The sequence below is a fragment of the Odontesthes bonariensis genome, chromosome 15 (assembly GCF_027942865.1).
Source record: "Odontesthes bonariensis isolate fOdoBon6 chromosome 15, fOdoBon6.hap1, whole genome shotgun sequence".
NCBI classification, from domain to species: domain Eukaryota; kingdom Metazoa; phylum Chordata; class Actinopteri; order Atheriniformes; family Atherinopsidae; genus Odontesthes; species Odontesthes bonariensis.
In genome coordinates this window covers 11,696,836-11,798,057 of record NC_134520.1, presented here as the reverse complement: position 1 = coordinate 11,798,057, position 101,222 = coordinate 11,696,836, and the positions used below count along the sequence as shown (strand labels likewise).

The window sequence follows — 101,222 nt, the reverse complement described above, 5'->3', positions numbered from 1 at the left end:
GGCCTCTGTGGCCCCCACACAGAACCCAGTGGCCCCCACTCAGCACTCTGTGACCCCCACACAGAACCCAGTGGCCCCCACACAGAATCTAGTGGCCCCCGCACAGCCCTGTTTGGCCCCCACACAGAACCCAGTGACCCCCATTCAGCACTCTGTGGCCCGATGAAAGCCTAACTTCTGGCCCCTGGAGGAAGCTTGGCATGACGTACTTCATTGTATTTCCTAATATTTACTATTTTCTTTCCATTATTAAAATACCTTGCTCACACCCCAGGGCCTAACAAAGCAAGGGTGCTCCAACCACTGTTGCATGTTTGTTTTGATGGTAAGATCTATTCAGTATGGTATATTGTTGTTGTTATCTATAAAATGTTTGCTTGCTACATTCAAAACACACTATTTGTATTAAAAAGTGTATCCTGGGGAATATGCATGATATTATATTCACCAGTACCTCTTGACTTACAGTACGCTCTGTACATTGTAATGGGGGCCAATTGTGATTTCAGATGTGAAAATTGTGACACGTTACTCAAAGGTATTACTTTTCGAAACATATTTGAATCTTCTTTAATTTCCTTCTTCAAAGGAAAACATGCTGACAATTAGAAGATGGTGGTGTCTTGTTCTCCTGCAGAACTTCCCCATGCCGGAAGTGCCCTCAATATCACATTGGATCAGATCATCATCAAGATCAACATCAGATCCTTTTAAATCGCCTGTTTTACTGTATTCACTGTCAACTGACTAACATGAATGTTTTCATCGTGAATGTATGTTTTCATCAAGTCATCAACGTCAGAAGAAGACAGATTGCGGGAAAGAAAAAGGCGACGTGATCAAAAAGGACTACAGGTCAGAGGTCATGTGATGAATTATCATGTAGTCAAACTGTTGCTTGAAGACGAAAGCCTAACCCCTCCACTTCTTTAAGGATGTGGAAGATGTCCCTCTTAAAAAGTTCAGGCATTCAGAAGCTGTCTCTGAAGCATCAGGTAGTGTTCAAAGCAGCATTGTTGTGCACACATCCATCAAGCTTGTAGGGTGGGATGTCAGTTTGTTTTGCAGTCATTTCTCCGTTTTCATTAAGCCAGTATACTTAAAATCAGTCACTGATTTTTTTTAACTTTTTTTTTTTTTTACATCTTGTGCCTAATCTGTTTCCTTTCTAGAAGGAGCTGACAATTTGCCAGGACCGATAACAGGGAACGGGGTATGTTGCCTGCAGTGGGCTTTTCTTATTTCACTGTTTTCTGCCTTCTCCAACCCTTACTTTAATAATTGTTTTCTTTATTTTTGATTTGGAGGACGCTCTGCTGCAAGACACCATGGCGGCAGCAAGGTGGTGTGGAACCACAACGTTCAAGGGGAAACTTTCCCTTCCACGAGTCCTCTCCATGGACAGGAAAGGTCACTTAAGGGCAGTGGAACTCCTCCGTCTGTCCGGTCGCCTGGATCCAGAGGAGGATGATGAGCTGATGGAACTGTTCATGTTCCTTTTTGCTTTGCTAAGAGATTATTGACAAAAAGCAAATGCAGGCGTTTTCTGCCTACCCTAACCCTAACCCCTACAAATGTCCTGTCGTGGTCTGTGTCTTTTGTTCCCTGTTGTGCTCCTGTTTTATTTTGAAGTTCAGTGTCCTGTCTTCCTGTGTGTTCCGTGCCTGTGTTGTAGCCTGTTCCCCGTGCCTGGTGTTCCTGTGTTTCTCCTCTCTGGTACAATCATATACAGTAGGTTTCTATACAGAGGTGTATGTTTTTGTTTCTGTTCTGGGTATAAGCTATTAAAACTTTGTTTTAAATATAGGCAGGATGGATAAAATTATGGACAGGAAGAAAAAAGAAGATATATCGAATATATATCATTTTAATTGTATGGATAAAATTAACGGGTTTGCATGGTGGTGTGGTGGTCCCAGGTTCAACTCCCGGCTGGGGCCTTTCTGCGTGGAGTTTGCATGTTCTCCCCGTGTATGCGTGGGTTCTCTCCGGGTACTCTGGCTTCCTCCCACTGTCCAAAAACATGCATGTTAGGTTAATTGGTGTCCCCCCTCCCCTTCCTGAGGCTCCTGTGAGAACTGTTGAACTGGCTGACATATTCCAACTTTGTCAAGGACAAATCGCCTGATAATACACTCTGCGCAGATTTATTGAACACAAACACATGCACACACACACATGCTCATTGATAACATACGCAACTCCTCACCTCTTCACTGGTCCCATTGCTTAATGATGTGTGTGTATGTGTTGCTTTTTTGTGCTGAGGTTTTTTTTGCAATCTCAAACTGTATCCTGATAAAGGGTAAGGTGTGAAGTATGAATTTGTTTTTCTTCTCCTCTCACCTAATGTTGTTCCTTCCTTCTTATCTGGCGGTGCTCATTACGTGGGCTGCGTTGCCTTGGTCACTCATCTCCCTGTTGTGTTTGTTTTGTGTTGCCTGTCCTGATGGGTTGTACTGAAACTTGTAATTTCCCCTCGGGGATTAATTAAGTATATTGATTGATTGATTGATTGATTGATTGATTGATTGATTGATTGATTGATTGATTGATAAAATTGTCCATAGGAGTGAGTGTGAGCGTGTGAGTGGTTGTTTGTCTCGTTTGTCTCTGTGGGGCCCTGTGATGGACTGGCGGCCTGTCCAGGGTGTACCCCGCCTCTCGCCCAATGACCGCTGGGATAGGCTCCAGCCCCCCAACGACCCGACCGATGGATTCAGCGGGTATAGAAAATGGATGGATGGGTAAAATTAAGGACAGGAAGAAAAGAAATAGAGAAGTTCTAATATATATGATTATAATTGTTTCATATATATAACTATCTATCAAATATATATAATTACAATTGTTTCATATATATAATTAGAATTGTTTCCTTATTTTAGGCAACTCTGCCCATAGGCGCTGCATTGCTGTTTGTGAATGTGCTGCTGATCTCCGGCGCCAAAGTGCCCCCGCAAAATCAAGTGGGGCTCAACGTGGGTGGGGCCAGAGCTATAGAGTAATACAGAGTTACGACACACTTTGATGTCTCAGTGGACAGGTATACCTTGTTCTCCTTTATACTTAAACATGCCACAGTGGTCCAGCTTACCTTCAGATCTACATCCTCCACCAAAGCATGATATTACTGTCTGTTCCCAGGACTTACTCCTGTTGTCCCCAACAGCCCATCTGTAGAAGATGTCATTCAGTCTGTTTGTTCTCTCTGGTGTCAGATGGAAAATTAGCTGAATGGCAAAGTTGAGCTGAATAAATTATTTTAAAGAAGATTTAAATGACTTTGAGGGAAATATGTGGCTGTAGATGCTTTGACTGATTCTTTTACTGCTATTTATACTGTTGGGCAGATTAATCTGCAACAGTGAACTGTATTTGATCAAATTTAAGGGTTTGGACATTGTAGAAATGTGCTGAAGTCTTGAACTATCCATCCATCCATCCATCCATCCATCCATCCATCCATCCATCCATCCATTATCTTCCGCTTGTCCGGGGATCGGGTCGCGGGGGCAGCAGCTTGAGCAGAGAAACCCAGACGTCCCTGTTCCCGGCCACTTCCTCCAGCTCTTCTGGGGGGACCCCGAGGCGTTCCCAGGCCAGCCGAGAAACATGGTCTCTCCAACGTGTCCTGGGTCTTCCCCGGGGTCTCCTCCCAGTGGGACGGGCACGGAACACCTCATCAGGGAGGCGTCCAGGAGGCATCCTAACCAGATGCCCGAGCCACCTCATCTGACTCCTCCCGGATGACCGAGCTTCTCACCCTATCTCTAAGGGAGAGCCCAGACACCCTGCGGAAGAAACTCATTTCGGCTGCTTGTATTCGCAATCTCATTCTTTCGGTCACTACCCACAGCTCGTGACCATAGGTGAGGATAGGAACATAGATTGACCGGCAAATCGAGAGCTTTGCCTTCTGGCTCAGCTCCTTCTTCACCACGACGGGCCAGTGCAGAGCCCACATCACTGCAGATGCCGCACCAATCCGTCTGTCAATCTCCTGCTCCATTCGTCCCTCACTCGTGAACAAGACCCCGAGATACTTGAACTCCTCCACTTGGGGAAGGATCTCAATCCCGACCCGGAGAAGCATTCCACCCTTTTCCGGCCGAGGACCATGGTCTCAGATTTGGAAGTGCTGATTCTCATCCCAGCCGCTTCACACTCGGCTGCGAACCGCTCCAGTGAGAGCTGAAGGTCACGGCCCGACGACGCCAACATAACCGCATCGACCGCAAAGAGCAGAGACCCGATTCTGAGGTCGACAAAACGGACCCCCTCAACGCCCTGGCTGCGCCTAGAAATTCTGTCCATAAAAATTATGAACAGAATCGGTGACAAAGGGCAACCCTGACGGAGTCCAACCCTCACAGGAAACATGTCCGACTTACTGCCGGCAATGCGGACCAAACTCTGACACCAGTCATACAGAGACCGAACAGCCCATATCAAGGAGTCTTGAACTAATGAGGGTTGATCCATGGCAGCATGACAGCAGCGACCACCGGATCTGCTGACCTCCCGGACAACAAGAGAGAAACAATTCATTATCACAGCTGCAAAGTCATGCTGAAAAAGACTTACTTAATTAGATAAAGACCAGGCAGCTAATGCCTCACAAGACCCAAAAATGTTGTAATTTCATCAATTTACCAGAGAAAATACTTCAGAAATACCAAAAATGCATTAAATGTATTATACCTATAGGCCTATATAGTATTTTGGTAATGTTTTAAAACTTAACAATCAAAACAACTTTACACAATGTCACCTGACAATAAAAAGTTAACAGACCATAGTGAAATGATCACGTTAATTACCTCACGTTAGCCTCCATTACCAAGCTTCAGTTAGGTCCCTAAATCCATTACATTCTTAAAGCTGCCGTCGGCAGGTTTTCAAATTCCGAGACTAAAGTCAGAAAATTCGAACTGATACAACTTTCAGGTCCCTCCCCCTCTGTGGACGAGGTTGTGCACGTGAGTTCACACCAGTGTGCGCGCACACAAGCCGGGGGCAGACTCACGCTCAGCATGGAAGATGTGGTTGGTGACTGTTCTGCTCAGATAATAGATTAATAATAAACCTAACGTGATTGGTTAAAAACAGCCGGGAGCGCGCGATTTTTGCAAGCACGATTACAGGCTTCAGAGGGAGCTACAGAATTCGGGATTTTTCCTAAATAGCCTATTTAATATTCTCCTTTCAGAATCCCATGACAGTTCAAGCTAATATGACTAAAAAAAAGTTGCCGACGGCAGCTTTAACATCAACATCGACAATTCATGCTAACCAAATGTAAAAAATAACGATGCCCAAGATTATACTTCGATAGCTTAAGCTTAAAAATGAAAAAAAAAAAGTTTAAAATGCTGTTATTTCATTAACTTAGCAGTAATTTTTCTTGACGAGAAATTGAAAACAACGGAGCTACGTCCCTTGTTTGGAACTATTGGCGTCTCCGTCACCCAAGTGACTTCCGCATTCATTTCTTTCTATAGATGTCTATGGGAGTGTCGCCACTCTCTTTTTACACCACTCTGGGTGGGGCTCAACGTTGAGCTCCGCCCATATTGAGCCCCACCCTGATCTGCAGTCAGGGGTACTTGCATTTATCAGCTCCCACTGCCTTAGGATTAGGCTGCATATCTCAGCGAACTTGTGTTGACATAGCTGATGCACCAACAGATGCAGAACTCCACCGTTATCATCATTTATTAATGCTTGCTGAACAAACTGCAGTGTCAATCTGTCCATCTTTATTTCTAATGCAGTGACAATTGTAGCATAGCTTGATGGCAAACTACCCAGGGGAGTTACAATCTGGTCTTCCTCTTCAATTACAGCACCTATTGCTCCAAGCTGGTCAGTCAATTCCTTTACTCGTTTTAAATGTTTAGTTAAACTTTCCCCTTCTTTCATTTCACATTTGAAGTATTTCTTTCTTAAGGAACAGTTTATTTGCAAGAGTGTCTCTCAAAATGTCCTCTCAGTGTATTCCACGCTTGTTATCAGGTACAACTGGTGGCCGTGGCTCAGTGGTTAGAGGCGGTCATCCAATAACCGGAAGGTTGGTAGGTTTGATTCCCACTCTCGCCACTCAAAAAAGATTGGTGACAGCTGGAGGGGTGTCAGTCCACCTCCTTGTCACGGCCGAGGTGCCCTTGAGCAAGGCACTGTACCCCCATTCTCCCTGGGTGCTGTGAATGGCTGCCCACTGCTCTGGGTTGGTGTCTCTGAGTGTGTGAACCTGTGCATGTTCATGTGTGTGTCAACAGGTGCCAACCTGAATGGGTTAAAAGCAGAGGACAAATTTTGTGTGTATGCATGACCAATATATCGGATCTGATCTTAATCTGACTTACATTCAGCACCAAGACGGAGAATGCCTTTTCTTTCCGTTGTTGAAATTCTGCTCGTGCATTAGCATTAGCATCCGCTGCTAGCATATCCATTTCCATTACCATGCCCCACAAACCTAAAGTGCTCCATCTGAAATTTCGATGTTGCCCAGTTCTGTGGTCCGCTCAGATTGTAAAAAAACTGTTTATCTTCCATTGTGAATCCCGCAATACTATGTATCTTACACACAAAACTGCCTGTCAGCTACGCTCCTGGGTCTATAACCTGTTATTTCACATGTTTGTTCAGAAGGAAGAAAAGAAGAACAGTAGGGGTCAGTCTAACAGCTTCTCAACACTGTGTCAAATTACTGTTTCCACAACAAGATGGGGGATTCAAAAACCTCCAGGGAGTAGGCTGTGATGCTGTAGCAGGGGTAGAAGAGGAAGGAAGCCGAAGGTGAGCAGGCACAAAGGCAAGTGGGAGAGGGAATTAATCCAAACCGCGATCAGGTTACCGGGCATGAATGAGAAAAGGTTATGACAGGGGAGATACAGAGGAAGACAGGGCTCCAAATCCTATTTCCTTTGGAAAGAATTAGGGCAGAAAGTCAGGTGAGGTAAATCCATAGATGCAAACGATAGCCGTCAGAGAACTAATTATACTCCGGGAGTGAAACAGAACAGAATCAGGTCCAGGATCTAAACAAGGTTGATCCACTGAACATTAGTGATGGGTCCGGCAACACTGATGCATCGGCGCATGTGTCGAGCTCAAAGAGCAAAACCCTGTGTCGGTGTATTGTATTGCCTGAAGCTGGATTTACAGTTGACACATCGCTCACGGCGCAGCCAACCCGTGACGTCAAAATGACGTTTCAGGCATGGCGCTTGCCTTGAAAAGACGGCGCAGCACGTTGTCGTACACCAGTCGATTTTTGTAACTTGGCTGTGCCGAGAACGACAAACCGGATGGACCAATGTGAGACCAGGCTTAGTGAGGAGGTGCGTTTGTACAGGCAGCTGTACGAAACTGCAGTGAAACAGCACAGGGAGCACGTAAACTCCCAAAACTGGTGGACAGATATTGGCAGAACTTTGGGGAAAGAGGGAGAGTTCTGTAAGAATGTGTGGAAGAAGCTACGGGACAGATATGTGAAGGCAAAGAAGAGGGCAGAGACTCCAAGTAGTGATGCCGGGGGCTTCAGACCTTCACCTCTATTGAATTGTCTTGGCTCACCAACTTCGTGAAACACAGAAACACATGAAGCATTTCATCTTCCAGATACTGCAGCAGCATCATTGATGACAGTGTTCCTGCTCTTGACAGCGGCATTGTTATCTTCTCGACTTTCGTTATAGAATAGTGGTAACCTTCACGTAGCAGCGACACCTCTGTGACAGAGAAAATTGCAACTACTGGCGCATCGACTTGCGCCACCATATATAGCCAGCACGAAATCATGATGTCATCAACACCGCTCGCCGACGCGGCAACCATGCTAGAGGCCCACCACACGGCACGCCGAGCGCGTCAAACTGTGTCTAAAAGGAAGCGAATGTGTCAATGGGATGCATTTCTGCCAAAACAATCATTCATCATTTCAAACGGACATCTTATCTACATGCCATAATGGAGCCAGAAAGAAAAATTTAAGGCGATGTAGGACCATTTTGACCTTAAATTGGCAAATAAGGTATTTGTTTTTATTTCATTGTTGTTTCATCCTGTTCCTTCCAGTTCCCACTTAATCTATCATAATTCAAATCCATTTCAAAGTGACACAGTTTAAATTATTTTATTTTAGCCAGGTTTAATGTCCCATTTGTTCGACAGAACTGTCCTACATTAATAAAAGCCCTCTTCAATGCCGAGGCATTACAGAGCCAGGTACAAAAATGAGGCCACAAATAGGACTACACCAGGAACATACACAGGTAGGCCTATAGAAACATTTTAAAACGTCCTCATGGTCGCATTATTGATAGTTCATTCATAATATTTTTACTCTGAAATAAATAAATAAGAAGAATTTAATAATAAATACTGAATAAAAATGTATTTAAAAGAAATCCCCTCCCTGCCTCAAGGACAAGTACATAAGCATCCTCACATTCACAACACTTTCATTTTGATTTTTACGTTATGACCTTAAAGATATAAGGATGTTTAAACTTTAATTAAGATATGAAATAGTACGATATAAAATACAATACCTTAGATTATATTATTTTCATAGCCTATAGGCTACAATGTCATTAAACCAGTATGTCAGTTGAGTCTCTCACTGGGTTTTTAAGTTCCTGGAGATGTCAGTATTGAGCAACACAGTACCGACACAGTATCGTTACAGTTTGGCAATGTGTCGAAAGGCCAGGTATGTAAAATGATATATAAATATCTGTGTGCATGAATGCTTATTGCTACAGGTTTGTACATTGGACGATATAAATATATATAAGTCAAGTCAAGTCAAAGTTTATTTATAATGCACTTTTAAAACAACAATAGCAGCTGACCAAAGTGCTAACAGGAAGGCCTAACAGGAAAGCCTTGAGGAACATGAACAACACAGACAATAAGACTTGAAGACACCCATAAAACACAAAAAAAACACAAGCATGGATATGCTTTAGTTACAATAAAGTAAAGGTAAACTAATGGAATAACAGAAGGCAACAAGAATGTCAAAACATAAGAAGGATAAAAGAGAAGGGGTTAAAAATAAATAGATAAGACTCAGATGAGATTAAAAGACTAGGATCATAAAGAAATAAAAGCCTGGGCATAAAGATGGGTTTTAAGATCTGTTTTAAAAACAGCTAAGGTGGGAGCCAGGCGGATATGAAGAGGGAGCTCATTCCACAGTTTTGGGCCAACAACTGCAAAGGCCTGGTCCCCTCTTCTTTTTAATCTGGAGCGGGGCACCACTAAACGCAGTTTGTCTGCTGACCTGAGGGCCCTGGAGTGGCTCTGGATTTTTAAAAGATCAGCTAGGTAAGGGGGTGCCAAACCATGTAGGGCTTTAAAAACAAATAAAAGAATCTTAAAATGTATCCTGTATCGTATGGGGAGCCAGTGGAGGGCAGCAAGAACAGGTGTGATATGTAAGTTGTAGCCGCGTGAGAGAGGTGGAACTTATGCCGGCATATAGGGTGTTGCAGTAGTCTTAAGCGGGAGGTGACAAAGGTATGGATGACATTTAAAGTTTTTAAAAGATAAAAAAAGGTTTAACCTTGGATAAAAGCCTTAGTTGATAAAAACTGGATTTTACGACCATACTGATTTGTTTCTCCATTTTAAAAATTGGATCTAAGGTCACACCAAGGTTTTTTGCCGTGTCTTTGATATAGGGCCCAAGAAGGCCTAGGTCAATAGGTGGGGCAGGGGAAGTATTGGGACGAAACACTAAAACTTCAGGTTTTTTTTCCATTAAAATTTAGAAAATTAAGGGCCATCCAAGCTTTGATATCCTTCAAGCAGTTGAGAAGGCGTTTGAGGGACTAGGGGTCATTTTCTTTAAAAGGCACATAAATTTGAGTATCATCGGCATAGCAGTGGAAAGATACATGGTACTTTCTAAGAATAGACCCAAGGGGGAGCATATACAGGGAAAAGAGTAGAGGGGCAAGAATGGATCCTTGCGGCACGCCACAAGAGAGAGGTGCAGAGGAGGACAGTGAATCCCTCAGACAGACAGAAAAGCTTCTGTCTGCCAGGAAGGATGTGAACCATTGAAGGGCAGTGCCTCTGATGCCAACACAGTGCTCTAGGCGTGAAATTAAAATGTTGTGGTCAACCGTATCAAAAGCAGCAGTGAGGTCAAGTAAAATTAAAATTGCAGAGTCACCAGAGTAAGTGGCTAATAAAAGATCATTAAAAACCTTGAGGAGTGCTGATTCTGTGCTGTGGAGTGCTTTAAAGCCAGACTGGAGGGGTTCCAGGATGCCGTGTTAGTCAAGAAAAGATTGCAATTGCTGTAGTACTAATTTCTCTAGGACCTTGGATAAAAAGGGGAGCTTTGAGATGGGTCGGTAGTTAGAGAGAATTGTGTTGTCCAAATTAGGTTTTTTGATGAGTGGCTGTACTACTGCATTCTTAAAAGACTGTGGTACACAACCTGAGGCAAGGTTACAGTTCATAATGTTTAATATGCTGGAGCCTGTGGACTCAAGTGTTTGCTTGATAATAGATGGGGGCACTACATCTGATTGACCAGAGGGAGATTTTAATTGGCCAATTGTTTTGGTTAAGTTTGCCAGAGATACAGATTCAAACTGATCAAAAGTTACTGTGGATGTGATGGGGATAGAGGGGTCAGAGGAGGGGGGGGTTATCATAGCTCTGATGTTGGTGACTTTGGAGACAAAAAAATTCAACAAGGCTGTTTCTTGGCTTTAGGGCGCAGGGTTTTAAAAGGTGCAACGCAGTCCAGGATGTTATTACAAGTCGAATAGAAAGATGCAGTCAGCTGCTCAACGTCACAGCAAGCAGCGGGGTCATGAGGCCCAGCAGCATTATCGAAAGCAATAGAGAAACAGGAAACTGAGGTGGAGTTAATAATGCGTCGCCGACGCACAGAGGCGCGCGCACTTGAAACATTTACAAGGCAGGGGACTTCAAATATTATCGGCATGTGATCGGAGAATACAGCGTCAAGAGTGTTCAGGTTTTGCACGATAAGCCCATAAGATAAAACCAGATCCAATGTGTGCCCCAGTATTTGGGTAAGGCCCGACACTGACTGGGCAAGATTAAAAGAGTCAATAAGGTTTAAAAAGTCAGTTGACAGTGGCTTGGACAGACAGCAAACGTGAATGTTGAAGTCACCCATTAAAAGCACACGATCATATTTGGTCATGACCCCCGACAAAAACTGGGAGAAATCTTGTATAATACCTTATTGTATTTTGGGGGACGGTAGACCACAGCGCATAGCAGTGGTTGGGGGAAGATCAGTTCGAACGCATTCATTTCAAAACTTGCGTACTGCGCCATCGAGACTTGTCTGCATTTCAAAGAGTTTTTGAAAACAGACGCCAAACCGCCACCATGACCTGTAGTCCTCGGTGCGTTTAAAAAAGAACAGTTTGCAGGTAAAAGCTCCGTCAGGGGGCTCAGCTCACCTGGGCTCAGCCAGGTTTTTGTAACGCACAGCAAATCCAACTGGTGCGATTTGAAGAAGTCATTTAGGATGAAAGTCTTGTTACACAGCGATCGTGCATTCAAAAGTGCAAACCTGATGGGAGTTGGTTCGCAGTCCTTTCGGGGTGCCCGACCCACTGGTCGGAGATGACAGCGGTTCACCCCTCCTCTGCGGAGCCGAGGTGAACGGAGGCGTTGGGTGTGGCAGGCCTCGGGGGGAGTGACGACGGTTCTCAGCCAGGTGTACGTGGGTTCCAAGGAGCGCCGTGACACAGTCAGGCTGCGATCGGGAGGAAAATCCAGTGCTCTGGTCCGACGACTTGATCCAGCAGTCAGCGACAGATGGATTTTCAGCTTCACCAGTCGACCACTGCGCTTGCCCCGACGTTTACGCCTTCGGCACCGCTTCAGGTCAGGTCCGCGGAGTATGCACCCAGGTAAATCCAAAGAAAGTAGAGGGGGAGGGGGGCTCCGTCCACCATAACTCCAACGCAACACATCTTCAAAGTTTGTGCGGATGCCGAGGAGAGACTGCCGGTCATAGACGAGCAGACCGTCCACTTTGATTGTCACACAAAACAACGTCAAGACAAACACAGAGAGACACACGAGAGCTGACAGCAGCGGACGGCAGGCCACACACACCGGCGCCATCACGCCGGTGTGTATATATATATATATATGTATATAAATATATATATATATATATATATATGATAAATATAATTATTAAGTATGTACAGCGATGCAGATTGTGATTATCACTAGGAAAATATATAGTATAAACAATATTTGTCTTATTTTACCAGATATACTGAAAAAAAAAGAGTAATTCAAACTTTTTGAACACAGTCTTGTTCAAGCTCCTTTAACAGTCAAAAGCTGTACTGATCTGTTAAGAAATAGGACATCAGCTTTCTGCTTCTAAGGCTGATCGAGGGCAACACTTCACTTTGGCAGCATTGAAGCATGGTGGCTAAGCCAAGAGGGAAAAAAAAACATGCTTAACGAACAGCATGTTTCAGATTAAGTAAGTACACAGAAACCACTGCATTTAATAACTATGTAATTTAATAAATGTGTCATTTAATAACAGTGTCATTTAATAACAGTGTCATTTAATAACGTTACAGTGTCCTTGGGAACAAAACACAGTTATTAAAATTGAATTTCATAAGTAAAGACACTATTGTAAGGGAACTGTATAGGAAATGAACTCAATGCCACTTACATTATAATGAAATGACTTCTATGGTTACAAAGTTTTTAGCTGGGTTCCAATGTGGTTAACATGTAATGTACGTATTTCTATTTAAACACATTTATTATGTCTTCTCACTTTTCTGGTGTTTAAAGCCAGTTTGAGTTTAAACAAGGAGGTCTGCAGGTGCAGCATGCTTTTTCAGCAGGGATGGGGAACATTTCCCTAAATGGAGAAAATGCTACTTTTGTTTGGGACTCATTTCAGCGAGAGAATATTCAGCCTTTTTGAAAATACCAACTCTCTTTAGTCAAAATGTGTTAAGGACTGTCAGTGGATTTCTTTAAATTAAATAAATTAAATTCTTCTTTGTGGGGCAAGAGTGATTTCAGCATTTCATTTCTTAATGCAGTATATTCAATTCAATTCAATTAGTTTTTATTTATATAGCGCCAAATACAACAAATGTCATCTCAAGGCACTTAAATAATAATGTCCAAATCAAGCCAATTGGAATTCAATTCATTGTAATCATAATTATTTATAAAATAATCCAATTCATTTATATAGAGCCAATTCAAAAAAATGTTCTTAGCTAAGGAAACCAACAGATTGCACTGAAACTTGTCTTCAGTCCAATCTCCCGTCCTGAGCGTGCCTGAGGCAACTGTGGAGAGAAACAACTCCCTTTGGACAGGAAGAAACCTCTGGCAGAACCAGAACCAGGAAGGGTGGTCATCCGCCTCGACCAGCTGGGGTTTGAGAAGACAGAAAAGAGGGGACAACAAACACTGTAACACCATTCAAAGGATACCTGTTGGAACAGGGAAACATGAGTTAATGACCACAATAATGTCACATGTACATAATATCATTTGAGAAATGAAACGGGGGGAAAAAGAGAGTAAAGTGAGGAAAGGTGTGACAGATGAGGCCCCCCAGCAGTCTGGGCCTATAGCAGCTTAACTATGGGATGTTTCAGAATTACCTGAGCCATCCCTAACTTTATCAAAAAGGAAAGTTTTAAGCCTGGTCTTAAAAGTGGAAAGGGTGTCTGCTTACCGGACATTTACTGGGAGCTTATTCCACAAGAGAGGGGCCTGATAACTGAAGGCTCTGCCTCCCAAACTGGCAGCTGGTTCCACAGAGAGAGGCCTGATAACTGAAGGTTCTACCTCCCATTCTACTTTTAGAAACTCTGGGAACCTCAAGTAAACCTGTAGTTTGGGAGCAAAGTGCTCTGTAAGGAAAATATCTTATAATGAGATCTTTAAGATATGATGGAGCTCGGTCATTAAGAGCTTTATATGTGAGGAGAAGAATCTGAAATTCTATTCTGAAATTAACAGGGAGCCAATGAAGAGAAGCTAAAACTGGAGATATATGATCTCTCCTGTTAGTTCTCATCAAAACTCTGGCTGCAGCAAAACCTCCGGCCAAAGTGGAGATTTCTGATAACGCCGGTTATGTGTTGCCGTGTCAACTGGGAGAAACGGCGTTTTAGGTTCTTAAACGTCACATTATGCGCCAGAAAATGCTTAACGTCATGCGAGCGCCTTATGTTTACAGTTTGTTTGGCTACTGATCAGGATTATCATGGATGATGTTAAAGTTCTACTAATTTTTACGTTTGTGCAAACGATTTTGGCCTTATTGCATTTGCCACCCCAAACAAAATAGAGGAGCACCACTCTTCCGTGGCCGCTCCTGCGTCCAGTAGCCTATCCACTGACTGTCTATATTTCCCTCTTATTGCCTTCAGTTTTGTTGTGATATTTGCTCGCGTTATCTCCTCCTTCACATGAGGAAAGTCCTCGATTCTGAGGATTTTTATTGGCTTGCATGGCTTTATTCCTTTCCCTACACTGCCGCCAATAGGTTTGGCATTGTTATTATGGCGCTTGAGGGCGTATTTATGCGGGTTGATGTAAATGACAACAAGTATTTTGAAAACGATGTTGTGTGCACGATGTTATTATTGAAAACGAAGGGGGGAAAATATTTGTTTCTCTAAATACCCGGCTATGTGTAAATGTGGCCTAAATACTGTGGAGGGTGATTGGTGATTGAGTGCAGCTGATGGGGAAAACACAGGTAAAGGAAGGGAAGCTGATGGCAGGGCAGGAGAAACACTGAGGAGGCATGGCAAAAACTAAAAACAAGACCTGAACCTAAAACATGGCAAAACTAAGAACTTGGAAAAAAAAAACCCACAGGTCCTCAGGTCCAAAGATAACAACTTCCGTTTGTCTGAATTTAGAAGCAGACAGTTCTGAGTCATCCAGGTCTTTATGTCTTTAAGACATGCTTGTAGTCTGACCAACCTATTGGGTTCATCTGGTTTCATAGATAAGTACAACTGAGTATCATCAGCATAGCAATTGAAATTTATGCCATGCTGTCTAATAATGTTACCTAATGGAAGCATGTATAAAGTGAAAAGAATCGGTCCAAGCACAGATCCCTGATGAACTCCATGACTTACTCTGGTGTGTGAGGAAGATTCTTCATTTACAAGAACAAACTGAAATCTATCAGATAAATATGACTTAAACCAGCCTAATGCAGTTCCTTTAATCCCAATAACATGTTCAAGTCTGTGTAATAAGATACTGTGATCGACCGTATCAAATGCAGCACTGAGATCCAACAGGACAAGCACAGACACAAGTCCGCTATCAGAGGCTAAGAGGAGATCATTGGTAACTTTCACCAGTGCTGTTTCTGTGCTATGATGCACTCTGAATCCTGACTGAAACTCTTCAAACAGATTATTTCTGTGGAAATGATCACAAAGCTGAGCTGCAACTATTTTTTCAAGAACTTTAGACATAAAGGGGAGATTGGATATAGGTCTATAATTAGCCAACACTTCTGAATCAAGAGTAGGTTTTTTAAGTAAAGGTTTAATTACAGCAACCTTAAAAGTCTGAGGTACATATCCTGTCAACAAAGACAGATTGATCAAATCCAATATGGAAGTGTCAATTAATGGGAAAACCTCCTTAAACAGTCTGGTTGGGATTGGGTCTAAAATACAAGTTGATGGTTCAGCACATATGAGCAGATATGATCAGGAAAGTTGGAACAATATCTTTCAAAGGGATGTTGTGGATGCCTTATACCTCACACTTTACAGACCCACACTCTAAAAAGTAACTCAGAGGGCCTGTTAACACCACTTAATTTAATACATTGATGCAAGTTAAAAATTGTAATTAGTTAATTTAGATAAACCTTCTAAGTTGCAAACTTTATTTTTTTAAGTTGTGATCAAATAATAATGTTGGTAATTACATCAAATTAATTTTGTATATAATTTAGACTCAAATTTCATTGTTGGTAGGTATAAAAAAAAAATTCAAGTTGTTGTAACTTAAAAAACTTAGCTTGATAACTTAATTTTTCTCAACATTGACTTTACAAGTTTAAGTTCCCTCTCAGACCCACACAACATGCCTGGACTAGTTAGTAGAGACGGTGTGTTGGGAGGCGGGAAAATCTTGATAAGCAACATTTCATGGTGAGTAAAATTTAATTCTGATAGTTCTAATGAAGTATTGGGTTTATATTTGTTTCAGTGACTTTCATTCAGTTAATAGTGTGTGTGCCCAGCAAGAGAGAGCTGTTAGGAAAAGGATTATTCACATTTTGCTCATTGCATGCGGCCGCCAGCTACATGTTGTTAGCCACTGTCACAGCCACAATTTTTAAATAAATAAAAGAAATTCTTCATTCACATGTATAGCTGTGTTGTTCCAAATTATGGTGTGATGTTTCTGTGAGAAGAATCAAAGAATTAAGCAAACTATTTCTTTTAACTATTTGATTTTAGTAATGTGATGCGGTTTAACTGTGTAACCACCAGCTACAATCTAATGTTACCCCACTGTCACAACCACAATTCATTTTTTGTTTTGTTTTTGTTGTATAGCTGTGTTGTTCCACTGAGGGCAAAGTGTGGTTTGATGTTTCTGTGAGAGGAATCAAAGAGGTAAGCAAACTATTTAAAATCTGGAGAAAGAGATTTTAGTTATGAGTTTGTAATAGCGATGTTGCTGTAATGATGTAATCTTAAAAGACTTTAGACAATCTAATCAGATTTACATTTTGTAAAATTTCCCATTATTTTCACAGATGGGTTTTGAGTGCAAACTGTGTAAATTTGAAACCTCTACACAAACTGTGTTGCTACGGCACTACAGGTTACGTCATGGCCACGGTGGGGAACGTCTGCCATGTATTCACCGAGACTGTTTTTGTTCATTTAAAACATGGGGTAGCCTTAGATCACATCTGTCAAGACAGCACTCTCATGAAGCTCAGCAAAGTGTCAGATCAGAAACTCTCTCCTTTACTTGTCAGTGTTGTAGAACTAGTGCAATATCAACAGAGAGAGAGCTCTTTGAGCACCTTGGTCGACATTTGAAAAAATTGGAGTCTGTAGTATGCGTGTTTAAAAACTGCCATTTTAGCACCAATATTTATGGAACATTTGCCTCCCACAAAAGCAGAAAGCACATACCTCACACACTGCAAGACTTTAAAGATGACGTGCTAAAGAAGTATGCATCTTCTTCAAATGCAGATGGCTACAGTGATATGGAGGTTCAAGATGTTGAAATTTCTATGACTGATGATGGTGATGATGATATCAAAGAGCTACCAAACCTCCTAGAAAAAAGATTAGCATTGTTGTTTCTAAAACTGGAGAGCATATTTCATGTATCAAACAGGTGTATTGATGAAGTTATTGAAGAGTTACACTTCATCTCCCATTCAGCATCAGGTCCCATCATCAAAGACATTTTACAGTCCTGTTTGGGGAAGCACAATTGTGATATTGATGAGGCTGTTGTGTCAGACATGGTGACAGAGCTTTGTGAAGCAAACCCCTTGAACTCTACTCTCAGTCGTAGTGGTCCACTTTCTTCTGCATACAAGAGAAGGTCATTTTTTGCGGAGCAGTTTGGTGTGGTTGAACCAATAGAGTATGTACTCAGTAAGGAGGAAAACAGAACCTTCCAGTACATTCCTCTTCTCAAGTCATTGCTTCAGATTATGAACCAGAAAGAGATCCTTGATTTTATCGTCCATGATAGTGAAGCTCAAAGTAACAGTGACTCTCAGTACAGGGCAATGTCTGATGGCAATTATTATAAAACAAATTAGTTGTTTTCTGCAGGACATCCTAGCATTGCTATCATTCTCTATGTAGATGACTTTGAGATCTGCAATCCCCTGGGTACGTCGAGAAAAAAACACAAAGTCACTGCTGTGTACTGGATGTTGGCTGGTGTTCCTGCAATGCTCAGATCTTCACTGACTTCCATCTTCCTAGCAATTCTCTGCAAGGCTGACGATGTGAAAAGATTTGGGTATAGTACTGTACTGGAGCCATTACTAAAGGATCTTGTGAGCTTGGAAGAGGAGGGTTTGTATGTCCCAACATTAGGCAGAAAAGTCAAAGGAACAGTCTTCAGTGTTGTGGCAGATAACCTTGGGGCTCATGCGATGGGGGGGTTTGTTGAAAACTTCTCTGGTACTTATGTGTGCAGATTCTGTCTGGGTGAACATTCACAGTTCCAGGTGAAAGAAGTGAGAACAGGGGCATTTCAAGTCAGAACCAAAGAACAACATGAAATGCATGTTCAAACTGTACATGAAAATCCTGCTCTGACACATGTCTGTGGAGTAAAAAGGCAGTGTGTACTTACAGAGAATCTGAAGTACTTCAGTGTTTTGTCAGGTTATCCACCTGATGTGTTACATGATGTATTTGAGGGCATAGTCCCTCGGGAAATGGCTTTGTGTCTTCAAGTGTTCATCAAGAGTAAATACATCACTCTTGATGAACTCAACAAAAGCATAAAAACGTTCCCTTACAAATGGTCAGATAAGACAGAAGCTCCACAGCAGGTCCCTCTAAATTTTGCAGCTAAGAAAAGTGTCGGAGGGAACGCCCATGAGAACTGGTCATTGTTGCGATTCCTACCCCTCATAATTGGATCAAAAATCCCTGAGAGTGAACCAGCGTGGGAAGTACTTCTGGTGCTGAAAGACATCGTCGAACTTGTTGTAAGTCATGTTCACACAGAAGAGAGCATATGTTACCTTGACAGTAAGATCTCTGAACATAAACATAGGCTTCTCCAGGTTTTCCCCCAGGAAAAACTTACCCCCAAACACCACTACCTGGAGCATTACCCCCAGCTGATCAGGGCCTATGGTCCACTTGTGTTCCTCTGGACAATGCGTTTTGAGGCTAAACATAGCCTTTTTAAGCGTATCGTCCGGCACAATCATAGCTTTCGAAACATTGTGCTATCAATGGCTAAGAAGCATCAGCTGATGATTGCATACAACCAACATGATCCCAGTGTTGTGAGACCTGTGTTGCAGGCCACACAACTGTCAACTGTAGATGTTGCTGTGCTTAGAGAAGACATCCAGAAAGCACTGCGAGATACATTCCCAACTGAGATGCACATCCAAATAGCCAACAATGTGGTATACAGGGGCACAAAGTATGCAGTTGGAATGGTTCTGGCTAATGGATCAACAGGTGGTCTCACAGATTTTGGAGAGTTAATCCAAATAGCTGTTGTGAAGGGCACACTTCTATTCATTGTGAAAAGCTTGATAGCTTGGTCGGTTGAACATCTCAGGAGCTTTATCCTTGAGAAAACAAGCACTGTGAAAGTGCTACAGCCTACAGAGCTGTCTGACATGTTCCCATTAACACCTTATGTGCTTGGTGGAAAAAGCATTGTAACCCTGAAACGATACATATGTGTTCCATAACTAGTATAGCCATAACTAGTATATCAAAGAACAACAGAAGTGTTATAATTGGCTTTGTTCTTAGACATTAGGAATGAAATAAGTCTCAGTACTTTTCCATATGACCTTAAGTGATGCAGGAGTAGACAGACAAAACAATCAGGAAAGTCTGGGAAACCAAGGGCAGATTGATACACACACATTATTTGAATTCCTCAGAGACATTATTTGAGTTAGACAATTCATATCCAATCACATTTGATCAACAAGGGATCCACCTCGGGAAACTAGGAGACATATATACGAGGTGTAACCGGGGATACGGGGCTCGGGCTGACGGATTCCTGCGAGAGTTCTGTCAGACTGAGACCAGCGCTGAAATGCTCCACTTGTTGCCAGACCAATAAAGACTTCATTTTCACTTGAATTTACTCCGGTCCGTTCTTGAGCCTCCTACTAAAAGAACCCAATCTAACAAATGGTGCCGTGACCCGAGGTTCGAAGGCTAAAGGACCACCGTGCCGTGCGACCGACCCCGTCCGAGGGAGGACGCCTCGAGGTGATTGGAGGGACAGCTTTTTTCAGACAATCAGGCGCCAGAGAAAAGGTGAGCAGAACACCACTTAATGACTAAATGTGAAATATCTGCATATTGGGTAAACTAAATGAAGTTGTCTGAATTAAGTTGTCCTCTGGTCATAGTGAATCCAAGTGTTAATGTACTGTCTGATGTTTGCATTGAATGGTAACACGTGAAGTATAATACACATAGTCTCACATAGGGAAAGCAAATAAGTGTCCTGACAAGTGAATTCGAACAAAGTGACAAGATAAATTCATTTTATAAATGAATGTCCCATGCGGGGAGCTTGTCTTCAAATTTGTTTCCGTGCACTAATAGCTAAGTGTGGCCGAAGTAGTTTATAAAATCCCCAAATTGAGGGGGTAAACTAAATAAATAAATAAAATTAGTGGAATTCCGACACGGAAGGTTTCTCCTCTGACGAAAGTTAGAACGAGGGATTGAGACCTCCGGGGTGCGAAGCGGTCTATAATCCCGAGACAGTCGGTCTGACAAGAATAAATTTATACTGTAGGACACAGGGTCAGATTTTTTTTATTTTCATGCAACTGTGGGGTGGGGTTCGCCACTCGAAGATATTTGACTGCGCCAGCAGATCTCGAGTGGTTTCTGTTCAATATTGGGGTTGGTATAGATAAAAAGAGGGGAGAACAAGTGGCTGCGCGTGCTATACGGGTCGCTTTGTTCGGGGAAATCAGTATTTTTAGGGTGTGACCCAAAGTTTTGGAATAAACAAATGCTTTGATAAGTGGGGTAACCCCGAGAGGTGGAGCGCACAGAACACAGCGTTCTGCGTAGAAGTTTCTTCACCACTTTCAGCATTTGGGCAATTACGTCTTCCATATACTTTGACTAACACGTGTATAACTTTTGAATATGTCACAAAAATTGAATGAAAGATGGAAGAAATGGTCCCGAGGTGAGAAGTAAAACGAGGGACAGATAAATTGGACTGGAGAAATGCAGAAAAAAGAGTGTGTGAGTTTGCTCCACTGAGGCTGAGTGTGTGTGTTCAAAATGTTTTCAAAACAAACCAGAGACTAAGAATCAAGCACATGCATGATACAGAAGGAAAAAGTTGATATATGATATATTGGATCCCAAAGTTTATTGACAAAAGTTAATAATTTTTTTTCAGCATCAAAGCACTAATAAGAGACCTTAAAAAAAAAATTTAACAGATTTGGAGGCTTGACCTGAGGCCTGAGGTTTCTAACTAAAGATCAGCTGTGCAGCAGCATTACAGGAATAATGAATAATAAATAATGAAAAGCCTCAAACGCTTTTTGAGCCATAATATTCCCAATTTAATTTTATAGTTGTTCTCTTTGTCATAAATGCGCACACCCTAAGATTGTCTTTTCTCAACCATGTTTTTTTCTCTCATTCAGCCCTGAGAGTGAGAACAATCCAAACAGACTCTGAGTGATCATTGGCCTGTGTTTATAATGATATACTGCTTATAATAGAGGTTTAATTTTGTATTAGAGCAAATAATATTGATTCATCCTTCTATTTTAAAATGCATATGATTAGGAAAGACACCAAAGTATGTAGATAAACTGAAAACAGCTTTACAATGGAAAAAAATCGCAGAGATGAGATAAGAAACAATAAATCCAGGAAGAACAGTGTTTGAGACATTCATAAAAACTGTTGCTGAAATAGGATTTAACATCTCTCTTAAAGAGCTAAAGTCAAATACACAAGCAGAGTATTTAGGAGATTTGCTCCTTTAATTAAAAAAAAATATCTGAGAAAATTTTCTACAAAGTGAAACTTTATGATTCCACCTGCAACAGGACTGAGATCATGCAGTCAGACCATACGACATAAGTTAAAAAACCAGGATTTAGGATTTAATATCACGGCCAGACAGTCAGATGTCAAACAATTTGATATCATCTTAAAGTTATTAAAGCCTTTATTGTTATTAGGAGATATTAACTTGACTTTAAAATTTTAGCTGCTCTAAATTTTCTCAGCCTCAGATCACCAATTCTGAGTCAATAGTTATCACCTATATTTAGATTCAAACTAAACCATTTGACTATTTAACTAAATCATTAAACTACTTAACTGCAGCAGATCTAAGAAACAATTAATATGCTAACTTAATAAAGCAGCAAAGTGCTTCATAGAAGTTTAAATAAATTAGGGCATTGGAAAAATACAGAAAGGACAGCTGCAGCAAAGACTGAGCCATAACAAGACAAGTCAAGGTTTGTTTTTATAGCGCATTTAAAAACAGTGAGCACAGGGCAGCTTAGAAAGCCAAAATAAAGATCTATGCAGACACAGACTTAACTTTGGCTGAAGCTATCCCTATTATGCATTATATTATGCATTATTTAACCTACTATTTTATATGATATATAATATATGACCTATATATGAATGTTTTCAGGTGGTCCCACATGAGGCCTGGACGGGGAGAAAATACCCTGTCCATAGCTTTTTTGGGACACTATGAGGACTTGTGTGAATGTGAGAAAAAGGTTCGGTTGCCAAGCGACAGCCATGGTGAGTGGGGGCTGAGGAGTTCCCAAAGGGGGAGTTCCCAAAGGGGGCACTAACGGCTTGGGGGACAAGGTCTACCTGAGGGGGGAGGAGGAGGACACCAATAGGTGGCGTGATGGAAATTCAAACTGTGCTCAGTCAGTGCCTGTGGTTGAAAGAAAAAGGATATGAATGGGATGAATGAAATGTTTTATAATTAGGTGTTGTGGTTCATCGGAAGACGTTCCATTAGAGATGACCAGAAAGTTTTTATCTAGTGCACTAAATCGATCAATCAATCAGATGTTATTTATATGGCACTTCTCATCCAAGACAATATGGAACAAAGAGCTTTCAGATCAAACAAAGCAGTGAAACCCAAGGCCACATACAGACACATGCACACTCACATATAAAGCCACGCACACACACACACACACACACATGCCACACATACTGGAAGGAAAATCAAGAGCAGAGGGCCACAACATGATCCTCAAAGAAAAATAAAGGATGAATTAGGATAAATAAAGAAATAAAATTAACCTAGGCTTTTAATATCTGTATGGAAACATGTTAAGGTTAGAAACAGCTCTGATGTCACACCGTTGATACCACATGAGGTGTTTCTGATTAAATTAGAACCGGAAAAAACTTAATGCTGATCCTAAACTGTCTGTGTACGGCTCAGCATCACGAAACACAGCCACTTGTAAAAATTAAACAACATTATTACTAACTAACAAGTAAGAATAAAGCAGATTATGCTGAAATTTTATTTTTAACGCTCTGACCTGAATTAAGAGAGGACAGACAATATTTATCCTAAACAAATTAATCAATTAGGCATTGAAAAGAAATGTCTGCTTTCTTGATGCTGTGCCGCTCCCAAAATGAGAACTAACTACAAATATTTCTGTCCTACAGCAAACAACAACACAGGAGGAGAAACTGCAGTGGAGCAGTTCGGCCATTAATTAACAATTAATCATGGTTTACTAAAATTTCTCAAATTTTCCCAAAAATTCTGTGTGTGTTTCTGTCTTCTTTTGCATTAAGACGTCCCGGACCTGGAAGAGGAAGACATGGAATCAAACTCAGAATATGAAGACCACTGTTTGTATACTTAGACCCCAGTGCAAACAGGAGGTTTGCTTGAGCAAACCCAGAAATGCAATATATGTTTGTCGTTTGTTGTCCTAACCTGTGTTGTCTGGTGTTGAGTGTTGTTTGTGTGTTGTCATAATCCCAAAACTGCCTTAATGATTTTCCACAGCAGAATAAATGGATAATACAGAAGATCTCATGAATGCTGGACAGCAACTTGGTGAGAATTCTGGTATTGTCCTAAAAACAAGGATTATACCAACTATGTTGATGTTGATCGTGATGATGTGTGTTCCCTAAATAATTAGAATTTTTTCACAGCAAAAATAAGGTGATGGTACTGGATTTCTCATTAAAGCTGCACAGCAGTTTGATGACTATTCTGGTTCCTAAAAGCAAGGGTTATACCAACTGGCCAGTTGTTTTGTTTTGTTTTGTGTTTATTTTATGATTTCTTTGATTTGATTTGATTTGATTTGATTTTCTTTTAGTTTTGTTTTGTTTGGGGTCCATATGAAAAACAAATAAAGAATGAATTGGGCATTGAAATTTAACCTTTCAAAGAGAGATGCCCTAAGTAGAAAAATACAGTGCAAATGACATTTTGCACTACTGCGCTGCGAGATTTGCTAATATTATTCCACAGATTCAGAACCACTACAGGACGTACGGCCGGAGGACTCATAAGCTTGAGATCTGGGAGGCCTTTCCCATCATGCCAAGATGATGGTGGAGAACTACACAACAAAATTATCCCAAAAGAAAATTAGTTAGGGAGGGGATGCTGAATATCCCTCAGGGAAGTGATGTACTGGTGACCTCTCCTTCCAAGATTAGTTCCGGATCAGAATGCTGAACAGACGTTCAGCCAAGAAGAGAACCGAGCATCGACAGGATTGGACCACAAGAGACCACACGACTCGTCATGTGGTCATCTAAGCAAGATATAATCATTTAGAAAGTTAATCATAATTACTCAGAGGCTAATATAATCATATAGTCGAGCCTTGATTAAATTCATATGTTTATGTTTCATGTTTAAAGTGTTTAGATTGTTCCTCTTAAAGGCTGATAATGAATCATTTTTAGAATGTCAATTGCCAGTGGGGTGACTCAGCCGTTTGGAGCGGGACCTAGGTTGGTCGGTCGCCAAGTGGAAATGGGGCCATAGGTGAATTTTTCCCGGATACATCGGGTTTTCGCTCCTATTCGCTGCAAACGGTGGACGAACCTGCTGGTGATGCTAATTGCCTTATGCAATGTTTGAGTGTCAGTAGAATAGAAATGATGTGAAAATTTTTGATTAATCAGTGTTGTGTTGTTATGGTACTTATGGGGGAGCAAGGCCTTGCTAGCCACATAAGGTTTTAGGCAATAATGAACAAAGAGTCCACACAGAGGATGGGTTCGGGGCCACATACACACAATACATATAGCAATTAATATTTTCTACATATAATCTATTAAGAAATGTGCTCATTGCGGAGTTATTATCAGTTGAGTGAGGAAGGTTTTAAACTTACTAGAAAAGAGTCTCTATTTCTAGAATTTTGATTAATACTCCTGATATAGAAGGTTTTGCTAACGCATCACAATTATTTTCTAAACGTGCTTATGTGCAGAGTTATAATCAGTGACTTATGAAGGTCTTAACCCTCTCGGAAAGAGTTTCTGTTCCGAGTAAAATGATGGAATAGTCCTGATTTGAAAGTGTAGCGTAAGCATTACAATTATGTTTACTATTTCCATGCCTGTGCAATGAAGATTTGCTTGCTGCTTTTAATTGCAAAGAAGACCAGCTTACACATTAGCTTACATAATGATACATGAAGTCACTTCAAAAGGGGGATGACAGATATCTCCTAACTGGTTGTGCTACATCTCAAAAGGTAAGTGGCTCTTGCAGTTTGGGGGGTGACTGCTAAAGTCTTGCTACTGCTAATACAGATGTGACACAATACAGAATATTACATTCCTACCTCAGTTATTTGACTGAATTAGTTGAAATGATAAAATCACTTCAAAAGGGGGATTGTTATAATTGGCTTTGTTCTTAGACATTAGGAATGAAATAAGTCTCAGTACTTTTCCATATGACCTTAAGTGATGCAGGAGTAGACAGACAAAACAATCAGGAAAGTCTGGGAAACCAAGGGCAGATTGATACACACACATTATTTGAATTCCTCAGAGACATTATTTGAGTTAGACAATTCATATCCAATCACATTTGATCAACAAGGGATCCACCTCGGGAAACTAGGAGACATATATACGAGGTGTAACCGGGGATACGGGGCTCGGGCTGACGGATTCCTGCGAGAGTTCTGTCAGACTGAGACCAGCGCTGAAATGCTCCACTTGTTGCCAGACCAATAAAGACTTCATTTTCACTTGAATTTACTCCGGTCCGTTCTTGAGCCTCCTACTAAAAGAACCCAATCTAACAGAAGGCATAGCTGAAACAAAAGAAGCCAAATATATTTACAGGGTTCTCTAATCTATTTTGATGATGAGGTCTTAATTGACATTAAGATGTATCAAATTAAAAAATAGTAGTATGTTACTATGTTATCAGAGTAGATCTCCCAGTTAATGTTTGTGGTACATTTGTGTTGCTAACAGGTTAACGATATTTCCAACAAAAAAGTAGTTTTGGCCAAGTAGTGTTTAAAGCCAGCTCTGAGAGAAACTCAGAATTTTTCACTGAATGTTGTTGTTATTATACTAACTTAAACATTTTGAGCACCCTTGTGTGTTACAGATTTGGCAATGTCACAACCAGCCAATCTCAGAGTGATACTTTCAGACCATAATGTTCAGAAACTGACATTACCATCTGGAATCCCAGAAGCAGTTGAAGAGCTTCATTCAATTGTTCAAGTTACATTTGGGATACCTGGGGATTTCTGTCTACATTTCAAGGATGCTGACTTTGGAAACGAGTTTTTCTCCTTGCTTTCAACAACTAGCATCGTGGACAAGGACACTATCAAGGTGGTGTATATTGATGAACCTCCAACCGTAACACTGACCTTAACAGATGTAGACGGCTCCTTTGCAAGTATTTCTGATTGTTCGCCCCTGCCTTCTGATGATGTCTGCTCATCTGCATCCTCCCACGACACGTTACCTGTTTCGCCAAGACCAATGACTGAAATCCCTGCACAGCGGTCAAAGGGGTGGCCTGCAGAATTTCTAATCCCTCGTTTCTCTGCCAACACAGAGATTCTGCTTCATTCAGGCAATGAAAAGTTCAGTTGTTCTGGGACTCTTTTTGGTACCAATGATCTCATCTCACTACTTCCAGACATTCTGGGACATTTAGCTGAGGCCATATTTGAGTACACAGCTTATCCATCAAGTGCCAAACTAAGTCAAGTAGCAGAGGCCTTGGTCAAAAAACATCCCTGCCTCAAGGAACCTGGGTCCTTCAATGGATGTTATGGATGGATCCAACGGCTGAAATATAAAATGAACAACTTCAGGTCCAAACTTCGTGGGACTGGCTGCCCAGAAATTGTGGTTAACTCACTGAAGAGGAAAGCGTTACATGAGCAGACTCCTGCGAAAAATGTTAAAAAGGCAAAAAAGGCTGAGGTAAATTACTTACCTCCTCACCCACAAGGTGAAACCAGTGAAAGTTTGGAGAAAGAGAGAGAGGAGCTATTGTCTGAAGTGATAAAAAAGGATAATGGTCAGGTGGTTGCTGGAAAAATGGCCAAGACATTCTCTCTTCGGAGGCAAGAAATCATATATCAGGCACCTGCAATCAGGGACTTCATGCAGCGCTGGCCTGCATTGTTTGATGCAACACAGGTAAACAAAAAAAAGTTTGTTAAAAGTTCTGTTACATTTATTCATTCACTCACTTACTCACTCAAGTCCACAAAAAAAATGATTCGGTCCTCATTAATACTATTGGTTATGCTGTAGCTAATTATGTGCTTCATGTTATGCTCCACAGATAAATGATGAGTTCAAAAGAATAACCATGGTAAACCTGGAAGCAACTTTCATGGCCAAACTGGACCAGTGCACCCAGAAACTAATGGATGTGGTTTCATCAAGAGGAGGAGCTTCAGGAGCAAGGATCAGGCAGATTAAGGACATGATTCTTGAGGTATGGTAATTATTTAGAGTTTGCCTCTTTTTGAAATGCACTCTTGTAGATTATAAACATTTGAATACTATATCCTGACACCATCCTTTTTTCATATAGCAAAACACAATTGAAATAAGGAGAGAAGTAGCCATCCGGTGCCTGGTTGTATACCTTGGAGAGAAAGAAGAGGATTTGTTCAAAGAGTTTGGGGTAAGTAATGAAATAGAGATAAATCCTTATTGAGCATAGTGTAAACGCAGAGGTAGATGGTTGCTCCTGCGCTACACATTGCCAGTTCAATTTTTTTTAAAGGGAAATTCTGACATAATCTTAACCCAGGGTCAAATACACTGGGCTGGGACACTATTTGTACTATAGAACTAGTAATACTGAAGGATGGTGCTGTTGTTAGCATTTGGCTATCAGTGGCTTATTTGATCTCTGACTCACAGTCTGTGAGACCCTAAAATTCAGCTGGAATTTCCCTTTAAGTAAAATTTATTTCATACCACATCAGCATTGTAAATGACTGTTAGTAGCGATGAAAAAGATTAACACATGACTGTTTACTGGTTCAGTTATTTTATGCTACCTGAAAAGCATCAAGAAAAATATCAAGATGTACAAACAAACTGAAGGTCAATTGTAAAACATGGAAGACAATAATTCCTTTTTTTTTTTTTGCTTTACAAGGACAATGAAGAGTTCGAGACCAGCTTTGAGAGTCACATGATGAAAATTGCCATCGTTGGAGACAGGTCTACCCCTGGATCAGATCACTGGATGACAACAATTGTCGTGGAAGGAACCAAATGTTTGGTTGCAAAGGATATTCCAAGGTCCTGTGCCTTGTTGATGGGCATAATTTATGCCCTCAACATCAGCTACTGCAAGAAACTTAAATACACTTTTGAAGTTTTTCAAAAGTTGTTCCTTGGCCTGGATGGGCTGACATGCAGTGCTAAAGTCATAGGTCTGAAAAACACTATTATCTAAAAATCTCAGATCCATCACTGTCACATGAAGCAACCAAAAAGTGAGAATGTTCCTGTCAGGTTAGTTAAAATTATGCTGTTCAATCCTGTTGTGACAATGGACAAAGCAAAGGTCTTGTTTAAAGAAATATGTTCATATTGTAGACCAAAGAGGACATTTTTTTGTGTGTGTTTTTTAAATGAATGATGTGGGCTTACTTGTGACGATTATACTTGTGTTACTATGCAGCTTTTAGTCACTTGCTGTCAGTCTCTTGCCGTAACACTTGCAAAGTTCAGTTGGTTTCTACGTGGCTTTTGCTGTTACAGTATTTATCCATGGAGACAGTGACTTTGAGTTGGTCACACTTATTTAAATATACAAAATGCTTTTATCACTGAGGAGCAGTGGAAATTTTAGTTTGTTTTCTTATTTTGTTTTTTGCCATCTCAAGTTTTGTTCAAAATAATAAAATAAGTGAATTGCAAAAGCAGTAGTTGAACTGTCTTTCTTGAAAGCTACTACATTCGCAAAAGAAACTACAAAAAAGAAAAAAAAATTGAAGAAAATCTAATTTGAGCAAAAGATTTTTTTATATTGTTGCTACTTAAAAAGTTGTGTGCATTATTATTGTAATTAACTAGATAACAAATAAAAGTACTTTATAATAATATGGTAAAGCCAGTTGGAGTAACTTAATTTTTACGAGTTATCAACTTAAAAACTTGCCTTTAGGCTAACTGTTATTAAGTAAGCAGTACTTAATAGAATCTTTGACTGAAAAGGAAAAGCTAATTCGCCCAAAGTAATATAGTTTGTTGGTTCAATGTAATTTTAAATTAAGTTGTCACAACTAAGAAAGACTAATGGAAACTGTTGCGTTGATTTTTTTTGTTGAGTCTAAACATTTCTTTTTAGAGTGCATCTTGTAATAGCTCGTAAAATGAACAGGTTGAAATGCAACAAGTATGTGTTTACCACATACTTTCACTACATTCATGGTGACAATGTGTGAGTGGCTGGGGTCTGTTCGTTAGAAAATTCTCGTTTCAAATTGAAAAATAACTGTCTCTCATTATCTTTTACTTTCACGAAATGCTGTAAGACAGAGAGGAGGGAGGCTCAGTGAGTCAGAATTCAAAGAACTTTAGTTTTGATTTTTCAGTGTAGTGTGGGTGTGTTAATCAGCAACATGTGCTTATTTTTGTAAGATATTCTTATAAATCCACTGTAAATTTACGGCAATTCCTTTCTGTTTGTTAATGAATCTACATTCGAAACCGCTACTATCATAAATATAAAGAATCGGCAGCTACCAGACAGTTTAGACATATATATAAATATATATATATATATATATATATACACTGAATATGTAACAAAATCTTCCAAACTGTGTGAAGAGATTCTTGTGTAGACACTTGACAGTAACCTCTGCAGCCCAGCAAGGTCCAAAGATACAGACCCCTATGCTCTGGATCAGATTTGTTTTGATCTGCAACAAACGCCCTTTAATGGATTCTTCCAACCTGAAGGCTAAACTAATTATCTCAATAAATCAAGTCAATAATTAATCAAATAATTGTCACATGATTAGTACAAATTTATGCAGTGAAATAACATGTCGATAGACTCTTGAGTAAGGGAGGGAGGCGTGGCGACTGAGCAGCTGCGGTCAAGTTGCAGCAGCAGCTGGATCTGATAAGACATCGAAACACATCTGGATGTCCATGTGCGGCACAATTCGTCTGACATGAGTTCGGACTGCGAGAGTTACTACAGCAAAGAAAACGTGTTGGTGGATAGCTTCACGTGTCCGAAGACGGCCAGTGACACATCGGCACTTTTCTGCTGCGGGTTCAGCGACTTGAAGTATTGCTGCGATGACCCCGACAGCTTTTTTCCCTACGAATATGGATTCATGTGGTGGTTAAGGTAAGGCATCGCTGTTCATCTGTGCTCTCATTTGTTATAGCGTGGAGTCTATAGATGCCATTTTGCACAACAACAACAACAAAAAGAGTTTACGAACAATAAAAAAGATGGAAGAAAATCATAATACTCAGTTATTATTTAGAAGCCAACCTGTTGACATTTTGCAGTTTGACTCTTTGAGTCGAATTAGAACAACTACTAGTAGTCATGACTCTACTCTACATGAGAAACGTTTTGGATACAGAAAACACAAATAACATTTAAAAAGATTCCATAGCAGAGAGAAATTTTACATAATGCAATGCTGCTGATAATGTGACACAATGGGGATGCCAACACAGAATAATGATGCGACTCTCACCCAATGAATGAGACAAAATAACGGACTTTTGCAATGACGGTGAAAATGTTAAACCTATTATTTTTGTAGCCTATTTAGTTTTTTTAATCAATCAGTGTTGACAAGGAAATAGGGCTTACTGAATATTTCAGAAGAAAATGCTCTCATTTTCTCTTTGAGTAAAGAAATAGCAATAGATCAGACTAGAGGTCAGTAATGATGCTTGTTCAACTTTACACCATAATACAAAGTACACTGAAAAGCCCTGAATTCAAGGTAAACACACGAAACTTTTGCTAAAGAAAAAAATGGACTAGACTCAGTGAATAACTCCCTATAATCCCTATAATATAGATCAGTGAGCAGTGCTGACCAACATGTCATTGGGGTCATCAGGTGGGAACCTCCTTTCATCAGTAAGACCTAATTCAGAAGAATTCACATAATTTGTGTGCAAAATGTCATTTAAAATGTGCACTAAGTGGGGAGAGTTTTCATTACAGTTACAATTCATTTTATTTAAGCTTTGAGTGCATTTGAATGTAGTATCACAATATTTACAGACAAATTTCTAGTTTTGTGATAATTGGAGTAACTGTAGCTCAGGAGTAAGGTCATTTTTCAATCAGAAAGTTGCCCGTTTGATTCCCAGTTTCCCAGTCTACATATCCGTAGACAAGATACTGAAGCCCATATACCCCAATGTGTTCCTCACTTCAGTGTTGTTTTGGGTAAAAGCATCTGCAAAATCACTAATGTGTCACAATGGCTCAATCATGTTGCTAAGTCATCTCCTCTGGAGTTAAAACCAGTGTAATTAGCCAGCTCTGGGGTCTATATAGCTTGGCACTTTGCACCTTTGTATGTTATTACATATAATGACTGTACTAATTCAATTCAATTCATTTTTATTTATATAGTGCCAAATACAACAAATGTCATCTCAAGGCACTTAGATAGTAAGTCCAATTCAAGCCAATTGGAATTCAATTAATTAATAATAATCATAATTCATAAAATAATCCAATTCGTTCATATAGAGCCAATTCAAAAACAATTTCCTAGCTAAGAAAACCAACAGATTGCACTGAAAACGTTTTGTTTTTCGGTCCAATCTCCCGGCCTGAGCGTGCCTGAGGCGACTGTGGAGAGAAACGACTCCCTTTTAACAGGAAGAAACCTCTGGCAGAACCAGACTCAGGAAGGGTGGCCATCCGCCTCGACCAGCTGGGGTTTGAGAAGACAGAAAGGGGGGGGGGGGGCACTGTAACACCATTCAAAGGATATCTGCTGGAACAGGGAAACACGAGTTAATGACCACAATAATATCACATATACTAATCACTGCAGTGACTCACTACACTGATGATGCATTATTCAAAATCTGAGGCACACTGGCAGCAGCATGTGATACTGTAAATATCATGATTATATGTCTGTTTTATAGTTCTTCATTCAGGAGGAATTGCATAGATAGTAATTGCAGTTAGTAATAAATAAAGTTTTTTTTGTCATTTGATTTTAACTGAATTCAGTTTAATTCCAATTCATATTCAGGCTACCCATGCTGTGGTTCCACCATATCTGTGGTTAAAACTAATTTGGAAAACTTTGTGATTATCTTCTTTTTCTTCTTCTTTATGTATTATTTACTTCTTAGTTTCCTTTGCTATCTCTATGACTGTAGTAATGATAAAGTTTTGTGTTATCTATATGCATGTACATATGTGTGCATGTATATATATTTGTATCCACATGTGTTCCATCCTTACCATTATACTTTTAATGATTTTCTCTTTCATAAAATAATAATACATGATGAAACGCCCTCCAGGAGGCTGCACCTTCGCCTCACAGCGAGAGGGTTCCAGGTTCCACTCCCGGCTGGGGCCTTTCTGTGTGGAGTTTGCATGTTCTCCCCTTGTATGCGTGGGTTCCTGGTACTCCGGCTTCCTCCCACCGTCCCAAAACATGCATATGAACAACCTACCCAGACTCTATGCAAAGGAAACCTCGGAAACCACAGATCTTTTTTACTATCTGTGTACATATGTGCCATTATTGTTGTCTGGACCTTAAACTCCTCTGACTGAGGCAAGGACTCATCCCCAACCTGGAGAGAGCATTCCACCTTTTTCCGGTTGAGAACCATGGCCTCGGATTTGGAAGAGCTGACCTTCATCCCGGCCGCTTCACACTCAGCTGCGAACCGCTCCAGTGTGGGCTGAAGGTCCCGGCTTGAAGAAGCCAACAGGACCACATCATCGGCGGAAAGCAGAGATGCGATCCTGAGGTTCTCAAACCAGACACCCTCCTCTCCATGACTATGCCTGGAGATCCTGTCCATGAAGGAACAGCGGATCAGGGGCCCCTTCGGGTCAGCAGTTCTCCACCCAGGTCAAGCATAACCTAGGAAGGTTCCTGCGTTCCCTTTCTGAGCGGTCGAATGGTTTGCCAGAACACCCTCGAGTCCAACTGAAAGTCCTTCTCCATAGTCTTAGGCTTAAAACTTTCCTTTCTGATAAAGCTTATAGTTAGGGGTGGCTCAGGCGATCCTGAAATATGGCATAATTATGCTGCTTCAAGCCAGATTTTAATGTTGATTTTAATGTTGATTGTTGTTGATTGTTGTTGATATTGCTCATGTTGGGGGTGGTGGGGGGGTAGTATGTGTGCAGTGTGGTTGTCGGTGTGATGTTGTGTGTGAGTTTATGAATTGAATTGATTTTATTACTGATTTTATTATGTAAAGCACTTTGTGTTGCTTTTTTCTTTAGTATGAAAGGTGCTATATAAATAAAGTTTGATTTGATTTGATTTGCTATAGGCATGGTCTGCTGTGAGACCCCCAATGATGCACCTTTCTTTGCTCTCTTTACTCTCCATGTACATATGACATTATTGTTGTCATTAACTTGTGTTTCTCTTTCTCAGCAGGTATCCCTGGTCTGGTGTTATGGTGTTTGTTGTTCCCTCTTTTCTGTCTTCTCAAACCCCAGCTGGTTGAAGCAGATAGCCACTCTTCCTGAGTCTGGTTCTGCCAGAGGTTTCTTCCTGTTAAAAAGGATTTATTTTCCTTCTACAGTCGCCCTGTGCACGCTCAGGGCGGTGGACTGGATTGAACAGAAGCTGTATAGTACATTGTGAGAGCACAGGTGTGTTTTCTTCCTGTCTTGTAGTTTTGGAGCTTTTGTGGGTCTCTCCGTGGCAGCTGTGGTTCTTCTTGCCTTTGTCATCACTCTGTGTGTCCTCTGCTATCTATTCATCACCACCAAACCTAGAGGTCTGGACAATGGACTGCCCCTGCGAGTACCAGGTACTGTGTGTAGCTCTGTCTTTGTGCAGGGGCATTCTGTTAAAACATTGAGATGCTTTGAACTGTTCAGGAGTCTTCTGACATTATTAATGGCTATCACAAAGATGTTTAAAAGCTTCAGTGTAAACTTTTTTTTTTCTTAAACTTGTCAGAATTCAAGACGTCCTTACATGGGAGGTACTTTAGAACAACAACTGGACTGCAATTTCTCCCTTCCCAATTTTCTTTCAATTGGTCTTTTTCTCTAACTATCTTTGCCCTACTTTTACTTAAGTATGTAAAATATGTGTTTAAGTTTAGAATCAAATCGTGGTTCAGTGTTAAATTTCACAATAGAATAACCACTCTTTATTGTTGAAAACTTTGTTAGTGATGTGACAGACTGATTTATAATTCAGCATGTATTTGCATATAGGCCGGTTGGCTGCACCAGCATTGTTTGAATGTACATTTGTTGGTCGACTTTTTATTAAAAACCATATGCATAGTACTTAGAACTGCATAGACTTAAATTGAGAACTTGTTCATACTGGTCGGACATTCAACAAGATTCCCAACAAGATTCAATGCCTATCCTGCATTCACTGTGAATATTTTAACCAAAAAATAGAATTCAATCAATTTGTATTCTTTTTGTTACGTTAAATTGATCAAAAGCTAAATTTGATTATGAATAGGCTTGTGGTAGATATGATAGAGATTTTTTTTTTTTACCGAAGCAAAAAAGTTATTGCAACTTTTTGACAGCATTAGAGCCCATTCAATTTTTCAATTCAAACGTGCACACGAATTCATATGTAGCAGAGCTACAGATGAAGCACTTCAAATTGATATGTAAAACTTATCAAATTAAATATTGTAAGATGTCCATGAATTACCAGATGAGAAGTAATTGTCGGACCATGAAAGCATTACCTCTAAGTAATAAGCAATAAGTAGTAGATAAATGAAAACTTGCATTTAATAGAAGCATTCGTAACTGTCAAGTTAAATAAAAAACAATATTAGAAATAACAACAGAAAAAAGTTATCTCTGTCACAAATCTAGGCTTGTAGGTATTCTTCATTTTAAAAAAGTTACAAACAAGATATCTTTAAATATTATTATTGAAAACACATGTTAAGCATTCACATTACATACCTTTAATTCAGTCATAAGCTTCATCTTGGTGAAGCATATATTGTGACTGCATTTTATCACTCAGAAATGTTTGAAATTGCAACAGTTTTGGCTGATTTCTTTGAACTGAACAATTTAGACAGATTGGTTTTCCTGGAAATCACACGTAGGTCAATTATGCTCAGCTGGGTTTATTTTACTCAATTGTACTCTGCAGTTCATCCTGGTGTTATCACACAGTTGTCTTGGCCATCAGTGACAAACTCAACACAAAAGATTAACAGAAAGACATCTGTTCCAAAAGAAAGCTCTTCACTCCAAGCTCCATATTGTTGACAGATGACAAATTTCAGCCAGTTTTCCTTTGTTTTAACTGCGAAACAAACTAAATACAACGCATCAGAAGACAAAATAAATTACACAGACATGACATTACAAGAACAATACAACAAAAAGTAGGAGACTAAAGGCATAAAGACATCACACAGGCAGGAGTAATACAACAACAGCATGAAAGATGAGAGATAGTAAAATGACAAACCACAACAGGGAAAGCAAATAGTTCAGGAGAGAATAATGAATCAAGATTGGGCCAAAAAAGGGCAGAGGGTGAAGGAACATGTTGTGTTGATCTGGTGTGTGTGCGTGTTATTTTTTATGGGGATGTAAATGTGAGTGTTTGTGAGGAGTGTTTTTTTGTGTTTCAGAGTTTTGCCTTGTGTTTAATCTTTTTACATAAATGAAGCATGGCTTTCTCATCATAACATCATAGCAATAATGATAATAGTAATAAGTATACTAATGATCAGGAATAATATAATAACTGCAATGGTTGCAAGAGTTGTAATCCTACCACTATAGATGATTATATCAATATAGATATATCCATATTATGATATTTATATGATGATATTATATATTATATCATGTAATATTTCAGCACAGAAGAAATAATAAGAGGAAAATAAAAAAGGAAAGTGTACTGATGTAATCTAAATCCTTAAATTTTAAAAATATTTGCAACAACAATCTAACTGATTCCAGTGATAGTAATTAAAAAAATTAGTTTTTTGAATTTCGGGATTGATCCTGATGTTAATTTTAGGTGCTCTTTTGATGGGGTCGCATAAACTTTGTCAAAATAACTCAAAGGCACTCAAATTACTTAAAATCATTCAAAATATAAGCTCCTCAATTTTCAGCACAACCTTCTTCCAGCTGAAATCTTAAAGAAACGTTCCAGAAGGAGGCGAGGCTCCAAACAGTTCCCTCGCATCTTCTCATATTTGGGCCACAGACTTTGCCTTTTCTGCCTGTTCCTTCACCCAAGTCCAAGTCAGCTCCAGAGTCTTGGCCACAGCACAAGTCTGCTTCCTCAGCTGTTTCTGGGCTCCAGTCTCCTGTTCAGCCTACAGCGCTTCAGCCTCCAGCAAAGCGGCCTCCTGAATTTCAGTCTCCAGTAGGGATGCAAATTATCGATTAATTCATTAATCATTAGTTGACTGATCTTATCGATCGACTTACGATTAATTGATAAGCGGCATTTTTCACCTGAATTTCAGTGTTTCAATAGGGCCTTTAATAATATTAGCTAGTTAAAACACTGAATTCAAAAAGCATATATTATATTATGATAATTATATTGTATTATATTATATTATATTACATATTCCTCAAGTAATTATGCATTAGGAAAAGAAAGCAGACATGTTTTTTTATGGTATAACAAAATACATTCTTTAATAAAAAATGTTTTTAAAAAAAGAAATAAATTAAGGACTGGCTCAGTTCGTAGCGAGCCTCGAGGCAGGAGGTTATTGATGGCCTCGAAGGGATATTCTAGCCTGGCTCTAGGATCGCAATGAGATCCTGAAATCCTGCACCGTCAACTGTGTTGATTGGCATCAAATCTCTCTCGATCATGCTGCATATCCTCTCTGTAATGCCCTCCGCCCTTCTCTCATCACACGCTCGCCTTCCCAGTGTAGCTTTGATTGTAGGTTGACCAGGTGCACGGGTGCCATGCAGGACAGCTCCATGCACGGTGTTCAAATGATAACTGAGTGAGCTAGTTGAACTGTTGTATTTCAATACCGCATGACACAGCGAACATTTGACTTCTTTGCCTGCATTAATAATGTTGAAATGGTCCCACACAGCACTTCTTTTCGCCCGCTTCATTTTGTCTTCAACCCTGGTCCCTCGCGAGATGTGTTCACTGAACACATCTCGCGAGGGATCACTGTTCACCTCTCGTTCTCACGCTCTGTTCAAGTTACTACAGACAGTAGCGCCCTCTAGCGATTAATCGTGATTAATAAATTTTGTTTGAGCAACCTCTTGATCGACAATTAATCTAAAATCGATTAATCATTTGCATCCCTAGTCTCCAGCAAAGCGGTTTTCCTAAAGGGGGCTCCTGAGGAGGCCACACAAAGGGATGGCTTGACTCTGCTTGCTTCTGTCCCAAAACATGCATGTTAAAGGCATTTAAAAAAACAATTATTGAAAAATTAAATCAGTTTTATTCATTATTTTGTATTACTTGACATATGTCCACTTGCCCAACAGACGGGACCTAACTTGACAAAGACCGAGGAGGAGGTTATGATATTTGTTATGATAGAAAGCAAATATACTACATTATCATGGAATATTCAGTATATGTCACACTCAAACATCTGAACTGTCATAAACGCTAGAAAAAAATTAAACACCAAAAGATAAATCTGTAAAGATTCTGTTAAACTAAATTTTTTTTGTAACCTAAACAGTTCATTCTTGTTCTATTTTTCTTTCTTTTTTTTAAAATAAATAACATATTTTTTTTATGTTACATGCACTTCCCTTTCTAAGTGCACTGTTTTTACTCCTGAAATACAATGCTGCTGAAATTAAAACGGGCAAAGATAAGAATGTAGGCTTATTTTATGAAAACAATGATTTCCACAATAAGAACCCCTGAACATTTAAGGCATGAAACTAATACAATGTCTGTGCAACAATAAGATGTTATGTGTTACTCTGTTAACTGCGACATCAGGTTCATCTCTCCTCTCTCACACCTTCTCCTTTGCTTTGCCTGACACTTTATCCTGCTCCCTCTCCATCGTCCTCCAACAACATTCGAGTCCTCTTTCTATCATCACCCAAATCCAGAATCTCATGAACCACAGCCTCAATAAAACCATATTATTATGGTTTTATTTCAATTTATTGCTTACAATAATAATTACAATGTGTTAGGATCTGTGGATTTTACGAGTTTGGGTTTATTTGGGAAACAACACCTTGGACATGCTAGTTTCATGAAATGTTTTCTTTCTTCCAGGTTCTACCTACCTTCCACAAGGAACCAGGGCTGGCCACAGCAAGTTGGACCACGACAACCAGCAGCCAGACCCTGACCGCCATTTCCAGCGTTGTTTCGTGGCTACCGTCACATCCATAAAAGTGGAGAGTCCTGCTTAGATTGGCTGTTGATTTCTATATGTTGTTAAACTCCATCACTTTAGTTTTATCTCATTATGAGACATTGAGCTAAAGTTTGATGTCTAAATAATTATGTATAATAACTGCTTGTTTCAATCGTACAAAAGTGCTAATAGCTTATTAAATGCAAAGGGAAGATCAGTGTCCTTTGGACTGGGATGACGTCATCGCCGCACGCCACCGCAGCAGCATCTTTACACAGAATTTGATACTTTCTGCTGTTAACATGGTTTTTTGTTGCATATTTCCAAATTGCAATGTTGCACAAAACTAGCAGTAGCGAACTCTGTACAAAGATAGCGACCGTCACAGAGCACGGAGTGAATGAGCTGTGCCGCAGATGTCATCCCAGTAGATGCGTGTGTTAAGTCTGATTTATGGTCGGAAACCAGGTCGTCTGCGTGTGTGTCGCAGTTAACGCAGACATGCCCCCGCCCCCTACGCAGACACTACGCAGACACTCTGGTGCACCTCCTCAAAATTGTAACTCACCGCAGACAGTGTCGCAGATATCGTCGCAGGGGGGAGAGAAAGGAGGGCTCTGATTGGTCAACTCCGCTCTACACTATGCGTATTTCCGGTTTGCTAACCGGCTAATGTTGACGCTAACCGTGCTAACCGTGACGATTCTTTCGCCTCTCTGCCAGCTCAAGTAGTAGCAATATTTCTTCTATTTCTAGATCGATCAGCTGCATCTCAATCAAAGTGCGCATTCGTCCAGTCGCCATTGTTGTTGAATGACCTCCGTAACCGTAACACCCACAATCCTAGCTTGTTCGTGATTGTCCCTCTTGCGTTGTGGCGTGGGATTAATATAGCGCAGACAGCGCTTCAAAAGTAGGCATAAATCAAAAATAACTGCGTCGTGTCTGCGACAAGCTCACTGCGACACACTGCTGCGAAGTATATACGAGCCTTAAGCCCGCCAATAGCCCCCAATAACAACAACACAGCAGCTCTGAACTAACTCTCACTAACTATCACCAAACTGTTATTGGTGAGTAGATGAACATATTTTATGCCAGAAATAAGGTTCAGGTTTAAAAAATAAAAAACTTCCCCTTTAAGCAGCGTCTTCAGCAACAGACTGTTACACCCCAAGGGTACGAAGGAGCGTTTCTGCAGGTCCTTCATTCCATCGTCAATCAGACTGTATAATGCTGCACTGTAACCATACATACATGCAATAATCTGTTCAAATTTCATGTTGAAATGTCATCTTTTGCATCATTTTTATATTGCATGTTTTGTTTTGTACAATTATATTGTATATATAATTTAAAAATCTAAACTGCCATTTTTCCCCTGTCTCTTTGAGCTGCCATTACAGTGAACTTTCCCCACTGTGGGATCAATAAAGTTTATCTTGTCTTATCTTATTCTAATGGCTTGTAATAAAGTGAAAATGTTCACATAAACACTTTTATAGTTATATAGTATATATAACTAGTTTATAGTTATATGCTATTCCCCCTAGCATTATTAGCACGAAATAAAAAAAGCTATGTTCTGTATTTCAGTCTTTACTCCTATATTATGTATTCACCTTCATGAACATACTGTATTGTATTATTGTTTTGTTCAACAAGGTGATGGAAAATAGGAAGAAAAAAAAAAGAATTGGGGGAGATGCCCCTATATCTACGCAGAGAGCAGTTGTCACTGGTATACTGGGCAAATCTCAAGGGTCACCAGGAAGGTCACACAGGCCTAAATGCACTGAGCAACTGTCAAGAGAGAGGAAGTGAGAAAGTCAGAAGCTTTGGGTGGACTATTGGAAAGAGGGCGAGAGAAATGGAAATCAGCCACCTAGCAGTTTGCCCTACCGTACCGTACTCTGCAGTGCCTCTGTGGACCTTAGAGTTGCCTTCAATTGACCTTGGCCTCCTGGAGGCGAAAGCTGAGATGGAATTAGACGAAGAGTATGTTGAATGGTATATTCAGAGGTTTTATGGGGATAGGTCTGTTCTGTACACAGATGCATCTAAGAGGACTGATGAACAAGTGGGGGCTGCATTTGTTATCCCAAAGATAAAAGTGGTGGTGATGAAAAGGCTGAGTGACAGCCTGGCTGTGTACACAGCTGAACTGGTGGCAATTCTACTAGCTCTTTCCCGGGTGGAAAGCAATAGACTAAGGCCTGCGAATATTGTCATTGCCTCAGACTCAACGTCAGCATTGTACAACAGCATCAAAAATGTACTATCAAAATCAAGACTGGATGTTGTGATAGACATAGCTCAACTGGCAAGCAGCCTGCAGAGGTCAGGAACCAGTGTAACAATTTTGTGGATGCCAGCGCACATTGGTGTTACAGGGAACGAGCTGGCAGACCAGCATGCCAAGAAAGCTGCAGACCAACCAAATATAGATATGGACATTAACTACAGTAAAGCAGAACTGAAGAGTATCATCAAAAACAAAACAAGGCAAAAGTGGCAGCAAATGTGGGAAAATGAACAAACTGGTAGACACCTGTATAACATTCACAAAACAGTGGGACTGGGCAGAATTACACACAGAAGTACGCAGGAAGAAGACATAGTTTCAAGGATGAGGGTGGGCCACAGATGTCTGAATTGTACATTGTTTTTATTGAAGAAACATGCTGATGGGAAATGCAGAGACTGTGACACTCTAGAAACCCCTGAACATGCCATAGAATCCTGTGCTAAATATCAGCATGAAAGACAGGAGCTAGTCAGATGCCTTGAAGGAGAGAAAGTACCCCTAAAGCTAAGTGACATACTCCTAAGGCAGACAGGAGAGCCATGTTTTATTCACCTGTTTAATTTCATAAGGGACACTGGTCTCCTGTGGAGACTATAGTCCGCAGAACCCGTTGTGTTTTTTTTGTTTGTTTGTTTGTTTTGTTTTATTTATTTATTTATTTATATGTTTATTTTTATTTTTTTGGACTAGAGTAGAGTTACTAATCCAGACCCACACTCCATTTCAGAAGGTGGCGGTAATGCACACCAATCAGTTGCTTGCCAACCGCCATTAAACAGAAAGAAGAAGAAGAAGAAGAAGAAGAAGAAGAAGAAGAAGAAGAAGAAGAAGAAGAAGAAGAAGAAGAAGAAAGAAGAAAGGAAAAAAAAGACGTCACTGGAACTTCTACTGTGCTTCTACTGTAGGAAGTGCGCTGTAACTGTAGATGGCGCTAACGCACTGGTGCAGCTTTTCATGTACCACAAGGAAGAAGACGAGAAAGTATTCTTCCATGGAAACCAGGACGCTGGAGTGCTCTCTGACTATATGGGAAACAGTTTATACACACACACATATATATATGTAGAAACTGTTTACAATTTGATGTTGACAGTGAATAGTGATTTTTAGAAAACGATGAGGGATATAAAAGTGGCGTCATACGGAGATATCTAGCTAATGTGGTTTTAGCTATTAGCTGGCTGACTGTAGTGTCTCTTACGAAGGACGAAACCTTGATAAACGGGGCAATATATTGTAAAATATTGTATTTGTAAACAGGCAACATTACATAACAATGACTGACAGTGCCTGCTAGACTAGGAGATGATAGCGGAAAGATGTGGAAACGAGGCGCTCGGAGCTCCGCTTTGGACCGAGCTCAGGCTCTACTGTCGGCCAAGAAGAGCAGCAAAGGAGACGCTCAAGGCTCCACCCGGGACGCTTCAGCCAAAACACAGGTAAATCCACTGTGTTCCATCTGTCTGGGACTTTTTAAAGAAGCTTGGTGTCAATTCTAGAGTTCATTAAGATATAATAGTAAAAGAAAATATTCAGTGGCAATAATGCAGTTTAAGAGTGATTGAAAGTGGAAGTTTTTGGTGCAATATGGTATGGAAGCAAATCATTATCAGTTACCACCATCCCCTAAACGCATTAGTATAACCATCTCTTTTTCTTTTACAACTTTAAACATTTGAATTAGTCGCATGATGCAGTTGGTAGAAGTTTGGACACATGTAGGACACATGTTATGCCGTATTTTCACAAGCTGACAATTTTTTTATTTCTTCTAACAGTCAATTTGAGCTCATATACACTACATTGTCAAAAGTATTCATTCACCCATCCAAATAATTAAATTCAGGTGCTCCAATCACTTCCATGGCCACAGGTGTATAAATTCAAGCACCTAGGCATGCAGACTGCTTCTACAAACATCTGTGAAAGAATGGCTCGCTCTCAGGAGCTCAGTGAATTCCAGCGTGGTACCCTGATGGGATGCCACCTGAGCAACAGGTCCAGTCATGAAATTTCCTAAATATTCCACAGTCAGCTGTCAGTGATGTTATAACAGAGTGGAAGAGATTGGGAACGACAGCAGCTCAGCCATGACGTGGTCGGCCACGTAAAATGACAGAGCGGGGTCAGTGGATGCTGAGGCTCATAGTGCTCAGAGGTCACCAACTTTCTGCAGAGTCAATCAATACTTCAGTCGAGCTTCATGGAATGGGTTTCCATGGCTACTGCATCCAAGCCACACATCACCAAGTGCAATGCAAAGCGTTGGATGCAGTGGTGTAAAGCACGTCGCCACTGGATTCTAGAGCAGTGGAGAAACGTTCTCTGGAGGGACCAATCACGCTTCTCCATCTGGCAATCTGATGGAGTAGTCTGGGTTTGGTGGTTGCCAGGGGAACGGTACTTGTCTGACTGCATTGTGCATTGTGCCAAGTGTAAAGTTTGGTGGAGGGGGAATTATGGTGTGGGGTTGTTCTTCAGGAGCTGGGCTTGGCCCCTTAGTTCCAGTGAAAGGAACTCTGAATGATGCAGCATACCAAGAGATTTTGGACACTTTCATGCTCCCAACTTTGTGGAAACAGTTTGGGGACGGCCCCTTCCTGTTCCAACATGACTGCGCACCAAGAACTTGACTGACCTGCACAGAGTCCTGACCTCAACCCAATAGAACACCTTTGGGCTGAATCAGAGCGGAAACTGAGAGCCAGGCCTTCTGTCCAACATCAGTGTCTGACCTCACAAATGCACTTCTGGAAGAATGATCAAAAAAATCCCATAAACACTCCTAAACCTTGTGGAAAGCTTGGCCAGATGAGTTGAAGCTGTTATAGCTGCAAATGGTGGGCCGACGTCATATTAAACCCTATGGATTAAGAATGGGATGTCACTGAAGCTCATATGTGTGTAAAGGCAGATTAGCCAATACTTTTGTCAGTATGGTGTATGTTCTTACACTGACACTGGGATGGTGATAAAGGAGGAGAAAAAAGATCAAATATAAGAATAGATAACTGTTTTGATTTCACCTCTCTTCTCCTTCAGTTGGTCCTTTTCCGTTCTGGCCAATCAACAACTGTTGGGATAAATTTGACTTGGCGCCCTAACTCGCCATCTATCGATGGGTTCTTGTACACAAACATGTATCAGGGGGTGGTACATTTTCATTGCTCATACATATACTTGAATCATATCATAAATCACTCATAAAACACCATTTAATGGTTCAGAGTAGTATTATAGACTTGTGGAAATTTTGAACTGACAATATTTCTGAATAATAGTATCAGATTTTTGCTCTTCTTATCTGACAAAACAAAATCCGCAGCATGGTTCCAACGTCAGTTTCGCTTGGCTCAATGTGTAATAACATTCATGACAAGTTACACCTTACAACCGGCAAGATTTAACCGAAATTACACCAGCTCTACAAGACACCTCATAACTATCATTGTCAGGATCTCAATTTCTCAGCACATTTTATTCAGGATTCCTTTATTTCCACTCCACAAAGTACAGCATGTTTGTAAAGCGGTCCACGGTGACAGATTTACTGATAAAAACGCAGCTGTCCAAGCTAACCATGTGATCAGTCCCGGCCACTGTCTCAAACTGAGTGAGGAGTTGCACAGCCAGGCACACATCACGGAGAATGTCAGATTGTTTTACAGAAAACCAGAAATCCTCCCGCTGAAATGCACGTTCTTTGTGTAGTTTTAAGTGTTGAGCATTTCGGTACACTAAGTGAACACCGTGGGGACTTTGCCGGCCTTGGGACTTGCAGGGCCTCAGCTCGCTCTTTCACGGACCTGGATCCACAACCTTCTCCTTCCATTAGCAATGAGCTGTGATCCCTTCGAATTCTGAACAATTACATCCATCTTTTAGACAACTGGTAAAGTTTACCGACGTGGTAACTGGGTTGAGTGGTGTTTTCTACCCCCTTGTTGCGCTCACACCTCAGCGATGACATTGCCCAGAGACCCATTTCTATCTGGGCTTGTCCTATTGGAAGGACCAGCACTGCTACTGACCCCTCTTTTAGGCACAATCTCACCAAACACAGCCCAGGTTGTTAAAACACATCCCAGAACAGGATGGCAGCTATAAGCCCGTTCTTTTTTTTTTTTTTCAGTTAAGTAAGCTATTGAACTGATGATGAGATTTGAACTTGAATGAACTTAGGCAGACAGAATGAGAAAAGGACGCTGAAACCCTGTAAATGTATGTAAGTCTACTTTGTCAATCTGAACGAGTCACTGGATGACACATGCTCAGGTATAAGTTGCCTAAAAAACAAATGCACGTGATGTGTTTTTCAGACTTTTTGAGTTGAGACACTCAAATTTATGTTTGCTACGCTTCTGCTCCACAGAAAATAGTCCTCTTTTTGATGTACAGATGAATAACAGGAATGACATCAAAACATCCATAGTGCCTATATAAATTGAGTGAAAAGTACAATATTCAGGCATGCAAACTTGCCACCTTTCGGCGAAATTCGCCGTTTTGAAATCAAAATGGGTCATTCTTCTGAATCGCGTAGATCCGAGGAGAAAAAAAAATGGGGGGGGGGGGGGGGGGGGGGGGGGTGAGCATGTCAACTAGCGAGTGGAACTGTGAACCTCAAAACTACACTAGACCTATCACCGCCGCTCTCTTCTCGTGACAACAAATGACTGACAAGAGTGGCGTGTGAGAGAAGCACTATCACCAATCAGAAGTGAGGAGGGCGAACCCCTATTTCCCCCCCCCCCCCGGACCCCAATTCCCCCCCCCCAATTCCCCCGGACCCCACACGGTGGAAATTGCGACAAGGACAGGTAGGGATTAATGTTCACAGTTAACTTCTGAAGCTAAAATGCTACAATTTGACTGATGTCCTGAAATAGTCTTCATAACGAATTGTGTCGTTAGATCAATTAATGTGCTTTTAATAGTGTCTTTAATACAAGTGTCAGCTAAATGTCTTGATAACAGACTTGAAATAGTCTACAATTCCTCGATATTTCACCGCCTCACAGAACGCTGTTTGTGTTAGTGCTACTCGAGGTAACTGTAGAGTGGCTAACTAGCGCCTCCAACACAAGTTCAGGGCTTTGCTAATACTTTTAGCCAATGTCAATGGAGACCTTAATTGTCGCCGGACTTGGCTTTTTAACGAGGTATGCCCCTTCATAATACCCTCCGATAATCACGGAAAGGGAACATTTTGCCCATTTGAGGAGGTCGTTTCATTCGTCGTGAGTTTATCAATGCAGAGTCCGGAGAGCTCTGCCACAGGTCGTATTTGAGAGTGCGACCCCCATCCCCTCGCTGTTCGCCCAAACCCCCGTTGATGATGACAGCCTACAGGTGCACTCGTGTTCATCCAGTATGATGCACCATCAATCGAAGTTAAAAGGGGCACAATGTAGGATTACGTAGTGCTCGTGGCATGCATGTCTCAAAATTTACAGTGTCATGAAAAAATGCCGTTTAACTAAGCTTGCCGCGAGAATGTTTTTCATGTTAGAGTGCCAGCTGTCGATACAAATTTGTCTCTGGCGGTACGTCAAGTGAATTGCTGATATAAGTTTTTCCCGTGGAGCTCGTTTGGCTCGGCATGCCAAACGTTCACTTTCATGGTTTAATGACAGCGGACCGCGAAAGTGGTCGGGAGAGTTATCGTTCAGGCTATTACTAAGCATAGGCTGTCTTGGGGCAGTAATTAATTAAACTTTTAATCCTACATACTTGTAGTATCCATTTAAGGACCATGGGACTAACTTTTTCGTTAAATTTAATGTAATTAAATGTATGATACTACAGTTAAATGCTTTTGAAGACCTGTGATGTTATATATCAAACACATAATAGTACAGTAAATGCAATTGATAGGCCTACTGTACCTATAAATTCATCTTTATGCTGCACAGCTGTTCTCTACTTAATGCAAATGGGACATATTGTATATTTTATAATATATATTTTGTATAATTTACAACTTAATGCGTCTCATGTTTCCGCTTTTCCGCGCGTGCCGTGTGTCCGTGTACCCTTGTCACCTTTTTCACCCCTGATCAGTTTGCATGCCTGAATATTGCAAGTATTTCAGTATTTCAGATCTCAAGGACAAATAGAGAATGGAAGAAGAATTATGAAGCAGCTCAAAGCCAAAATACACAAGTTGTGTGAATTGAATAATATCTTATTATTTCCTATTCAAAGTGTTAAAACTCATAAGAGTTCAGTGTGCAGGATTTAAGTAAATATATAGACATATACTCATATTTGAAACTGATTCTTTGTAGGGTTCCTTGGATGGGTCTTTCAAAACCAGATCTGCTCCCCCGAATACACACACTTTGCTGTCTGACCTGAGTGAGCTGTCCTCTGACAGAACCACCTCTGAGAAAGGAGCAGATACTGACAGATGTGGTGATGCTGGAAAAACATACAGAGAAGAGATGGATTCAAATCAGGTAAACAATTCACAGCACTTTATCAGTTGTACCTAACGGATGTGTTCACATTACTACGTTGGGACATTTAGTATCCCTGTGAGTGGAGTTCAACACCAGACTTTGATTCGATCTCTTCGGTTAGGATCTCATCAGACCTCAGAGCTCACTGGGAGGGGGAAGCAGGTTCTTGAAGAAAGCCCCACCACCAGCAAACAGCAGCCAGTCGCCCGTCAGCGGGAACCAAAAACACCAGGTGCTGGAGCCGAGGTATGTTACTGCTGATGTAGACCAAACCGCTACGGGCTTTCAGAGATGACACACTTCTCAGAGCCCAGGGCCCTGTCCTGGAGTTTTACAGATGATGATGTGGATCTGTACCTACATTTTCTGCCTTTTTCCTTTAAGCTTTATGGGAGCTGCTTAAACTTTGTTTTTTTTTAATGCATGTCTTTGAATCTCTTTGGTCAGATATGTGTCCTCTCAGCATGGCTCTCAAACTGCAGGCTTGAGTAGGCTGGCTGAAATTGAGCGCCATGTCCGTAGCCGTAAGCAGGTCCTGGAGCAGGCAAAGCAGGGGCCCAAAGCTTCCCTCAGCGGGAGCTCAGACTGCGTAACCTCACCATCACCAGCCGCCCAGTCCATGGAGGCCTCCGTGCAGCTCTCAGCACTGTCCAACAGTGAGCAGAGACAGAGTGAGAAGCGTTTCCTCAAGAAGAAAGCAGCGTTAGTGGCTGAGTGCGCAAACACCGCTTCTGCTGTGGCCCCAAACGTTGCAGCTGTGAGAGTACGGTCCAGTTCCAAAGCTGGCAACCTACTGGAACCGTCAGAGCCTTTGGAGATGAAGTCAGTGAAAGTAATGGGTGGTGTGAACCTGGAAAGTGATGAAGAAGACATGAGAAAACTGCTGGGAGATTCCATGGATTCATCAGACCATAGTTTCTTAGAACCAGGGAGACCTTCCTCCTCCAAAAGAGCAGACAAGGTACAGCCTACTTCAGCTTTGTGCACCTGAATGCCGTTTATTTACAGCATAAACTAACATTCAAGAGTGTGGTTCAATGGTTTAGAAATAATTGAAGCTACTGGCACCAATTGTCAAAGTTTGACTGTCACAGTTTTACATTCTGACAATATTTATTCGAGTTGATCATTTTGAATGTGTGTTTGAATTGTTAATTAATCCAAGTGAAGAAGGAGATCCCACTAACTCGAAGGAGACAATTAGTTATACATGCAACCAGGTGGTGGTGCAAAGAGCACTAATCCACAGTGACTGTACGTTTCTTACAGTTTTCTGTTCATAATCAAAGTTTCTTACAGGACATTGAATGAATCATCTTTTGTAGTTAATTACGTGTGGGCTTTTTATCTGTGACAGATGCCAAAGCCCATTCACACAGTGGCTGTTAATCATTCCAAACACATATTCATGAAAGCCACAAGAACGGTTTTCTGTAACCTCCTTTCTTCAGTGTTTAGACAAAGGGAAAACTGTAAGGAAACTTGTAGTCTGGTGGTAGACAGATGCAGTTTGATCAGTTAAAAGCACAGCTGTCCTTTCCATTCATACAGATGCTCAAAGGTTGCACTCCGAGGGTCCACTCCACTGCCCCTGCCCCTGCCGTCCATCCTCCATCACCTTCCCGCTCCGCACCACCTCGCTCTCCTGCCTCTTCGTCACGCCGCAGCTCTCCTTTTCGATTCACTGGCCAGGCACAGGCCCACTTCAGCCCCTCCGTGCTCTCTCCGTCACCCTCTCCCCCCCGTGTCTCACCTTCTCTTCCAGTGAGGCTGGGCTCTTCTCACGAGGCAGAACGTCCACCCCATTCCCGCTCATCCTCGTCAGGAAGGGGTGAAGTGCTTTCTCTGGAGGAGCTCTTTGTTGGGCCGCCTTCTGAAGAATCCTGCAGTGAGAGGATTTCAGTTTCCTCAGACGGTGAGAGCTGCTCGTCAGGGCCATAAAATAAAGTTAGTTTGCTAAGATTAGTTATCACATGGGCTTAGTAGCATTGTTCCTGTGCTGGTGTCCTAATGGCGGAGTTATTACTTCTTAAACTCCATTAATTATCTTCATGTTTTTTATGCCTTATTACATGCATCCAAGATGGCCCACGAGGTACACAAGTCATGGATTTGTTTGGCATCATAAGCACCTAACAAGCTTGTTTTTTTTTTTTTGTACTCATTTTTTATTGATTTTCACAAGCAAATATCAACACAATAGACAAGAGTACAGCTATTGAACTTACCCTCCCTCCCCCCACCCCTCTACATGGGAGTCAAATAACACCTACAACAGTTCACAAACAGTTACACAGACAATTTTGTTAGATTTTCTTCAGTAACAAGTCTTTAACTCTGGTAATTCCATTGGACCAAGTTTGCATCGTCCTTGGTTTGGCACCGTTTGTCCTTGCAGAAGAAAGTTCAAGATAAAGAATGTCCAAAAACATATGCAGCCAGTGTTCCAGCGATAAATTGTGGGGAGGTAGCCAAACGTGTACAATCATTTTTTTGGCTGCGGTCAGACCAGCAAGCCAGAGTTTTCTAGACCTTTCACTCGTACAAATTTGAGAGTCATCATCCAGAAGGTGTAGAGCAGGGTCCATGGGCAGTTTAAAGTCACATATATCTGACAGAGTCCGTACAACAATTTTCCAAAAAATTATAAATCTTAGGGCAGTCCCACATAATATGCATGAAAGTCCCTACTGTATTTTGGGAGCAAAACATACAGAATGGGTGTGGTGTCTGTCCCATTAAGTGTCTAATTCTGGGCTTAAGGTATTCTCTGTGAGCTATCTTCATATGAATAAATTGGCGATTAGGGTTATGTGAGGCACCACAAATGTTCCCCCAGCTCGTCTCCCAACTTATCTCTCTATCCCCGGCTATGGAACGTCCCACTCCACTGTGTTAGGCTTCGGAGACAGAAAAGAGGCAAGCTTAGAGTAAAGGAAGGAGACAACATTCTTGGGAGCCACACGCATCCACTTAAAGGACAAGACCGTTTTTTTGACATTGGGCCCTTGATTTCACATTATAACATGATGTTCTACTCACCCCTGCTTGTTGTTGGTCATTTGGAGCTGTTCCGAAGATATTCGAGAGGCATCTGGCTGCTCTCTTGAGATATTCGGCCATGAAACGGTTTCCTATGGGCAACGTAATACAGGCACAAACTATGCTGTTTATAATTTATTAATTACTGTACACTAGCACTGATAACGTGGAGGTGCGTCGCTTACTTAAAAAAATCCGGGTTACTGTAATTTTGAATTTTTGTCGTAAAGTGGGTGTTACTGACGTCATCATCGTGCTACTGCCACAGACAGCCCACAGACAAACACACACAGACTTTACGACAAAAATTCAAAATTACAGTAACCCGGATTTTTTGAAGTAAGCGACGCACCTCCACGTTATCAGTGCTAGTGTAGAGTAATTAATAAATTATAAACAGCATAGTTTGTGCCGTTTCATGGCCGAATATCTCAAGAGAGCAGCCAGACGCCTCTCGAATATCTTCGGAACAGCTCCAAATGTCCAACAACAAGCAGGGGTGAGTAGAACATCATGTTATAATGTGAAATCAAGGGCCCAATGTCAAAAAAACGGTCTTGTCCTTTAACTATGGGATGCTCTGTCAACCCTGGGCCCCAAGTCACAATATGCGTTTTAAGAGCTGACCTAAGTCTAAAGTAAAAGAATAATGAATGCCTGGGAATATCATAACGTGAAACCAATTCATTGAAACTGAGTAGAGAGTTTTATCCATTTAAATCTTCAAATACCCATATACCTTTTCCTGTCCACACGTTCTGAAAGAACTAACAAGCTTGTTTTAAGTGTAGAGACACTATTTGTGTGCTGTGGGGTCCAACATGCATATACTTTGCACATTTATCAGATGTCTGAACCTGAAGCTTGATTCCTGGTTTCTTTGGTGGTGTCCTTATTCTCCAGACTTCCAGATTAACGTGATGTCTCTGGATGAGCCTGCACCTGCATCCGTAGGGTTTACTTCAGAAACACAAGGAAAACAGGTAGGAAATGACGTAAGATCAGTCAAGACAAGCTCGAACAAAATGTTGTTATTAACACATCATCACTACGTTTTATGCCCATCATCACCCTTTGGACCCTGAAAAGTCTTTAGAAACACTACCGAGGTGAAAGATAACTACAGCCTCCGGTTACAGTGCTGTCATGTGCACACGGTAGCTGGCCTCTTGGTTTGCTACATCAGATCGTTATCTACTTGGTTTGATGTCAGATCTCCCCGCTGTTGACATGGCAACGGACGACACTAGCAAGATAGTGCTACTGCTAACGTTGTTAACAGAACCTTTATAAGCTACCTGCTGACTATATTAAAGAACAGAAGTATCAGCATGAACCACTGCTCCATTTAGCAACGCAGAACAGCTGCCACCGTCTCTGGGTTTGGAAGAGGCCACCCGTTGATTAATTAACTCTTAGAATAAGTCATTGTTGCTGCAGAATAATGGGAGAAGTGTATCTTTTGTGCTTTGCCTGCATTTTAAGAGAAGTTGCGTGCACACTGAACTGTTTCACAGATGAGCTCGCATATGATAACTCGTACCTTCAAACTGGAGGATGCACAGAACATTCTGCTTTCAGTAAATACACTGTGGATAGGATTTGAATGGATTGTCACCAGTGCAATTAGACTATTTTAATCAGTACTCTCTCGATGTGTTGGAGCAGCCCATCGGATCCACAGACTGACATCATGCACTGTGATTTGATATGATCGTAACTGAGTAAAGCATGGATTCATCTGCATCTTACATGTACAGATCACAGCTAATATACCAGTGAATCCTACCAGAAGAATAAAACCGTTCTTTTAAATGTCACACTGTAGTTGGGATACTGCTTACTAATTTGTGGGAAAATAGAGCGGCTTCTCTTTTTGTCATGGATACCATGAAATTCTCTGAAGAGACCAATTTCCCGTCTTCGCTGCCTCTTTCTAAACAGAGTGAAATCAAACCCACCAATAATGTTCCTGGACCCCCTAACCTATACCAGTGGCTCCCACAGGAGCAGGAGCAGGAGAAAGAGGCGCTGGACTACCAAAGTGACTTTGAGAGCGATTCCGCTGGCAGCCAGGTTTCAGAGCACCTGGGAGGAGATGAGGAGGAAGAACAGCTGCTGTCAGAGGTCAGAGAGGTTCCGTTCGATTCTGATTATTCCAGAGCTTTTTCGGACCAACCCTCGTGGACCTCAGATTGCAGTCAGAGGTCAAAGTCATTCAGCAAAAGCAGAGACTCCAGATACTCAAGTGAGAGCCAGAGCTCATCTCAGCAGTCGAGGAGGAGGAGGAGGCGTGCTTCAGCTGGAAAGGCTTTAAAAGACACTGGAGTGCAGACCCAGCCGTATCCACTCGCTGAAGCATGGTCAACTGGTTAGTTATAGAGGCCACTGCTTATCACCACCATGTTCCCATACCTTTATGTCAATGATCAGGTTAACTTAACACGCTTCTGGCTCTCATCACCCTCTAGGTATGGCTGCTTTGGACCCTACGATTGGTATGACCTACATGAATACGGCTGCCCATGCTGTCAGTGCAGAGAGATTGGAAGGTAGGGTACTCTCAGAGAACTCATCAGCAGTCAGAATGAACCATCCTTTCCTGAGCTTAAAGGGATAGTTCGCCTCTTTTGACATGAAGCTGTATGACATCCCATATTAGCAATATCATTTATGAACATTGACTTACCCCCCGCTGCGTCCTGTGAGCCGAGTTCCAGCTGAGTTTTGGTGTCCACGAAGGTAGTCCGGCTAGTTGGCTGGGGTTTAAAAAATAAAGCGTTTTGCTTCTCAAAAACAATATGCGTTCAAAAGAGTAATACATTTGCATCACACAATCGTTCTCCAGGAAAAAGTCAGACCTCACAATCGCTTAGCGCTATTTTTGCCTCCCTTGGAATCAATGCGTTCAGCCACCTAGCGATAGCTGCACCTGTTACGGTGTTTACTGCTCGGAAGCAGGGGACTGCTGAGTGCTCGTCTGCACTTCGGTCTGCACAGTTTACATTGGACGCGTGTGTCTGACAAACTTCGCTTCTGTAAAGATATCAATATTTGTTTGGTTAAAGAATTCATGAGAAAAACATTGAAAATGATCAGTTAAACCTGCCTGTTAAACAGCACTGGATCATATATGATGATCTATAGGAAATGCACTGTTTATGCTTTACACTTTTCACAATGAAAATGACTCCCTTTTATTGTTTCTTGATTTCCGTGCTACAGCTGTAGTATTGACCCGTCTCTGCTCTTGCCTCCATCAGCCATCGGCATGTTCAACCCGGCCGTATTTGCTCTCAATGAAATGCTGAAACAGCAGCTCGCCGTGACGAGGCGGTTCATCGACAGCAACCACCACCTCCACTCCTGTCTGGTGCGCAGTTTGGAAGTCCCAAACTACAGATACACCACACTGGAGGATACCATCCAGGTAATGCATCCTCTCACATGACCACGGTGCATGTGGCTGCAATAATCCTAATCAGCGATGACTTGATATTTCAGTCAAATTTGAAACTGCACAACAAATCTTAAACCTTCAAATACTTTATAGTCTTAAAATACAATATTCACACATTTCTTTGTTCTTTTCACAGAAAATCCACAAACGCAGACCTCCCAAACTCACAATGGAGAAAGCCCTTGAAGAGGCGCTGCAGGAAATGAAGGACTACCAGTATGCATGAGAACGCTGCTCCTGCAATAAATGGACTCGACTGAATCAGTCATATTAGAGGAAATATTTTTCTACTCCTGGAAGAATCACTTTAATGCAGTTCTACAACGCTATTCATCCGTTATAAAGTTCTTATAGCATTATTGTAGGTGTGCTTTGCATCACAAATCTATAAAGTTGGGAGAATATTTTCAGATTTAAATGTAAGTAATATTTATATGCACTGAATTAACTGCATGATTTAAAAGAGATGACAGCCTCCATTTTGCTGGTAAGTGTCATCAATCTGTTAAATCATTAGTTTTCCACCTTAAAGCAGTCAAAATGGACTGGTATGAAATGGTTGGAGTCTTTCACCACACTTAGTCTGAGTATTGACATCCATTATACAGTGTATGGTAGTTCAATAAAAAGACTTAAAGGGAAGTAACAAAGTTTTTATTTAAAAACTAACAGGTATGCATACCGGCACAGCAGATTTGCAAGTCTCTTGGACTTTCAACATGATTCCTTTGAATTCTAAGTGCAAAATTTGACAAACTCCAAACTGCAATGGCAGGACTCTGCGGGACGGAAAAGTTGTGTTGATGGTTTTCGAAGGCACAAATTCAGGCTGTAGAGTAAGTTGTCAGTAAGGGTCGTTGAAAGGGTAGTGAGGATGTCCTGCGTCCCTGGGAACAAGCTTTCCTCCCACCTGCAACATATAGAACCAAAGTCAGTGCATCCATGTTTCCCAGCCGTGCCGTCATGTTAACCGGTTCATCAAACTCAGTGTGCTGCTCATCCATTCAACACCCTCTCCAGCCGCTGTCCAATTCAACTACCTGAGAAGGGCTCTTCGGATCTTTCAGGACTAACTAGGGATGTCCCAATCAGGTGTTTTTGCCCCCCCGAGTCCGAGTCATTTGATTTTTAGTGAGTCCTGATCCGATACTTCATTATCACATTTAAAAAAATGAAGAACGGCGAAGAAACAGATCCAGGACGTCCCTGATTTTTTTTATTTGATTCTTTAACACTTGTAAACAGTTCACTTCTGTGAGGTAGCAGGAACAACAAAAGTAATCGAGTAATAAACAAATTCTTCACGTTGTAGTTTAGTGCAACACAGTCTGATATAAAAACCAGCAGCAGCTCAGCTTAAAATACCTGCAGGCATGGAAACAAATAAGCAGATAAAAGTGCCACAGTGTTCTAAAGTAAGGCCAGTAATGTGCTTTTAGGAGCTGCACTCCTAATTCTTACTCTCCTTCTCTGGCTTCACAGAAGGAAATGTACTTGTACCAGCTTCAAGCTGCTGCCGTGTTCTGCTTCGCTTTACGGCAGCAAAGTGACGTCATGCCGCATGTTTCTGTGTGCAGAAACGGTCTGACTGGACCACCACATTACAGGAAATACTAAGCTGTTATTTTCCCCATTTGTTTTGAAATATTATAGTTCTGATAAAAAAAATTAATGAGAATAAATATACATTTATAGATAGGCTATATATCCGATTCCGATCGAGTCTGAAACCACGTGATCGACCCCGATTTCCGATCACGTGATCGGATCGGGACATCCCTGGGACCAACACTGATATTCCGGCTATAACTTCACATTTCTGACACGTTGAGCCAGTAGCTTTAATATCTACTTGTGATTTTACTTTCTGATCTCGATATGGAACATGCAGTTTTCTGGTCAACTGGAAAAGTAAAATCTGAAACTGTTTATGCAGTTTATGACAAACCTGAGAAGAAAAAGCTTACTTACTTCGATCATAGGCACAATGTAGCGCCAGCCTCTATTCAGCGCTGCAATGCTTTTCATTTCTTCTGCTTCAAGGGTAAAGTCAAAGACCTAAGAACAAGAAAGGCTGACTCGACCACTGGCACACCGCTGTTTTATGAATGGAAACTCGACTACACATTTTATAGAATGCACACATCTTCTCTGCCATAATGTATGTGTATATATATATATTAGAAATGTCACTCCACCTGAAAGTTCTCCTTGATGCGGACCTCTGTCACACTCTTAGGAATTGTTACCACTCCTCGTTGTGTTTGCCACCTGTAAACATGGCAGATGTGTGTCGACATGTGAAACTCCTGGAGTTTTTTGTTTAAACTCAGAAGAAAACATTTTAAAATCTGGTCACATATCAATCTAGATTCATTCAGATCCACATTATTTATACATCGCAGGTTTCAAAAGGTTGCTGGCGCAAATTGTTTTGGACAGGAAAAACAACCAAAGAAAAAACCCTGCAGTCATACACAGTTATTTGTTAACTCACCTGAGGAGGATTTGAGCGGGGGACTTTTTATATTTCTCTGCCAGCGAAGCGATAACCGGCTCCTCGAGCAGGATGGGTTCATCCGGATGTTTCCAGGCCCGGTCAGGAGACCCCAGAGGACTGTACGCCGTCATCACCAAACCCCGATCCCGACAGTGGGCCAGCAGCTCTACCTGCGCCAGGTACGGGTGACTCTCTACCTGCCACACACATACACAGAGATACCACTGTCACTTCAGCCTTTTACATCCCTCTTCATGATCAGAGTAATCCTGTACCTGAAGAACAGTTGGTTTAATGCTGGCCACGGACAGGACGTCATCGATCTGCCTGCTGTTGAAGTTGGACAGGCCGATGGCTCGAACCAGACCCTTCTCCACCAGCTTCTCCATTGCAGCCCAGGTCAGCTTGTAGTCAGTGTCATCATACAACAAGGTGCCGTCCTCCTTTTTGGGGAAGGAGGCGTCTCCTCGTCTGGTGAACAGAAAAATGGGAGCAAAGACAATTTACTATTTAAATATTGGCTCTTTTTCAAGTTTAAAGCTGTAAGTGAGGGGAAAAAACTGTCATTATTTTAAACAGAAAGCTAAACTCTTTGTTAAAAGAATTCTAAGAATCACGCACTCTCGTGGTCAAATGATGAGAATAGCCAGTTAATTAGTTGATAAAAACCAAGATAACTGATTACATGCCAATCGCCTTGTTGTCCCGGGAAAACAAAGCTAGTTTTCTCAGGAAAACAAGTTCACTCTCGCTCTGGTTATTAGACCTTGGAGGAGGCTGAGCTCACTGGAAGGCGTGTGGCCAGTGGATGAGGTACAGGTCCAGGTACTCCAGCTTCAGGTCCTTAAGTGTCTTCAGGAGGGCCGGCTCCACGTCATCTGGGTGATGTTGGGTGTTCCACAGCTTGGATGTGATGAACACGTCCTCTCGCCTCAGAGACTAGTGAACCAGACAACATTGTGCAGCTGATATGGATGAATACATTTATCAAGATCATTTGGACTTTCACCCCATTCTTTGGTGTGTTACGTAGCTTTTTGTGTATATTAAATGCCATCAAGTCCAAAAGAGTCAAAACTTTTCTTCCTGGATTTGAGGACGTGATAATAAAACATATTTGCATAATTCCTGCTCAGCTGCTTGTCTGGTACTCTGTCCAACAAAGACTGCACATCCACCTCACCAGTGGCGCCACCACGTGGTGGCTAGGAGTGGCTACAGCCACCATCAGATCACTTGCTGCCACCCCGTTAGCCACCACAAGGGAGCTCATTGGATTTGTGTGGATTAGGGAATGTATTTTAATCCACAACAATTAATAATGTGAAAATGGTGCTATCACAAGAGCAACGACAACAACAATAATAATATCTAATTTAATTAGAATAATAAGAATAAGAAACAGAGCACAGTGGGGTCTTACATAAGTCTTACGCACTTTGGTGCTGGACCTAAAACCTGAAGCAGCTGCGTTGCTATGTTCTCGTGCCCTGCCACCCCCCCCCCCCCCCCTCTTCGGAGCTCTAATTTGGAGTGGAGAAATTTTGCAAAGATGCACATGGAAGCAAGTTCAAGCAACAAGCATTGGTTCAACGAATTCTGAAGAGAATTTTTGTAGGTATGTATGATATACAGTGTTTATACAGCACAAATATTATTGGAAATACTTGAATATACGTGTATACTGAAATGTGTGACTCGTTTGCATGCTCTCTGAAGTTAGCATGCTAAGCGGAAAGTTAGCCAAATAACTTGAATAACCTAAATATATTAAGTTAATATTATTAAAGTGTGACAGCAATAATAAGAAATCAGTGTTTTAATATATGAATATACTGTAAATTCAGTAAATCAATAAATAGGTGGGGTTTTTTTTGGTCGGGTATCTATAATAACTCCTTGAATCTATAATAACTCCTTGATTTAATTGAGCTACATCAACATTTAATTTCCCTCTGGGATAAATAAAGTATTTTTGAATTGAATTGAATTGAATTGTATTGTATGCCACCCCAAGATTTTGCCTTGCCCCCACCAGCCACCCTTAGGATTTATTTCTGCTGGCGCCACTGCACCACACACCTCGCCACCTTGGACCGGTAGCCACTACCAGTACATCATCCATTTTTTTTCTTTGATTAGAAATGACAAAAGAAAGATTTCATATTCCCTTGGTAAGCTAACTTTCTGTTGGGTTACTTCAGTGTTCCTGTCTGTGGGGCAGCGTGTGAACAACATGAGACTCATGGGAGTGGAAGGATAGGGCAGAGAAGAGCGCAGTGGTGCCGTTATCCTGGGATATTTTGATTTAAAAAAAAAACAAAACAAAAAAAACACGTCAGAGATATTTCATGAAGGCTTCAGGAGAAAAAAGGGGGCAGAGATGCCTCCTTTCAGAACAATAACTGGCAGCATGCACCAATGCTCAGAGCAGCATCAGGTTACAGGATGTGCTGTAAGGGAAAATAAGGGCTCCAGGTTGCTGCTCACAGCCGTTCTCAACAGGTGACATCATTGCTCTTTTTCATTACAAAGAAATGTCTTCAACCAACATCTAGTTTTAATGTTACTTCCTTCTTGTCAGTCATTATCTGTTTAAATAAGAGTGACTTGCAGTATATACCGTTTAACCTAACATGAACACTTCTGGGCTGTCAGCAGCTTTGGTTTGAGTCGTTTTGCTCTAGTTTGTTTCCTCGCATGTGACTCACTCGTGTCAACCAGCATTACTGACCCCATCCATCCATCCATCCATTTTCTATACCTGCTCAATCCAACTTAGGGTTGTGGGGGGTGGAGCCCAACCCAGCTGTCATTGGGTAAGAGGCAGGATACACCCTGGACAAGTGGCCAGCCCATCAAAGGGCGCATTACTGACCCCACTGAAGTATAATCAACCTTTTAAACATGTTGTCCTGTGTGTGTGTGTACATTGCAAAGTGCTGCAGCGCGACAGAGACCTCTGCCCTATATCTCTGCATTAGTGGCCATCAGACATTCTTACTTGACTTTCCATACAGCGTGGTGAAGCAGTTTTACCTTCTCAGGTCCAAGTGTCTCCTGCAGGGCTTCCCCAATCTCAGCCTCATTACCATAGATGGTGGCACAGTCGATGTGATGATAACCGGCCCCCAGCGCCCATTTAACTGCCTGCTTCACCTGTGACGGGCCAGCGGTTACAGAGGACAACTGTTAGAACTAAACACCAACTTGAACGGTTACACCTATTTGCAGATATGGAAAAACTAATACTAGAAAACTAATTCAGAGGTCTTAAAAAAAATAGTCAACATATTTTTCAAAAGCTGGTAGCAAATAAATATTACATGACTTTCATGACATCACAGATTTGCCTTTCATTCATACACACACATTAAATAATATCACACAGGTGGACAGATCTTTATCAGTTATGTTTAGAAGCATAATAGTTTTTTTGTCTGCTTGGAGGTAATGAAGCACTATGCTGATTTTATCAGGTTCTAGCAACTAGTTGCCTATAAACATATACAGCAAATAGCTGCATGCGAGCATTTAGCAGCCTCTGAGCTGCATGCTGTGCTCACTGGTTTGGTGCCAAATGTGTTGACTGGAGCGATGTAGATAATGTACAGTGTGTTTTAGAGCCGTTGACTTAACAAAAAATACCTAATGTAGGTGAAAAATGATGAGGCGAAATGGAAAGATTATATTTGCAAAGTGTTAACCGTGTACTGTACACCAAAGGGCTGGGTGAACTACAACATCTAGTCATAATACTGGGAGTTTGTGGCCTAAAGGGGCAACTGTCAGAATGCACAAAGTCATCTGATCTACTGTTGATGGTCATAGTGTTAGTGAAGCTTTCACTGGCAATGTTCCTGAGCCCTTTCCAGAGTTGGATAAAGGGCGAAAAAGAAAAAGATGCTCAGATCATCTCTCCAACAGTTGACGGATAAGAAAGGAAACCTGCGGCCTCTACCTTTCCGGGCTCACTCTTCCATGTTCCCAATCCAAGGAGGGGCATCTTCCGCCCTGTGTTGAGAACTGCAAAGTCATTCATGCCTCTCCAGAGCAGCTTAAAGGAACACGTGGAGAATACTTGGCTTACGTGGATGTTTAAAGCTGCAGGAGCACAAAAAGAAAGAAAAAAAAGATTCATATGAAAAACCCATACAGTTCCAAAAGCTGTGGCAGTGTAATGGAAGAGAAAAAAAAAAAGAATCAAAATCTTCACAGAAAGCACTGCCAGGCCTAACTAAAGGACCAGGAGGCCTGCTGGTGTTGATGGTGGGCTAAGATAAGTGTGAGTAGCTTTACTGAATAAATCCAAGACAGAGTTCATATCTTCTACTCTAAAAGTACAACTTAAAGACGTGTTTGGGTTGACACAGACTCTGATCGGAGGCACAGGTGAGCCATTGAGATATTTCATCAGGAGAAACTGAAACTTTTTAACTCAATAGTCACACTAATACTGCTCTTTCAGAAGCTACTGTACATGTGTAAAAGTGTACTAATGAGCGTTCCAATTTTATTTGATAAAAATCAGCATGTGCACAGTAAGAAAACTGCTCATCTGAAGGCCTTTTCAGGTGTGTCGATGTGTTAAAGATGACTGAAAACCACAGACTAAATGAAAGACCCAATCACCAGAAAGATGCCCAATGGTTTGCAAGCTGGCGCTCTGAAACTTACAGTTTGGAATTTCTAACTGGAAGTGATCCTATCTGGAGCTGGAGAGTGATAGTGATCTGGGATGCTGACTGGACAACAGTATACATCATCAGACAGCCATTATCTCCCTAAATATGGACCTATTTTCAGAAGGACCACCTGAGTACGGATCAGAGGGAGTGAACTCGGCAACTAATGGGAAAAATGTATTGACTTAATATTTCATGAGAAGTTTGGACTTTTGAATGGGGTTCTTGTAGAGAGACACACACACTGACTGGACAAGAAAAAAATATATAACATACTTTAATATTTTGTTGGACCACCTTTAGCTTTGATTACAGCACACATCAGCATGATTCGGCTTTGATAAGCTTATGCAGTGTCACATCATTACTTCCTGTCCATATTAGCATTCATCTTTCACAGAGATCTTGTACTAGATGGAAGAGTCGGGCTTTTCCAGCACATTCCACATAGCCTCAGTGGGAACAGAGGCGATCATTTCATGTGTGAAAATGAAAGTCTCATGCCCCCCCCCCTGAACGGCTCTTTCATATTTCAATGAGATCAATGGATTCAGACATCGCCATCCTAGAATATCAATCTCTACTCCCCATGAGCACAGTTTCATTTAGCTTCAAACTCTAAAAGAATAGCTTCCCCCCCAACAGGACAAACACATTATAGGTGTCATTCAAACATATCAAGTGATTGAATGAAATCCATTTTTCAGTCAGAACAATCATCTCTTTTGCACATTTCAAGTTTATTAATACTTTAAGATGAAAGAACATTTACCAAATCTGTGTCGAAATCCAGCCTGTCAGCTGATTTCCTGGAAAGTCACGCGCACTGCTCCACCTCACACACTAAAGTTAAAACAACTGTCAGCTTATACACCTCAAAATGTAGCAGACTGTCTGCGAATTTATTCAACTAACGCTTCTTCTGTGGAGCAGTTAGCAAGTACATGTTCATTTAGCCTATTCACTTTGGATATTATCAAAACTACGCTAATTACTATATCTATCAAGTGAGCTCAGTTACCGGTTACTACCTTCTGTTTTTCATTTTCAGGGAGAAATAAACGCAGTCGCTGCTGCAGAACTAATAAAAATCTAGCTAGTTAGCTTTAGCTTTTCCTGAATGGAAACCTTCCTTTCGACAGCTTTATCCTGCGAAACTGTTCAGCGTTAATCACCTAAAAATGGCAGGGAAAATGAATTCATCGACTACTCCAACTTCTCCCTCTTCCTCACCGTCACAAAATAAACGAAGTAACGCTCGCTTTAGCGTTTGACATTTGAGTACGTGCACAACTGGTTCAGCTCGCACGTGAAATGACATACGACCCCCAACACACCACTCCCGTTCAGCCAGTCCAACTCACCGGCGAGCTGGGCCACAGTCTGCCACCTCCAACAATGACCCTTTCCCGTTATTGCCTCGTACAAAAGAAGTTTGCAAGACTGCTGCTTTCAGCAAAAATGTTCAAAAACACCACCCAATTTTGGTGACGTTTCCCTTTCCGGGGCTGCGCTATCTTTGTTTCCGGTGAAAGATACCAATTGCCCCACACTGTCTTCCTAAGATTGATCAAATTCATTTTCAAATTAGCCAAGTATTACATGCCATGTTGCTGAGCTTTACTTTAGCCAGACAGCATATTATTTGCGTTTGTAATGACTGACTGTCATATAGGGAATGTGAGAATATCTTAAGGATTACAATTCAACAATGAAGTGTTCACTTTATCAAGTTAAATGTTCAAATGGCTCCTGAAATGGTCCAACCGGAGTCCAGCGGAAAATAACATATTTAGAAAGTGTAAGTACACTCCTCTCCGGCAGGAGGCGGACTGTAGAAAAAGGTGCAACAAAAAAATAAAAAGAGGCAAGAGAAACGGAAGTAAGGATAGTATCAACAAACTGAGCAAAACGTCACTGCAGTTGCAAACAATAACTTTTAGAAAGTTTTCACACACTCTTTCTTAGTCTTATTAGTGTCGCATTATGGAGGGGGGATTTCCCGCGCGTCCTGGAAGTGGATTGCTTTTGTGCTTAAACTCAGTGGCTAGTTTCACTCCTTGAAAGAGCTAAGTTGGCTAACTTTTTGTCAGCTGACTTGTGTGAGCTAATTTTGTCAGCCTCTGTCAGCAAACGGTAGTCTAATATGCTCAGATATTGCTCTGGGATTAGTTTGAACGCACTTGTGGGTGTAGCCAGCTTGTTCACTGGTTGGCGTTTACACGTCTAGGTGGTTTGTATGTGGCGCTGATAGATTTCGGTTTATAATGCTCCCGCAGCTGCTTCTACCTGTCAACTAGCTGGCTCCTCTGCTCCTGTCTCTCGTTCGCCGTCGCCCAATGGCTCACTGTGGCTCCTCTGAGCCGAGCGCAAAAGTACAGACGACCCGCCCGGATAGCGTCCTGCCGCCACAGCTCAGCGTAGACCAGAGCATGAAGCCGGTGCTGTTTGAGATCTTTGGCGAGATATGGACCGTCCAGTCGCGGCTTGGCCAAGGAGTGTCGGCCTCGGTGTACCGGGTCAGCTCCGGCAGAGCCACCACTGCCGCAGTCAAGGAGTTTCAGGTCGACTCTCAGGGAGGAGATTACGGGTATCATAAGGAGAGGTCCGTGCTGGAGGACATCCAGGGACATAAAAACATTGGTAAGAACATTGTCTCCCTTGTTTAAGATGGTGTGGCTACACGTAATCCGAGCAATGTGATGAGACTGCTTTGGGTATGCATTGTCTCTTTCAGTTGAATACAGAAGATTTTCTCTAAGACTTCATATATAGTTGCTACTGAGTCATTTGACAAATGATCATTTGAGAAAACAGGAGCAGGTGTCAGTATTCTGTTTACACCAGAAATCTGCATCACGTCCCCCCTTAATGAAGTACTGAAAGGATGTTTTCTTCTTAGTGTTAGTACAGTAATGTAGGCTTAGCAATGTGCATAGTGATGGATTCGCTGTCTGGCTTCTCAGTGACATTATACGGAGTGTTCACCAACCACAGCTGCATGGGTGTTGCCACCCGCTGTCTTCTGCTGGAGCTGTTGGATGTCAGCGTGTCTGAGCTGTTGGTGAGACGCAACGGTGGTACCCAAGCTGGGAGGTAAGTGAAGTGATGTCACTGCTGCTCACACGGATTCCAGTGTGTAATATGCTAGCTATACACAAAAGCAGAAAGTCCTACCTCACTCTCTGTTCCAGTTACTGCTACTAAAGCAGTCTACTTTTTTTTTTTTTCCTTTTTAACCAGTGCTTTAAAATAAATGCACTGTACACAGATTTGTCATGCAGGTAATTTCTGTTTTATATGAGTGAGTTCTTGCAACCATCATTCATTTGTCAACCAATGGTTCTAAAAAGGACTAAAGATACTTAGTTTGTGCCATATTGTGTCTAAGCTTCATTAAAAAAAAAAGTACACTTTGTTATCTATGGGTAAAACTAATGTTAATGAATTTTTAGAATATTCTAGAAGTTGTTATTTTGGTTTAAATGACAGCAGTGCTTGATCTGCATGGACTCTAATCCACAATCTTACAATGTTCCAAAGTTTCTCAGTCTTCAGTTGGTCTATTCATGTTCAGTTGGCTTGAGATCAGATGTGCCATGCAGGAAGGTCTTTGACAGTCAGTTATTTCTTCTTCTCCTTTGGATGTTCAGTTAATTATGCAAAGCCGGGAGGTGTGTTTGCGCTAATTTTTCTGCTCCGGTGTGAATCCTTTTCCACAAAGATGGAATGAAGAGCTGCTTCTCTTCGGCCGGTGTGGTATCATTCTCTCTCCTGCGGGTGTCAATCTGCAGCACAACAAAGCAAAGCCATGATTTGAATAGCAACTGCCCCAAATCCTTTGGAAAGAAAGTACAATGAATGAGACAACGAATTCTGTGTGACTCCATATTTTGCCATTTTTTTTGGGCAGACCCCAGCAGGGCCATTCCATGTGGCTCGTCCAGCACTGTGCCAGAGACATCCTGGAGGCTCTCGCCTTTCTTCACAAGGAAGGCTACGTCCATGCTGACCTCAAACCACGCAACATCCTCTGGAGTGCTGACGACGAATGCTTCAAGCTCATCGACTTTGGCCTCAGCTTCAAACAGGGAAACCAGGTTGGCGTGTGTTAGAACTTGCATGTTAAAGAAGACTTTTTATGCCTTTCTCTTACAAGTTGATACTGTTTTGTGAGCTCTTGATGAGATGCCTTTGACAAAACACCACAGAGAGACACCCTAGCTCTTTCTTGTTAACTTTGATTTGACATCTTTTGTCATTGCAACTCATTTTAGGTCATGAAGTGAGCAACTTGACTTCCCCCCCCCCCTCTCCCTTATGTGGGTTGTGTCTTAATTGAGATCTGTCCTGCAGCTTTCATCTACCATATTAGTGTAAATCGGATGCAAACAGCTGTTGAAGCATGCTACCGCAGTATGAGAGTGTACAGAGCCTAGCCTGAGAGCTAACAGTAGCACAGACGGCACACCGAGCTCACACTTCCACACACCAAACAGATAATGCTTGACTGGAAGTTTTATCCTCAAATATTTACATTTCCCCTGTGTGCAGTTCAGCCATGGATAGCTGGTTCTTATCGCTCGTTTAGGCACAAAGATGTCGTTGGTCATGTGTTGAACTCTCCCAAGTTCCTAACATGCAGCACCACAGATAGGAAGGCTGAAGTAATGTACATGTGGGCCCGCAGGATAACACATTTGAAATCCCTCTATAATAAATAAACTCTCAGTTTCATTGTCTGGGCTTTCCTTTGTATTTCTTCATTCTTTTGCAGTAAACATAGAATTGTGAGAAATCAGAAATCATAATTTCTAACTTTTGACAGGGAAAAAAATAAAGGATGCCAATTCGATGATGAATGAATGATAGATATTTTGTGTTAGATGGCCCCAAACTAAGTGCAGAGTGGGCATTTTTAAGAATTTTTAAGTAGGTAGTGACTTCAAACATTTAAATATGTGCTCTGAAGCGCAGAAATTGTACTTTTTTTTCCATAACATGTCCCCTTAGAAACAATAAGAGGGGATTTGAATTATTTCAGTTATGTGCTTAATTTTTCAGGATGTCAAATACATCCAGACAGATGGGTATCGTGCTCCAGAGGCTGAGCTTCAGAACAGCCTGGCCCAGGCTGGGATGGATGCAGACTCAGGCTGCACGGCTGCCGTTGACCTGTGGAGCCTGGGTGTCATCTTATTGGAGATGATCTCAGGAATCAAACTCAAAGACACCGTTCGCTCACAGGAGTGGAAGGTATGACAGCTTTCCCTAGAGAGCTTCTATAGATAGATGGATAGATGGATTAGATTTCCCTTTTATTGTTCCACAATGGGGAAATTAACATTGTTACAGCAGCAAGAAAGATCCTTAACCCAGGAGAAAGATAAAGAAAAAAAACAATAGAACACACAACAGCAGGTAGTATCAGCAATAGCAGCAGTTGTACATGGGCTAGTGATTTGCACAGTGTAATAGTGGTTTTAGCACATTAGTTATTGCACATTTGATCTCCTTTTGATTGATTGTTAAGCAGTCTGACAGCAGCAGGAAGGAAGAACCTGCGATATCTCTCTTTCACGCACTTTGGGTGAAGGAGTCTGTCGCTGATGGTGTCCTGCATGGTGTCCAGAGAAAATGGCTGATGCCACAACAGGGTCAAAGAAGGTCCCCAGGAGCGCTCCCTGCACTCCAAAGGACCTGAGTTTTCTGAGCAGACAGTCTGCTTTGACCTTTCTTATAATCAAATCAAATTTATTTGTATAGCACATTTCATGTACAAACAGTTCAAAGTGCTTTACATAAAATAAAAGCATTGCAGCAGGGAGTGGAAGAAGCATTAAAAATGCATAAAAGAATATAAAGAGAAACAAATAAAATCATTTAAATTAATTTTAAAAACAAGCGCATAAAAGTGCACGGGTGTTATGAGTCCAGTCCAGCCTCATCATCGTCAGTGACGAGGCCGAAGATGGCAGAGTCGTCAGAGAACTTCTGCAGGTGTGCAGAAGTGTGCCTGAAGTCTGCAGTGTACAGGGTGAACAGGAAAGGGGCCAAGACTGTTCCCTGTGGAGCCCCTGGGCTGCAGACCGCCGTCTCTGAGACATTCCTTTGGCCTCACATACTGTGGGCGGTTGGTGAGATAGTCTGGAATCCAGGATGTGAGACGGGGATCCACGTCTGATAGCTCCAGCTTGTCCCTCAGAAGCAGATAGATAGAGAGATAGATAGATAGATAGATAGATAGATGGATGCTTTTTTTGATATGAAATAATTTTGTTTCAATAAAAGCAAACCTCAATAAAAAGCAAAAAGTAGCATCAGGAATAAACATAAAGTGAAGTAAGGTGATGTTGAGTACACATAAAGTGACACGAGTTAAAAAGGCGAGGCATTCACAGTCCGTCATATTGTCCATAGCACCACCTGTGGTGCTGAAGTGCCCCCCTCCCTCCACCCCTTCCCAATGTGCTGCTATACAGTCTAATGGACCGGTTCTGGGGAATCAGGGGCCCCCAAAATACTGTATCAGAGCAATTCTGGAGCGCTTCAACACCTGAAAGTTTTCAGCAGGGAGAAAAGCGTTAATGCAGCTGAGCTGTGTTTTTGCTAGGTTCATTAGATCTGAAGTCATACAGTGTGTGGTCATGTCTCGGTCCTGCAGGATAACAGTGCTTCCATTGTAGACCATGTCTTTGCCAGCAACAGTCTGGTATGCCCTGCCATCCCGGTTTATCACCTCAGAGACCTTATTAAGAGGTAAATTCTTATCTATTACATTGTACAATAACACTATCTAGTTCTATTATCTCCAGTTAGTTAGTGTTCTTTTCCTGTTTGTGTGCAGCATGCTTCATAACGATCCAAAACAAAGATGCACAGCTGAAACTGCCCTGTTGAGCCCATTCTTCAGCATTCCCTTCGGTAGGTATCCCAGATATCCACCAACATTACTGCAACTCTGTGTGCTGTTTTTTTATATATATATTTATATATATATGTGTGTGTGTGTGCCAGCACCTCATATTGAGGATTTAGTCCTGCTTCCTTCTCCTGTTCTGCGTCTTCTCAACTTGATCGACGACAACCACCTGCACAATGAAGAAGAGTATGAAGGTATAACAAGCTTTTTTTTCTCTCTCTCTTAACATTACAGTTGTGAAAAAAAAAAAGATAAAGCACTGACCTTTTCAATTCTAAGGTTTTATGCATCAGGACACTGAAAAAAGTAAGATTTTACAAATGCAGCATTGTCTGATAAGATCACCTTTTGATAAAGTCTTTAAATTGATGTCAGTTGTAGCTGAGGGAGGAAAAGTGTACACTCGCTCGTAAGACTGTTCGAGTGACGCTTAAAAAGAATTTAACCGCATTATGTGCAACATGTCGTTAGCCCCTGGCTTCTAATTACCCTCTTCTTTTTCACAAACTACTTTAGTAACTGAGTTTGTGTTAAATTAGTCATGACATGGTGGAATATTAAATTCACTTCAATAATATTTTATTAATCTCCAAAGGGAAAAAATATTGCTGCAAAATAAATCATCAATAAAGATACGCTAATATTATAAATACATAACAAAATGAATCCAACCTTAGAGAATAAAGTAGACTAAACATATACTAAGTGAAAGTGTAGCAGAGATGGTGTGGTAGACATTTTCATGAATAGTTTGGGGTGTTGTTTTGTAGCTGGGCAACAACTCAGCTGATGATGTCACACACAGCGTCAGCAGGTAACTCAGGTTAGCTGATGATGTCACACAGCGTCAGCAGGTAACTCAGGTGAACTCTCTCAGTGGACAACATGGACAGAAACTCGCAGCCAGCAGTTCAACATGTGGATGCGAGGTGCTCCTTGTCGGTGACATGTCCAGGATTCCACCATCTGTTGTTAAAGGGATAATCCGGAGTAAAATGCACTTTAGATCAATTTACGGGATGTTGGGCGTACATACGTTGAGTTGACATCAAAATCATGTCATTCGGATGTGTTTTGAGAATTTCGATTTGACCGTTTTCAGCCAAAAGTCGTTAGCCTGGAAGTGATGAGGGCATATCGTATCGATGCTACAAAACGCTATTTTTATACTTCTTCTACAGCTCCAAACAACATAACACTTACGTGGTAGTGAGTAGAGGGTCCCTAAAGCCAAACCGAAGTGTCCCGAGGTCTTCATGTGGTCGGATATAGAGTCCAGAATGAATTTAATCAAGCCAGTACCTTTCCGGAAATGTGTCTGCTGCAGCTGCCGCTAAAGACCATGGTGAAGTTGGTTTGATATTGGATATTCGACAGATATTCACAATAAGGAAATAAGGTGTCTTCTTTTTTCCAATACCTCCCAAGCCTTGTGACCTAGTGACTCCAAACCAATGCAGAATAGTTCTCCTATGTAGCACCAACCACGCACACCTTTTTTTACATCAATTGTATCCACACTCTTTAGCGGTCTTTAGCGGCAGCTGCAGCAGCAACATTTCCGGAAAGGTACTGGCTTGATTAAATTCATTCTGGACTCTATATCCGACCACATGAAGACCTCGGGACACTTCGGTTTGGCTACCACGTAAGTGTTATGTTGTTTGGAGCTGTAGAAGAAGTATAAAAATAGCGTTTTGTAGCGGCGATACGATATGCCCCCGTCACTTCCAGGCTAACGACTTTTGGCTAAAAACGGTCAAATCGAAATTCTCAAAACACATCCGAATGACATGATTTTGATGTCAACTCAACGTATGTACTCCCAACATCCCGTAAATTGATCTAAAGTGCATTTTACTCCGGATTATCCCTTTAACCAGAGATCCTTTACTGTCATCTCTCTGTCTGCATGTATAGCTTCAATGTCAAAAGAGGCGAACTATTCCTTTAAAGCTGAGTTGCAGAGGTGTTACAGATGTTTGTGCTGCCATGTATTCTTCCTCATCAAGGCTCCCAGCCTCCATTTTAACCACCAATGATCTCTCACTTCCCTTGATGATCAAGAGAAGAAGTGATCTAAACTCCCTCCTCCCTTTTCTCCATGTGGTTCCTGCTCATACTTGACGTCTCCTCTTCAACTCATCTGGGGTCCGCTGTGGGCTCTTTTCTCCATCATTACTTGGACATTGGGCAGCTCAGTCAGCTACTGTCACATGCAAACAACTTTCTCATTGCCAAAAAAAAAAGTGGCAGTTCTCAGGAGAAATAATTCCAGCAGCACCGAATCCAAACCCGCATGCAAAAATGTTTTTCCAAAAGCAGTGTTTTCACGGAAAAAGAGCATCAGGCTGCCACTGGTGCAGTGTCATTCCAGAACATTAATATGTTATGTGTTCCTGCGACATAAAAGCTTAGAATTATAAGAGGGAATACTTTCTTTGTAAGCTTCTGTAGTTTTGTGTTGGTTAACGTCATTCCCATATTTCCTGTGGTTTGGATATTCTGGAAGAAAAAATGTCTGATTGTTGTCCTCAGATATCCTGGAGGACATGAAAGAGGAGTGCCAAAAATACGGCTCAGTGGTTTCTCTGCTCATCCCGAAGGAGAACCCAGGGAAAGGACAGGTAGAAGTGTTTTCACAGTCCAGTCACATGTTTAAATGAACTGCAACTGAGTACTCAGCAGAATATAGATGTGCATTTATTTTGAAGATGTGTCAGCAGAAGTACACACTTCCAGTACCTTCCAGGGACATCAGAGCTGGGATTCAGAATGCAGCAGAACACATACACCCATTCAAGCGTTTACCCACTAATTCCTCACTTCATGTGTGTCCACCAGGTGTTTGTGGAGTATGCCAACTCCAGCGACTCCAAAGAGGCTCAGCGGCTCCTGACAGGCCGCACCTTTGATGGGAAGTTTGTGGTGGCCACCTTCTACCCTCTCAGCGCCTATAAAAGAGGTTACCTGTACCAGACTGTACAGTGAAGTACTAAAACTGAGTTTTACGCCTCTGCATTGATTTCATTTAAAAAACAATACTACAAATGGCATCGCAGTGGAGAGGGCTTTTCCCTGTAAAAACAGCAAACGCTCAGTTCTCAGTGGCTACCTTGCAATTTAAACCTATTCACTTCCAACCGAGTGTATTTAAAAATGCATGCTGTCCGTGTGGGTTTCTACACTTAGTCTGTGTTGGCTGACCTTGGCCGCGAGGAGTGTCGGCCTTCAGTCTGTGCACTACTCTTAAAAATGCACATTCATCCAGTGCTTCAAGCTCAGTGGATCTGACTCCTTTATTGCATTTTGTGAATCTGAGCTGCATCACCTTTATACAACGCATTGCTAATTACCGGTGAAACACTCATGAGTTGTGGCAGGGATGTAATCAGAGACCTGTAGCAGGTGAACACTGACATGTTTTATTTCTCTGACCTGAACTCCTAATGATCACCCTGAAAACATCCTGTGGTGACAGATGGTGTCTCGTACTGTTGTTAAAGTAGGAGTAGTTCTCATTTTGTTATTGTTGACTTGTTATTTTGGTTATGTTGAGCATTTTGATTAAAGGTTGTGGTACCAGTGCGTTTCCTGATGTTCCCAGCTGCCTCCTCTGGCTCTTTTCAGGGAGACGGGGTGGGGACTGATCCCTCCATCAGCTGGTAGTTTTCACTCACCGGCTCTCTCCCATTATCTGAGCAAGCCAAAGGCTCCCAGAACCCTGTCCTGTTGCCTTATGCTTTGTAGCCTTTTTTACTTCCAAGTCTGCTCAAAGAATAGTTGAAATGTCCTCAGACTGTGCTTCCATTCACAAAGACATATTTCCACTGTAACACACACATGGCACATGAACAATAAAAAAAATTCAGACCACATCCTGAAAATGATCAAGGTCGGTTAAAAAAGTGGCAAATGATTTGCAATGTCCACATACCTTTTCCTCTCGGGGGGGAAAAAAAGTATATGAACCAAGTGCGAGTTCCAACAGGGGAAGTCATTTTAGCCAAGTACGAAATGTAGTTTAAAGCCAAAGTGTCTACCAGATGCAGATTTACAGTGGCGCACCATCAGCCTTCACTCATGATGTGTAGGATATTTTTAGACATTTCTCACACGTTCTGTTTTTGCTTGGAAGTTTGACAATCTTGCTCTAAATTGGCGAAGTCTCTGTTGTACTCGCTGCTATATTTCACATCCTGCTAAGTAGCTTTAAAGTTGCATGCTGCTAATGCAAGGCAAAGGGAGACTGTGCTGCTGTACTCACTGCAGAAAAAGTGTAATGTTTGAAAATCCTCCAGTGTTTTGGTCAGTTTGTGCATGAAAACATTTGTTGATGGCTTTGCTAAGCCTAACATTGCAGCACTGGGCTTCAGTGGTAATACATTCAACAAGGTGCCTGCGTTTGGATACAAGCTGCTAGTGTAAGTACAGGGAATAATGTTTCAATGCTCATGTTATGTTCTTCATAACAGTGGATATATAATACACAACAATCTCACTGTTGCACTAAAACATGACATTATTTTGTACACAAGTGCCCTTTGGCATCCATTGGCTGGTTAACGAACCAAAATGCTGCTATAACGAGATCATGCAACAAACCCACTCCTTAATTAGACTATGCAAAGAACTCCCAATTTCAATGTCAGAAAATACGCTGGTGAGTTGGAACATGGACAAAACCTAATACAGCATTGACCACGGCAAAGTTCTAAGCGCTCTTGTTTATTACACATCCAGAGCCAAAGCCTTAGATGGCCTCTGACTTCTACTGCTCAGTGATTTTTGAAAAGTGCTACAACAGTAACATGTAGCACATTGGTTTTTCATAAAGCAGCACATTACTCATCACATCTGCCAGGTTATCTGCTTGTATTTGATTCAGTTGGTTTGTTGGTCATAAAGTTGCAGACGGCTGAAGTTTTACCACAGGTTTAGAAGTGATCTGGATCTGAATCCTGGACGTTTTTGGTTAGCTGTGGCAGAGCTATGCAGTCTCAAGCTGCTTTTTTTTTTTTACTGTATTCTTGTTAAAACAATGCCAATTAGCTTTTTTACCAAGCAGCCAGAAGTGACAGTATAGGTATTATTAATGCTGGTATTTCTGCAGTAACTGCTGATAAACTAACGTCCTAACTGATTAGCAATGCTAACCTATCTAAATGGCGACCACTGGTTAGTATTTGGTAGTGCTGACTATGTAGATAGAACTGTTGACTTTGTAATCATTACCATATTTAGGTTTGCTTGTTTAGTTAGAAACACGTGTGTGTTTTATTGCTTATGATTTCTAGTTTTCATTTGCGAAAGAAGGAATGTGTTACTTCCTGTGTGTTACTTTTGACTTGGTCCTGCTTTAAAGTCTGGAGTGTGAAGATTTTCTCATGTTGTAAAGCACAAATATACTACTCTGGCATACTGCATATGTGCCCGGTAAGATTTGTTTTGATCTTTTAGCTGAATTACTGAAAAAGTTAGAGATCTGATTGTAATCAGAGGTGTGGCATGGTCAAACTTGGAAGTGATTGTTGACCTTGATGCAGAATATCCTGTTTCATTTTGTGAGAGTAAACGCAACATATCTATTAGAACACAAAGATATTTTAAGCTTATGTGTTAAAGTAAACCTAGCTATTTTTATTTAATTATGTGCTTCCTTCCATAAAAAAATCATTTCTAATGTTCATCAAAGGAAAAATTGCAGCTCTATTCAATGTAAAGTTCTAAAAAAGTATGTATTTTTCTACAAGTTGTTTTTCCATATGCCTGAAATGTGAATTCCAGTTTCCACTTGAGATGAAAGCTGGTCTAAAACTCTGCTCCAAGCACTTGACGGTAAAACAATTTCTAGTTCTAAGGTATTAAGGCAAAATGATCATTAGGTACTTTCTAAAAAAAAACATGGCCAAAGAAACACTCTGAAATGAATTTTTTCATTTCTTCCCAAACTTAGTCAAAGAGCTGGTGCAGATGATGTTTTTCTTTTCTTTTTGATCATTTCAGAATATTCCTTTAAGGCATTTTAAGCTTATATTTCAGTTTGGATTTGGTGTTTGTGTGGCTCCATAGGTGCTTTCTCTGACTTTTTCTCACAAATGTATAGTAACATTTTTGAGGGTTTTCTGTAAAAATGTAGCCGTATCACTGTTGAACAATCCCTTTGTTAGAACAAACTTACCTGACGTCTCCTGAACCAAATCTAATGAAAACTACAGAAAACTTGGTGGCTTAGAAAGCCCTCTAAGAAGCCTTTTTTAGGCTCAGTGATACATGACAAATCTGTGTATTGGCGCGTTTCTACTAGCTCGCTTCGGCTCGGCACGGCACGGCACGGCGCGGCGCGCTATTTGCGTGTTTCCACTAGCACGCAGTACCTGCAACCGGGTACACTTTTGGTATCACCTCAGCCCTGGTTCCAAGCGAGCCGAAGCGTTACTAAAACGTGACGTCAGCTGACTTGCCTTCCACTGATTAGCCGATGAGTGTCGTCACTGGAAGCGTCATAACCGCGCGACGACCGACTTGAATGTAAATAAATACAAGACTCAAGACAAGACTCCACATTTTTCTCTTGCCTTCTGTGCGACAAAAAGCCACAGGGTGAGCAGCAACACGAGCGCCTCCATGTCCTCCATGCTATCCTCCTCGTATGTTGTTGTTGTTGTTCTGGTCTTCCGGATTTGTACGTTGCTCGGCGCCGTGTAAATGACGTCACAGAGGTTTCGCGCAGCCGTGTTACGACGACCCCGCCCACATCGAGGAGGCACGAAGTGATACTCAGTTGTAATGGAAACACAACCAAGCCGTGCCGAGCCAGTGGAAATGCGCCAATAGTGGTGCTCTTAACATTGTATTGAGTTGGGTCAAGTGGGTACTTGTTCGTGCGTGTTTACAGATACTTGTTGTGTTGAGGTACTGAACATGTTGTCACTTGGTGACAGGTGATGAGTACAGATCAAGGGTTGGCACTACACACACACACACACACACACACACACACACACACACACACACACACACAAACATAAACTTTGTCATATTTTAATGTGATGTTATTTTTCCATTCAGGAAGTTTAAATGCTAATGAAAGCATAAATGTTCCATATGATGTGACAGTTTTAGAGTCTATACTTATTAAAACACTCCTAACTAAGCTCAAACTGTGTCCATCCCTGCCCAGTATCATTGGAAAATGATTCATTCATGCCTTAGAATAGTTCAGCTGGAGCCACACATGTGCCTCATTGGACATGCATTGATAAATATGTCTGTTAGAGTCTTTGTTTTTCAAAAACACCTATTCCTCGTGATGACTGCCAGTGAGCTGAAATGTATCTAAGCTGAAATAAATCAGCTTTTTTCCACTGTCTGCCAGAAAATGTCTTTCTTAAGGCTGTGCTTCCCTTCATGGCCTGGCATCAATAAGCTTTCTCCATACGTCCGTGTTAATGTGCATCGGGTTAGTTTGGCTGGTCAGTGTGCCTTCGGGGGATGAAATGGTGTTCAAGCTTTTTTTTTTTTTTTTTTTTTTTTTTTTTTTTTGTAGCAGTTTTATTGGTGTGCATGGCGTACCTTTGTGAGATGGCAAATCGGTGTGTGCACATTCTGACTGTAGCTTTGTGCTCCTGCTTGATCAACTAAAGAGTGCCGCAAGCTTTTTGTATGCTGTTGTAGTATCCACTCCATTTTTTTTCTTTTCTTATAAAAATAAAAAAAAGCACAGAATAATCTGGACGACAGATAATCTAGACGGTCTCAGAAATCTTTTCTGCACATTTTATTGAAACTGAAGTGCAGGGTTGTCCTTAAAATATCAAATATGAACTCCAGCTGCTTGGTTCTGCTCAGCAGAAGTGGTCGTTATTTGTAATTAAACTAGTCAATTTTTTTTTGCTGTTGTTTAAGTGGTAATGTCATACATACTGGCAAAGCCTTCATTCGACTAGAAAACTTATTTTCATGTAAATGATTTTTTTTTGTTTTTGTGGGATTCTCATTTAAAACTGCAATAATTATTTGGATTTTGTGAGTTGGATGAATTAATCAAAGATCTAAAGAGGCTAAAAAGCTCTGAAAAATTGAGAAGTTCTTTGTGTACATCACCTCTGGTGACTAACACAATCTTTGGTATAACACATAGTTATTTAAGCCTCTTGAGAAATATCGATTTTTGCAGGTTTGCATGCATGTGTCATCACTATATAAGTGAACATATCTGAATGAAAACAAGCCCAGAACAACAAACTGAAGTAGTTTTTTTCAACTATGATTTAAAGTCACATCCAACCTGCAACTGTTGTGTAATTTGGTCAGGGAATACATTTAAGTAGCACAAGCTCTGCTGACCAAGAAACACCAAATCCTGACAGAGCTATCCGCCATTTAAAAGCAAAACGGCGGATACCAAAGGAGAGATTCCAAATTGTTGTTCATCATCATTTTAAGACTAACTTAAAAATGGCTGTCCTCTAGAAAATAATTTACACTCCAGATCAGAACAAGCCAGAATGGTATGAAAAATGAGCAAAAAAAAGAAGAAAATAGAAGCTTTATTTGGATTTTTACTATATATCATTGTTTGTATTTCTTGCCTGCAACACATTTTAAAAAAAAGTTTGGACTAAAATAAGTGAGGACATCAAATTAATTGCTTCAGGTGTTTTGTTTTTTTTTCTTCCGTTTTTTACTCCAAACACATCTTCTGGGTTACAGCGATAAGGGTCATTATTGTCCCATTGTAAATTAGCTTTGCCAAGGCAATTGATAGAACCCCCATGGCGCTTAGCTTGGATTTTACACTTGTTGCTGATGACAGTCTTGATGGTCTTTTTCATCTTTGATCCTGGGAACATAGTTTCCATTTTTACCTGGACAAGGTTAGCAATATGCTTCTTTTTTTACACAATAAAGCTTGAGGTGGCATAGGTGAATGTAAGTCCGTATTGTAGTGCTTGACAAAGATTCCCTCCAGTAATCCCTTCCCCATGTGGTTATGTCATCTGAGGGGTGAAAGATCACTGGTGTCCAACTTAGGCTAGCGCCCTCCATCCAGATTCCTTCAATCATTCAACCATTTTCTGCACTGCAGAGGGAGAAATATGCTCATTTTTCTAAAATTAGACCATATCCAATGTTTCTTTAAGTAATATTGTTTTTTAATTGTTCAATTTCCGGTACTTCAATACATGCTGCTTTTGATACCAAATCCTTACAATTACAATAACTTGTTGACCTGACTAAAATAACATTTTTTTTTTTTCTTGCTATTAGCCCACAATTGCCCCTTCCCAACATTTTGGGAAGGTGTTGCAGGCCTGAAATGTAGACAGAGATGTGTGAAGTTGATTGGACAAAACAAGAAACATATCTGCACTAAAGTTCAATTTTCCATAACATGCCAACTTGCGATTGTACAATATGATACAGCGATTCTTTTTCTTTCGGGGGGGTTGATTATTATTATTATTATTATTATTATTATTATTACTGAATAATCCTGCTCATAAGATGTGTCACAGGGGAAATTCACTATTTTCGTTTCAAAATGTAAAGAAGCACAATGTGAGAAGGTCACTGTATGCAACACATATGTAACTGTGAGTTGATCCATGCTTTACAGCCTTCCAGTTGAGTGAATCATGGCACTCATGCTGTTGTGTTTGAGTAAATTCAATAAAAGTTCAACTTGACTTGAAGTGTTGTTTGTCTGGTTTTGAGGAGCAGTAAATGACTGATTATGGGATGCCATGTTTCTGTACTGGGAACTGTCAATGGAGTCAAAAACGGATGATGCTGACATCAAAGACTGTAAAATTATGCAAATTCAGTTTTATTTGTTTAATCAAAATTCAACAATGTTTAGTAATTTATTGAACTAATGAGACTAAAACTATAGGGAGGTTTAATATTGAAACTCAGGAGTATGCGTCAAAAGTGAAAGAAGCTATAGATTGACAAATTATTCACATACAATGTGGAATAACATTTATTACTCTAGGCTTCAAATGTTTTTCTGCCCCCTTATACTGAATTAATTGTGATATATAATCTTGAGTGGGCAGCTACTGTGGTTGAAAGTACACTCAGCCACTGTGGTTTCCTTTGAAGGCAGGTTTAAGCCCACGCAGATCAACTCTTGAATGTCTTTATGCTTTATGTCTTTATTTAAGGAGCTTCTAATCTCACAGTCTGCCTAAATACCAATTTTTCTAATGCAACTAGTGTCTGATGAAGAAGCAGTTGGAATGTTAGAGGTGAAGAATCAGGAGACAAAAGTTGTCAGATTTTACTTTTATCATTTTAGAATTGGATTGGACTTGGTGACAATCTGAGATCCGAGAGGTCAGATATATCTGAGGAAGGACAGAAAACCACTGTGACATTCCAGAGACAGAAAGATTGAAGATTTACACAGATTACCCATAACTGTATGACCACACAGAGAGTAAGCAAGTGATTAGATCATTGTAACTGCAAATATGAATTTATGTGACAGATGGGTTGTTAGGTAAGCTCTTTAAAATCAACAACTTGGACGCTTTTGCACTGAGCGAGTTTGGCCAAGGTCTCAGCTGGGTTGAAGCATTGCTAAAACTACCGTATCCGTGTCAACCCACGGCATGAAGGATCTGCTGCTGACATGAGACAAAATACAAAAGTCCTACAGTGTTTTTTCGGTGCCATCTGGAAATATTTTTTTGTTTGGCTTTGTATGTATGAATTGGACTAATTTTGAATTTGATCTATTGAATTTGATTGAATAGGATTTGTTCTGATTTAGTTGTAAAAAGCACTTGATGTAGTTTATTTCATTGTATTTTACTTGAACAAGAGTACAAGCAATATAACACTGCCGACTGCCGATGCATTTCTCCTGCACCTGAAAAGGGCTGCTCTAGTGACACTCATTGACAAGAGCGCACACATTTCCAAGCCAGAAATTCCCTTATGCACAGAATTTGGACGGTCTATGGATAATGGAAAAGCAGTTCCCATCCCTTCTACAAAGCCAGCCTGGCCTGTGTCAATGAACAAGACAATCTCATGTGGATGTGTCAAAGGCTGCCAGAAGAACTATTCCTGTGCAAAGAAGGGAGTTCCATGCTACATAGTTATTTTATGTTCAATTTATGAAAATTTAAATGAAAATAAATGTTTTGCTGCCAAGAATTTTGTTTCTTTCTTTATCAAAATAGGATATTTTTCATAAACACTGAGGCATCGATTTGCACAAATGATAAAAGAAGAAATTAAGAAATAGCACTGAACCCCATTTGGTAGAACACTGACTGGAAATTCAGTTTCAGTACAATTCTCGATTTGGGATATAGAGAAGACTTTTGGCAACAGCAAGTGCAATCTTTGAGATAGAAAAGCTATCTTGGACTCAAATGGAAGCTTATGAATTAGGGAAGTTTTCTATATACATATTAGGCATAGATATTCACCATAAAGCGCTGAAAAATATTAAATTTCATGAGAATTTGTCAGACGAACAGTACTTTTTTTTGTCTTTTTTGGGATGTTGAGGGTGATATCTTAAAATGGAGTGGCAGCAAGCCCCAGAATCTTTTTTTCCTGCTTCCTCCTATGTGTCAGGATACTCTCTGCCAAATGTTATAGGTGTGTGACTATTTATTCCATTGTAGTGCCTATATATATGCATTTACATAATTCCGCCAGGAACGTGTCCCAAAGAGAGGGTCTTTGGCCACCTGTAGCTTTCCAGCAGCTAGTTGACCGGGTTGTCCACCCAGGTTGCGATCCTTGAAGGTCCTAGATATCATTTCTGGTGTCAAACCTTTTACAACGCTCCGTGTTTTTTTTTTCGCTTTGCCCCCTGGGTACTAAAAAACTTTACATCTCTTTACAGAACCAAATACAATGATAGAAACCAGTTCTGTTTCTTCTGGTTTACAGCATGAATGTGCATGCAAATAATTTTCAACTGGCACTAAAGACAATTAAAATTAGCTTTGCTGAAGACATTTCAGAATTGAGTAGATTACTGTATCATTTCTTTGATTTGAATATACTCTGCATATTGAACAATTACGAGGTTGACAGAAGCAAGGACATATTTCAATAAAAGAATTTTATTTCATTACATATTTATTCATTTATTGCATCATTCGTTTTGGCTTAAATTCAATAAGGCAGTCTTTATATGACCGTGTTAATGTTTAAGGGATCGTTCGAATGTTCTTGGCTGGTATCAGATACATACTTTGCTCGGTATTAAAAGGAGTAAACCTTTATTTACCAAAACTTTTTTCATTTCATTTCTCAACTTTTCTCTAAAAAATGTGAAAAATATAACTACAGTCTCAAAGGAGTAGAGTTCCTGGGAGGTTAGATAATCAGACACTTGGTGAACACCAGTTTGCACCTTTCATGGCTCATCATTACATCTGTGTCACTGAAAAATTAAAGTGATCTTTCCAAGTGAGGAGGTCATTTAGAGATGAATCGGGAGAGGAGTGATGATAAAACCCAATCTGCTTGTAGGACGGTCATACAGTGAAACAGTAGCAGCAACATCTTCAGATGATGTTCTGACATCTTAAAAAAAGGAATCAGATTTACAGCCATGCTTATCACCAAGAGACCTTTCTTGATTCAGTAGTGTAGCCCTTTTTTCAGAGAGATATAGTATGAGCTTGAGGTCTATTTCTAATCAAACTGTCTATTGGAGGGAACTTAGTTGAAGTACAGTTTTTCCTGGTAAACGCATAAATAGAGAAGAATAACCAGACAGCTGTCAGTTTTGCATCATCTTTATTTTAGATATTTTAGGCCAGAGGGGTCATATCTTCTGTTGACTGAGCATCTGAAGTAATATTATTCGATTCTGATATTTTTATCTGATTCCAACATTGTTGTTAGCAACTGTAGAGCAGGTTGATCCTTTTGATGTCCCAGTTGGACATACTTTCCCTTTGGCCGATGGGGACGTTGGGGTTGGGGATGGGGGTGATGGTCTCCTTTCCGTTCCCAATGGAGAAGGCCGTTTTTCCATAATGCATGATAGAGGAGTAGTCGTAGGGGGTGTTCAGATTGTTGGTGTCATGCTTTTGGAAGTTGTAGGCACTTTCCTGGATGATGTTCCCCCAGTTGATCCTGACGTAGTTGTCGCGGTCGCTCCTGGTCTGCTCGTGCTGGAAGCCCAGAGCGTGGATGAGCTCGTGCTGGATGATTCCGCCATACATGCAGCCTCCCCTGTTCAGAGAGAGCTCCTGTGTGCCTCCCTGTCTGCCCAAAGCAGAGTAACATCCTTGTTTGTTCTCAATGGTGATGAAGTCGTTCTCTCTCGTACGAGGGATGAATTTGATGCAGGTACGGCCTTCAAAGCCCTTCATGGCATTCTCGATCTTCTGCTTCTCGTGGCTGGGGAACTGAGGGCTCACCACATAGGGGATCATCACCTTGCCGTTGGAGGCTTTTGTCCACAGGCAGCTGTTGGACCAGCATTTCATGGCATTTCGTGTGGTTGGAGCCACCAGGTCTCCTTCCCACAGGAACCCGTCAGTGCCGTTATTGGTTGTCAGAATCCTGGTGGTGATGTCGACATCGTCTTGGGCTTCTTCTTGGTCTTCGTCTTGGGCTATTTCTTCCTGGGCAATTTCTTCCTTGAGAGGTTGAGCCTTGGAGAGGCCGAGCAGGAGCAGCAGCAGCAGGCCGGCAGAGGGAGTCATCTTCAGGGTCAGTGTGGAGCTTCTCTGGAGAGAATCCTTGAAGTTTGATGTCTGACTCAGTGAGTCCAGGGTCTTTATACTCTCCTGTGCAGGTGTGTCTGCAAGAGGATTATGGGTTGGGGTCCACTCTACAAGCTTTAGAATAAACCTCTGATGGGAGGATTCCACAGACAAACCTACTTTTTAAATATGGCTTGTTGTCTTTGTTCACTAAAAAGACAAACATAGCTTTACTGGCAGGGTGTTGATGAACTAAACACATAATAGTGTCTTCAACCGAAAACATTTTATGTACAAGTGATTCTGTATATTTACAATTTCAGGAATTTATTCTGTATTATTTGGATACATTCAACTTTCCTTCGATTATTCCCACAAAATAGTTAAACACTACCAGTACACTTATTTTATCATTATTACAAACATGATATTACCATGATGCTTTTTAAGAAAACAGTTGGGAAAATGCAATTCAAATTTAAATATGTCATTTGTTAATCCATTTAAACTTTTATTTAACCGACAAAAGTCCCAAAAAATGATATCAATGACTGGCTTCATCGTTTTGAAAAAAATAGGAACGAAATCTGAAATTTGTTGCATGTTTACCATGGTGTTACATCATCCTTCCTATTAATTACTGCTTGTATTCATCTGGGAACTGATCATACTGATTTATTTTATTACTGTTTACTGTTTATAAATTGCAAATTCTTTATTTCCAAAATTAAATTCGTTTAGGTTTTTCTTTTACTCTGTACAACATCTTCTGTCGCAACATCAGAATTTATATAATTGAAACATTTTTATTCTGTATCAAACAAAAATTAATTATTGTTATTGTATATGTTTATTTTTTGCAAGAGGAGTCTTTGTCCATTCTTGCCAATTACAAGATTTCAGTTCCTCAACAGTTAGTCTCATTGTCTGATTATCCTCTTTATCCGCTCCTGAAGCCACGCTGTTGGAAGTCATGCGATCTCAGAGACTGTCCTGCTGAAATAACCTCTTACCACCAAGGAAAAGATGGTCCTTTGATGGCATCATATGTCTCCTCAGAACTCCAAAATGCAACAATTGCTACCTACACACATGATAAGTCATTAAAGCCATGGACACTGATGCACCAGCATGCCATTGTCTGGCTTTTGTCCTTTTTGTTGAAAACACTCTGGATCTTTCTCATCTTTGGCATGTAGAGCCATACAACTTTTTTTCTTTTCTTAAAAAGCAATTGAAAAGTGCACTTATTTAACCATATTAACGTTTCAGGTGTTGTTCTGGTCATGTTAGATGAGTTCCTTCTCACAGCATTTATGAATATTTGATATTTGTCTTCCTCCTTGAGTAATACAGTTTCAGGTCACGTGTCTTGGTTGCAGTGTTGCACCGTGTTTAGTGAAAATGGCTTTTCAAGGTATTCCTGAGCCCTTGTGGTTATAGTAATTACGATGGTAAGATATTTTGTCACGCAGTGCTCTCTGAGGGCTCTTAAGATTACGTGCAGTCACCAGAATTTTCTGTCTTTGACCTTGACTCTCTAAGGTTCGTCCACACTCCCTGAATCCCATAAAACACTCTAAACCATAAAACTAATTAATTCTTTGAAGCCTTGAATTGAAAAATATTTTACTTATTTATTCTTCTCTGACGGAGTTTGGCACAGAGTGGGAAGCTACAACTTATCCAGGCCTGTAAAGTTTGAATCTTTGGAGAATGCTCCTTTTATATCCAATCCAGGCACCCTCACCTGTCACTAATTCATCTGCTGATTGTAGGATCTTCCAGAACGCTGTTACTTTTATATTTTTTATTTATTGAAGAAAAATGTATATTGGTCAAGAGTAGGATACCTGGAGTTGTTGACAGGTAGACAAAGTTTATAACATGTTCCCGTGTTTTCAGCTCACAGACAGTTTGAACAACAGGCAAAGCTGTCATTGTCATGTCTATGGGGTTTTCCCCATTTTTTTGAGTTCTTAGTTTTGTGTTTTATCATGTTTTAGTTTATTTCATGCCTTAGTTTTCTTAGTTCAGGTCTTGTATTTAGTTTTGCCATTGTTTTCCCCACAGTTTCTGTTTTCTCAGTCCCCATGTTCAGGTCATTAGTTCATTCACTTCGCCTGTCCATTCTTCTAGCTGCATCCATTTACTCATCACTTCCCACAGTATTTAGTCTCTTTGGTTTCTCATAGTCATTGGGAGATCCTTGCACCTTCACCGTTCACCGCCTTCACGGCCTTCACGCCACGCCGAGCAAAGCCAAGCCAAGTTGAGTTAAGTCAAGTCTTTTGTTTTTCCATGGACATGTTTCGTTTTACCACAGTTTAGTCTTGTTATCCGGCTCAGCAACGTTTTGCTTTAACCTTGTTTTTGACTAATAAATCAAGTCTTGTGTTTTTCGAAAGTCCGCATTCGTGTCCTTCCACGCCTCGCAACCCACGAATCGTAACAGTCATCGGTTATTTTACTTTGTACTTATTTCTTAAGTCTTTTGTTTTGTTCATTCTTTTATATCTTTCAGCCTACAATTGTTGGAAATCATTCAATCTGAGAAGATAAAATCATATTCAATTTAGAAAGCCATTAGATCATAATAGATACATTACTTTAAATATTAGAATCAACAATGTCTTATAGATTGTCATTATTGTTATGCACAAGCTTTTCTCATGGACCACCGCTGTCACCTGACCTCAGCATAACTGAAAATAAAGAGCAGTACATGCAAGACGGCCAAAGAAATTCGGAGTGACTACTCAGTTTTACATACAACACTTTCCTCCATGATTAGTTTGGATTTTTTATGGCATTTATCTGTCTTAGATGTGGAGTTAGAAACAGCCTTGTCTGATGTTGAGAGAAGCTCCTCCTCAGAGTTGGTAGGAAATGCCCCCCTCTTCATGGCAGCGATAGTTAGCAGGCAGACAGCTGAGGGGAGAGATGCCACAGGGAGTTGAAAATAGATGGGATGAACATGCAAAGTCTTCTTCTCACTGGGGTAAGTGCGCTAAAAAAAAGGAAAGAATTAGCTCACAGCTCAAACAAGGTCCTTGAACCAAACAAAAATCTAAAGTCTGCATGTCATAAAAGGATGATATCCCAGGTTATATATGTGAAACAGATATTTGTTGTCACTCACTCTAAAGCTGCAGATGAAGCCCCTCACCCTGCACCCTCACTTTCCCACTCACATCACACCCCCACTGGGCTACAGGATCTGAGCACCAGAGGTGGGAGAAAGTCCCTATGTTGCAAGTCCAAGTAGAGTCTCAAGTCTTTGCTCTCAAGTCCAAGTCAAGTCCAAGTCCTAGGATTTTTGTTTTCGAGTCCCAACCAAGTCGTAACAAATCGATTATAATTAATGATACGGATCATGACCACGCCTCCATTAAGTTGTTTATATATTATTGTTAATGTTCTGCCACTTATTCATTTGTTTATTTTTATTAATATTGTGTTTTAGATGCTTCGTCAATATAAGCACTGCCTTCTCGTCCCAATAAAGCTATTTGAAATTGAAAAAAATTGGGCGATATCCTTAGTATCTTTTTTTTGTGTGTATTGGCATTAATTATCCAGCCAAGACTGATAACAGGAGTGCATTTGTAAATCAATAGACAATAGACTTTGGGAGGTATTTCTCCTTTTATTTCTACACAAACTTGCTGAAACTTGCACATCAAAACTTCAGGCAGCGTTCAGGTGTCACTGACGGCTGGGATTTCTGGCTGGTTGCTACAGTATTGATGCTTTTAAAAACTTTTAAAAAAAAACTTAAAAAAAAACACTTTTAAAAAATATTTTAATATTTGTGCTTGCTGCATGTGACTTAACTCGAGTGCAGAGGGTTAAGTCCAAGTAGAGTCTCAAGTCTTTGCTCTCAAGTCCAAGTAAAGTCCATATTCTGTCTCTCAGTTTTGTTTTATTTGTTTATTATGCATTTGAGGTTTATTTTGTGACAGATTCAAGCTATTCCAGTCTACAGCTAATCTGGTTATTGTGCCTTTAAGAGAATCTAGTGATTTTGAGTTTATTGTTAATCCTACACTGCCCTCTAGTGGCGTATGTTGGAAGCAAGAAGTGCGCTAAGTGGGAGCCAGAAAGGGCAGCAGAGTCCCCAAAACACGTCGCTCCTCGGTCGAGTCTGCCGTTTTCCTCACCTTTTGCGCTTGTCAAAGGCATAATCTGTAAGTTAAGTCATATATGCTTAATTAGGAATGTTTACTAGCTCTTTCATGTTGCGTTTGTGTTACTGAAGGCGGTACGCTCTTCACTCAGTAAAGCTAATGTTAGCATTTACCATTGTGGCTGCTATTCAAAGTGCGATGTATTGCTAATGTTAAGACCTCAGGTTGGTTATTGTACACACAGAAGTAAGTGTGAATGTATGTTTTTGCACTGAAACTGAACGTTGTTTATTGTGTTTCTTTTGTCACAGTTTTACAAGTAAAATGGATCAGTAAACTAAGAAATGCTCCACGAGTGGTTACTGAAGCCATATGTTTAGCTCGCTGCATAGGCTAAAGCTCTTAGCTGAGGGCAGAAGAGTAAAAAGATTGTCTACACATCAAGTGCATCGTCGGGGTGCTGAGACTCTCCACGCCAGTGAAAGCAGACATGTCTAACCACGGAGACACCCCACTGCTCTCCCAGCTAGAAGTCAGATCAAAGTGCAGCTCAGCTTCATCACGCCGGTCATCAGCCAGCCTTGCTGCAGCAAAAGCACGAGCCGACGCCGAAGCCGCCAGCACCAGAGCAGAGTACGCCAAGCGCCAAATAGACATGGAGGTCGAAACGGCACGCATTGAGATGGAAAAGACTCGGCTGGTAGCTACTATGAACGCCCTGAAGCAAGAGGGAGAGGCTAAAGCAGCGCTCGCAGCAGCAAGGGTCCTTGAGGCTGCAGTTTCGGACCAAATAGAGTTGGAAGAGCCGCCAGAGGTTCCTGCTACAACAGCCATGGCTGCCAGCCGCACTCACGAATATGTAAACACTCACTTTCATAATGTTGCTAGTATGGAAGATGAGACAAAGCCTGATAAAGAACAAAAGTGGGACATAAATAACACCAACAATGTCGAGCCAAGCGGGCCAACAGTTGCATGTGAGTACACGCCCAGCTATCAACCTATCAGACAACCCAAGCCACCGCCATTCCATTCCCCCAGCTACATTGGAGCATATACTGTCCCATCTCCATCTTTGCGCCAACAAACTGATGTATCAGACCTCGCTGTGCTCCTCTCACGTCGTGACCTCCTGACAGCAGGACTCACAGTGTTTGATAACAAGCCAGAGACCTATGTAGCATGGAAATCAATGTTTCACAACGCCACTGTAGATTTGAACTTGAAGTGCTACGAAGAGCTTGATTTACTTACCAAATGGCTGAGTGGTGAGTCCCTCCAACGTGCTCTAAGGATTAGAGCCGTTCATGTTAGCAACCCCAGAGCAGGTCTTGAATGTTTATGGCAAAGGCTCGACAGAAATTATGGTTCACCAGAAGCGATCGAGGCTTCGCTGTTCAGTCGCCTGGAAAGTTTTCCCAAAGTTGGCTATAAAGACAGTCACCTCCTGCAAGAGCTTGCAGACCTTCTCCAAGAGCTTGAGTCTGCAAAAGATGAAGGGTATCTACCAGGCCTCAGCTTTCTCGATACTTCAAGAGGAATAAACCCTATTGTGGAAAAGCTCCCTGGTGGCCTGCAGGAGGCTTGGGTCAAAGTGGGATCAAGATATAAAAAAGATCACAAAGCTCACTATCCACCTTTCTCCTATTTTGTCCAGTTTGTCAACAACCACGCTGAAATGAGAACAGACCCCAGCTTCATCCTGCAAAGCTGCGGCCCTGCACACATGAAAGCAGAAAGGACACTAGTGAGACCAACACGGTTCAAAGTTCCCGTCACAACGAACAAAACACAGGTTGGCGCAGCCAACAATGAACCAAAAGCTCCCCCTCTCGACCCCAATAAACAGTGTCCAGTACACAAGAAACCACATTCTCTCGCCAAATGTAGAGGATTCAGAATGAAGACATTGGCTGAGAGGAGAGGTCTGCTTAAGGAGCTGTCAATCTGCTACAAGTGTCTGTCATCAACAGAACACAGGGCTAAAAACTGTAAATCTGTTATTCACTGTGTGGAGTGCAACAGTGATTCACACACTTCCGCCATGCATGCTGGGCCACCCCCATGGACAGATATAGGCCCTGACACCCTACCATTGGCCCATGGCGGGGAGCCAGATACCCCAAGCCTCACAGTGACCACATCTAGCTGCACTGAGGTATGTGGACAAGGACTACAGGGAAAGTCATGTTCTAAAATGTGCCTGGTGAATGTGTACCCCTGCTCAGCCCCCAATGAGAAAAGGAAAATGTACGCGATCTTAGATGATCAGATTAATGTGTCATTAGCTCGGTCCCCCTTTTTTGACATGTTCAACCTGCATGGTGAGGCCCTCCCATACACAATGAAAACATGCTCAGGAACAGTGAACACACAAGGGCGCAGAGCCCATGGCTTTGCCATCGAGGGCATAAACAGAAAAGTGTCAATAACACTACCTATACTCACTGAATGTAACCAGATCCCAGACAACAGAAGTGAGATACCCACCCCTGAAGCTGCAGCCGCACAGCCTCACCTCTCTCACGTAGCCACACAAATACCGCCACTTGATCCATCAACTGACATTCTTCTCCTGCTGGGCAGAGATGTGATTCAGGCTCACAAGGTTCGCCGCCAGATAAACGGCACAAACGAGGCTCCTTACGCCCAACAGCTTGATCTTGGGTGGGTAATTATTGGAGATGTCTGCCTCTAAGGAGCCCACAGACCCACAGTGAACTCTTACAAGACAAACATACTTGATAACGGCCGGCCCAGTTTCCTCTCTCCCTGTGAAAACAGAATCTACACAAAGGTAAAGTTCACAGAAGACAACCCCCTTTTCGAGAGCATGCAACCCAAAGATGAGCTGGGCAAACACATCTTTAAACAAACAGCAGATGATGACAAACTGGCACTCTCTGCAGAAGATGACTCGTTCCTGAATGTTATGCACCATGGCTTTGTTAAAGATGAGGCAAATAACTGGGTGGCTCCCCTCCCGTTTCGTCATCCCCGACTCCGCTTGCCTAACAATAGAGAGCAGGCACTCACCCGCCTCATGTCTCTACGTAAAACACTCAAGAGAAAGCCGGAAATGAAAGAACATTTCGTGGAGTTTATGAAAAGGACATTCAGCAAAGGACACGCAGAAAAGGCCCCTCCTCTTAAACCCCACCAAGAACGTTGGTATCTCCTAAGCTTTGGCATTTACCACCCACAAAAGCCAGGTAAAATCAGAATTGTATTCGATTCAAGTGCCCAGTGTGGAAATGTGTCTCTTAATCAAGTGCTGCTTAAAGGCCCAGATCTTAACAACAGTCTTGTAGGTGCACTTCTCCGTTTCAGAGGTGAACCATACGCTGTGATGGCTGATGTGGAGCAGATGTTTCACAACTTTATGGTCAGGGAGGACCATCGTGATTACCTGTGCTTTCTCTGGTTCCGAAACCACGACCTGGATGGAGAAGTGGAAGAGTTTTGAATGACAGTTCACGTGTTTGGAAACTGTCCATCTCCCTCAGTCGCCATTTATGGACTCAAGAGAACCGCTATGGAGGGAGAGAGTGAGTACGGCAGTGATGTGAGGAAATTCGTTGAGCACCATTTTTATGTAGATGACGGGCTAAAGTCATTCGCCTCTGAGGACGAGGCAATCGACATCCTCATCAGAGCACAAAAAATGCTGGCTCAGTCCAACATCCGTCTCCACAAGATATCGTCCAACAGTCCTGTAGTCACCAGTGCCTTCCCTGGTGAGGATCTCGCCACAGGTCTGCAGGGACTTGAGCTTGGACAGCATGCCCCGCCCATGCAACACAGCCTCGGACTGGGCTGGAACTTGTCCACAGACCAATTCTCCTTTCGAGTGGAGATCAATGATAAGCCCTTCACCAAGCGTGGCGTGTTATCAGTTATCAACAGTTTTTACGACCCGCTTGGGTTCGCTGTGCCAGTCAGCATTGAAGGACGCTCCATCTTGAGAGAGATCTCCAAAGACATCAGTGAATGGGATACTCCACTGCCTAAGGAGCAACAGGACAAGTGGCAGAAATGGAAAGACTCCCTAAAGCATCTGGTCAGCTCAAGATCTCCCGTATGTATACATCCATCTCACTGTCCAAAGCACAGAGAAAGGGAATGCATGTGTTTTGTGATGCATCCACAAAGGCAGTCGGGGCTGTCGCCTACCTGAAACTCACCACTGCTGATGGACATAGTGACAGGGGCTTTATCCTCGGCAAAGCCAGGCTAGCTCAAAAACCAGACATCACCATTCCCAGGTTAGAGCTGTGTGCCGCAGTGCTGGCTGTCGAAGTAGCAGACATGGTCCAAGAAGAGCTCGACTTTACATTCGATGAAGTAAACTTCTACACAGATTCTAAAGTAGTGCTGGGCTACATTTTCAATGACAAGAGACGCTTTTATGTGTATGTACATAATCGTGTAGAACGCATCAGGCGCTCCACTCAGGCCCACCAATGGCATTATGTGCCCACACATTTAAACCCAGCTGACCACGCCACACGTGGACTGCCTGCTGAGCATCTTTCCCACTCTACATGGCTCAGCGGGCCTCCCTTCCTGACTGACTCAAGCCAAGGTCAGACACAGGAAGTGCCCTTTGACCTCATTAATCCTGAACATGACACTGAACTGCGTCCAGAGGTTGTATCCTGTGCTACCTCCCTGTCAAAAGGCACGCTCGGAGCTGCAAGGTTTGAAAGATTCTCCAGCTGGAGTCGTCTGTTAAATACCATTGCCAGGCTGCTCCACATCGTCGCATGTTTTAAGGCTGCCACTGGGAGCAGATGCCATGGATGGCACAAGTGTGACAAGAACATCACTAAAGAACAGCTCCAGCAGGCCAAAGCCATCATCATTCGTGCAGTGCAAAGTGACGTGTATGCAGATGACATCAGACACGTGGAACGCGGTGAGTCTGTCCTCAAGCAAAGCCCACTTAGCAAACTGAACCCAGTCATGGACACTAACATGGTCCTCCGTGTTGGAGGTCGGCTGACAAAGGCTCAACTCACAGCAGACGAAACACACCCCATACTCCTCCCCAGTAAACACCACGTCACTCAGCTCATAATCAGACACTTTCATTCACAAGTACGCCACCAGGGCAGACACTTCTCTGAAGGTGCCATCAGAGCTGCGGGTTTCTGGATAGTGGGCGGGAAAAGAGCCGTAAGCAGTGTTGTCTTTAACTGTGTTACATGTCGCAGATTAAGAGGCAAACAACAAGAACAAATCATGTCAGACCTGCCAGAAGACAGAATGTGCACAGACCCTCCTTTTACATGTGTCGGCCTAGATGTTTTTGGCCCTTGGCCCGTCACAGTCAGGAAAACATGTGCAGGTCAGGCAAAAGCCAAGAGATGGGCGGTAATCTTCACATGCATGAGTACTCGTGCCATCAGGGTTGGGGAGTAACGGATTACATGTAACGGCGTTACGGTAAAAGGATACAAAATAAAAGTAACTGTAATCCGTTACAGTACAAGCAAAAAAGATGTACTCAGATTACAGTTACATTCAGTGAGAATGGGGGTTACTTAACAGGATTACAATTTGTGCGAGGTTGCAGTGACAGAAGTACAGAGCGGCAGTGTCGGACTGGGGAAAAAAATCGGCCCTGGCAATTTTCCCCGGGACCAGCCCCCCCTCAGTATTAATTAGTATCTCCAATCTAATTAAATAAAAATAAAAAAACGAGCACAGCCCGCTCATACAGTCAATGGCATGTACCCATAGAAAAAATACACACTCACTCGATCACACGTCACACAACCTGCTAACAACCATGATCAGTAACCTACACAAACCCAGACACATAATGGCTCGGCGGCCAGCAATCGGATAAACCAATGAAGTGAATCAATCCTGTGAAAGAATGAAAACAAGTGAATGAAACCTGCACTCACCCATTATGAAGTTAACTCTGCCAGCCCCATAATCTTCCCCCTGCTCAGCTAACTCCTTGACGTCGGGTATGGTTGGTAACGTTACTGCGGCTAGCATTAGCAACTAGGCTGCTAGGCTTGCTAAATCGGTAAGCATCAAGGCTACTGAAGAAAGCTAGTCTTTTTAGCTACGTTATATTATTATCTTTCTTCTCGGCTATAAGTTAACCTTTGTTTACGGCCACTGGCCCTAACCTGACGCGCTAGCTGTCAAATCACCGGAAGTTTTCACCGGAAGTACTGGCGCACACACACAAGCAAGGGTGTGCAAAGAAAAATAAAATGTGATGTAAAAGTATTACTTTGCTTATTTATTACTAAAGTAGAGCACTTCATTGTCATTGCACATGTATTAATGAAATGCAGTTTGGCATCTTATCAAGTGTAACGCGTGCAGATTGTATAGCATGCAGTATTTAGAGATAAAATGCAGTTATTTACAGCTAGTGTAAGGAAAGATGGTTAATAGATATGTGCAGAATAGATCAATTAAGGGAAATGCATGTATGTGCAGAGAATGTATAATGTAGTTATGGCAGTACAATGAAAAGAAAAATAGCATGGTATAAATAAATGTGATAAATACAGATGGAATCATACAGATAATAGGCTACCATAAATAGGTAAAAGTAATCCAAAAGTAATCCAAAAGTAATTAGTTACATTACTTTTTTTAAGTAATCCAAAAAGTTACACTACAATTACATTTTAAACAAGGTAACTTGTAACTGTAACGGATTACATTTTTAAAGTAACTTACCCAACACTGCGTGCCATCCACATTGAAGTAATAGAGTCAATGGACACTTCGTCATTCATTAATGCACTGCGACGTTTCTTTGCCATCAGAGGTGCTGCCAAGCTGCTCAGATCAGACTGTGGTACAAATTTTGTGAGTGCTTGCAGAGAACTTCAAATTGACAAAAGAGGCTGTCACAACCAGGGGCGTCAGCTGACCCAATACTATACAGGGGCACAACAGGGGCACAGAAATATGATGCGCGCGAGCAAAATTTTTTTTGCAGTTATTTCTTTGGAGGTCGGACAGCCGTTCTTGCCCACACTGGTTTCTAAGCCTGGTTTTCACAATCTTGAGCTTTGAGAAGGACCTCTCAACTTAAGGAGGCAGCTAAATTAGCTGCCTCCTTAAGTTGTCTCTCCCTCTTTTCCGTGGGCATTTCGAATTGTCTGCATTTTAACACAACATGCAGGTGAATAATTCGAATTGTGCTTTATTTCCATCATTCATCTTGCTTGATAAAACGAAATGTCATCAGCTGCCTGTAACTTAGTTTGGTAGCCTACCACAAAACAACCTGAGCCATGTAAAACGTTGACTGCAAGCTAGCTGGCTGTCGGTGTTTTTTTTGCTACCTAAACATTAGCTGACTGTCAGATTATTTATGGTCACTAAACGTCCTAAACTCGACATTGGATTCGAGTTGATTGTGATCATGTATTGTAGCCTAGGCACTGTGTACACATTTCAAGCTCACCTTTCCAGGCAATCAGGGCAGTCGCTCTACTCCCACAGTGTCTCTGTCGCCCGGTCGCGTGCGCGCTTGTTTTTTTTTTTTTCTAGTGAAGCGTGCTGCTTGCCCCCCGCAACGCCCGCGCCCCTCCCTTTTGCCTAAATCTCCAGGTGTCTGGTGAATCTGAATGATTGACTCTGAAGACTTTATTTTTGGAAACTTCAATCAAAATGACGAATTATACAGAAAATCATGTTGAAATATGAAATCATATTTGCCTATATTATTTTTTTCTCCTGTGCACGTCACTGATACCGGGGCACCTCAGATCTACAGGGGGGCACGTGCCCCCGTGAAAAGGGTCTCGCGACGCCAATGGTCACAACGGCAAAATCAACACTTATCTTGGAAATAGTGGTTGCGAGTAGCACTTTAATCCCCCACACGCCTCCCACATGGCTGGATCATGGGAGCGCATGATCGGCGTCAGTCGGCGGATTCTAGATGCAATGCTGCTGCAGCATGGAAAGGCCAAGCTCACACATGAAGTGCTGGTGACATTCATGTCGGAAGTGACTGCTATTGTTAATGCAAGGCCGCTTACAGCAGTTTCCACTGACCCGGAGCATCCTGAGATTCTCACTCCTGCCATGCTGCTCATGCAGAAAGCAGCCACACCTCCAGTCATCCCAGGCCACTTTGATGACCGTGACCTGTTCAGAGCACAATGGAGACGTGTACAGTATCTGGCCAATGTCTTCTGGGGGCGATGGAAGAGGGAATTCCTCAGTGGACTACAACATCGTCGCAAGTGGAGAACACCTAAACCCAACCTACAAGTAGCAGATGTCATCCTGCTCAAGGAGGGGCAAGAGCACAGGAACGACTGGCCTCTTGGTGTTGTTGCAAAGACCTTTCCTTGCCAGGATGAAAGGGTAAGGAAGATCCAGGTCAAGATAACCCGCAGCGGCCAACAGAGACTGTATTTGAGACCTATCAGTGAGGTCATCCTGCTCGTGCCGAGGAATCACGCCTAAAAGACTCCTCATATCCTTTGAAAACAGTGGGTGTGGGTTAGTATGACATCCTGCTGATGTCAGACGGGGAGTATTCTGTCTCTCAGTTTTGTTTTATTTGTTTATTATGCATTTGAGGTTTATTTTGTGACAGATTCAAGCTATTCCAGTCTACAGCTAATCTGGTTATTGTGCCTTTAAGAGAATCTAGTGATTTTGAGTTTATTGTTAATCCTACACTGCCCTCTAGTGGCGTATGTTGGAAGCAAGAAGTGCGCTAAGTGGGAGCCAGAAAGGGCAGCAGAGTCCCCAAAACACGTCGCTCCTCGGTCGAGTCTGCCGTTTTCCTCACCTTTTGCGCTTGTCAAAGGCATAATCTGTAAGTTAAGTCATATATGCTTAATTAGGAATGTTTACTAGCTCTTTCATGTTGCGTTTGTGTTACTGAAGGCGGTACGCTCTTCACTCAGTAAAGCTAATGTTAGCATTTACCATTGTGGCTGCTATTCAAAGTGCGATGTATTGCTAATGTTAAGACCTCAGGTTGGTTATTGTACACACAGAAGTAAGTGTGAATGTATGTTTTTGCACTGAAACTGAACGTTGTTTATTGTGTTTCTTTTGTCACAGTTTTACAAGTAAAATGGATCAGTAAACTAAGAAATGCTCCACGAGTGGTTACTGAAGCCATATGTTTAGCTCGCTGCATAGGCTAAAGCTCTTAGCTGAGGGCAGAAGAGTCCAAGTCTTTTTTTGATTTGGTCAAGCAAGTCTCAAGTCATCAAAATCGGGACTCGAGTCCAACTCAAGTCTCAAGTCTCGAGTCCAAGTCCCCACCTCTGCTGAGCACCTGTTTCATTGTGGAGCTAAAAACAGGCTGGTTCCTATGTCGCCCTAACAAAATTTACATCTCTTTACAAAACCAAATACAATGATAGAAACCAGTTCTGTTTCTTCTGGTTTACAGCATGAATGCGCATGCAAATAATTTTCAACTGGCACTAAAGACAATTAAAATTAGCTTTGCTGAAGACATTTCAGAATTGAGTAGATTACTGTATCATTTCTTTGATTTGAATATACTCTGCATATTGAACAATTACGAGGTTGACAGAAGCAAGGACATATTTCAATAAAACAATTTTATTTCATTACATATTTATTCATTTATTGCATCATTCGTTTTGGCTTAAATTCAATAAGGCAGTCTTTATATGACCGTGTTAATGTTTAAGGGATCGTTCGAATGTTCTTGGCTGGTATCAGATACATACTTTGCTCGGTATTAAAAGGAGTAAACCTTTATTTACCAAAACTTTTTTCATTTCATTTCTCAACTTTTCTCTAAAAAATGTGAAAAATATAACTACAGTCTCAAAGGAGTAGAGTTCCTTGGAGATTAGATTTTCAGACACTTGGTGAACACCAGTTTGCACCTTTCATGGCTCATCATTACATCTGTGTCACTGAAAAATTAAAGTGATCTTTCCAAGTGAGGAGGTCATTTAGAGATGAATCGGGAGAGGAGTGATGATAAAACCCAATCTGCTTGTAGGACGGTCATACAGTGAAACAGTAGCAGCAACATCTTCAGATGATGTTCTGACATCTTAAAAAAAGGAATCAGATTCACAGCCATGCTTATCACCAAGAGACCTTTCTTGATTCAGTAGTGTAGCCCTTTTTTCAGAGAGATATAGTATGAGCTTGAGGTCTATTTCTAATCAAACTGTCTATTGGAGGGAACTTAGTTGAAGTACAGTTTTTCCTGGTAAACGCATAAATAGAGAAGAATAACCAGACAGCTGTCAGTTTTGCATCATCTTTATTTTAGATATTTTAGGCCAGAGGGGTCATATCTTCTGTTGACTGAGCATCTGAAGTAATATCATTCGATTCTGATATTTTTATCTGATTCCAACATTGTTGTTAGCAACTGTAGAGCAGGTTGATCCTTTTGATGTCCCAGTTGGACATACTTTCCCTTTGGCCGATGGGGACGTTGGGGTTGGGGATGGGGGTGATGGTCTCCTTTCCGTTCCCAATGGAGAAGGCCGTTTTTCCATAATGCATGATAGAGGAGTAGTCGTAGGGGGTGTTCAGATTGTTGGTGTCATGCTTTTGGAAGTTGTAGGCACTTTCCTGGATGATGTTCCCCCAGTTGATCCTGACGTAGTTGTCGCGGTCGCTCCTGGTCTGCTCGTGCTGGAAGCCCAGAGCGTGGATGAGCTCGTGCTGGATGATTCCGCCATACATGCAGCCTCCCCTGTTCAGAGAGAGCTCCTGTGTGCCTCCCTGTCTGCCCAAAGCAGAGTAACATCCTTGTTTGTTCTCAATGGTGATGAAGTCGTTCTCTCTCGTACGAGGGATGAATTTGATGCAGGTACGGCCTTCAAAGCCCTTCATGGCATTCTCGATCTTCTGCTTCTCGTGGCTGGGGAACTGAGGGCTCACCACATAGGGGATCATCACCTTGCCGTTGGAGGCTTTTGTCCACAGGCAGCTGTTGGACCAGCATTTCATGGCATTTCGTGTGGTTGGAGCCACCAGGTCTCCTTCCCACAGGAACCCGTCAGTGCCGTTATTGGTTGTCAGAATCCTGGTGGTGATGTCGACATCGTCTTGGGCTTCTTCTTGGTCTTCGTCTTGGGCTTCTTCTTGGGTTATTTCTTCCTGGCCAATTTCTTCCTTGAGAGGTTGAGCCTTGGAGAGGCCGAGCAGGAGCAGCAGCAGCAGGCCGGCAGAGGGAGTCATCTTCAGGGTCAGTGTGGAGCTTCTCTGGAGAGAATCCTTGAAGTTTGATGTCTGACACAGTGAGTCCAGGGTCTTTATACTCTCCTGTGCAGGTGTGTCTGCAAGAGGATTATGGGTTGGGGTCCACTCTACAAGCTTTAGAATAAACCTCTGATGGGAGGATTCCACAGACAAACCTACTTTTTAAATATGGCTTGTTGTCTTTGTTCACTAAAAAGACAAACATAGCTTTACTGGCAGGGTGTTGATGAACTAAACACATAATAGTGTCTTCAACCGAAAACATTTTATGTACAAGTGATTCTGTATATTTACAATTTCAGGAATTTATTCTGTATTATTTGGATACATTCAACTTTCCTTCGATTATTCCCACAAAATAGTTAAACACTACCAGTACACTTATTTTATCATTATTACAAACATGATATTACCATGATGCTTTTTAAGAAAACAGTTGGGAAAATGCAATTCAAATTTAAATATGTCATTTGTTAATCCATTTAAACTTTTATTTAACCGACAAAAGTCCCAAAAAATGATATCAATGACTGGCTTCATCGTTTTGAAAAAAATAGGAACGAAATCTGAAATTTGTTGCATGTTTACCATGGTGTTACATCATCCTTCCTATTAATTACTGCTTGTATTCATCTGGGAACTGATCATACTGATTTATTTTATTACTGTTTACTGTTTATAAATTGCAAATTCTTTATTTCCAAAATTAAATTCGTTTAGGTTTTTCTTTTACTCTGTACAACATCTTCTGTCGCAACATCAGAATTTATATAATTGAAACATTTTTATTCTGTATCAAACAAAAATTAATTATTGTTATTGTATATGTTATTTTTTTGCAAGAGGAGTCTTTGTCCATTCTTGCCAATTACAAGATTTCAGTTCCTCAACAGTTAGTCTCATTGTCTGATTATCCTCTTTATCCGCTCCTGAAGCCACGCTGTTGGAAGTCATGCGATCTCAGAGACTGTCCTGCTGAAATAACCTCTTACCACCAAGGAAAAGATGGTCCTTTGATGGCATCATATGTCTCCTCAGAACTCCAAAATGCAACAATTGCTACCTACACACATGATAAGTCATTAAAGCCATGGACACTGATGCACCAGCATGCCATTGTCTGGCTTTTGTCCTTTTTGTTGAAAACACTCTGGATCTTTCTCATCTTTGGCATGTAGAGCCATACAACTTTTTTTCTTTTCTTAAAAAGCAATTGAAAAGTGCACTTATTTAACCATATTAACGTTTCAGGTGTTGTTCTGGTCATGTTAGATGAGTTCCTTCTCACAGCATTTATGAATATTTGATATTTGTCTTCCTCCTTGAGTAATACAGTTTCAGGTCACGTGTCTTGGTTGCAGTGTTGCACCGTGTTTAGTGAAAATGGCTTTTCAAGGTATTCCTGAGCCCTTGTGGTTATAGTAATTACGATGGTAAGATATTTTGTCACGCAGTGCTCTCTGAGGGCTCTAAGATTACGTGCAGTCACCAGAATTTTCTGTCTTTGACCTTGACTCTCTAAGGTTCGTCCACACTCCCTGAATCCCATAAAACACTCTAAACCATAAAACTAATTAATTCTTTGAAGCCTTGAATTGAAAAATATTTTACTTATTTATTCTTCTCTGACGGAGTTTGGCACAGAGTGGGAAGCTACAACTTATCCAGGCCTGTAAAGTTTGAATCTTTGGAGAATGCTCCTTTTATATCCAATCCAGGCACCCTCACCTGTCACTAATTCATCTGCTGATTGTAGGATCTTCCAGAACGCTGTTACTTTTATATTTTTTATTTATTGAAGAAAAATGTATATTGGTCAAGAGTAGGATACCTGGAGTTGTTGACAGGTAGACAAAGTTTATAACATGTTCCCGTGTTTTCAGCTCACAGACAGTTTGAACAACAGGCAAAGCTGTCATTGTCATGTCTATGGGGTTTTCCCCATTTTTTTGAGTTCTTAGTTTTGTGTTTTATCATGTTTTAGTTTATTTCATGCCTTAGTTTTCTTAGTTCAGGTCTTGTATTTAGTTTTGCCATTGTTTTCCCCACAGTTTCTGTTTTCTCAGTCCCCATGTTCAGGTCATTAGTTCATTCACTTCGCCTGTCCATTCTTCTAGCTGCATCCATTTACTCATCACTTCCCACAGTATTTAGTCTCTTTGGTTTCTCATAGTCATTGGGAGATCCTTGCACCTTCACCGTTCACCGCCTTCACGGCCTTCACGGCCTTCACGCCACGCCGAGCAAAGCCAAGCCAAGTTGAGTTAAGTCAAGTCTTTTGTTTTTCCATGGACATGTTTCGTTTTACCACAGTTTAGTCTTGTTATCCGGCTCAGCAACGTTTTGCTTTAACCTTGTTTTTGACTAATAAATCAAGTCTTGTGTTTTTCGAAAGTCCGCATTCGTGTCCTTCCACGCCTCGCAACCCACGAATCGTAACAGTCATCGGTTATTTTACTTTGTACTTATTTCTTAAGTCTTTTGTTTTGTTCATTCTTTTATATCTTTCAGCCTACAATTGTTGGAAATCATTCAATCTGAGAAGATAAAATCATATTCAATTTAGAAAGCCATTAGATCATAATAGATACATTACTTTAAATATTAGAATCAACAATGTCTTATAGATTGTCATTATTGTTATGCACAAGCTTTTCTCATGGACCACCGCTGTCACCTGACCTCAGCATAACTGAAAATAAAGAGCAGTACATGCAAGACGGCCAAAGAAATTCGGAGTGACTACTCAGTTTTACATACAACACTTTCCTCCATGATTAGTTTGGATTTTTTATGGCATTTATCTGTCTTAGATGTGGAGTTAGAAACAGCCTTGTCTGATGTTGAGAGAAGCTCCTCCTCAGAGTTGGTAGGAAATGCCCCCCTCTTCATGGCAGCGATAGTTAGCAGGCAGACAGCTGAGGGGAGAGATGCCACAGGGAGTTGAAAATAGATGGGATGAACATGCAAAGTCTTCTTCTCACTGGGGTAAGTGCGCTAAAAAAAAGGAAAGAATTAGCTCACAGCTCAAACAAGGTCCTTGAACCAAACAAAAATCTAAAGTCTGCATGTCATAAAAGGATGATATCCCAGGTTATATATGTGAAACAGATATTTGTTGTCACTCACTCTAAAGCTGCAGATGAAGCCCCTCACCCTGCACCCTCACTTTCCCACTCACATCACACCCCCACTGGGCTACAGGATCTGAGCACCAGAGGTGGGAGAAAGTCCCTATGTTGCAAGTCCAAGTAGAGTCTCAAGTCTTTGCTCTCAAGTCCAAGTCAAGTCCAAGTCCTAGGATTTTTGTTTTCGAGTCCCAACCAAGTCGTAACAAATCGATTATAATTAATGATACGGATCATGACCACGCCTCCATTAAGTTGTTTATATATTATTGTTAATGTTCTGCCACTTATTCATTTGTTTATTTTTATTAATATTGTGTTTTAGATGCTTCGTCAATATAAGCACTGCCTTCTCGTCCCAATAAAGCTATTTGAAATTGAAAAAAATTGGGCGATATCCTTAGTATCTTTTTTTTGTGTGTATTGGCATTAATTATCCAGCCAAGACTGATAACAGGAGTGCATTTGTAAATCAATAGACAATAGACTTTGGGAGGTATTTCTCCTTTTATTTCTACACAAACTTGCTGAAACTTGCACATCAAAACTTCAGGCAGCGTTCAGGTGTCACTGACGGCTGGGATTTCTGGCTGGTTGCTACAGTATTGATGCTTTTAAAAACTTAAAAAAAAAAACTTTAAAAAAAACACTTTTAAAAAATATTTTAATATTTGTGCTTGCTGCATGTGACTTAACTCGAGTGCAGAGGGTTAAGTCCAAGTAGAGTCTCAAGTCTTTGCTCTCAAGTCCAAGTAAAGTCCATATTCTGTCTCTCAGTTTTGTTTTATTTGTTTATTAT

General features: G+C 41.4%; 6 protein-coding genes across 9 annotated transcripts; 3 read left to right on the top strand and 3 right to left on the bottom strand.

Annotated features, from left to right (window-relative positions):
* Positions 1 to 30,490: 30,490 nt before the first annotated feature.
* LOC142401015 (protein shisa-like-2A) lies at positions 30,491 to 40,159 on the top strand. Its single transcript, XM_075486247.1, has 3 exons — positions 30,491 to 30,678; positions 34,198 to 34,334; positions 38,786 to 40,159. The coding sequence occupies exons 1-3, from the start codon at positions 30,497 to 30,499 to the stop codon at positions 38,923 to 38,925; spliced, it is 459 nt and encodes a 152-aa protein (XP_075342362.1). The 5' UTR covers positions 30,491 to 30,496; the 3' UTR covers positions 38,926 to 40,159.
* A 1,875-nt stretch (positions 40,160 to 42,034) lies between these two features.
* c15h19orf44 (chromosome 15 C19orf44 homolog) lies at positions 42,035 to 54,803 on the top strand. 2 transcript variants are annotated; one of them, XM_075484987.1, is made up of 10 exons: positions 42,035 to 42,617; positions 47,469 to 47,639; positions 47,764 to 47,888; positions 48,090 to 48,603; positions 49,194 to 49,557; positions 51,588 to 51,667; positions 52,692 to 53,055; positions 53,156 to 53,236; positions 53,948 to 54,114; positions 54,281 to 54,803. In XM_075484987.1, exons 1-10 carry the CDS (start codon positions 42,498 to 42,500, stop codon positions 54,368 to 54,370), a joined length of 2,076 nt encoding a protein of 691 aa, XP_075341102.1. In that variant the 5' UTR covers positions 42,035 to 42,497; the 3' UTR covers positions 54,371 to 54,803. The 2 variants fall into 2 exon arrangements, with proteins under 2 accessions (XP_075341102.1, XP_075341101.1); XM_075484986.1 differs by having other exon boundaries at positions 52,629 to 53,055.
* On the bottom strand, positions 54,783 to 62,847 carry akr1a1b (aldo-keto reductase family 1, member A1b (aldehyde reductase)). Of its 2 annotated transcripts, none has more exons than XM_075484989.1 (9): positions 62,694 to 62,847; positions 60,606 to 60,748; positions 59,684 to 59,803; positions 57,432 to 57,583; positions 56,920 to 57,115; positions 56,642 to 56,841; positions 56,343 to 56,415; positions 56,116 to 56,202; positions 54,783 to 55,054 (listed from the first exon to the last, which is right to left on the bottom strand). In XM_075484989.1, the coding sequence occupies exons 2-9, from the start codon at positions 60,684 to 60,686 to the stop codon at positions 54,989 to 54,991; spliced, it is 975 nt and encodes a 324-aa protein (XP_075341104.1). In that variant the 5' UTR covers positions 60,687 to 60,748; positions 62,694 to 62,847; the 3' UTR covers positions 54,783 to 54,988. The 2 variants fall into 2 exon arrangements, with proteins under 2 accessions (XP_075341104.1, XP_075341105.1); XM_075484990.1 differs by lacking the exon at positions 62,694 to 62,847 and adding an exon at positions 62,102 to 62,175.
* Positions 62,848 to 63,112: 265 nt separating this feature from the next.
* uhmk1 (U2AF homology motif (UHM) kinase 1) lies at positions 63,113 to 71,836 on the top strand. Its single transcript, XM_075484988.1, has 9 exons — positions 63,113 to 63,972; positions 64,296 to 64,425; positions 65,243 to 65,429; positions 66,394 to 66,585; positions 67,994 to 68,088; positions 68,177 to 68,253; positions 68,347 to 68,445; positions 70,790 to 70,878; positions 71,096 to 71,836. Exons 1-9 carry the CDS (start codon positions 63,669 to 63,671, stop codon positions 71,240 to 71,242), a joined length of 1,320 nt encoding a protein of 439 aa, XP_075341103.1. The 5' UTR covers positions 63,113 to 63,668; the 3' UTR covers positions 71,243 to 71,836.
* A 9,299-nt stretch (positions 71,837 to 81,135) lies between these two features.
* On the bottom strand, positions 81,136 to 81,948 carry LOC142401014 (high choriolytic enzyme 1-like). Its single transcript, XM_075486246.1, has one exon. The coding sequence runs from the start codon at positions 81,946 to 81,948 to the stop codon at positions 81,136 to 81,138; it is 813 nt and encodes a 270-aa protein (XP_075342361.1).
* A 14,501-nt stretch (positions 81,949 to 96,449) lies between these two features.
* LOC142401013 (high choriolytic enzyme 1-like) lies at positions 96,450 to 97,274 on the bottom strand. Of its 2 annotated transcripts, XM_075486245.1 has the most exons (2): positions 97,199 to 97,274; positions 96,450 to 97,153 (listed from the first exon to the last, which is right to left on the bottom strand). In XM_075486245.1, the coding sequence occupies exons 1-2, from the start codon at positions 97,272 to 97,274 to the stop codon at positions 96,450 to 96,452; spliced, it is 780 nt and encodes a 259-aa protein (XP_075342360.1). The 2 variants fall into 2 exon arrangements, with proteins under 2 accessions (XP_075342360.1, XP_075342359.1); XM_075486244.1 differs by having other exon boundaries at positions 96,450 to 97,274.
* Between the last annotated feature and the right edge of the window lie 3,948 nt (positions 97,275 to 101,222).

Excerpts from the sequence above, each read along its gene's own strand:
- LOC142401015 (XM_075486247.1), top strand. The coding sequence starts at position 30,497 with ATGAGTTCGGACTGCGAGAGTTACTACAGCAAAGAAAACGTGTTGGTG. Across the intron at positions 30,679-34,197 it reads GGATTCATGTGGTGGTTAAG|TTTTGGAGCTTTTGTGGGTC; the intron begins GTAAGGCATCGC and ends CCTGTCTTGTAG. Across the intron at positions 34,335-38,785 it reads ACTGCCCCTGCGAGTACCAG|GTTCTACCTACCTTCCACAA; the intron begins GTACTGTGTGTA and ends TCTTTCTTCCAG.
- LOC142401014 (XM_075486246.1), bottom strand. The coding sequence starts at position 81,948 with ATGACTCCCTCTGCCGGCCTGCTGCTGCTGCTCCTGCTCGGCCTCTCC.
- c15h19orf44 (XM_075484986.1), top strand. The coding sequence starts at position 42,498 with ATGTGGAAACGAGGCGCTCGGAGCTCCGCTTTGGACCGAGCTCAGGCT. Across the intron at positions 47,889-48,089 it reads CACCAGGTGCTGGAGCCGAG|ATATGTGTCCTCTCAGCATG; the intron begins GTATGTTACTGC and ends CTCTTTGGTCAG. Across the intron at positions 51,668-52,628 it reads CAGAAACACAAGGAAAACAG|AGTGAAATCAAACCCACCAA; the intron begins GTAGGAAATGAC and ends CTTTCTAAACAG.
- akr1a1b (XM_075484989.1), bottom strand. The coding sequence starts at position 60,686 with ATGAATGACTTTGCAGTTCTCAACACAGGGCGGAAGATGCCCCTCCTT. Across the intron at positions 56,416-56,641 it reads CCCGCTCAAATCCTCCTCAG|GTGGCAAACACAACGAGGAG; the intron begins GTGAGTTAACAA and ends CCATGTTTACAG. Across the intron at positions 56,203-56,342 it reads GCATCAAGGAGAACTTTCAG|GTCTTTGACTTTACCCTTGA; the intron begins GTGGAGTGACAT and ends TCTTGTTCTTAG.
- LOC142401013 (XM_075486244.1), bottom strand. The coding sequence starts at position 97,274 with ATGACTCCCTCTGCCGGCCTGCTGCTGCTGCTCCTGCTCGGCCTCTCC.
- uhmk1 (XM_075484988.1), top strand. The coding sequence starts at position 63,669 with ATGGCTCACTGTGGCTCCTCTGAGCCGAGCGCAAAAGTACAGACGACC. Across the intron at positions 63,973-64,295 it reads CCAGGGACATAAAAACATTG|TGACATTATACGGAGTGTTC; the intron begins GTAAGAACATTG and ends CTGGCTTCTCAG. Across the intron at positions 66,586-67,993 it reads TTCGCTCACAGGAGTGGAAG|GATAACAGTGCTTCCATTGT; the intron begins GTATGACAGCTT and ends TCGGTCCTGCAG.